At 50.0% G+C, this 115,976-nt stretch overlaps 2 protein-coding genes and 1 pseudogene across 4 annotated transcripts in view; 1 reads left to right on the top strand and 2 right to left on the bottom strand.

Moving 5' to 3' along the window:
- Window positions 1-29,992: 29,992 nt before the first annotated feature.
- On the top strand, window positions 29,993-97,774 carry GPR55 (G protein-coupled receptor 55). 2 transcript variants are annotated; one of them, XR_013828686.1, is made up of 2 exons: window positions 29,993-30,160; window positions 96,807-97,774. XR_013828686.1 is itself a non-coding variant. In XM_079924081.1 (2 exons), exons 1-2 carry the CDS (start codon window positions 30,142-30,144, stop codon window positions 76,577-76,579), a joined length of 1,053 nt encoding a protein of 350 aa, XP_079780207.1. In that variant the 5' UTR covers window positions 29,993-30,141; the 3' UTR covers window positions 76,580-77,923. The 2 variants fall into 2 exon arrangements, 1 of the variants encoding a protein (XP_079780207.1); XM_079924081.1 differs by lacking the exon at window positions 96,807-97,774 and adding an exon at window positions 75,546-77,923.
- On the bottom strand, window positions 77,507-85,417 carry LOC307187850 (protein FAM136A-like; annotated as a pseudogene). Its single transcript has 3 exons — window positions 85,001-85,417; window positions 77,917-77,967; window positions 77,507-77,605 (listed from the first exon to the last, which is right to left on the bottom strand). The product of its transcript is annotated as a protein FAM136A-like (transcript).
- Window positions 97,775-108,295: 10,521 nt separating the features above from the next.
- The window catches only part of ITM2C (integral membrane protein 2C), a 13,761-nt gene continuing 6,080 nt past the window's right edge, over window positions 108,296-115,976 (bottom strand). The window contains exons 2-6 of the mRNA XM_079924561.1: window positions 113,919-114,059; window positions 111,766-111,954; window positions 110,967-111,077; window positions 110,254-110,404; window positions 108,296-109,520 (exon numbers count right to left, since the gene is read on the bottom strand). Of these exons, the coding sequence (XP_079780687.1) occupies window positions 109,429-109,520; window positions 110,254-110,404; window positions 110,967-111,077; window positions 111,766-111,954; window positions 113,919-114,059 (684 nt within the window). The 3' untranslated portion in view covers window positions 108,296-109,428. The remainder of the gene's footprint in view (window positions 109,521-110,253; window positions 110,405-110,966; window positions 111,078-111,765; window positions 111,955-113,918; window positions 114,060-115,976) is intronic.

Genomic DNA, 115,976 nt, shown 5'->3' with positions numbered 1-115,976 from the left:
TGCAAAATTCGATTTTCAGGCACCAACGGGCTTTTGACTGAGGGCTGCAACCTGGTTTAAACCAGGGTTTCTCAACCTCAGCCCTATTGACATTTTGGGTCAGATAATTCTTTCTTGTGAGGCCATCCTTCACTGGAATAGGTTTAGTAGCATCCCTGGCCTATGCCCACTAGATGACAGTAGCAACTATCCCTCCCCCGAAGTTGCGACAACCCAAAATGTCTACTGACATTGCTAAATGTCCCCGGGATGTTGTGTGCTTGTGTGTGTGTGTGTGTGTGTGTGTGTGAGAGAGAGAGAGAGAGACAGAGAGAGAGAGAGAGAGAGAGAGAGAGAGAGGGAGAGAGAAATTGCCCCACGTTGAGAACCACTGGTTTAAATGAATTAGAGAGGGGCAGACATATAGGGTAGGATTTCCTGGTACCAATGAAAGAAACATTCCATTTCACACCAAGGAGCCAAACAGGACACAGATAACAAATCCTTGTTCCCCGGGAGAGCGATGAAGGAAACACAGAGGGTCAGGCTTCAGGAGGAGTGGGGAGTTTTTCCGTGACAGTGGAGAAGATAGCAAGCGTGATCCCAAGAAGCAGAGAGACGGCACTTGTGGAGTGAGAGGTTGTCCCAGAAGGATGAGGAAGAATGGCGCTGCAACAGTTTTAGCTAAAATATTTTCCCCTCTGCCTTCTGACTTGAGCACACATTTCAAGCCCGGAAGTCTGACACCTCCATAACACGGTCACGGCACGCTGTCCCGGGCTTATCGGCCACCTTGCTGCTACCGTGTCCGGCTCCAGCTGACCGTGAGCACCAGAGGTCTGGTGAACATGCCTTACTTTCCTGCATTTGTGGAAGCCCTTTTCTCTCCATCAAGCCCCTCTCCCTCTCTGTCATAACACTTCCCATCATCAAGATTCACCTCCAGTGGACCCATCTCCTCATAAAAAGCCTTCCTGTAGGTCCCCAACTGGAAGCAATCTCTCCCTCTCTGGGCCCCAGATCACATCCTACGTGGGGTTAGAATGATTTCTACCCTCGTCTTATCTAGGGCCAAAGTCCAGAGAAGGGGCTCAATGCAGTCTGCTTGAAGGTGACGGCGGGAGGCCGAGGAACACGGGGAATCGTTGAAGGCAGGCTGGGTGTGGCCGAGCGGGGACAAGGCACCTTGGAGCTGCATCACGAACGGCTTGTTTGCAAAGACGGCCTGGGATTTTCTGGACCTGCCTGAGGATCATGGTGGGAACAGCCCCCAGGCAAGGGGCTTTCTGAAGCAGGAAAGCCAGACATGGGAAGACCTCGTGGACTATTTAGGAGAGCGAGAAGAATGAGTCTAAAGGGCTCAAAGTTAGGTAGTCAGGATGCAGGCCTGACCAGAGGGTCCCTGGTAGTTCTCGCCCTCTGGGTGCGTCTTGGGCACCCAGAACAAGCAGTCACCGTTTGTCCTGAAACTAGCATCTTAGATCTGGATGGTACCACAGACAGCAACTAACCTTTCACCCCCACGTGTCGGAAGGGCAGCTAATCCGCGGAGGAGACAACGTGCTCTGGTCACCAGCAGAAGGGCGTCAGAGCCTCCCGGGAGCGGGCTGTGGGCTACCGAGCCCAGAGCACTTCCTTCTTCCCAACTGTTGCCCCTGGAAGGGCTCTGGGCAGCAGAGGCACTTGGTGCTCATTTAGGAGCAGCCGGTGGCCCAGGGCCCTCAGACCCACAGATTAACCCGCTGGGGCCACAGGCCTGGATTCCTTGATAGGAAGGGTTTCAAGGGCTGTGGCTAAGAATCCTGCCTTGGGGGCGAGGAGCGTGGGGGACCGGGGCTACTCCAACACAGCGCCTTCCTTAGAGGGTTGTGAGGATTAGTCGTGAAAAGCCCTTAGGACAGTGCCTGGCTCACCATAGGCATGTTTTTTATGGTAGTTGCGATTCCTTGGAGGAGACTAAGGAACCAGGCAAGGAATAGTGGACGTGGAGAGGAGGGGGTGGGGCCGGGAGCTACACACTCCCGAATCTGGACCTTAGAAAAGCTTGATTGGGAGCAGTGGGCAAGGCGGAAGGGAGTCGGGTGGGTTGGTGGGAGCTTTAACTACACGTGAAGTGAATTCGAACATTTTTGACCCGAGATTACCCCGGCGAGACACCTGGGGCGAGAAATCTAGTTCATATTTACCCAAAACGGAGTTACGTGGAGGCGTTAGGAGAGGGACTGTGACACGGGGGATTTGTCTACTACTCGGGACCAGCAAGGTCAGGGAACTCCCTCTGTATTAGTTTCCCACCCGGGGACGCCCGTGGCAACCTGGCGTTCCGGGCCCCCGCCCTCGGGCCCCTCACCATCCGTCTGGGTCGCCCGATCCACTAGGGGGACGCAGCCCGGCGACGCGCCTTTGTGCGCTCCGCTGGCGGCCAGCTAGAGGTCCAGGGTGCCCTCGGGGCGGCTGGGGCAGAACACGGCCGTGTGCACCTCCTCGGAGGCGCTGCAGAGCAGGGTCTCCATGCGGCGGCGCGCCTCGGCTGCCTCGTCGCGCCGGGGCTGCACGACGATCCCGACGAGCGCGGGGGGCGGGCGGTGGCCCTGGTCGCGCACCTGCTGCAGGAGCAGCTGCAGCCGCGGCAGCTGAGAGCGCAGCGCGGACGCGCGGCGCGACACTAGGAGCAGTCGCGCGCGGGGCGAGGGCGCCGCCGGCGGCTGCCTAGGGTCTTGGCAGCCCGACGCCGCGTCTTCCGCCAGCCTGGAGCCGGAGCCGCAGCCCGAGCCGCCTCACACTTGCGCTCTTGCGAGTCCCCAGCCTTGCGCCGCTCCCAGGGCTGCTTCTGCGTGCAGCGCTTGGACTTGGCGGCCGGGCAATCGGCGCACCTCCGCGAACTGTCTCCGGAGCGCTTGAGCCGCCGCCTGGCTCAGATGTGGAGCTGCTATGGCCGCTCGTGGCTCGGATGGATGAGGGCCGAGAGGGCTGATCGGTCGGGCCCTGCTCCAGAATGTTCTGCAGCGTCACATAGCACTCATCCTGCTTCCAGAGCTCGCCCAGCAGCACTACCTGGCCGTGGCCCTCGATGGACTGAGCGAGGGCCTGTTGCTGCGGCTCGGCCTTCCCGTTCCCCGGGGCCCTGGAGGGCTGGGCCCCGGGCTCCATGTCTGGTCCGGCTCTCTTGCCCCTCTGGGCCGGGGCCTCCGATGGCCAAGGGAAAAGCTGCCCTTCCCTGGAGGATGTCACAGTACCCCGGCGCCCTACCTCTTCCTGTCGTGACCAAGGGCCTCTGCCCCCTATTCTTTGGAAATCTTCCAACACAGGGAAGCTGCTGTGGGTGCCAGTGTAACACTGGCAGTGACTAGTTTCGCTATCATTTTGTATGTCTTTGGTGTCAAAAGGACAAATCCCTTTATTCCAGGGATGGATCATTGTGCCCAAGCCTCCAAGTAAAATGGATTTTTGGGCCCTCAGGGCATTTAAGAAGCAGGGGGCCCGGATGCTCACTGCGCCTGGAGAGTTTGAATGGCAGTGAGGAAGAGAGAGGCTGGTTCTAGGTGGCTGCACCCTAGGAGGGAGGCCTGGCTGCTGTCTGGGTGATCTGGGAGCCAGAGTCCTGAGCTGTTATACACTGATGGGGCTGCAAGAGATGCTTACGGGGGTCCCCTCAGTTCCAGCCTTCTCTGGGTATGCATTTGAGAAACTCAGTCTTTCCTGCCTCTGTTTCTCCTTTACACCTCACACAGAACACTTCACCGCCACTTCTGGCCACCAAATGTGTGGGTTCCCCCCCCCAGACAATTCTGTATTCTACAATTTTACTCAGTTCTGACACTATCCACCTGGAGAAAGTATAAAGTCTCACAGGTTAAGGGTGCTGTGCCACAAGACGGCCCCCCTGCTTCCCCCATGCTGATCCCAAGTCCAGGTTATTACCTGTGCTTCTGACTGATCAGCTGTAAATAGGGGGCTCCCATGACCCCCTCCTCAGGTTTGATTAATTTGCTTGAGTGGCCCACAGAGCTCAGGAAAACAGTTTACCAGTTTATGACAAAGCGATATGATAAAGGATACAGATGAACACCCAGCTGGAGGAGATGTATGGGGCGAAGTGTGCGTGGAGGGGTGTGGAGCTTCCGTGCCCTCTCCGGGTGCACCACTCTCCCCACACTTGTGTTTACCAACCGGGAAACTCTCCAAATGCCATACTGTTTGGGGTTTGGGGAAGGCCTCCTCACGCAGGCAAAATCAATTATTAACTCCATTTCCAGCCCGTCTGCCCTCTCTGGAGAATGGGGGATGGGGCTGAATATTCCAAGCTTCTAATCATGGCTGGTCTTTCTGGTGACCAGCTCCCATCCACAAGCCCACCCAGAGTGGCCTCATTAGAAGAAAAGAAACTCCCATCATCCAGGAAATTCCAAGGGATCTAGAAGCTCAGTCCCAGGAACCAGGGTCGAAGACCAAATATTTGAACAAGAGATACTCCTACTGTTCATATATATATATATATATATATATATATATATATATATATATATATATATATATTCTGTTATCTCACAGGGCACCAGAGGTCTGTCAAAGTGCCAGGAAAACAAAACAAAACAGAACAAAAAGCATAAAAACTCCTTATCTGCCTAGCACATGAGGTGGGCAAAGAGAGTCTGGGGGAGGGAGGACTGAGGTACCCAGGACAGCCGCAGTGACTGGGAACTCAATGGTGGGGAAAATTTTTCCATTTATTATTATTTTTTTTGAATGAACTTTACCAGGTTGCTTAAAATGGTTTTGAAAAGCATAAAGATTAAAGACTCTGAAAAGCAAGCTGCCAATCAGAAAACTCTGAGCTGGAATCCTGCTAAAGGCTCCGGAAGCCCCAGGCCAGGTAGCCTCGGGAGGACTAGGTGAAGGCAGAAGCCCCCAGCAGCTTTGCAGAAGCAGGTTGGACGGTGCTGGGGGGACTCTTTCTTTCTCCATCCTGGTTTTTCAGCCTTGGCCCAAAGAGACCCAGATCACCCTCCATCTGGACAGTGTTGATGAAAACATTCCAGCCCACTTCCCTTTCCTCAGTGAATCTGAGCAGTCAGAGTCAGGAATTTATTGGGTGCCTTTCTCTAGAACACTGAGTCACTGTCACTGTGGGTTTTTTTAAATTAATTAATTAATTAATTTTTGGCTGCGTTGGGTCTTCGTTGCTGTGTGCAAGCTTTCTCTAGTTGCAGCAAGTGGGGCTACTCCTCGGTGCGGTGCGCGGGCTTCTCGTTGCAGTGGCGGAGCACGGACTGTAAGTGCGCAGGCTTCAGCAGTTGTGGCTCGCGGGCTCAGTAGCTGTGGCTCGCGGGCTCTAGAGCGCAGGCTCAGTAGATGTGGTGCATGGGCTTAGTTGCTCTGCGGCATGTGGGATCTTCCCGGATCAGGGCTCGAACCCATTTCCCTGCCTTGGCTGTGTGACCCAGTCCCTGGGTCCCTGCATTTTAAAATGATGTTAGTTTCAGGACTTCCCTGGTGGCGCAGTGGTTAAGAATCCGCCTGCCAAGGCAGGGGACACGGGTTTGAGCCCTGGTCCAGGAAGATCCCACATGCCGCAGAGCAACTAAGCCCATGCACCCGCCCCACAACTACTGAAGCCTGCGCACTTACAGTCCATGCTCTACAGCAAGAGAAGTCACTTCAATAAGCTGGCGAACCACACCGAGGAGTAGCCCGCGCTCGCCGCAACTAGAGGAAGCCCGCACACAGCAACGAAGACCCAATGCAGCCAAGAATAAATAAATAAAATAAATAAAAATTAAAAAAAAATGATGCTAGTTTCATCCAGGATGAATCAGACCTGCCAACCCACCACACAGGTGGACCTGAGTGTGGACTCTCAAGATTTAGATTACCGCGGGACATAGGAGGCCCTACCTGGGCCTGGGCTTGACCTGTGCTTTTTAAACCAGTTTTTATCAACAAGTCCTGAACTGGGGAGTGCCAGTTTAGGAAGGACTAGCGGTCCCAGACTCCCAATACACAGATTTGAACTGTAAGGAGGAAGGGTGCTTTCCTCCCCTGCTCTCTCCCCACTGACTGGGGGCAACAGCGGGTCAGGGCCGCCAGGGGTCAGTGCTGTGCCCTTCGTTGCCAGTTCAACCGTCAGGGGAACAGTTATCAGAGGACCCTCGTATTTAACTGTCTGACAGAGTAGATTGCCTTCACCAGAAGGTTAGGACTCAAGTGTCACTGACAAAGGGTCCCACCTGGGCCACGCCCCTGGGCACAGTGAAGCCACAGCACAGGGAGAGGAGCAGAGGGGTGGCAGGGCTCCCAGCCCCAGTGGAACCCTACAGAGCAGGAAGATGAGGCTGGAGTCCAGCCATCCCTGCGGTTCTCTGGGCCCAGGCCTTTGGGGGTCTTTTTTGGGGCAGGAGAGAGAGAGAGACCTAAGAACTGACACTAAGGCAAGGGCTCTATGAATTGGTGTTAAAGAGGGAATACTAAGACTCCTGAGCATACACTTTGAAGGGGAGCAGAATATGCCACCCCAAAACCAAAATGTGCCCCTTTGGCATGTGGGTTACTTTGAGGTGAAAACAATCAAGACGCAGCAAGCTTAGGAAAAGATTTTTACCTCTCCCTTAACTGCCTAAATGATAGGGGTGTTGTACCAGAAAGAGAGCTACGACCGGAGAAAACTTACCAAAAAAATCAGAGAGACTTACCTGCATGGCAGGGCAAACACCTGATGCCAACCGTTTGCTCTTCTCATCTTCCTGTGAACGGCCCTGCTCCCCTCTGGAGCCCCAGGCCTCTATCCCGTTCCTTAGCTTAGGACGGTATAGAAGCCTCAGCTGCCTGACTGCGTTGGAGTCTCGTATTTTTATGGGGGCTCCCGCATGTACAAAATTAAATTTGTTTTTCTCCTGTTATTCTGTTTTATGTCAATTTAATCTTTAGGCCAACCAAAGAACCTGCAACTTTAAACTCTTTCATGGTTCATCCAAGTTGATGTAACAAAGAGGTCCAGATCCACTGTCCTAGAAAGGACGATTATTTCTTCTGAGGTCAGTGATCCAGGGGTGGTGTGAAGGCTCTTCTACCCTCAACAGGTAGCTTCCTTTCCTGTTTCCAGGGCAGCTGGCCCAGGACCCTCCATCTCTCCAGCCGGTGGGAGGATGGAAAGGCAAGAGGGAGGGGAAGGCAGCATCCTTTCTAGGGCACGACTCAGAAGCTGGGCACATCATTTCCATTCACATTCCACTGGCAAGAACTAGCTACGTGACCACGTTGGCTGCAGGGGAGGCTGAGACATGGGGCCTCTGCTTGGGTGGCCAGGCACCCAGGTAATCCTTTGGCATTTCTATTACAAAAAGGAAGAAGGGGTGAGCAGATACTGAGGAACATTTAACAGATTCTCCTTGGTGTCTAATAATAATTACCCCCATTAATTGAGATCCTTCTACTTGCTAGATGTTTACTTATATCACCTTTACTGCAAGCCAGCAATGGAGAGAGCACTGTCTCCAAGTTACAGATGCAGAAACCGAGGTTCAGAAGGTTAGGTAACTTGTCCAAATTCAACCAGCTAATGAGTGGTAGGTCTGGGATCTAAATCCAGATTTGACTGGCTACAGATTATAGGTGGCTGCCAGGACACAGTGAGTACCGCAGCATCCTGAGGCTGAGAGGTAGGGCTGACCCTCTCTCATACTGGCTTCTGGAGGCTAATCCTGACTGTGGTGGGTGGTGGAGAAGGGGACGGAAGAGATGGGGGAGAGGGGAGCCCCTGGGACAAGCCCCCCACTTGGTTGCAGAGGCTTCTGGATACACGGTTTTATGGGCATAGTGAAAAAAGTTTGGGAATTCCTATTCAAACCAAATGACTAATCCTTCCTTCCTTCCTTTAAAGGTTGGGTAACTTTCTGGCTAAAAAAATTATAAAATAAAATGTCTTCATAATAAAGGGATATCAAGAGGAAAAGACTCCAGGAGGAGGGAAGAATAGGCTTTTTACAATTTCAGATCTCATCAAAGCTCTTTATTTCTAGCTTTGGAAAGTCCGGAAGGTCTTGCTTAGATAAAAGGTTGAATCCAGAGGTTTGTAAAATGAGGAGTGAGAGGCTCATAGACAGTCTCCAGGCCTCCCATCCTGCTGGGCCACTTGCTGTTGTATATGGTTGTGATATTAGGATTTCCTGTAAAATTTCATTTGAGGAAATAGTTCTGCTGATAAGTCTTGGGAGCTTCTGAACTAGACCAAACTGAGTAATGTTATGGGTAATTTTTATTTATTTTGAAAAATTATTTTATTAAATATTTAATAAATTATTAAATAATTTAAATAGGTAGTATATGCACATGGCTAGGTTAACAAATAGGAATTGTGGCTGCTGTTTTGCTCTCTTGGATCACTCTCTCTGGGGGGAGCCAGCTGCCATGTTGTGAAGACACTCAAGCAGCCCTCTGGAGGGGCCACATGCAAAGGACTGAGGCCTCCCGCCCACAGCCACTGAGGGAGCTGCCTTGGAAGCTTTCAGTCCTAGCCAATCTTTCAGATGTTTGGAGCCTGGGGCGATATCTTAACTGCACCCTAATGAAAGACCCCCCCTCTAGACTGCTCAGCTAAACTGCTCACTAATTTCTGATCCTCAGAAAAGGTGGGAGATGATAATGCCTTAGGCTACTAAGTTTTGGGGTAATTTGTTCCCCAGCAATTAGATGACTAATATAATCACCATTCCTAATCCCTGCTCCAACCATTGTAGGAACTCTTCTTCATAAGGAAACAGACTCTTGGAAGTTATGTAATTATTCTACATCTGGTGTAGGCAGCATAATGGCCCCCTGCAAGGTGCCCACAACAATTCATAGGTTGTGTGGATTCATCCACACACAACCTATGAATATGTTAGCTTATTTGGTAAAGGTGAATTCAGGTTCGATGGAATTGTGGCTGCTAATCCTTGACCTTAAAGTAAGGAGATTATCCTGAATTTTTCCAGGCAGGCCCAATATAACCACAAGGGTCCTTAAAAGGGAGGCAGGAGGGGTGAGTTAGAGGGAGATGTGACTATTAGAAGAATGTCAGAGTGCTGGCTTTAAGGATGGAGGAAAGGGGCCATGAGCCAAGGAATGTGGGCAGCCTTTAGAAGCTGTTTAAAAGGGAAGGAAATTGTCTTAGCCAGCTTGGACTGCTATAAAAAAATACTACAGACTGGCTGGCTGAGAACAGAAACTTATTTCTCACAGGCTAAGAAGTCCAAGATTTGATGTCAGGTGAAGACCTGCTTCATGGATCACAGATGGCCATCTTCTTGCTATATCCTTAGTGGTAGAGGAGACAAGGGGTCTTTCTGAGGTCTCCTTCATAAGGGCACTAATCCCATTTGTGAGGGCTCCACCTTCATGACTTAATCACTTTCCAAAGGCTCCACCTCCAAATACCAACACACTGGGGATTAGGTTTCCACTTATGAATTTGGGGGGACATATTCAGTCTATAGCAGAAATGGATTTTTCCCTCCATCCTTCAGAAAGGAACACAGTTATGACCAGTGAAAGCTGTGTCAGACTTCCAACCTACAGCATTTTAAGATAACAAATTTGTGTTGTTTTCAGCTGCTAAGGGTGTGGTAATTTGCAGCAATAAGAAATGAATACAAGGTCACATAGACAGAAAGTGGCAGAGCACGGCCTTAAGTCTGGTCTGTTGGACCCGAGACCCACACTTTCCCCCCACCTCACCCTGGTTCCCAGAGAGTGGAGAGACTTTCTGCTGCAGAAAGAGCTCAGATCACTAGTGACAGAGTCACCTGAGCAGGAAGTGCGGGTGCTGTGCTGCTGGTGGGGTGGGGCCGGGAGGCTAATCTGGCTGCCCTGGAGCTTGTGGTTAGAACACAGGTCAGATCTGTTAACTTAACTAAACAAGGAGGCCGGTAGACTGAGGTGGGCTGATGCCATGGTGCCTATGGAAGCAGATAAAATCTAAGCCTGTAAATGCCCCAGGCTCACGAAATGCAAATGCTAAGAACAGCGAATCACAAACACCAACTTGGCTTTGAGCACTAGTCAATCAAATTTCCTTTCTTTGCGTCCACACTTTCTCTATACATCTGTCCTTCCCCTGGCTCCTACGGGCTGAGTCCCCGTAACCACTTCCAGTTGGGTGCTGCCTGATTTGAGTTGATTTTTGCTCAAATAAACTCCTAAAATTTTTAATATGCCTCAGTTTATCCTTTAACAGATCCTAACAGCACTGCACCATCTCCCCCAAAGTGGACAGTCACATCCTTTCCTTCCGTGGAAAAGCATCCATCTTTTGGTCATTTGGTCCACATATATCTTTTGAGTGCCTGTGATGTTCAAGCACTGAGCACGTTCTATAAGGATATAATGGTGACTGGGATAGACAGGGGAGTTTCCTGCCGATGTGGAGGTTGCCATCTAGGGGGAAAGAGAAAGATCTGTCTTCACAATAACCCTACCGTGATCACCACCCGCATCTTGCAATCAAGGAGGCCACCTCTGTGCAGTTACCGGCCACGTCCAGGGTCATGGAGTTACTGAGTGAGGAGCAGCGGGGAAGGGATTGGACTCCCCCAGTCTAGTTCCTGAGCCAGACCCACAGTGTTTTCTGAGGACAGCACTTGTTTATTTGTGTTGTAGAATTTCGGCTGGTACCTGTTACAAATGCCCTGCAGCGAGAGCAGAGGAAAGGGAGCCCTGTGGCGAAGTACCGGAAGCCAGGGATGATCAGGACATTTAGTGCCTGGAAAAAAAGAATCAGGGATCTGGAAACGATAATCATCGGCAGATGTCAAAGAGTCTTACATTACGTCTGCATGGAAAACTAGGCTATAAGAGAACATTCAAGGCCGTGTAAAGACGTTCATGGGATGTTGTTACATGGAGAAATTACGTTGCAAACAGTCTATCTTATGAGCCTCTCCCCCCTTTATGAGTAAAAAATGTATATATAGGGAGTAAAAAAAAAAAGCTGTATAAATACACCTCAACCTGTTAACCACAGTGTTAAGTAGGTTATGGTATAGAGTTACCAGATTTAGCAAATAAAAAATAAAGGACATCCAACCAAATTTGAATTTCAGATAAATGGCAAATAATTTTTTAGAACAAGCATGTCCCACTCAATTATTCGTTGTTTATCTGAAATCCGAAATTAATGGGATGTCCTATATTTTATCTGGCAATGCCATATAGGTGATTTTTCTTTTTGTTTACCTGTATTTTTTTTTTATGATAAATGCACATTACTTTTGAAATAAAAAGAGGAACCTACTGGAGTTCTGCTTTGTGTAAGAAAGAGGTGTGTACGGTGGATTCCTGGATTCTCCCCGGGCCAAGTAGGCTAAAGTGGAAAATAAACCTGGGCTTAACGTGGGCCCTGGCCAGGACGTGGATTCACGACGCGGGCTGAGCGATGCTGACCAGCAGGTGGCGCTGCGGGACTAAGGGTCGTGATCGCCAGGTATTGCTGCGTCAGGGAGAGGGAGAGATCAACAGTACCTCCTTGGGATCCGGGGGCCTTGGGGTGTCTCCAGGGCCAGGGGTGCAGGAAGAGCTGAATACAAATTTGGAACTCTATTTCCAAAGCACACCCCCGCGCCCTTTTCCTCTGCAAAGCCCCGGAACGACTGTGACTGTGGATGAGTCCTTGGAGCTGAATCGAGGTAGCAGCCACCTGTGCCCTCCTGTGTGCCCAGGTCCCTTTCCTCCAGCTAGTCCCCAGGCATCTCCCCATTGATTCAGTTCATATTCCTCCAGGGCCTGAAAGGGTCTCAGTCACTGCCCTGGGACACTCAATGGTGGGCGGACTCCAGGAGACCCAGGGACACAGCTTCTGTCCTCAGGGAAGGGAGGGTCTAGCTCCCAGGGAGAGAGAAATGAAGGGTCTTGGGCATGTGTGTGGAGATGCTCAGAAATTGTGAATTCCTGATGTAGCTGAGCTTGTGTCCACACCTTGCTTGGCCCGGCACATGCTGAACAAAGGAGAAGTTCAGTAAATGTCTTTTAGCCAGTCAACAAATCCTCCAAGGCCCTAGCTGTGCCAGGCAATGGGCTAGGCTCTGGGGATGAAGTCCGTGTCCTCTGGGGGCTTATATTTTGGTAGGAGAGAGACAACAATAAGTCGGTAGAACAATACTATAATTTCATTTGGTATTAAGCTCTAGAAGAAAATAAAGCAAGATTATGGGCTTCTATCTAAGGCTGTTTTCTGCCTGGTCCAGGCTGGCAGTGATGCAGGGGCAGGGAGGCACAGGGAGGGGCACTCCTCCCATTCACTGGGTGCAGCCCATCATGCTCCATTCCCTCCAGGAGGTGCTTGGCGTAAATATAATTCTGGGAGCCACCAGAGTGATGGGATCCACCTGGCTGGAAAGAGGAAGGTCCAAGAAGGAGGAATTCAAATCCCTGGGACCTCTTTGGGTAGAACAGGGCAGGGGAGAGCTCAGGGTCAGCCCAGCAGGGAAGGGAGTAGGCACAGAGAATGAGAGAGAGAGACTCAGAGGGCCTCAGTGTGGCTCGGGTAGGGGAATGTGATGGTTAATTGTAGGTGTCAGCTTGCCTGGGCCACCTTGCCCAGAAACTTGGTCAAATATTATTCCAGATGTTTCTATGAAGGTTTTTTTGGAATGGGCTTAACATTCACATCAGCAAGTCTTTGAGTAAAGCAGATTGCTCTCCCTAATGTGGGTGGGCCTCATTCAATCAGTTGAAGGCCTTGAGAAAAAGACTGAGCTCCCTCGAGAAAGGGGGAATTGGTCAGCAGACTGCTTTTGGACTTGAACTGCAGCATCACCTCTTCCTTGGGTCTCTAGCCTGTTGGCTTACTCTGAAGACTTTGGACTTGCCAGTGTCTACTATCATGTGAGCTAAGTCTCTAAAATAAATCTCTGTCTCTATACACACACATCCTATTGATTCTGTTTCTCTGGAGAACCCTGACTAATACAGAGAGCCCCGCACCCTGGCTGAGGTTGGCAGACCTGAGAGTTCTCTGAGACTTTCCACATTTAACGAGCATCTGCTGTACGTTGAGCTCTCAGGCATTGGGCACAGTGACTCTGCACGTGGCTGCAGCTGAAAGTCCAGAATTGGACGGTGTGGGCCTGTCCCTGTCGTGGCTTCAGGTGGACATTTAGCCCAGAGGGAAGGCACTGGACCCGGGTTATGGGGTGACAAAGCCCTTGATGGACCGCTTGCCCCAGAATTCCTCTTGATGGGAGCAATCTCCAGAAAAATACCTTAGAGTCGCTTGGAGAAGCGAGACCCACGGCTGTGGGCACCACTCCCCTCCCTCCCTCCTCTCTCAGCACCTTTATCCAGCCCCTGCCCTGTCCAGCCTTGCACAGGCTGCTCTCTGGCTCACTCAAGAGGAGAGCTGCCGTCAGGGAGCTCCTCCGTGAGCATACCATCCAGTGAGTTGCCACACACATGCCGATCACTTAGGAAATCAAACTAAAAAATCGAGATGAAGAAATAAAAAAGAAAAGTCTCATTAATGCCTTTTCCTCTTCCCACCCCTATTTTCAAACTAGATCTGCCCCAGGGCAAGGGAGATCCTACCTACATTGCAAGGGAACAAGTTGATTTTTGCTTTTGAGCTTCAAGGTCTGGTTCTTGGTGGTTTAAAAGGGATCTCTGAGGGTGATTTTGGTTACAGGGATTTAAGCGTTTTGTACTGACTTTTGAACCTCCCACTCACCCCCCAGGAATCTGGGACTTCCCAGAACAAGTCCAAATCTCGCATGCAAAGCCATCAGCAGGATTAATTACCAGATGAGTTTTCTCGGAAGCCTGGGGTCCAGCACAGAGTAGACAGCCAGCAAACACTTGTCGAGGGGCTCAAACAAGATCGATGCCCAAGGTCACAGAGTTCAATGGAGGGCGACACAGCTGGGGCCTAGGGTGGCCGGCAAAGGGGCCTCAAAGCAGGGGGCTTGGGAATAGGCCCTGAAGAGAGGGTATAATTTGCATGGCTGGGAACGGGTTTGGGGCCCCCCAGCATTTCCCAGAATGCCTTCTGTTTTCTTTTCGAGAAGTGGTGAGAGCCTGAAGGAGTGATGGTTTTGTCGGCGTAGTTGTAGTATGAGTGGCCCTCACCACAAGGCACCAGCGCCAAGTCAGAAAGAAAGCGAGATGAACCGCTGCCTCTCCTCTCCCATGTTCTGTGAAAGTCTCATGCTGTAGTGGGTTGAATGGTGGCCCCCAAAGATATGTCCACTTTACAATTCTGGGGACTCCTACATATGACCTTATTTGGAAAAAGGGTCTTTGCAGACATCGTTGAGGATCTTAGGATGAAGAGATCTGTGGGATCCTTATCTGGATGGTCCCTAAATCCAACGACAAGTGTCCTTATCAGAGACACACAGAGGAGAGACACACAGAAGAGAAGGCTGTGTGCAGACAGAGGCAGAGATTGGAGTGACGCGGCCATAGGCCAGGGAGCGTCTGGCGCCACCAGAAGCTGGAAGATGCAGGAACAGAACTTCCCTTCGAGCTTCCGGAGGCAGCGTGGTCCTGCTGTCACCCTGAGTTTGGACTTCTGGCTTTCTGGTGAGAGCATACACTTCTGTTGTTTTGAGCCACCGATTCTGTGGCAACTTGTTGCAGGAGCCCCAGGAGATGAATACAGACTCCAACCCACAGTTTCTGCTAATTCCAGAGGGTTTGTATTCCTAGGACTCTTCTTCCACATGTGCTTGTTTTGCCCTGTTTTGCCCCATTTTGTTCCATGTCCACCTGCAAGTGAGACTCAGTCCCCTCGTCTCATTCCATGTAGAGTGCACTTGCACCAGGAATTTCTTGTTTTGGGGAAACCATGTGTTATGTGTTGGGGGAAAGAGAGTAGCAGAGGAGGGTTCCGTTCTCCAGTGCGATCCTAGGAAAATAAAATGATCTCCAACCTTTGCAAAGCAAATCATACACCTCTGGGGTGGCCAATCCTGAGAGGCAGAATCGTGTATACGAGTGTGTGTGTGTGTGTGTGTGTGTGTGTGTGTGTGTGTGAGAGAGAGAGAGAGAGAGAGAGAGAGAGAGAGAATTTGTGTTTGCATGTATGTCCCTGAGCTGTTCCCCTGTCCCCATCCTGGCTTCCAGGGGAGAAAGAAAAGGCACCCTCCGGGCCAGCCAGCCAGCCAGAGGAGCTTGTCACCTGGAATATGGGATGCTGCCCAGATCTGCTTCTGAGGACAAAGGAGAGCAGAATAAGAGGAGCCTGCCCAGGACTGAAGACTTGTCCTTGAGTGTTCTTCTGGGCGTGGCCAAGGTTTCTGGAGGAGCAGGGCGTGTCTGGCCGCCGCCAGTCTTCACAGAGCCCCAGCACGGGCCTCTGCTCCGCGTGCCTGACTGTCGTGCACCCCCCTCCACTGAAGCCTCTCCAGGATGTCCTGTGAGGACCACCAGCGTCTATCTGGTTACTCAAGCCAACCCTGGGAGTATTCCTTCACACCCTCGTGCTCATCGTCCCCCAAATCCGGCCCATCCCCAGAGCCTGCCGATATACATCCTGCCTGTCACTCGAATGTCACCTACGCAGTTCCCCTTCTGAGAACACTCTGTTGGCGCCGTGTTCCTCCCGTTCGTGGCGCTTGTGGTGGTTGCAGTTTGCCTGTGAGCTCCATGAGGGCAGGGAGCACAGCTGCTTGTCCGTCAGGGTGTCCCTCGTGCTCCAAACAATGCCTGGTGCTCAAGAAATACTTGTCAACTAATTCAATAATTGAACAAACGAATGAACAAATACAATTTTTTTTTTTTGCGGTACGCGGGCCTCTCACTGTTGTGGCCTCTCCCGTTGCAGAGCACAGGCTCCGGACGCGCAGGCTCAGCGGCCATGGCTCACGGGCCCAGCCGCTCCGTGGCATGTGGGATATTCCCGGACCGGGGCACGAACCCGTGTCCCCTGCATCGTCAGGCGGACTCTCAACAACTGCGCCACCAGGGAAGCCCAACAAATACAATTTTGAGCCAAGTGGGTGAAGGACAGTCCAGGGCTCCCACTCCTGCAGAACCCGAGGTCCACTTAGGAAAAGCCCCTGGAGTCCTAGATGAAAAGAAAGGGGAGAAACCCTGGTGTGGTAGGTGGACCCCCTCCCACCCAAGCTCAAGGCTGGGACCAGCCAGGGGCTTCACAGGCCTGGAGCTTGGGGGGTGGGGATCGCCATCCCAGGGCGTAGGGCCTGGGGAGACTCTACTCTGTACCTGTATGGTATTTGCCAGGTGTGTTTTCCATTCATCAACCTCTCCCAATGGATGCTGGGTTCAGAATGTCTGTAACTGGCGGAGGTTTTACCAGGTGCTGAATGGGGGTGAGGATGTTCAAGGAACGTGGAATGTAGACCCTTCCCTCTTTTCGGAAGACGTAAGAGGACAGTTAGTCTAGTGTAATTTAAGAAGACTTTCTTATTTTTAATTTTTTTGGCCATGCGACATGTGGGATCTTAGTGACCCCACCAGGGATCAAACCCGTTCCCCCTGCAGTGGAAGTGCGGAGTCTTAACCGCTGGACCGCCAGGGAAGTCCCTAGGAAGCCTTTCTAAACTTCCTGTGTGGGTGGCAGACCTCTTGGGCCTGGCGGCAAACTATCACAACCTTCTCTGTCCACTCGACATTCCCCCTCCACCGCCCCGACCCCAACATTTTATTTTGAAATTGCCAACAGAAAAGCGGAGTACAGTGAACACACTTATACCGTCCCCTAGATTCTCCAGTGGTTAACATTTTGCTATATTTGCTTTCTCTTCCTCCCTCTCTCTGTATATTTTACATACTTTTATTTTGCTGAACAATTTGAAAGTAAGTTGCTGACATCTTGACACTTCACTTCTAAATATCTCAGCATCTCTTAATCAGGATGTTCTCCAACAAAACCTCAAGACCATTATCATAACCATAACAGCATCTGCATTCAATAGACTTGTCCACCGATGTCTTTTATAGCTGGATTTTTTTCCTATCCAGGATCCAATAGAGGTTCACGTATGCTATTTGGTTATGTCCCTTTAGTCTCTCTTAATCTAAAACAGTCTCTCACCTTTCTGCTGTTTTATTGTTGTTTGTTTGTTTTTGTGACATAGGTCTTTTTGAAGTCTCAGCCAGTAGCCTTGCAGGATGTGCCACATGGTAGATTAATCCGGTTGTTTACTCATGTTTAGATTCAGGTTTAATATTTTTGGCAGGAACACTACCTAGGTGATAATCATGTACTTCTCATTGCATCACTTTGGTGAGCAAATATTGTCAGGTTGTTGTGCACCCTTGGTGATGCTGACTTCGATCACCAAGCCCCTCTCCACTTTGTAATTAGTAAGTAATTTGAGGGATCGTCACATGGTTAGAGGATCAACTGAATATCCAGGTAGTTTTAGCAATCATTGATGAGACTTGCCCAAATCAAATACTGCAATGGGGGTCACAGAAGTGGTGGGTTTTCATTCTTTTATTAATTCCACATTTACTAGCTGGCATTTTTCTGTAAGAATCTCCCCACCCTCTTTCTTTCTTCTGAAAATCACTGTGGCTTCATGGATTTTAAAACTGTGTTATAACCTAATACTACTGTTATTCATTTTGATGTTCTCAATGTCCCACACTGAGAGGTGGGAGCCTCTAGGTCACAGCCTGAATCTCTTTGCCACAATCACATTTATCTTGTGCACTTTTCTACTTTCTGGCACGACAAGATATTCCAGGCTTGTGTTGTGCATTTTCAGCCCCAGACCTAGAATTAACCATTTCTTCAAGCAGTCCTTGTTCCTGGTTCCCTTAGTGGTGAATGATACGTAGGAAACAAGAACTTAGTGTTGTATGTGCTCATTGCTGTAGGGGTGTTGCTTCTGGGCCCATCAGTGAACAAACCAGGAAATATTAAAAAAAAAATAACACGAGTTCAAGCTGATAGTTCCACCTCAAATTTAATCTCATATGTTTTCTCTTTAACTTCTTAATTTTTAAAAAAATTTTTTTTCGGTACATGGGCCTCTCATTGCTGTGGCCTCTCCCGTTGCGGAGCACTCCGGATGCACAGGCTCAGCGGCCATGGCTCACGGGCCCAGCCGCTCCGCGGCATGTGGCATCTTCCCGGACCGGGGCACGAACCCATGTCCCCTGCATTGGCAGGCGGACTCTCAACCACTGCGCCACCAGGGAAGCCCTCTTTAACTTCTTTTACTGTACTGTACTTATTACTAGTATCTTTTTTCTCTTACAATAAAATATGTATTTGCTTAATACTATATAATACATAGAAGTTTCAGAACTACAAGACCAGTACTACAACTAACAGTACACCTACTAAGTAAAGTACAGTTGACCCTTGAACAACATGGAGGCTGGGGCACCCACTCTCTGTCCAAAATCGTGTATAACTTATTGCTAGTCTGTGTATCCCTGTTTCTGCATCTGCAGATTCAACCAACTGAAAGTCGTGTAGTCCGGCAGTATCTATTTAGTGAAAAAAAATCCACATACAGGTGGGGCCACGCAGTTCAAATCCGTGTTGCTCAAGGGTCAACTGTATAAAAATGTTTTTGTTCTTAGAACAATTAGAGTACTTGAATCAATTCCTTCTGTGTGGTCAGGTTATCCGTTTGATATACAATCAGTTTGTTTTGTTTCTGTTTGCACTTCACTGTAGGATTTGCTTTATCCCGTCTTTTAAAATTTAATTTAATTTTTCACATACATAAAACATTTATATAGTTCAAAGTTAAAATGATATAAAAAGATATACAAGTCTCACTGCCATCCCCAGTCCTTCTACATTGTCCCCTCCCACCTCCATAGTTAACCCTTTTCATTAGTTTCTGTTAATACTTTCTGTATTTCTTTTCATGAAAATAACGCACCCATGTTCCCATTTTCTATTTTTCGTTACACAAAAGACAGTATAATATATATCGTCTTTTTCATATTATCCTGAACTTTGTTACCCATGCAAACAGACCTCTGGTGCTCACTTTCATTTCTTCCTGTTTTGGAACATTCTGCCTTAGGATGGAATCCATTCGGTGTTGGTTTTTGTCCAAACTATTGATGCTGGATATTTGGGAGGATCAAATGTGATACCCTTGATGCAGGGCATGGGAATACCTGCATCCTTCCGGGGCTGGCTCAGCCTGGGGATTCTGAGAGTGATGAGAAGGCAGTAGGACGAAGGTGCAAATTAGGGCAAAGGTCACACTGCAGGCTGAGCTCTCCTGTCCGGCCTCCAGTCCTCAGGCGTCTCTTGGGAGGTGGGTGGCTTTGGGAGGAGGGTCTCCGACACTGGGGGATAATGAAGAGTTGCAAGGAGAGAAGCAGCTTCTGTGACAAACACTTGCCTTGGTCAAAGTGCACACACAAAACAATTGAGGTAAAAGTCACATAACATAAAATTCAACACTTTAACCATTTCAAAGTGTACATTTAGTGGCTTTGAGAACATCCACAGTATATTGTAACCACATTTCCATCACCCCCAGAGGAAACCACATACCCGTTAAGAAGTCACTCCCTGTTGCCCCTCCCCCCACGCATACGCGGTCACTAATTTGCTTTCCATCTCTATGGACTTGCCATTCTTGACATTTCACGTAAATGGAATAATAAAATAGGTGCCCTTTGTGTCTGGCTTCTTTCATGTAGCATGTTTTCAAGGTTCATCTGCGTCGCAGATGTGTCAGTATTTCATTCCTTTTTATGACTAGTGTGTGAATGAAAAACATTGCCAGCCATATCAGTAAACAAGGGACGTTGCCGCCACCAAGCCACTAAAGGCCTCCCCAGCTCTGCCCACACCCCCTACGGTGAGCGCTAAGGGGACTCAGGATGGAGACCAATGGGCTGCCCACTGCCAAGCCCTCAGCCCCTGCAGCCACCTGCAACGGTGCACCCTGAGGGGGCTAAGGATGGGAAAGCACCGGATACTGGCCCTGGATGGCTAGGGTGCACAGCAAAGGAATGATTTCAGTGAGCCCAGACTCTTGCATCTTCCCATACATAGAAAAGTGCATAAAAAAAAAAAGGCGCTAAATTCCTTAACCTGAGATACCTGGTTTTCTTTAATTAAGGTTTGAAGTTCTGACTACCTGGTCTTTGCTGCAAAAACTCCTATATACCCTGGCTCCTCCCCTATCTCTTCAGAGCAGCTCCCCAGAGCTATCTGAGATGCTGTGTCTGGGCTTAAGTCCTTAGTTCCGTCCACCAAGTAAAACATAATTCTCAACTTTCAGGCTGTGTATTTTTTTTTCTTTTTTTCAGTTGACAAGTTAATTGTACAGATATACTACAGCCTGCTAGCTATCTCTCAGCTGATAGACGATAGGCTGCTTCCACCTTTTGGCCACTGTGAATGGTGTTGCTATGAACGTTCCTATACAAGTCTTTGTTTGAACATCTATTTTCTATTCTTTTTTTTCTTTTTTTAAAAATAAATTTATTTATTTATTTTTGGCTGCGTTGGGTCTTCGTTGCTGCATGCGGGCTTTCTCTAGTTGTGGAGAGCGGGGGTTACTCTTGGTTGAGGTGTGCGGGTTTCTCATTGTGGTGGCTTCTCTTGTTGCAGAGCGCTGGTTCTAGGCGTGTGGGCTTCCGTAGTTGTGGCACATGGGCTCAGTAGTTGTGGCTTGAGGGCTCTAGAGCGCAGGCTCAGTAGTTGTGGTGCACGGGCTTAGTTGCTCTGTGGCCTGTGGGATCTTCCCAGACCAGGGCTGTTCCCTGCATTGGCAGGTGGATTCTTAACCACTGCACCACCAGGGAAGTCCCCAATTTTCTATTCTTTTGGGTATATTCCAAGGAGTGGATTTGCTGGGCCATATGCAGCTATACCATTCTACATTCTCAGCAGCAATGAGGGTCAAAGCAATATGAGGCTTCCAATTTCTCCACATCCTCATCAACCCTTGTTATTTTCTGTGTTTTTGATTCTAGCCATCCTAGTGGGTGTGAAGTGGTCAAAGTATACACTTTTTGACGCAATCTTGAGATGTCACATTATATGCGCTAATGTTGCCCTTTGGTTTTGTAAGGCTACTTAAAGCTTCCATTTTCCTGTAAGTAAGATTAGTCTTTGTTTTCCTTACATTAAGTTCATGACCTCAGGGATTCACAGCCATAGGAGGAGAATCCTGGTATAGATTAAGCATGATGTTAGCTTAATGTTTGCAAGAAAAAAAGCAACAACAAAGAAACCAACTTTTTACAGCATATAGCCACACTCACAATGTGCTATGGGAGTACAGAAAAACAGAGGTGATATTATTAACTTAGGGGAAGGCTGTGAAATGCTTACCGAGATAGGTGACCTTTAGGACTCTTTTAAAATCTACAATGATGTGCGTGATCAAGGTGACCTGGCCCAGGCCTGCAGTATCCAGGCATCTTGATAAAACTACATGAATGGGGAGTGTAACCTTCTCGTGATCAGCTCCCCCAGGGGAATTTTTCAGCCAGGCACCTTACTGTGTTGCCCAGAGCCTTAGCGACATGGAGGCCAGGCTCTGGGGCTGGGGGACCCCTGTGAGTCAGAGCCTGAGACCTGGGAGGGTTAGAATTACCACTTCCTTTACACACACACGCACACACACACACACACACACACACACACACACACACAAAACCACTCAGAGGAATGTCAGTTCCCACCATGGCCATGAATCAATCAGTTTCTTGCTCCATGACTTGGCCTCAGGTCCCCCACAGACTCCCGAAAACAACAAGGCAATGCCCAGGGAGTATACATGGGGGAGGTCCAAGGTAGTTTTTCTATTTTAATTATGACTATTTCTCAGGGTTGGTAGCCAAGCAGATGTCAATAACTTTCATTCGATAATCTAGATCTTAGCTTGTTATCCTCACGCCAACTAAAGTACCACTGAAGTTTGGAAGTGGAGAAATCCTACCTGGTGGGTCAGGAAAGGCTGGACAGATGAGGGGGCATTTGTAGGGGGCCGACTTTATTTTTTTTTTTATTTTTTAAAATTTATTTATTTTTGGCTGCGTTGGGTCTTAGTTGCTGTGTGGGCTTTCTCTAGTTGTGGCGAGCGGGGGCTACTCTTGGTTGCGGTGTGCGGGCTTCTCATTGCAGTGGCTTCTCTTGTTGTGGAGCACGAGCCCTAGGGGCGTGGGCTTCAGTAGTTGTGGCACGTGGGCTCAGCAGTTGTGGCTCCCGAGATCTAGAGCACAGGCTCAGTAGTTGTGGCCCATGGGCTTAGTTGCTCTGTGGCATGTGGGATCTTCCCGGACCAGGGCTCGAACCTGTGCCCCCTGCATTGGCAGGCCCATTCCCAACCACTGTGCCACCAAGGAAGTCCCGGGGGGCCTACTTTAAAGGATGGGTGGGATTGGGATGGAAGAGGACAGGGGCAAGAAGGGCGGGACAGAGGCAGGAAGGTTCAAGTGTGTCCCACATACATGTACTGACGGCTGAGTCTGGAACCAAGGGTGAGTGTCCTGGAGTAGAACAGACTTCTGGGACAAAACCATAAATCAGAAATGTATCCAAAAGTGATTGTGGCAATTTTATTTTAAAAGTTTAGTGGCCAAATTTAAGAAGTTTGAGGTTATAGAACAGGCATAATTATTTCTAGGCATTGTTAACTGTGAGATTTCTTCCATAGTTACTCTACTGAATATTTGTCACACTTAAAAAGACTGTCACTTTCAACTAAGGTAGGAGCAGGATATCTTGAGGGCAGCTTGGTTACCCAGGAAAGTCACGTTTTACCCCTGGGGTCCAGATGTAGTTATTAAAAGCATCTACTCTTTCAGCCCAAAATGTCCCAGGTTAGCCAGTAAATTATACTGGCACTCTATTTATCATGGATTATTACTACTAGTAAATTTTAAAAATTGTGGTAAAATACATACAACATAAAGTTTACTATTTTAAGCATTTTAAGTGTACAGTTCAATGGCATTAAATTCAATGGCATTCTCATTGTTGTGTGACCATCACTACCACCCACCTCCAGAAATTTTTTAATCTTGCAAACTGAAACTCTGTACTCATTAAACATTTATTCCCCATTCCTCCTTTCCTGCCAGCCCTGGGAAACCCCATTCTACTTTCCGTCTTTAGGAATTGACTAAACTATGTACCACATATAACTGTAATCACCCAGTATTTGTCTTTTTGTGACTGGCTTGTATCACAGCCTATTTTTGTTTTCTTTTTTCTATTTTTTTGGCTGTGCTGCTTGTCTTGTGGGATCTTAGTTCCCCAACCAGGGATCAAACCTGTGCCCCCTGCAGTGGAAGCTCTGAGTCCTAACCACTGGACCACCAGGGAATTCCCAACATAATATTTTCAAGATTCATCCATGTTATAGTGTGTGTCGGAGTTTCCTTCCTTTTAAAGGCTGAATAATAAATATTTCATTGTCTGTATATACACTACGTTTTGTTTATCCATTCATTCGTATGTAGATGTATGTTCAAGTTGCTTCCATCTTTTGGCTCTTGTGAATAATGCTGCTATAAACATGGGTGTTCAAATGTCTGTTGTGTCTCTGCTTTCAGTTCTTTTCAATTCCAGAAGTGGAATTGCTGGATCATACGGTAGTTCTATGTTTAATTCTTTGAGGAACTACTATACTGTTTCCAATAGTGGCTGCACCATTTTACCAGCAGTGCGCAGCTGTTCCAATCTCTCCACATCCTCACCAACACTTGTTATTTTCTGTTTGTTTTTAAATAATAGTCATCCTAATGGGTGTGAAATGGTATCTCAGTGCAAATGAAATTGATTGCATTTTCCTAATGATGAGGACTGTTGAGCATCTTTTCACGTGCTTTTTGGCCATTTGTATATCTTCTTTGGAGAAATGTCTATTCAAGTCTTTTACCCATTCTTTTTTCTGGTTTCAGGTTTTATTTTAGAATTTCTGAAATTCCAGCATCATCCATATTCATGAGTCTTTGCACATGTTTGCATATAATCTCAAAATTTCAAAGTTAAGGCCAAGATATAGATGGTAGCTGTCTTTTACCCATTTTAAAATCAGGTTGTTTATTTTTTGAGTTTTAGGAGTTCTTTATATATTCTGGATATTAATCCCTTATTTTATATGTCATGGATTTTGCTTTATATGATTTTGCAGCATTTTTTCCTCATAAAATTTTGAGATATAAAGAATCCCCAAATTGGGCTTTTACTTGAATGACTCATAGTCTAAATGTATAATTGAATTGTATAACTAAAATTTAGAATGCCATCTTAAAGGTTATTTTGTTTAATGTTACAAATGCAAGTACACTAAACAATTTTACAAAGATTAGAATTGTGATAAAATCTAATCTCTATTATTTTACTTAATATTCTCATTTAAATCTTTTTTTAAAAAATATTTATTTATTTATTTATGGCTGTGTTGGGTCTTCGTTGCTGTGTGCTGCTTTCTCTAGTTGTGGCGAGCGGGGGCTACTCTTTGTTGTGGTGAGCGGGCTTCTCATTGCGGTGGCTTCTCTTGTTGTGGAGCACGGGCTCTAGGCACGAAGGCTTCAGTAGTTGTGGCACATGGGCTCAGTAGTTGTGGCTTGCGAGCTCTAGAGTGCAGGCTCAGTAGTTGTGGCACACGGACTCAGTTGCTCTGTGGCATGTGGGATCTTCCTGGTCCCCTGCATTGGCAGGCGGATTCTTAACCACTGGGCCACCAGGGAAGCCCTAAACCTTTACATTATGTGTTATATTATAAAGGATCCATTACTTTTCTTAAGGTTATCTGGCTAACACATTCTCTCTTAACCATCAATTTACTTCCTGATTTATCTATTGAGCTCTTAATAACTGTTTTGGTACATTAAAAAAATGCCTTTCACAATGATCATTAATTCTCACAGGATTTTACTCCTGCAATTGGTATCACTTTTTTTCCCCTTAAATATCTGGTAAAAGTCACCAGTGAAATCATCTGGGCCTGCTGCTTTCTTCTTTTTGAACCCTTATTAATTATTGACTCAATTTCTTTGAATAGACCTATGTAGATTATCTATTTTTCCTCGTGGCAGTTTTGGTAGATTGTGCCTTTGAATGAATTGGTCCATCCTGCAGCATGTGGGATCTTCCCAGACAAGGGCTTGTACCCGCATCCTCTGCATTGGCAGGTGGATTCTTAACCACTGTGCCACCAGGGAAGTCCTTTAATTGATTCCTAATCTCATAGCGTTGTGGTCAGAAAGGATGCTTGATATGATTTCAGTTTTCTTAAATTTACCGAGGCTTGATTTGTGACCCAAGATGTGATCTATCCTGGAGAATGTTCCATGTGCACTTGAGAAGAAAGTGTAATCTGCTGTTTTTGGATGGACTGTCCTATAAATATCAATTAAATCTATCTGGTCTATTGTGTCATTTAAAGCTTGTGTTTCCTTATTAATTTTCTGTCTGGATGATCTGTCCATTGGTGTAAGTGAGGTGTTAAAAGTCCCCCACTATTATTGTGTTACGTCGATTTCCTCTTTTATAGCTGTTAGCATTTGCCTTATGTATTGATGTGCTCCTATGTTGGGTGCATATATATTTATAATTGTTATATTTTCTTCTTGGAGTGATCCCTTGATCATTATGTAGTATCCTTCCTTGTCTCTTGTAACATTCTTTATTCTAAAGTCTATTTTATCTGATATGAGTATTGCTACTCCAGCTTTCTTTTGATTTCCATTTGCATGGAATATCTTTTTCCATCCCCTCACTTTCAGTCTGTATGTGTCCCTAGGTCGGAAGTGGGTCTCTTATAGACAGCATATAGATGGGTCTTGTTTTTGTATCCATTCAGAGAGCCTGTATCTTTTGGTTGGAGCTTTTAATCTATTCATGTTTAAGGTAATTATCGATATGTATGTTTCTATTACCATTTTCTTAATTGTTATGTGTTTGTTTTTATGTGTTTGTTTTTGTAGGTCCTTTTCTTCTCTTGTGTTTCCCACTTAGAGAAGTTCCTTTAGCATTTGTTGTAGAGCTGGTTTGGTGGTGCTGAATTCTCTTAGCTTTTGCTTGTCTGTAAAGCTTTTGCTTTCTCTGTTGAATCTGAATGAGATCTTTGCCGGGTAGAGTAATCTTGGTTGTAGGTTCTTCCCTTTCATCAGTTTAAATATATTGTGCCACTCCCTTCTGGCTTGTAGAGTTTCTGCTGAGAAATCAGTTGTTAACCTTATGGGAGTTCCCTTGTATGTTATTTGTTGTTTCTCCCTTGTTGCTTTTAATAATTTTTCTTTATCTTTAATTCTGGTCAATTTGATCACTATCTGTCTTGGCATGTTTCTCCTCAGGTTTATCCTGCCTGGGACTCTGTGCTTCCTGGACTTGGGTGGCTATTTCCGTTCCCATGTTAGGGAAGTTTTCGACTATAATCTCTTCAAATATTTTCTCTGGTCCTTTTGCTCTCTCTTCTCCCTCTGGGACCCCTTTAATATGAATGTTGTGGCATTTAATGTTGTCCCAGAGATCTCTTAGGCTGTCTTCATTTCTTTTCATTCTTTTTTCTTTATTCTGTTCCATGGCAGTGAATTCCACCATTCTGTCTTCCAGGTCACTTCTCTGTCCTTCTGTCTCAGTTATTCTGCTATTGATTCCTTCTAGTGTATTTTTCATTTCAGTTATTGTATTGTTCATCTCTGTTTGTTCTTTAATTCTTCTAGGTGTTTGTTCTTTAATTCTTCTAGGTCTTTGTTAAACATTTCTTACATCTTCTCGATCTTTGCCTTCATTGTTTTTCTGAGGTCCTGGATCATCTTCACTATCATTATTCTGAGTTCTTTTTCTGGAAGGTTGCCTATCTCCACTTCATTTAATTGTTTTTCTGGAGTTGTATCTTGTTCCTTCATCTGGTACGTAGTCCTCTGCGTTTTCACCTTGTCTATCTTTCTGTGAATGTGGTTTTCATTCCACAGGTTGCAGGATTGTAGCTCTTCTTGCTTCTGCTGTCTGCCCTCTGGTGAATGAGGCTATCTCTCAGCTTCCTTTTGATTAGTTTGCATGGTACACTCTGTTACTTTCCTTTTCTCCATACTTTAATTTTAATAAAACTTTTTTATTGTTGTAAATACAAATAACATACAATTTACCATGCCAACCATTTTAAAATGTACATTTCCATTGTATTAGGGACATTCATATTCTTGTGCAACCATCACCACCATCCATCTCCAGAATTCTTTTCATCTTGAAAAACAGAAACCATATCCGTTAAGCAATAACTCCTTGTCCCACTCCCTGACAGCCACCATTCTACTCTCTGTCTCTATGAATCTGACTACGTTCCAGACGACATCTCACATATGTATTATCTTTTTGTGCGACTGGCTTATTTCACTTGGCATGTCCTTAAGATTCATTCAAGTTGTAGCATATGCAGAATTTCCATTCTTTTTAAGGCTTCCATCCCTTTAGTTTTAATCTGTGTCTTTATATTGAAAGTAATTTTCTTGTAGATAACATACAGTTGGGTCTTGTTTTTGTATCTACTATGACAGTCTCTGTCTTTTAATTGGTCTATTTAGACCATTCACATTAAAATAATTATTGATATAGTTGGATTAATATCTGTCATGTTTGCAATTGGGTTTTTTCCAAGGTTTTAAAAAAATTTATTTATTTTATTTATGGATGCCTTGGGTCTTCGTCGTTGTGTGTGGGCTTTTCTGTAGTTGTGGCAAGTGGGGGCTACTCCTCGTTGTGGTGCATGTGCTTCTCAGAGTGGTGGCTTCTCTCGTTGTGGAGCATGGGGTCTAGGTGTATGGGCTTCAGTAGCTGTGGCACACATGGGCTTAGTTGCTCTGCGGCATGTGGGATCGTCCTGCACCAGGGTTTGAACCCATGTCCCCTGCTTTGGCAGGTGGATTCTTAACCACTGTGCCACCAGGGAAGTCCCCTGCAATTGTTTTCTAATCATTGCACTTGTTCTTTGTTTCCTTTTAAAATCTAACACTCTCTTTCTACCTTCTCTGGCTTTATTTGAGCATTTTAAATGATTCCATTTTCTCTCCTCTCTTAGCACAGCAATTATACTTCTTTTAGTGGTTGCCTTACAGTTTGCAATAGACATTTACAACTAACCTAAGTTCACTTTCAATTAACACTATAAAACTTCCATGGTAGTGCAGTTGCTTATAATGGAGGTTTCCCAATTCTTCCCTCCTGTCTCTTATAACATTTCTGTTAATCATTTTACTTATCCATAAGCTATAACCAGCCAGTACATTGCTGTTATTGTTACTTTGAACAATTATCTATTAGATCTATTAGATTCAGAAAAATAAAAATTTTATTTTACTTTCATTTATTCCTTCTCTAACATTCTTCCTTTCTTTAAGTCTGAGTCTGTAGTTTCTGAGCTATATCATTTTCCTTCTCTCTGAAGAACTCCTTTTAACATTTCTTGCAAAGCAGTCTACTGGCAACGAATTCCTTCAGTTTTTGTCTGCCTGAGGAAGTCTTTATTTCTCCTTCACTTTTGAAGGCTAATTTCACTGCATACAGAATTCTAGGTTGGTGGGTTTTTTCCTTCCGGCAATTTCATATTTATTCTGCTTGTTCTCTGATTTTCCTGGATCTGTAGTTTGGTGTCTATCATTGATTCTGGAAAATTCAGTCATTATTATTTTAAAGATTTGTCTGCTGCTCTCTTTCTTCTCTTTCTGATATTTCCATTATGCATGTGTTATACCTTTTGCAATTGTCCTTTTGTTCTTGGATATTGTCTCATTTTCTTCATTCTCTTTTCTGTTTGCATTTCAGTTTCAATTGCTTGTATTTCCTTTTGATTCTTTCTTAAGGTTTTCATCTCTTTGCCTTCATTAACCATCTGTTTTAAATGTATCTGCTCTTTCTATCAGAGCTCTTAACATATTATTCATAGTTATTTTAAATTCCCTATCAGATATTCCAAAATCTGTGTCATTTCTGAGTCTGGTTCTGATGCTTGCTTTGTCTCTTCAGACAGAGTGTTTTGTTGCTTTTTAACATGTAATTTTTTGTTGAAGGTTGGTTATGGTGTGTGTGATAATAGAATCTGAGCTAATCAGGCTTTTAGTGTGAGGTTTCATGTTAATCTGAGTAGGATCTAGGCTGTGTTTAATGTTTGCTGTAGCCATAGGTGCCAGAGACTTCAGTTTCCTAATTTTATTTATTTTTTTCTCTCTGTTGTTTTCAGGTTCCCTAAGAACTCTATCTTTAATAAAGTCTGTGTCTTGCAGCTCTCTCAGTTGTGATTTACTTTTATTATCTTGGAATTATTGATATGGTGATAATGTAGTGGGTTTAATAATGTTCCCCCCAAATTCATGTTCACTTGGAACCTCAAAATGTGACCTTATTTGGAAATAGGGTCTTTGCAGATGTAATTAGTTACATTAAGAAGGTCGTACTGGATTAAGGTGGACCCTAAATCCAAAGACCGATGTTTTTGTAAGAGGAGAGGACACATAGGGATACACACAGACACACAGAAAGAAGCCATGTGATGACAGAGGCAGAAATTGGAGAGATGCAGACACAAGCCAAGGAATACCAAGGATTGCTGGCAACCACCAGAAACTAGGGAGAGGCAAGGAAGGATGCTTCCCTAGAGCCTTCAGAGAGAGCATGGCCCTGCCAACACCTTGATTTTGGACTTCTAGCCTCCAGAACTGTGAGAAAGTAAATTTCTATTGTGTAAGCCACTCAGTTTATGGTACTTTGTTATGGCAGCCCTAGGAAACTATACAGTAAGGTACTGGGGGAGAGGAAATATTCTATAATCTTATGATTAAACCTCAGTGGACCCGAGATCCTGAGCTTGACCTTCAGAGGCATTTCTTGGCTTTTCTTCTTCTCCCATTTTGTGAGACTAGAAGACTGGAGGGGGCTGGAACTGTCTCATTGCCCTTCCCTCAGGGCAGATAAGACTCTGGTAAAGCAGTTTCCCTTGATGGAGGGCCTTTGATAAGGAGAACAGAACGCTCTGGGCTTTCAAAATGGTTACAATCCCCTGAGTGTATTTTAAAATGGTTACTTTTCTCCTCCCCTTCCCTGAAGCACAGGGATTATTTCCCTACTTTCCCAGAGGGAACCTGGTGGAGCTCCTGGAGGTAAACCCCAGGAAATTGTGGAGTCTCCCTAAGACTGGAACCCCAGCGGTTTTTAACTGTCAAGCCGGTCCACACTCAGCCTCCAGCAATTCATCAAATCATTTGCATTCCTGCCAGTTGCTGGCTTCAATGGCGGCTTCTGCTCTGGGTAAGTTGTGATTCTCTGTCTTGCCCTGTCTCTCCAGATTTCAGGATGGTGGTTTACCCTGTGACCTCAGTTCTCCTATGAATCTAAGAAAAGTTTTTGATTTTCAGTGTGTTCTGTTTCTTTTCATGTGAGGATGGAAGTATCAACTTCTTTACATGTAAGAGCTATCAAAGTCTTTACATGTAAGAGCTAGCTTACGGTGGCTTTTTGTTATTTAGAATTGTACATAGTTTTGTATTGTGATTCAGCTTCCCTCCTAATTCTTTTTTCCTTTTTAAAGGCATTTCCCCCCCTCTGCTGGAGACTATAGGGAAACAGACATGGAGTAACAAAAATAAAAAACATGGGAAAGTTAGAAATGTCCAGAATCTTATAAAATCTCTCAGAGCAATGACTTTCTGGTCTGTGATTCTTTTTTATTTATTTATTTATGGCTGTGTTGGATCTTCGTTTCTGTGCGAGGGCTTTCTCTAGTTGCGGCAAGCGGGGACCACTCTTCATCGCGGTGCGCGGGCCTCTCACTATCGTGGCCTCTCTTGTTGCGGAGCACAGGCTCCAGACGCGCAGGCTCAGTAGTTATGGCTCACGGGCCTAGCTGCTCCGTGGCATGTGGGATCTTCCCAGACCAGGTCTCGAACCCGTGTCCCCTGCCTTGGCGGGCAGATTCTCAACCACTGCGCCACCAGGGAAGCCCCTGGTCTGTGATTCTTAATTTCCTTCTAGAAATTTCTTGAAACCTAAATTATCTCTCCTGCATCTGACCTTGGTGGATGGAGATCACTGCTCTTACCCCACTGCCAAGCATTTCTTCCTTTGTCCTTCTCAAAAATTGATTCTTGTGTGTTTCCTTGTCTTGCTGTTACTTTGTAGACAATTTGAGGTTCAAGGCTTAGTCATCTCTGTCCTTGATAGATGCCTGCAGTCTTGCACAAAGCCAGGCTGTAATTAGGAATCTGGGAAAGTGGACCCTTAGTTGAACTGGGTTCTTTCCCCGAGTTGGTCTGGCGTAGAATGAATCCCATATATTGCTGAATGACCACTATACTAGCACATACACCCAGGCATGCACCCATGTGTCTATCCTGTGAGCCTGGCTCTATAAGGGACAGATGACCCTTAAGAAGAGTCTGTTTGAATCTAACAACTAGAAATTTGCCCAAACCATCAAAGATGTTCATTATAGAAAACTTGGGAAATACAGCTAAGGATAAAGAGGAAATAAAGATGGTCCATAATCCCATGGTCATTATTTTGGTACAATTCCTCTGGCCTTTTTACAACACATTGCTAATAATCACGGGGAAGGAAGATGAGTTCCCTAGGAATCAACAAAAATCAAGGATTGCCATTGCTGTGATTGTCATATGTGTATACAAGAAGGGACAACACAGTGGTTTAGGAATGAGGCTGGGCAAGGCTATTGATTTTCAGTCACGTGTTTAGGTTCAAATCCCTGTTCTGTCACTTACCTTGGGTAAAGTTGCTTCTCTGTGTCAGTTTAAATGATCAATGTACCTAAAACACTAACACAGTGCTAGGAACAACGTGTTCAGTAAGTGAAGCAGTTGGAGGGAAAGAAGGGTGAGGGTGAGGAGATGGAAGTGGAGACCACACAGAACGTTGTGCTCCCCATTGTGCTTCTAGTGGAAGATTTCCTGCTGTTTTAAATGTGATTTATGACAGATAAACCCATATTTCAACTTGTCTTCACAGAAGAATGCTGGCTAATAAATAAAGAAGGAATGATAGATAATCACCATTTTGCCAAGACCTCTGTAATAACTGATCCAATCAGTATCATCAATTGATGCTAAAACCATTGGGTGAAGTGCTGTGGGGTACAGGATATTTGCATAGTATCAAAGTGTCACTTCACAGATTATATATTATTGGATTGGCCAAAAGGTTCATTCGGGGTTCTCGTAACATCTTAATGGAAAACCGAATGAACTTTTTGACCAACCAAATAATTACAGTGGAGAGCTCTGTCAGACGAGACCTTATTAAAGGATCAAAATTAGATTCATAAATAATGGGACAAACTAACATTATGTGCTTCCTGATGTGACATATTAGGAGGGACACAACATCACCTAAGCAATATTCTTGCCAAAAATAGTTAATCTGAATGACATCATGAGGAAGAAATTAGGAAACTAGATATTGGGGAATAGTGCATAAGACTGTTAAAAATTATAAATGTCATGAAAGACAAAAAAGGTCGGGGGACAGCTCTAGATGAAAATATATATTAAACAATCAAATACAATGTGTGAAACTTGATTGGATGTAAGATAATAATTGAGAAAAACATTTTGGAAATAATTGCGGAAATTTGAATAAGGACTATCTATTAGATAATATTATTGTGTCCATGTTAAATTTCTTGACTGTGATGATGGTGTTGTGGTTGTATAAGAGAATATCCTTCTTTTAATAGATGCAGGTGAAATATTTAGGGGTGAAAGTGACCTTATGTTTGCAACTTACTTTCAAGTGGTTCAGCAAAAAGTTGTGAATATACACTAATATGTGTCTGTAAATATATACAACTTTACATATATATAATTGTTAAAGGGCAAATGTGTATTTATTTAATTGTCTTTCAACTTTTCCGCAAGTCTGATATTTAAAAAAATAAAAATTTAGGTACAAAACGCAGCTTTCAGATGAATGCTAAAACAAGACCTCCTACCGGCCTAGACTTTGGGACTCCCTTGTTAGGAGAATTAGAGAGCCTCTGGCGTAAAGACACCGGCATAATCTATTCTGGCTGCATTTTACCGTACGCCTCCGTTATGGACATCTGGTCTACCTAGGGGAAGTATAATCATTCTCTACACTTGCATTGTATTTGGTTTTGCTTTACAGTTCTAAGAAAATTTCCATTGAACTGACCTTTAATAGGCCTGTGAGTAGTGACACTATTAATATGCTACTAAATTTAGATACTGGGACTATCTTGAACAGGCCCAAGGGAAAGCACAGTGAAGAAGAGCCTGTGTTTAGGTTGTGGGGATTTTCCAGTTCTGTAGGGAGAGCAAGGAGTCTGGGTGAAAACCACTTTCTTTTCTAAGAACATCTGATCCATTGTCACACATGTTCATGACAGGGACACAGACCTGTTATCATATCAAGGAAACACAGATAATAGGAAGTTAAGATCTTTTTACTGGGTGATCCCTAAAGAAATAACAGGGAATCATTAGACAAATTACAGTGTAGTGTGGTTTGTATTTTTTTGTATAATCTCAATAGTGGACCGTGAATTCGTTTTTCTTTGCCACTCAAAGCAGATGGAGATTATTATTGCATAGAAAAGATGAATGAGTTGGGATGCCAGCTCTTGGGGAGAGAGGATACTACCGTCACATAGTAAATGGATAAGAATACTGGGGGAATTTCAAAAGATGAATTTGTCACTAACTGCAATTGCATCAGGGGATGGCCCATAAGTTTCTTTTCACCTGTCAATTCCAGTTGTCTACTGTGGACTGCCCAGAGGACTATGTTAAGAAGGATTCCTGCTTCAGGGAGGAAGAGGGTAGGAACTGATTAGAGATGTCTCTGTTTTGATTTTTTGAAAGAGTCTAATGGCATGCATATCCCTTTGCCATCTTTGAATTCCCATCACAAACTAAATTGGATGTTTGAAAAACATAAAGCCTTCAAAAAAACATTTATTAAAGTAATGATTATAACAATAACTAATATTTATTAAGGACTTACAATGGGCCAGACAGTGATCTAAGTGCTTTGTATGTATTAACTCATATAATTCTCACAGCAATTTGTTTATTTTTTATTTTTATTTATTTATTATTATTTTTTGCGGTTCGCGGGCCTCTCACTGTCGTGGCCTCTCCCATTGCGGAGCACAGGCTCCGGACACGCAGACTCAGCGGCCATGGCTCACAGCCCAGCCATTCCGCGGCATGTGGGAATCTTCCCGGACCGGGGCACGAACCCGCGTCCCCTGCATCAGCAGGTGGACTCTCAACCACTGCGCCACCAGGGAAGCCCCTCACAGCAATTTGATGAGCGAAATACTTTATTATCATCCCTATGTTACAAACAAGGAAATGATTCATCCTCTTCAGGGCTTTGCTCACCTTCTCAGTCCATACTGAGGATTTTCTGGTCACTGGATTTCAAATTTCAGCACTGCCCCTGTCCCTGTCGCTCCCAATCCCTCTTCCCTGCCTTAGTTTTCTCCTTGATACTTGTCACCACCTGACATTCGATGTATGTTAGTTATCTGTTTGCTGCTAGAATGCAGGCTCCTGAGCGCAGGGATTTTTTTTTACTGCTACATTTCTAGAAACTTTCCTAAGCCACTGGCACTTAGCTGGTGCTCAATAAATACTCGTAGGATTAGAGAATGAGGCTTAGAGGAGCTAAACGCTTTACCAAAGGTCAGACAGCTGCTTAGTGGTGAAAGGTGGGTGTGGGAGAGATCTCGTGGTTGTCTTTCTGTCGGGAAGTTGGAAAGGATGCCAAATATGATACAAAGAGCCCCAGAAGCTACAGAGAATCTGAGGTTTACAAATTTTGAGAGTAAAATGGGAAGGGAGCAGCTGGTCTTCAAGTTAAAGAGGCTTCCAAACAGACAGAGTAGGTGTACCCTGGGTATGAGGAGCTAGGTAATCACAGTTTGCTGGGATAAAGATGAAAAACCAAAGCCTGCCTCCCAGATAGGTACCCAGAGCCATTTCAGGGTCCAGCCTAGGCACAGATGCACCCCCATCTCCAAGGATTTTTTTTTTTTTTTTTGTCTCAAGAACAAATAGGTTGAGAGATATTGTCTGTGCACAGAAACTACCAGGAGGCTTCTGCCAGTGATGTGGAACAAAAGGAAGACTGTTGTCTGAAAGCTAAGTATGAAAATCAACAGATAATGGACCATAAGAGATTAAAGCCAAGTCCGCTTCAGGAGAAAGAAGGGCTCCTGAGCGAGAGCAAGGACTTTCCTGTCACTGTGGAAACACTGAAAAAAAGACTGTGAAGGATGAGGCCTTGGCAGAGCTGTCAGCACTCTGTCGGGGGGTGGGGTTGGGGGAACCAGGTGCAAGGATGCACACAGCCTACCTGGTGCTCGGGGCAGCTATTGTGAGTACGACTGTGGGGCTGTGTAGCAGGGGCTGGGAAACATTCGAGTCACAGAACCTGTTCAGAAGTCTTCCGGTTATGATTTGGCTTCCTAGGTATCGTGGTTCAAGAGAGAAAAGGTCCTGATGATCAGAAGCTAGTGGCATGCAGCCTCGGTAGCTGTGGTTCTCAGAATGAGCTTGGCTAATGTGAGAACACTCCATGAGACCCACCCAACAGATCTCTGAGCCTCCAAACCAAGGACCCGCCCAGGGAATTCCCCGGGGGGGAAATGGTTCCAGGAGACCCGGGGGGACTGCCAGCCCGTTCTTCCTGGTCCTGTGCAAAGTCATACTTTTCACGGTGGTGGTCTTTGCAAGGTGTCTTCTGGGTATACGTATCCTGGATGTTTCCAGCATCTATGGATTCCTGGATGACCCTGCCTCATAATGCCCTCATTACCATCCCAGGGACCCAGGATGTGCAGACTTTTACCAGGTTCTCTTCTCCTGACAGTGTCTGGGAAGGTCTATTAGTTTCCTGTGGCTGCTCTAACAAAGGACCATGTATTAAGTGGTTTAAACAACACACAGGGGCTTCCCTGGTGGCGCAGTGGTTGAGAATCTGCCTGCTAATGCAGGGGACACAGGTTCGAACCCTGGTCTGGGAGGATCCCACATGCCGCGGAGCAACTAGGCCCGTGAGCCACAACCACTGAGCCTGCGCGTCTGGAGCCTGTGCTCCGCAACCAGAGAGGCCACGATAGTGAGAGGCCCGCGCACCGCGATGAAGAGTGACTCCCACTTGCCACAACTAGAGAAAGCCCTCGCACAGAAACGAAGACCCAACACAGCAAAAATAAATTAATTAATTAATAAACTCCTACCCCCAACATCTTCTTAAAAAAAAACACACACACACATTAATTATCTTCCAGTTCTGTAGTTTGGAAGTCCAACACTGGTCTCACTGGACTAAAATCAAGATGGTGGCAAAGCTGCATTCCTTATGGAGGCTCCAGGGGACAACCTGTTTCTTTGACTTTTCCAGCTTCTCGAGGCTGCTCTCCCCACAGTCCTTGGCTCGTGGCCCCTTCCTTCATGTTTAAAGCCAGCAACAGTGTCTTGAGCCCTTCTCCCATCACATCCCCCTGGCTTTCTTTCCTGCCTCCCCCTTCTACTTTTAAGAACTCTTGTGATTACATTGGGCCCATCTGGATAATCCAGGATAATCTCCCTATTTTTAGGGCAGTTGATTAGCAAGCTTAATTCCATCTGTAACCTTAATTCCCCTTGCCATGTCCCTTAACATTCACAGGTTCTGGGGACTAGTACGAGGACATCATTGGGGGGTCCATTATCCCAGAAGGCCTGAGGAAGGCTCCAGGATCCACAAAACCTTCCTGGTGTTCCCTGGTCACCTTAGTCATAGTGTCTCCCTCCTCACCTCTGGCCACCTCAGAACCAGCTTCTGTGGGGTGCACATTCTCCCCAAGCCACTGCACCCCAAGTGTGGACCCAGGCTTTACCCCAATTCCCCAAAGCCCAGTTGAAACAGGATGAAAAAAATCACTGTAACAACTGAAACCAGAAGTCCTCTTAGCCGAGGAAACATCTCGACAACTGTTAGGGCAGAAGGTGGGACTTAAGGGTGTGGGTGTCAGAGTGAACTTGTGCCACAACTCAGAGGCTTCAAGTGCTCTGTGGGAGGTAAGGGTGGAGAGAGAGAAAGGTCGGGAAGGCAGTGAGAGGAGCCTGCCAGAGAGAGGCTGGGGTCCGTGTGGAGGCAAGCCTGAGGCTGCTCCCCAGGGACAGGGTGGCTGCGTGTCATTTTAGCTGTGGTTAAGCTGAAGTTTGTGTTTTGTGACACGAATCCTCTTGTCTCTCTGCAGCACCCAAATTTAAAAAAATTCCCAGGAAACTCATGACTGCCTGTGGGCAGGGGGGCTTGCTGGAACTCTAGGAAGAGGCTGACAGCATGGTGGCCAGAGGGCACCATGGAGATGTCAGCCAGCCCTGCCCTGGGAGCTCCTAGAAAACTTGGGAGGGCTTTGGTTATTCTTCATCCATGGAACAGGACACCCCAGGGAGGGAGGGCTTTGTCCTTCTCCAGCCCCTTGAGGTCCAGGTGAGCCAGTCTCGTCTAGAACTCAAGGGGTGGTGAGACTCCAGATGACTTCTGGATCTCATAGCTAAGCCCAGGATGTACCTTTTAATCATATATTACTAAAGGCTTGAGAATAGCAGGAAAGCATTCCGATATGGAGAACAGTCAAAGTGGTCACCAGATTTGCCAGCTCCCGGCACCCAGGTGGTAGCTTCCTCAGGCTCCCTGCTCTCCAGAAGACCCTGGCCTGCTGGAAGATTTGCCTTTGATCATGTTGTTTCTACCTGAAGTCTAGAAAGCCCCTCCCTCCCTAATTTAATTTTCTCTGGGTAGAATAAAAGGGGAAAAAAGTTCCTTCCTACTCTCAATTCTCAGGATCTCAGGAAACTCCAAGTTGCAAGTGGCACAAAGCAGACCTGATAAACATTTATGTTCCTCTGGGTCAAAGGGTAAGCTATTTTTAAGGCTCTTGATCGGTACTGCCAAATTGCCTTCTAGAAACTGCATGAAGATGTCCTTTTCCCTAGACTTCTGCCAGCACTAAGGACTGTCATTTAATAAATCTCTGCCAATTTGCTAGGGAAAAAAAATCTCATTTTCAGTTCTTTGATTACATGTGAAGAGGTGTTTTAAAAATATACACATTACTGTTTTGAATGGGATGAGTAATAACGAAAAGCCTATTTCAAATGTCACTAAATCTTTATTTAGATGTAAGAAAAAATTTCAGTTCATATGAAAAAGGGAAGGTGTTGTTATCTGTGTGACTTTTGTTATGAGAATTGAGGCTGGGGGAGGGGAAAGGAGAAAAACAAGAGGAAAACTGAGAAGAGGGAAAGGGAAGAGCAGAAGAAATAAAAGTGGGGAAGAAGAGATAAAAAGAAAAAAATGTAGCATCTCTTTGCATGTCGTCCCAGGTGCCTTGCTGGGATACAGGCTAGTAGGTGTTGGTTGAAATGAGCCCCACTCAGCTGACCCTGCACTCTGCCATATCATGTCCAGGTCAGCGGTTCTCAAATTATGATCTTAGGAAAACTTCACATTATTAAAAAGTATTAAGGACCCCCCAAAGCTTTTATTTATGTAGATTATGTCTATCAGTATTTTTGATGTTAGAAATTAAAACAAAAATTTTAAATATTTACGAAACATTTTTATGAAAAATAATTTTATTTTCCAAAACAAAATAATTAGTGAGAAGAGAGGTATTATTTTTATTTTTTAAATTTATTTATTTATTTATTTATTTGGCTGCGTTGGGTCTTCGTTTCTGTGTGAGGGCTTTCTCTAGTTGCGGCAAGCGGGGGCCACTCGTCATCGGGGTGCACGGGCCTCTCACTGTCGCGGCTTCTCCTGTTGCGGAGCACAGGCTCCAGATGTGCAGGCTCAGTAGTTGTGGCTCACGGGCCCAGTTGCTCTGAGGCATGTGGGATCTTCCCAGACCAGGGCTCGAACCCGTGTCCCCTGCATTGGCAGGCGGACTCTCAACCACTGCGCCACCAGGGAAGCCCGAGAGGTATTATTTTTACACGTTCCTAAATCTCTCTGGTATCTGACTTAATAAAAGATGGTTGACTTTTCCTTTCTGCTTCTGCATTCAGTCTGTTGTGATATCACACATCTTGCAGCCTCTGGAAAAGCCCACTGTACACTCATGAGAGGAAGTGTGTGGAAAAGGCCAATAACATCTTAGTAATATTATAAAAATGGTTTTGACTTTGTGGGTTCCCTAAAAGTGTCCCAGGAACCCTCTCCCCAAGGGGTGCCTGGACCACACTTTGAGAACCACTGATCCAGGCAGGGGGGATTGATACCAGCCTCCTCCCCCTTCCCCTTTAGAAAGGGGTATCTAAAAATATATAGCAAGGGCCATAAAACATTACTGCCCTTTGACACCATGATTCCCCTTGGGATATATTTTAAAACAATAATCCCCAAAGAAGGAAAAACTGCCCAAATGATCCACAATTGGAGAATGGTTAAATAAATGCTGGTATACCCACTTAATAGAATTTGTGGTTTAAAAATTATAATTATTGGGAATTCCCTGGCAGTCCAGTGGTTAGGACTCGGTGCTTCCACTGCAGGGGGCATGGGTTTGATCCCTGGTGAGGGAACTAAGATCCTGCATGCCACGTGGAGTGGCCAAAAAAAGAAAAAATAATAATTATGGAGGGAGTGGCCAAAATGGTGGAGCAGGAAGACCCTGAGCTCACTTCCTCCCACAGACACACAAAAATTACCACTATTTACAGAGCAAGTATCAATGAGAATGACCTGAAGACTAGCAGAAAAGATTTTTCACAACCAAAGGTATAAAGAAGGAACCACAACAAGGTAGGTAGGCGGAGCAGAGACATTGTATAGTCAAGACCCACACCCCCAGATAGGTGACCCACAAACAGGAGGATAATTACAATTGCAGAGGTTCTTCTCAAGGAGTGAGGCATTCAAGCCCCACATCAGCCTCCTCAGCCCAGGGGTCCTGAATTGGGAAGATGAGTCCCAAGAATGACTGGATTGAAGGCCAGCAGGGCTTGTGTATGGGAGAGCTGGGAGGCCGTGGAAAACAGAGACTCTGCTCTTAAGGGATGCACACAAAATCCCACATGCTCTGAGACCCAGCAGAGGGAGTAGTTTGAAAGGAGCCTGAGTCACACTCACTTATTGATCTTGGTGAAGCAGGAGGCAACTGGGACTGCGACTCCCCCTAGGGACATAGATGCTGGCAAGGGCCATTTTGGGGAGCTCAATCTACCATGAGGATGCTAGTGCAAAGGGCCATTTTGGAGTCCTCCCTTTAGCCTATTACCACAGGGGGCTTCCCTGCCCACCAGCCAGTTGGCACCAGTCCTGGGAACCCCCATGTCCAGTCAGCCAGCCTCCTGGAGATCCAGCCTCACCCACCAGCAGGACTGTACCAGCTGTGGACCCACCAGCCCCTTAACCAGCCTCCCCAGGACCTGGCATTGCCCACCAGCAGGCCAGCACCAGCCCTGGGATCCTCCAGGCCCCACAACCAGCTGCACCAGAACTCAGCCTAGCAGCCCACCAGCAACTGCCACATGAGGTAGGGCCTGGCAGCCAACTGGGCTTGGGGCCAGCCCCACCTACCACCAGGCCCACAGTAGTCAGCCCTGCCACAACAGAAGGGCCCATACAGCCCACATAGGGGACACCACTAGCGCATATAACTCTGCTGACCAGAGGGCAGTGTGCTGCTAGGCCTCAAAAGATGACTCCTACATAAGGCCACTTCTCCAACATTGGGAAACATAACCGACCTACCTAATACATAAAAATAAAAACAGGAAATTAGGTCAAATGAGGTGACAGAGGAATATGTTCCAAATGAAGGAACAAGATAAAACCCAGAAGAAGAACTAAGAAGAGTGAGGATAAGCAATCTACCTAATAAAGAATTCAAGGTAATGATCATAAAGGTGCTCAATGAACTCAGAAGAAGGGATGAACATAGTGGGAAGTTTAATGAAGAAGAATCAAACAGAGCTGAATACAAAAACTGAAAACAACAACAACAAACACTAGAAGGAATCAGGAGTAGATTAGATGATACATTGGAATGGATCTGTGAACTGGAAGACAGAGTAGTGAACATCACCCAAGCTGAACGGAAAAAAGAAAAAAGAATTTAAAAAAATGAGGAAAATGTAAGAGACCTCTAGGACAACATCAGGCATACTAACATTCACAATATAGGTGTCCCAGAAGGAGAAAAGAGAGAGAACACATGTCGCGGAGCAACTAAGCCTGTGCACCACAACTACTGAGCCTGTGCTCTAGAGCCTGTGGGCTACAACTACTGAGCCCACATGGCATAACCACTGAAGCCCGTGCACCTAGAGCCTGTGCTCTGCAACAAAAGAAACCACTGCAGTGACAAGCCCACGCACCACAATGAAGAGCAGCCCCTGCTCGCTGCAACTAGAGAAAAGCCCACACACAGCAAAGAAAACCCAACGCAGCCAAAAATAAATAGATAAAATACATTTATTAAAAAAAGAACTAATAAATGAATTCAGTAAAGTTGCAGGGTACGAAATTAATATACAGAAATCTGTTGCATTGCTATACATGAACAACAAACTATCAGAAAAAGAAATTAAGGAAACAATCTAATTTGCAATTGCATCAATAAGAATAAAATACCTAGGAATAAATCTAACCAAGGAGGTAAAAGACCTTTACTTGGAAAACTATAAGAGCTTAATGAAAGATATTGAAGATGACACAAACAAATGGAAAGATACACTGTGCTCACAGATCAAAAGAATAAATATTGTTAAAATGACCATATTACACAAGGCAATCTAGAGATTCCATGTAATCCCTATCAAAATACTAGTGGCATTTTTCACAGAACTAGAATAAAAAATTCTAAAATTTGTATGGAGACACAAAAGACCCTGAATAGCCAAAACAATCTTGAGAAAGAAGGACAAACCTGGAGGTATTATGCTCCCTGATTTCAAATTATATTAAAAGCTACAGTCATCAAAACAATGTAGTACTGGCACAAAAACAGATACATAGATCATTGGGACAGAATAGAGACCAGAAATGAACCCACACTTCTATGTTCAGTTAATGTACAACAAAGGAGGCAATGGAGAAATACAATGGGGAAAAGACAGCCTCTTCAATAAATGGTGTTGGGAAAACTGGATAGTTATTGATATATTCAAAAGAATCAAATAAACTACTTTCTAATATCATATACAAAAATAAACTCAAAATGGAATAAAGACTTATGTGTAAGACCTGAAACCATAAAACTGGAAGAAAATATAAGCAGTACACGCTTTGACATTGGTCTTAGCAATAATTTTTTGGATGTGTTTCCTCAGGTAAGGAAAACAAAAGAAGAAATAAAATGGGATTATATCAAACTAAAAAGCTCTTGCACAGCAAAGGAAACTATCAGTAGCTGCCCACTGAATGGGAGAAGATATTTACAAATGATATATCTGATAAGGGTCAATATCCAAAATATACAAAGAACTCATACAGCTCATCAAAAAACCCCAAACAACCTGATTAAAAAATGGGCAGAGGGATTTCCCTGGTGGTCCAGTGGATAAGACTCTGTGCTCCCAATGCAGGGGGCCCGGGTTCGATCCCTGGTCAGAGAACTAGATCCCACATGCATGCCACAACTAAGTTCCCACACGCCACAACTAAAGATCCCGCATGCTGCAATGAAGATCCCGCGTGCCACAGCTAAGACCTGGTGCAGCCAAAACAAACAAACAAACAAACAAAAATAGGCAGACAAACTGAATAGACATTTTTCCAAAGAAGACATACAGATGGTCAACAGACACATGCAGAGATGCTCAACGTCACTAATCATCAGGGAGATGCAAATCAACACCACAATGAGATATCACCTCCCATCTGGCAGAATGGCTAACATCAAAAAGACAACAAAGAACAAGTGTTGGTGAGGATGTGGAGAAAAGGGGACACTTGTGCACTCTTAGAGGGAATGCAAATTGGTACAGCCACTGTGGAGAACACCATGGAGGTTCCTCAAAAAATTAAAAATATAACTACCATGTGATCCAGCAATTTCACTTCTGGGTATTTTTCCTAAGAAAATAAAAACACTAATTCTAAAAGATACATTGCACCCCCCAACCATGGTCATTGCAGCATTACTTACAATAGTCAAGATACGGAAGCAACCTAAGTGTTCATCGATAGATGAATGGATAAAGAAGATGTGGCCTATATATATATTACGTTATATATATTACAATGGAATATATATATACTACTCAGCCATAAAAAAGAATGAAATCTTGCCATTTGAGACAACATGGGTAGACCTAGAGGGTATTATGCTAAGTGAAATAAGTCAGACGAAGTCAAATACTGTGTGATTTCACTTACATGTGGAATTTAAAAAACAAAACAAGTGAACAAACATAGCAAAATAGGAACAGCCTCATAGATACAGAGAACAAACAGGTCATTGCCAGAGGGGAGGGCGGTGGAGGGGGATGAGTGAAATAGGTGAGGAAGATTAAGAAGTATAAACTTCCCACAAAATAAATGAGTCATGGGGGCTTCCCTGGTGGTGCAGTGGTTGAGAGTCCGCCTGCCGATGCAGGGGAAGATCCCACATGCCGCGGAGCGGCTAGGCCTGTGAGCCATGGCCGCTGAACCTGCGCATCCGGGGCCTGTGCTCCGCAACGGGAGAGGCCACAGCAGTGAGAGGCCCGTGCACCACAAAAAAAAAAAAAAAAAGTCATGAAAATGAAATGTACAGCATGGGGAATATAGTCAGTAATATTGTTTAAAATATATATATATATTTATATTTATGAAGACTGTGTGCTAGCATGGAAAGAATATATATGGCCTGAAGTGAGAAATGAAAATTATAAAACAGACACTTCATGGTGCCTCCCAATCTCTGGCCTCAGTTTTTTTTTGTTTTTTATTTTGCAATAAGCATAAACAAAAGCAAGGGCTTTGTAACCTGTCCGCTGGCGCAGGTCAGTGTGATTAGGCAGGAGCAGAGAGGAGAGTCACCGAGGGGCCTGGAGCCAGGGAAGAAGGTGGGGGTGAAAGGCACACAGAGGGAACCAGTCAGGGATGGAGACTAGATGCTTTTGCTCATCCATGGTGCCCTTTCAGTGGTGACATGAAAAACCTTTGGTTAAGCAGCTGTTATCAAAGGCTTGTGTGGAGGTGACAGCAGACCAGCTGTGAGGGGATGTGCTTCACTTCACAAAGGGAAGGAAGAAGCTGCAGAGCCCGAGACATTTTGGAGAGAACCAGGTCCAGGGGCCCCACCATGTCTAATGGAGCCGGGTGAGAGCAGCTGGAAGGCCACCAGTGCCAGGTGGGTCTTGGCCTGGAGGAAGCATGGCTAGCAGGGCCTGATGGGCAGTTTAGCGGGCAGTCCCTGGGCTGGAGAGCTGGGATCCAGAGACTCCACCTGGGCAGGACCAGGGCCTGGTCTGTGTTTTAGGAAGCCCTCACTGGTAGCCGTGTGCAGGCTGTGATAGACTTGGGGAGACTATATGAAGATGAACACAGTGGTCCTTAAAAGACAGAACTGAAGTCATCAGGTCCAGCAACAGACTCAGAGCTAGTGAGAAAGGGGCAGGGAGTGTGGCATGGGTCCTATTCCCCCCGAGCTGCAAATACAACCAAACCTCTCATTACACCTTGCAGTGTAAATGCAATCTCCTATGACCATGACTGTGCACGTACCCTTTGACTGCATTCTTGCCCTTCACATTGCAGCAGGTGTGGCCAGCTTACATCCAAGGTGCAGCTGACCGAGGCCGGGCTTGGCTACTTCAGCACATCTCAGGATCTCCATCTTTGTCTCACCTGTATTAAGGTCATTTCCTATCACTAGTATCAGCACTTCCATTTTCTATTCACAGTCATAAACTATAAGGACTAACCTCAGTAAAAGGCCCATGAGTAGCAAAACTAGGGTGATACAGACCAAGAGAGGCAGATGCACGAACAGCTGTGGGCTTCCAGGCAGGTGCTATAGTAGGTAGTTCAAAATGTTGATTTGACGGCCAATAGATCTCTCTGGGCTGGGTGTGTGAAAGGGGTGGAGGGTCTGGACTGTGGCCAAAGGTGATGGGGCTGTTGGAAAGTTGAATACACCCAAGTCAAACATGGGGAAGTTGACAATGGGTTAGGTTGACCAAGGTTCAGCATGAAGCTATGACAATTCTTATCTACTTTTTGGGGTTCACCAGAATATGATGTGACTCAGATGTTCTGATCTCCAGCTTGGGGCAGTGTCTCAAAGAACCCCAGTAGAGCCCTAAAGAACCACACTGGATACACACCTGCTATGGCCCTGGTAGGCCCCAGAGGTCCCCAAGAGTTCAGTGGGCCAGTCCTGCTCGCTTCTGAAACTGCCAGGGCAGAAAGTCGGCCCAGCTCCAGCAGGAACACAGTCGGCCCCACTGGGACTGCCCGCCCAGCCACCACAACGATTAATTTCCGCCAACCTTCTCAGATGGATTCCTTCCCCCACCCACTCCCACTGACTCATGACATCTCAGCCTAACACATCAGGGTGCATCATTCTGTAGAGGACACGTTTATTTTTTTAATTGAAGTATAGTTGATTTACAATGCTGTACTAATTTCTGCTGTAGAGCACAGTGACTCAGTTATACACGGATATACTTGTTTTTTTTAAGTATTCTTTTCGATTATGGTTTACCCCCAGGAGATTGGTTATAGTTCCCTGTGCTGTACAGTATGACCTTGTTGTTTATCTGTTCTAAATGTAATCGTTTGCATCTACTAACCCCAAACTCCCAGTCCATCCGTTTCCCCCGCCCACCCCCTGCCTTGGCAACCACAAATCTCGAGGACACTTTTTGATGCAACCACCACTTATCATCTTAGCTAAAAAAATTTAAAAGTCAGTCTTTAAGATCATCTGTCATCCAATCTATACTCAGATTTCCCCAGTTGTCTCAAAAGTGTCTTTTTACAGGTGGTTTGTTGGAATCAGGTGAGGACCCAAATGAGGGCATGCATTGCATTCAGTAAGCCTTTCCTCCTTTTCTTTCTTTTCCTTTTCACGTCATTGTTTTAAGGAGAAAACTGAGTCATATGTCTGGGAGTACATTCTTTTATTTATTTGGTTGCGTTGGGTCTTCGTTGCTGCGCGCGGGTTTTCTCTAGTTGCATCGACCAGGGGCTCCTCTTCGCTGCGGTGCGCGGGCTTTTCATTGCAGTGGTTTCTCTTGTTGCGGAACTTGGGCTTTAGGTGCGTGGGCTTCAATAGTCGTGGCACATAGGCTCAGTAGTTGTGGCTCGCGGGCTCTAGAGCCCAGGCTTGGTAGTTGTGGTGCATGGGCTTAGTTGCTCTGCTGCATGTGGGATCTTCCCGGATCAGGGATCGAACCCACGCCCCCTGCATTGGCAGACGGATTCTTTTTTTCTTTATTCTTTTTTTTTTAAATTTATTTTTGGCTGTGTTGGGTCTTCGTTTCTGTGCGAGGGCTTTCTCTAGTTGTGGCAAGCGGGGGCCACTCGTCATCGCGGTGTGCGGGCCTCTCACTGTAGCGGCCTCTCCCGTTGTGGAGCACAGGCTCCAGACGCGCAGAGCTCAGTAGTTGTGGCTCACGGGCTTAGTTGCTCCGCGGCATGTGGGATCCTCCCAGACCGGGGTCCGAATCCGTGTCTCCTGCATCGGCAGGCAGACTCCCAACCACTGCGCCACCAGGGAAGCCCGGCAGACGAATTCTTAACCATTGCGCCACCAGGGAAGTTCTGGGAGTACATTCTTAATGCTCCGTAAGTAAGTGAAAACCTCGCCCCAGCACTCACCCTCGAAATATACTTCTTAAAGAAGGCAGCTGCCTCCCAGAATCAACTCCCTCTCTTTCCGCCTCTTTCTCTCTTAAATCCCAACCACCCAAGCCCACCTCCCCGCCCAGGCTGGTCAGTAGGGGTCCCCTCTCCCAGCTCCACTGTCCTTTGCAGAGATCACCTGAGCCTCCGGTCTTCTTTAGGGTTTTCTCTGCTTTGCCCATGAGCAAGAATCGTTATCACAAAGGAGAGCCCCAGGCCTGGGCCAGCAGGCACACCCCCTTCCACTTGGAGGCTGAGTGGCTGGGAACGGGGGTTGCGGGGTTGGGGGGGAGGGGGCTGGGTAGGGGGGAGGAAGGAAGTCCCAACGGCGCAGTGAGAATAGCGCAGTGAGAATACCTGGGGGACGGATACGGGGGCACCGTTATGTGTTCAGAGAGTCAGTGCCTGCGGGGACGACGTGTCTGACTTCATCGTCGCATCTGCAGGGCCGAGAATGGTGTCTGTCACGTGCAGGGCTTCGGGAAGGATTCCTTGTCGTGAGCATGGGCAGTGGTCCTGCTTTGTCGTCTTTGGGACAGTGGTCTGTGTCTGGGGAGTCGTGATAACGAGCTCCATGCCAATTTGCGACAGAGCTTTCAGTTGTGTTCTTCCCACTCCTGAACCAGGGTCTTAACCTCCGGCTAAAGCAGAATGTCGCGTGCCACATCAGTGCTGAGTCACTCCCGGGGGCTCCCACACGCAGGCACTGCATTCTCGTTTTCACTCTGAGAATTCGCTCGCGTGCTGTCAGTCATCTCACCGCGGAACTTTCCCTCTGAACCAATCAGCAATGGTTCCTGGAATCCAAGTCCCCTCCAGTTCCCTCCGTGAGCTTTCTTCCAAACCTGTGGGGTTTGCCCTGGGATCCCAGCCTCCACGCTGATGGGGCCGGTTCCCATCTCAGTTCGTAAACTCACATGTGTTTACGTGAAGAAAGGAAGAAGCCAGAGCTTCTTCCTTTCTTCCAGGACTTGATTTCTGTTTCAAGGGCCCCTCGTCTTGGTTAACTCAGGATTCTCCTCCTCTTTCCCCAGATCTCACGAGTGTGGGGGCGTGGCTACGGGGAGTGGGGGGCGGGGTCAGCATCCGGTCCTCGGGCTTCTCTGCGCCACGCTGACCAACATCCCCCAGGAGCCCTGGACACGGCTGGGCCATGAGCTCTCACAGATGTGCTAACCCGCCCACATCTCTCCCTGCTGAGATGCACGCCTGCTTCCTGCCCCCTCCCAGGCTCAGTGAATCATTCTGTGGCCCCTGGTTTAGAACCTTCGGGGCTGACTCGGGGTTTCGCACCACCCCGGGATGTGCAAGAGTCAGATCAGTGCTTCCACTCCGGGCTGAGCCACGGGGGTCTCTGGGAGGTTTGGCACACCGCCCCGGTCTCCAGTGTGGCAGGAGGAGCAGCATCGCCACCCTCACTTTCTGATCCCCACATCCTGTCTGCGGCCCTGTCATACTCTCCCCGTGGCTCCCTCACAGTGGGAAGCAGGCACAGGAGCCCTTCCCAAGAACCTGCCAGCATCTTGGGGTGTTTGCAAGGAGTCATTGTAATTAGAGCAAGTGAGGACCGGAGGGGAGTGGAGGACAGTGAAGAACTTGGTAGAGTGATGCATGGTGGCCCCAGGCCTGGAGAATCATTGGAAGGGAGCTTAGAGATGAAGTGGAGACAAGGGAGGGGGGTGCAGTAGGATATGACATGGGGAGTGGCTTGATGGGGTTCAGGATTTCTTGGGCATTTGCTTGGAGACAGTGAAACATCTAGAGGAGAAGGCATGAGGGTCAAGTGGACTTGCAAGGTGAGTCCAGCAAGTCCCCAGAAACCCAGGTTCCTTGGTCTCTGTTGTGAAGCTCACGGAAGTTCTAGGAAAAATCAGTCAGTCACACGTGGGCGGGATCAGGTTTGCCCCAGTCCAATGTCCAGTCTTAGGTAATTTCCACCACTGTCCTGGGAAATCTCTCTGAGGTCCTTCCTGGGATCCAGAGAGCACGGGGACGTTACTGCGTGAGTGTTGAATGACAGGTGGAAGCGGTCTCCATGGAGAGATTTCTTACCTGACTGTTCTCACTGGTCCTGACTCCTGGGCCTGGCGTAGGAAGCCAGGGAGAATGGGGGCAGCGCCTGGCTCACCACGTCCCAGCACAGACTCCAAGGGGACTCTCCCCGCTCCAGGCTCTTGCTTTTTGACCGACCCTCCATGGCTGCTTTTGCTGCCTGGGCCCCACTGGGTCAGGGACGCTCAGAGACAAACATGGGGATCCCTGTTTGCTCTAGGAAATTCCTCAGCCCACACATCTCCCAGGCATCGAAGCCTCTTGACCCTGCCATGGAGGGGCTCCTGGGAGAGGGAGGATACGCCTGGGAGAGAGGGGCCACTCCAGAGCACCAGCCAGCCAGGCTCTCAGGCTCTCTCCAAGGATGGGGGTGCCAGGAGTCTGTCTCATGAACCCCCAGATGGGCCTAACCTGTGCTGGCTCAGGTTGGAAAGGGGCCTTGCCCTGGGACAAACATATCCAGCTGTGGCCCAGGCACTGCCTCTGATGGTCCCCATATGGACCTTGGTCTCCTCATCTCTACAGTGGGCACAGCTGTGCTGCAGGCGGGACTTTTCATTCTCTCCCTCTAGAATTCTCTGCTTCCGAGGTCACAAGGACAAATCCACAGGGCAGACGGAACTCGGATTCCGGAACCCCAGGGTCCAGCTCTTGTCCTGTTCATTGGCAACAATGAAGAAAAAGCAGCCCTGCTGTTATTCTGCTGCCCCCAGCCTGCTGCCCTCCCCTCCCCCTCCCCCTCCCCTTGCCTCTTCCCCCTTACCTGCTCCCCTCTACCCCTACCTGCCGCAGCAGCCCCCCACTTCCCTTTGGAGCCCGTGAGGCCTACTGCCTTCACAGGCCCCTTGGAGTCCCCGGCTCCCCATCCCCCACCAGTCCCCCTCCCCCCGCCCTCTTCCCTCGCCGCCTGGCCTCCAGCCACCCAGGCAGACTGCTCACCCGTCCCTACAACTTCCCCGCCCAGTCACCTCCTCCCGCTATCTCCCCACCTTCGGGTCATTTTGCAAACTGTTCTAGGGGCCTGATGCCCCTGCCAGCGGGCCTCCAGACCTCTCAGAGCTTCGTGGATCGGGGGCGCAGGGCAGTCCATGGCGGGCAGCTCTGAGGCAGCCTGGCGGGCCCTCCAGCACTCCCGGAGGCCCCCCTCTCCACAGTGAGCTCTCAGCCACCTGGGAGAGAGCACTCCAGCTGGAGGTGAAGGCTGGGCGGGGGGGGGACGGGGGACGCAGGCTGCCTCTGAGCCTGGAGGTTCCTGAGCCTCAGAGCCTCCACACCGTCCTTAACTCCCTTCTTGCGGGCCCCAGTGCAGCCAGGGCTCCTCCTGTTTCCCATGCAGGACAGAAGCAAGGAAAGGCTGGACCGGCAGAAATGGGAGCACCCACTTTTATATTCTTCTGTCTCCCCAGCTGGGCCAGACAGCTCGAGCTGGGGCAGCCAAAAGGCGGTGGCATGTCCCCCTAGGAAGGTGAGCCCTGGCGTGCTGGTGGGGCGTGAGTAGGGGTGACCCCTGAGAGCCCAGAAACACAGCCCAGGCTCCCTGCCCCCTCCAGGGGGGCACAATGTGCTGTGGTCAGCGTCCAGAATTATGCTTTCTTTTGGCCCCTGTAGACTTCTCAGTCTTGATAACCGCCTTCCTGTGAGGTGAGATCTCTTGCTGTGAAGACAGACCATCCGACTGGTGCCTCTTCTCCAGGGTTCACGGCCGAGGGAGCTGGGATGCCGCCTGCTGATGGCCTCAAGTTTGCAAATGATTACGAAGTGAATGTAGTACCAAACCGTAACCCTGAGCTCCGAATTTGAATGCCAAGGGCAAGTGGGGACAGGGGCAGACTTTGAGGAGCCCTCCATAAGCCCCTTCCTGCGTAGTTACCCACTTCCTCTTTCACTTCCTCTCCTCCAGGGCTAGGTCCTACCCCAAGCAGAGTCTCTGCTGGGCCCTGGTCCAGGCACAGGCCAAAGAGCCAGGTAAGAACCTGCTCCCCAGGGCCCTGGCTTTCTCAGGCCATTTGCATCCCCTAGGCCTGGCATGGCAGGACAGCGGGGGTGCCCCCCAGACTGAGGATGGGGGGACTGGCTCTCTTCAGGGCCCAGCAGGACACTTTGGCCCTGGGCCTGCTGGGATGGAGGTGACTGGGGAGGGGGGAGTGGTAGCCCCTCCCCAAACCCTCCCCTACCACGCAAGGGCCTAGTGTCTCTTCAGTGAGTGGGCAGCCTCATTGCTGGGGAAGGAATCGTGGCACCGACCCCACTTTCAGAACAAGGTTCTGCCCTGGGCACCGTGCCCAGGGCCAGGCCATGTGAAACTTCCACACACACTCCTTCACCTGACTCCTGACCCCCAAAGGCCTCCTGTCCATTCTCTCTCTTTACACACACACACACAGAGCTGTTCTCCAAATCAGATATGGGGTCCTCTTTTTTCACTTCAGACCACTCACTGGCCTGCACCCTGGTCCCTCCCTCTTGTTAATGTGGTGAGTCGATACGTTTGGCCCCTGTCATTGCCAGAGACCCACAGACACCTCTACTTTGGGGGTCACGGGTCCACCTGGCCTCCTGTTCAGGTATCCTAGAAGATACCTCTGTGAATCTCTACGGAGCCAGTGGTATGAGGCCCAGACCTCTGCAGCCCTGGGGGCTGGGCAGCTGGAAGGATACAGTCTTCTCAGGATGACAGACGTGGACTGCTTCTATGAAAAACACCTCAGACCACCCCTGCCCTTTTTGGATTGGAAACTTCTCTGGGAAACGTCTGGGTCACGTCATTCCCAGGCTCCAAATCACCCCACCTCTGAGAACCCTCCTTTCTCTCCTTGACCCATGATACCTCCGGGCTCCCCCCAGGCATCTCAGACAGGGCTGAACAAGGACAGAGCTTGCAATGTCCACCCAAGTGAGGAAACCCATGGCTCAGCTCCTTGGAGCCGTGGAAAAGGAGCCTTGTCCCCTAGAGCTGCCCGGTCCCCCTTTCCCCCAGGGGCAAAGGTAAGCACTGGGTTCTCATAGGCTCAGCCCAGCCCAGCCCTGGGGCTGCAGGACAATGAGAAGTCTGGGGAAGAAGGTGCGGGAGAGGTGCCGTGGTGGGCCAGTCCCCATGGCTCTCCATCTCGAAAGCTTGGCCTGTCCTCTAAGAGACCCTCGTGTATCATGCTTCCCACCCCGAGATGGGGAGGTGGGAGCCATGCCATAGCTGACTTTCCTCCCCAGGTGCTACTTGGGGGCAGTTTAATTAGCTCTTAAGAAAGGCCAAGCCCTCCTACTTTACCTGGGAGCTGTTTACTGAGACCTGGAAGAGACACAATGAGCATCAATGTTCTCGCCAACAAATGACTGGCCCTAGGGGACTTATTTCCTCCCATCCAACATGGTATCCTTCAGTTGCCCAGGGGAAAGTGAAAAAGAGGTGATGGGACTCAAGGGAGGCTTAAGGCTGCCGCAGTGCTGGGGGGGGGGGGGGGTGGGGGGGTGGCTGGATGCAAAAGCCCAGGGCTCTGGGAGTCTGGTCCAAGCCCTGCCCTTCGCCTGCTGCTTGGGGTTCCTGGAGAGTTTTTCATTTTCCAGAGCTGGTAGAATCCAGCCAAAAGGGGACCTGGAGTCTTCGTTTACCTTCCTCCTGATTCAAGTGTCCCCAGCACCCGTCGAGCTCCCTAGGTTTTCTTTCAACTGAGATGCTATCGGGAAAGACCAACTATTTCTCAAAGCCATATAAAAAGTATTTGTTAAAACTGTTTTTTGTTTTTGTTTTTTTGGCCACAGAAAAACAGGGCAGAAGACCAGGGTATGCAAGGCTGGCACAACCATTTTCCGGTCATCTGGTTGCAGAAAGAGAAATTTGATTGTATTGATACTTCTTATGCATTTCAGGAGCAAATGACATAACACGGTCTTTTGTAAAGAAAATTGATTCCATATGAAGCCCGTCCTGACAGTTTCACCTCCTCAAGTGGCATTTCGGGAAGTCCTTGCCTGGCCAGCTTTTTTATGTGACATTTAACCATCCCACTCCACGCCCCAATTATTAGTATGAGAACAACTTTAACCAAAGTTTAAAGGATTCAAACAGCTTGCTCTCCTTGGTAAATTTTCTCTATTCTTTTTTTTTTGCGGGGGTGGGCCATGTCACGGCATGTGGGATCTTAATTCCCTGACCAGCGATCGAACCCATGCCCCCTGCAGTGGAAGCACGGAGTCCGAACCACTGGACCACAAGGGAAGTCCCAACTTTCTCTCTTCTATTTGGTAACTCCGATATCATCTGTGCTGCATAGTTTATAGATTTTGAGAAATTAGCATTAACTTTCTCCTAGATGAGGCTTTTGCCACGCAATATTTTTTGGAATGACACAGGGCAAATTTATTTTCTTAAAGTTATATTCTAGCTTACGTAGTATTCCAGAGTTAAAAATCTAATATAGTTCTTTCACGCAAGATACACCATAATTAACTAAATGTTTCACTTTCATAAGCAGTATGTTTTTCATTTCTCATATAGTAGTCTCTATAGAATTCATTCTTTAGTTGTTTCTATTGAGTTTGGGACTCTTCGAGAAACTTTTAGGTTGATGACTCTCCAAATGCAGGCTGCAAGAATATTTTCTTTTTTTCCTTCCAGTTTTATTGAGATACAACTGACACACAGCACTGTATAAATTTAAGGTGCACAGCATAATGGTTTGACTGACATACATCATGAAATGATTATCATAACACATTTAATATCATAAATTATTATAACATCCTTCATCTCATATGAATACAAAATTAAAGAAATAGAAAAACATTTTTTCCTTATGATGAAAACTCTTAGGATTTACTGCAAGAATATTTTCAAATTCTTCTCCAACTGCATCCTGGGGAGGTGGGGAGGTCTGGGGTTTCACCCTGGGCTGTGGGAGGCCAAGAGTATGAGGATTGTGCTATATAACAGGAAGGTGATGCTGTCGTCTGTCACTGTCACTGGCTCAGGCCAAGTTAGCTTGTATCCTGGCTCTGACCCCTCCAAGTGTCTCTCTTGAATGACCTGCCATCTTGTCTTCTGCTCAGGACTCTCGGTAAGGAAGGATTAGGAAACCTGGACTGTGGCCTTGGGGAGGGAGAGGAGGTCATGAGCCAGCTATGAAGTAATGGAGCTGCAGAGGATGTGTGGTGGTTCAGGGCTGTGCCTGTCTGGGAGTGCATAGCTGAGTGAGTGTGTGAGTATGGGTAGTTCTCTGACTTTAGATCTCTTTACACATTATTTGTGTGATTTGACACGTACCTGTGTCTTTAGGTGTGAGTGAGTCTGTGTGTGTGTCTGTGGGAGTATAAGCACGTGTGGGTGTCCTTGGGTGTGTGTGTGCACGTGTGCGTGTGTGTGTTTGTGCCTCTGTCTACGTGTATCTTTGGATGAGTTTGTGTGTGAGTGTGTGTGTTTCTAGGTTAGGGCATGTCTCTGGGTGTATATTTGTTTGTGTGGACATGTCTACATACCTGTGTGTCTCTGGGTGGGTGTGTACAGTTCTGGTTGTGAGCCTGTGAAGGTCTGAGGAAAGATGGCGACACACAGCACAATTATTCTGGACCCTGGGGCAGATTAATTGGGCAAACCCCCTCTATGGCAAGGTGGTCTGTTACTCCTTTGAGGCCCCACCAGGAGTCGGTTCAGAAAGAAAGAATTCCTGATGGAGAAAATGAACAGACGTGTGGAATCCCGTCGTCTTTCACTGCCTGGGCCCCTTGTCCAGACTAGAGGCTGGGCTGGGCCGGGGGTGGCTGCTGGGCCCAAGACCACACACTCTAGTTCCTGAGACCGGTCTGCTTCGTGTAACCTGAAGCCCCTTGTCTGATATGTTCCAGACGTTCCCACATGCTGGCAGCAAACACAGCCCGAGGTAACACAGCCCCTTTGTCTGACCGTGGCACCGGGAGCCTCTTCTTGGAAATGTGGTCACTGTGGTGTTGAAACCAGGGTGCCTGCCAGCCGTGTCTGAGGGAGAGAGGAAAATACTCACGCCACCCCCAGGTGTTTGCTCTGAGGCCCAGTGACTCTGCATGAAGGACCCTGTGTGTGCTCATGTGTCCAGGTTGGAGAACCCATGTGCATCTCGGGAGCCAAAGAGGATCAGGGCGTCCCAGGCACAGTCAGTGGAAGAAAAGACCCTGGGCCAAAGCCCAGCAGATGATGTCCTTCCCCGGGAGATGGACTCAGGGAAAGGAACCCTCAGATTGGTGAGAGGGGCCAGTCCCCAAAGCTCCCTCACTGACCTGCTGTGGCAGCTCATCCCCTCAAAGGCCAGTGTCCCAGGAACCCCCAGAGCCCTGGGCCACCAGGACAGTTGGCCACCCGAACCCCCAGGTAGCAAACTAGTGTCTCCTGGGGGGAAGCTGCCTCTTGCCCAAGAAGTGACTCAGGCCCCTGATGGTGGGGTGTAGGGCCCAGGGACCGACGCGAATCTGAGGGTTTTGCTCACCACCCTTGGACCGGCCAAGGCTGGATTTTCCCGCTGCGTCCAGCCGTGTGCTCTTCCCTGGCACCAAGAGCTCAGGGTGGAGGCTTTCAGTAGAGATTTGCGCTGTTAACAGCCATTGGTCACCTCACATTTGGCTTCCAGACTTAACCTCCCTGAGGTCCTGGGGCAGAAAGAGCCAACAGATCCAGGGGATTGAGCGTGTGGCTGGGGACCCATAAACGTTCAATTCAAGCACATTCCATTGCCGCTGCAGAGAGAGGGGCAGAGAGGTCCTGGCCCTCGTGCAAACTGAGGTCGTGTGATTGCAGAACCAGAGCTGGGTTGGAAGCCGCCAGGTTCTGTGGTATGAGGAGGGCCTAAGTCAGCCTTTTGTGTTAAGGGTGCAAAGGAGAAACAGCAGGGCAGGGAGGGGGCCCCCAAACAGCATGAGTTTGAGGGCCGGTGCCCCATGGAGACAGTCGAGCTGTTAGCTCCCAAAGGGAGTTTTATAAGGTGGACAAGGAAAGCACCTGGCCCCAGGGGACAATCTGAGCAGCCAAAGTGGGTGGGGGTGAGAAGGGCTGACCTCTGGGGTGGCTGTAGGTGTGACCTCAGAAACCCAAGTCAGGGACTTCTGAAGCCAAGCTCTGGTAAGGAGGGGCTTGCCCCCCACTGCCCCCTTCCTGCAGGCTTTTGTGCCCCAATACCTTAGAGCCTGGCATCACCCCTCCTCCTGCTGCCATAGCCTCCCCTACTCAGGCCTCCTTTGCTCTGCCAAAGGGACCCCCAGGAGCCAGCACCTGGTTTGGAGCGTGGGGTACGTACCAGCCACCAGGCGCAGTTGCTCCTCCTGAATGAGGCTGTCTGTGCCTGGCCACCTGGAAAGGAAGGACCCTGCAGGGAAAGATGCCCTGCGTCCATCAAGTCCAGACACCCCTTTCCAATGATGGCTTGGAGAGCCTGGAGGGACCCCAGAGTGGACACAGAGGAGCGTGTTACCCCCTGTGGCCTGATCCCAAGGAGGGGCAGCCACCAGGTGACACAGGTCAGACCCCCAGATGGATGGATGAGAACTGGCTGTAGGGATGGGGGCTTCCTGGAGCACTGGCGGGCCCACCAGGCTCTCCCTGAGCCCAGGAGGTGCCCAACTCACGAAGCTCCAAGAGGCCCAGGGGCCTGCTGGCAGGGGCACCAGGCTTCTGGGATGGTTTGCACGATGGCCCAAAGGAGGAGAGATGACGAGAGGAGGTAACTGGGTGGGAAAGATGTAGGGACAGGTGAGCAGGTTGCCCAGATGGCTGGAGGCCAGAGGGGGGCCAGAAGAGGGATTCAGGACAAAGGAGGAGTGAGGAGCAGGGAGGGAGGCCAGGCAGCAAGGGAAGAGGGCGGGGAGAGGGGGACTGGCGGGGCGAGGGGGACTGGCGGGGGGAGGGGGACTGGCGGGGGAGGGCGAGCAGGGGACTCCAGGGGATCAGTGGAGGCAGTGGGCCTTGCAGGCTCCAAAGTTAGGAGAGGGCCTGCTGCTGAGAGCTGGGAGCCTGGCTGGGTGAGGGGGAGAAGGAGGGCCAGGCCGAGGGCCGAGCGCAGGGGCCTGCAGCAGGCAGGAGTAGAGGGGAGCAGGTAAGGGGGAAGAGGCAAGGGAAGGCGCAGGGGAAGGCGACGGGCTGGGGACAGCCGAATAACATTAGGGCTGCTTTTTCTTCATTGTTTCCAATGAACAAGGTGAGAGTCTGACCCTGGACTTCTGTCTGCCTCTGTTTCCCCAGACCTTAGGATCAGATAATTCTAGACAGAGAAGAGAGTAAGAGAGTAAGATGAGAGTAAGATGACCGTAGGCCGTGCTTGCAGCACAGCTGTGCCCATAGTAGAGATGAGGAAACCGAGGCCTGGAAGGAGACCATCAGAGGCAGTGTTTGGACTCGAACAAAGTGTGCTTTTTTTTTTTGCCGGAGGCTGGGAAGTGATGGGATCAGGGAATGGGATGAGGAGTCCTGGACCAGGATGGAGGGTGGGCCTAAGCAAGAGATCCAGGCTGCAGATGCATCTGGGCTGGAAGACGTGGACCTGGAGACCTTCGGCGCCACGTGGAGACTGTCCTTGTGATTAACACTGTCTGGAGTTCAGAACTTTGAGAATGTTGTTTAATCCGAGGCCTCTGTGCTTTCATCTTATAAATATTCATACCCATGTTCTTTTCATTTAGAAGAGGTGCAGATCCAATTATTTTAATGAACACTGAAAACTTTTCCTTCCGTAATAGCTTTCCCTTCGTATAACACTGTGTGTGTTAGGTAACAGAAGTTAATGTTCCTTTACAGAAATCTCTGTAAAGATCATATCATACATAAATTAAGGTTTCTGGTCACCTTAGATTATAGAACAGGTAACCATCCAATTTGTAATTGTCTACCTTCAAAGCCAATAAGCAGGGAATGAAGTTTTGTTCTTGTAACATCCCCTAACATTTTTCTGTGCCCTACGGACACCCCTCATAAACAGCGGTGACAACTTGATGGGGCAGGTTCCCCGCGGAGACAGGTGAGGTGGGCTAGAGTTGGGAGGTGAGTTTCTCTAAGCAACAGAAACACTTTGCGGAAGTTGGTTGGGTGCAGACCATGCCGTTGTGAGGACGAGGGGTCTGAGGTTCATGCTCGATGAGCCAGGTTTTCTCTGTGACGTTGGAGGCAAAGGCATCGTGGATGGTGGGGGTCCTGGGGAGGGCTGAAGGAGATATGGGAGAGGCTGGGGTGGGTCTGATCTCGCACCAGGAAGGGGTGCTGGCGCTCCAAGACCACTGTTTTGATTGGCTCCCTTTGCCTCTTGGAGTGTTTTCCGCCGGCTCAGTGGCCTGGGGGTGGAGTGCAGCAGGGGTGGGGACTGACCTGGGCTGGGGATGAACTGGGCAGTGGAGAGGCAGGGGGTGCAGCGGGTGGAGGGAGGGCGCGAGGGAGAGGGGAGCTTTCAGGGGTTGTGGGGTTGGGGGCGCCCAGGGGCAGGAGGCGTGAAGAGGAGTAGGTCACACTGTGAGAGCAGCACGTGGAAATTAAAAGGCGGTGAGGGTAGCAGTTACCTTGGGGCCTCTGGAGTCAGGCAGGTGTGGTTTGCGCTGCAGCTCAGCTTCTTAATAACTGGGTCATCTTGGGTGCGCTGTTTAACCTCTCGTGTCTCTGTTTCCGCACCCATGAATTGGAGGTGCTCACGGGCCCTGCCTCGTGGGGCTTTGCGAGGATGCCGTGAGGTGGTGCAGGTGTGCACTGAGCGCCAGGCCCAGCAGGTACAAACCTGGACTCGCGGCTTGATGACCAGGTCCAGCTGTGCTCCTGGTGCACACGTGGGCCCGTGACTCGACCTTGCTGAACCTCAGTCTCCTCGTCTGTAAATGAGGCTAATGATAGTGTACGCCTCACGGTTTGTTTGGAGAATGAACCGATTTTATTTATAAGGGCGTAGCCCCCGGACTGACCCTCGGGACTGCCTGTGTAAACGGTGGACGATGCCGTCCTGGCATTGCTGAGGTCTCCTGGGGTGGGGGGGTGTCCAGGGATGGGGATTGAGCTACGAGCGGGGAGTGACTGGGAAGATACTTGATGACAATAAAGAGCAGACGTGGAAGCACCACAGCTGCGGGCAACAGGCTCTGGGGACAAAGCGTTTTTGTATGAAAATAGGAGGGTCGGCATCACTCTTAGAGGGACCTGTCAGGCCCTCGGTATTGGAGAAGCTTTTTTAATCCTCCAACTCAGGATTAAAAATTTTTTTAATCAAAATGAATTCAAAGATTTCCAGGAAGGAAATGAACACCATGCTGACTCCAGCTGTAGAGGGGTGAAGATGTATTCGTTATTAAGCACTGCAAGACAATTCATGGGAACAAAAGGACATACCATTATACCCCAACTGACAATTTTCATGCAGCAAAGATAAAAATGTGTGTCAGTGGGGGAGGGTTGGGAAAGAATGAAGTGAGGAGAAAACACTCACAAAAAATAAGTAGGACAGATATTTAGTAACTAAAGCGTGAAAGAGATTATTACACTCCCATTGGACACGTGGGCTAAGGACAGAGTGCACTTTATGCAACAGGAAATATGAAGAGTAGAATATTCCAAAAGGGTCCACCATTCCCCCACTCCATCATGTCCCTGGGAAACATAGAGTGTAACTGGGAGCTGTGACCTCCGGCAGGTGTCATGGAGCCCCGGAGGCCAGAGATGAGAAGCCCCCAGGGCCCCGGCAGGAAGGGGACTGGGGCCCTGGATGCCAAGCTGGAGGCGGAAAGGCCAGGAAGCTCCCTCCATGGCTCAGCCCAGGACACTGTCCCCCTTGAGGGCCAGACCCCTGAGGGGCCTTGGAGAAGCTGGACAAGAAAGCCAGGGGTGGTAACTCGGAGGCATCTACATTCAGATGCTTCCTCGAAGTGCTGGCCCTGCTTACGCATAAATCACAGAACCCTTCCTCCCTTGTGGAGGGGAAGCTTTGGATGCCCATCTTTTCTAGAGCCCTGTGGTCTTTACACCCTTCATGGTGAAGGGCCCCTCTGATGCTGCGGAATTTCGGCGTCTGCCTTGGAGTCCACCTTGTCTGAGTCCTGCACCCTCGGGGGACTCCAGAACACATTAGGGCCAAAAGCAGCAACAGGGAGGACAATGGTGGGGGACAGGAGCTCTGAAGAAACGGCCAGAGTCATGACAGGAACCGAAGGGAAAGCCCACACCCAGGTATCTGAGCACCCAGAACTTTCTGCCTTAACCTTGCACTACATTTCTAGCGAGAGCCGGAAGGGGCGTGTGGGAGGGGAATGGGTGAATCCTAAAGGGCTGCTGTGCCCTAGTAGGTTCTACTCGCTAGGAAGCGTCTAGACCTCGATGCTGTCAGCTACCCACGTGCCCACTTTCAGGGAGGCTGCATGCTGTCGGTCTCTGTGGGTGCCACTAGCGTTCAGCTGACTTGCCAACAACTAGGGGGCCTGGTGGGGTGGTCCTCAGGGACTTGGTTCAGACCCCCCGGAAAGGGCCTCATTTGTGCTCCAGTGGAGTGAGTTAGGCAGGTTAAACGCACAGGCTGGGTTTAGGGACAGATCTGTGGCAGAGCCTGGAGGTGTGGCACTGAGGGCGCCTCCCTGCCTTTCCGTGCTCAGTTTCTCCTGCCCTCCCCTCTCTGTCCAGGCTGCCTCACGTCTGGGACCCCATCCCCTTCTATCAGGAAGGTTTCATTCTCCACGTTGCTGCTTTCCTTTTCTCCTAAGAGACCCTTGAGGCAGACATAACGTCAATGGGGCCGAGGGGTCTCAGCATTGTGAAGTACCAGACACTTGCTGGTGCTCTGAGCCCTGCGGTCATGCCGACTCCCAGAAGCAGTGTTCTGAGGCAGGTCCTGCTGTCTGTCTTGAGCACCACTGCCTGGTAAGGAGTTTGTTGATTGAATGAATGTCTGACCCGCAATTTACAGAAGTTAGGCAACGAGCCAAATTTACAGAGCGGCTGCATGGGAAGCGGTTACTGAGCCCGGCCCGCCTGAGGCTCTCTCCGGAATCAGGCTGCCTCTGATGACAACGACCCTTCCCTCAAACCACCCGACACCCCCTTCCCTTCCTGATTCCTTCCTGTTACTGCTGTTGCCCTCACCCCACACTGCCCCTGCCCCCCGAGTGGGTCTGTCCTGTGTCCAATTCTTGAACTGCCCCAGCCCCCGGTTGCTGGTCCTGATGTGGCTGGGTGTGAGAAGAAAAGCTCTGGACTATGTCAGAGCATTCTGTTTGATTGGACAGCTTCCTGTATGACATTCTGATCCAGTGCATACGTTCCCTGGGGCCCCTGAGCACCCCTGCCCCTGCTGCTGTCTGGCCAGCCCTCCAGCCCTTCGACTCTGCAGAGAAAGCCCCGGATCCCCCCAAACGCCACGCTCCTCCCTCCTCGTGACTGCCCTTGGCTGTCCTCTGTGCCTCTAGAATCCTCCTTCCCCACCTTGTCCCTCCCCCTGTTCCCTGAGTAGCTCCTCTGGGCGGGGTTGGGAGGCATCCTACGTGACTGTGACCCAGCACTTACAGCCGGCAATGCACACCACTCCCCCCCGCCTCCCACCCCCACAGCGGTGGGCAGCTCTGGATGGAGCTGGATGGAGAAGCCGGAGCCATGGGTCGGCCCTGGGCAAGTCCCTGGTCTGCCCCTAACGAGCCAGCGCGCTCTGAGCCTCCCTGAACCACGTTCCCCTGCCAGGGGCCCACTCCCTTGTTGAGGGTCGTTAGCAAATGTCTTCAAGAAAGGGAGGTGGAAGATGACTTGTGTTTGCATTAAAAGGGAGAAAATAAGGACCCACATATGTGTACATGCTTGTATAGAAACTGATAGAAGCTGCAATCAGCGACACCCTGAGGGTAGGTGGGTGCTGGGCACAGACGTTTTACTGTATGTTTACATGTGTATTTGAATCACGTGTTTGCGTTCCAAATTTAAAATAAAAAGCAACAGTAGTAAAACACAGAAATATCCATTAACAACAACAAAAAAAGATAGCCAGAACGGGAGGTGGGCAAGGCTCCCTTTGAGGAGGGCCTGAGCTGTGAGTCCTTCTCTGCGGGCCCCTCGAGGCTGACCCCTTCCCGGAGCTCCCACGCCGCAGGCCCTGGACACCTGCTCATCACCTCCCTGCTGCTTTCCCCACGGGCTCCTGGCCTCCTGCAGCTTCACCCAGGGTGCCCTGGCCTGGCCGCCTCACCTCGGCTTAGATTGGGCCAGGGGCCAGGGGTGGCCTCGCTTGGGGAAGGACTGCCCGCTGCCCCGCCTCGAGCCCAGGCCGGCTTGGGTTCCATGGCCCAGGGCAGTGAGTGAACTTGGTTCTACCCATAGCACAAGCATGAGTGTGACTGGATCGGAGATGGTGAGAACTTAAAGGGTTCTGTCAAGCTCTTCACCGAATGACGAGGAACCCGTGCTCTGGAGGGCCAGGTGACTTGCCCAGAGACAGAGTTTGCTGGCTAAATTCCCCCGACCCACTTTGGAGAGTTTCTATTCCTGTAGATGCCTGAAAGCCCCGGCGGGCCAGGCCTGTAGAAACAGCCCGTGCCTCAGTCTTTCGTGGGCTCTCCTAGTCCCTCCCGGGCAGGGAGCGGAATCTGCCAGGCTGCCTTTCAGCCCAGACTTTTCTGAATGTCTGGAATCTGCACGGGTTTTTGCTGAGAGCCACCTGGGGCCCATGGCTGAGTCTTGGTTCTTCCTGCCCTGGAGCTGGGCCACCCCGGGGGAATCTCTGCTCACAGGGCCCTTGGGAGTGATGCAGCCCAAGGCTGACCCAAACCCCTGGGGAGGCCAGGCGCAGAGAAGCTAGGGCCAAGGAGCAACATGGCGGGCACGCCCTGCTGACCGTCCCTGAGGACACGCAGGCAGGGGCTGAGGTCTCCTAGGCTGGACCTTCCCAACCCACAAGTCCTGAAATATGAAGGTGTCCAGCACCACCTTCTTTTCTGTGGGCAGTAGTTCTGAATCCTAAACCCCAGAAGCGCTGGAAGCCGTGACAGCCCTTTTCAGATGCTGGCTGTCCCTGTGTGATGCCAAGCTCAGAATGTCTGCTGCGTGAGATGGTTCCTCCTCTTCCAGAGGCTTCTCACACCTCGGCTCAGGCAGTGCCTCTGGACATTTTTTTGGGGAAGCTGAGGGAGTGTGCAGACCCTCTGAGAGGGCACAAGAACCTAGAGCCTCTTCCTGGCAACGTGTCCGCCACCCCAGGCCGCATTCTAGCTGCACTTAGAGAGGAGGGAACCCCACGGAGCCCCTCTCCTGACCCGAGAGAAGAAGCCCCTTGGCCAGACACGGCTGCTGAGGAGCCGCTTGAAGAGCATCTGGTCCCACCCCCGCATTTCACAGACGAGGAAGCTGAGCCCCAGAGGGAAGTGACTCTCGCCAGAGCAGGCTGGTGACCAAGCTGGGAGGAGAAATGACATCTCACAACTCCATCGGCTGCACTGGACCCCCTACAGGTAATAGCCCCTGGGCCGCTCAGAGAACCCGACACACAGAACCACACACTGACCTCGCTCTCTGGGACTGCGGGCGACTTTCCTGAGGTCAACTGGGCCTTCGGGTCCTGGGCTCTGTCCACACCTGCCCCGATTCGGCGGGCCTTCCCCAGACGGCAGGGGTAGTGGCAGCCCCTGGCAGCCTCCGTGACAGCGGCAGTGGCAGCAGAGGGCTGGTTTGTCCCTGACTGCAGGTGACATTTTCTATGAACCCTCAGCTTCCTCCTGATTTGACTCAGGGTGGCAGCATCTTGCCTGAGTGGGGAAACCTCGCTGTAGGCAGCGCAGGAGTCTTCCCCTTGGGAGCTCGGCTTGCGTGCCACCACCCTGCACTGCCCTGGCTGCCTGCTGCCCTGGAATCTGGCCAGGAAAGCACAAAGAGCCCAAGATTACAAACTCCAGGAATCACCCTGCAGCCCCTGAGTGGGGCGCTCGTGGCAGGCTAGAGCCATGCTTGGGAGTCCAGGCCAGCCACTCGCCAGCTGTGTAACTTCCCTGGCCTCAGTGTACCTCTCTGGGGTATGGCAGCATTAATAGTTTCTTCCTCATGGGGCTCTGGAGAGCAGTAAGTGATGGAAGTGCTTGTTCCCCTTCCCCACCCCAGTTAGCACCCAGCAAGCTTTAGATACCGTTATGTCTTATAACTAGATTATCCTCGAACCCTCAAAGAGGCTGGGAGGGAAGATACAGCAGCATGGAGAACACTGAGGAGTCCAGATCTTTCTTAAGAGTGGAGGAGGTGGAGAATGGGAAGTCAGGAAATGTCTGCAGGATTGGCCTGGGCTGGGCTTTGCGCTCTCGGGGCGGTGGAGCTGAGGTAGAGATGTGCACGGTGCAGCTCAGGGCTCCGTGGAAGGCTTGGTGCTCTCAGGTCTGGCTGGCTGTCTCAGCTCCACGGGGAACGCCTGTCACCCTGGAGCTTCCCCAGACCAGGTCGTTAATTCAGTCCCTCTTTCATTTAATAAGTCCTTTTTTTTTTTTTTTGCGGTACGCCGGCCTCTCCCGTTGCGGAGCACAGGCTCCGGACGCGCAGGCTCAGCGGCCGTGGCTCACGGGCCGAGCCGCTCCGCGGCATGTGGGATCCTCCCAGACCGGGGCACGAACCCGCGCCCCTGCATCGGCAGGCGGACTCTCAACCACTGCGCCACCAGGGAAGCCCTAATAAGTCCTTTTTGACGGACTGTTATATCACCTTCCCGGAGTTGCTTGAGGATGACAGGACACTCACCCCAATGGCACGCAGATGCTGTTAACAGCCCCACCCGGCCACAGCAGGGACATCATATCAGATGATACGGTGGATCAGGGAAGTGGACTGGAGGAAGCGATGGGGTTTTTAGGAGGGGAGGTGAGTCTGAGTGTATCAGGCTCTGCTGGGTGGTGCCAGGCACTGAAAGGAGTGAGGAAGGGGGTGCTGGGAGTTCCTGGATATACCGGGTCCTCTTGCTGATGATGCCGGTGGGGATGGGGTGAGGGAAAGATGGAGAGACGCAGAATGTGAGTTCCAGGGAGGCCCCTCACTACCTGTTTGATCTTGGGTAGACTCTTTAACTTCTGTGAGCCCCACTGTCTTCATCTGTAAAGTGGGCATAATTATAACAGCATCCCAGGAATGTACCAAGTTCTCTCCTTAGAGCACTTAGCACAGAGGGGCCATATCTCAAGTCCCTGAGCTGGCCCCTGCACTCCCCCAGCCTCACTTCACCCCCACCAAGCTCAGGGTACAGCTACAGCAAAATTCTGGACTCCCAGAGATTCTGTCTATGTGCCCCATCCCCCCATGTCCTGCTCTTTCTTAATCGTGCCCCAGAAGCCCAGCTCACACTGCAGTACTAGTAACAGATAACTGCATCCAAGTAAACATTTATATTCTAACTGTGGCATTCACCACTGCGCCCCCAGAGGAGATTGGGATTTCAGGCAAGGAACTTGGTCCTGCGGAATGTTCCTCTTCAAACGACGTCCCTCAGGCTGTACCAGCTCTGCTCAGCCCCAGGCTGGGACTCCCATCTCTGAGTTGGCTCCCACCAGAGTGCTCCCTGAGGATGAGGGATTCGGCAGCACAAGAGAAGCATCTTCTGGGCTTCCCTGGTGGCGCAGTGGTTGGGAGTACGCCTGCCGATGCAGGAGATGTGGGTTCATGCCCCGGTCCGGGAAGATCCCACATGCCGCAGAGCGGCTGGGCCCGTGAGCCATGGCCGCTGAGCCTGCGTGTCCGGAGCCTGTGCTCTGCAAAGGGAGAGGCCACAAGAGTGAGAGGCCCGCATACCGCAAAAAAAAAAAAAAAAAAAGAGAAGCATCTTCTTAGCCTGCAAACCACCTAAGGTTGCATTTTTCCCGTTGCTGGTGTTTTCCGGAAAATCCAGGACTTTCCAGGAAGGAAGTCTGGCTTGGTCTGAGCCACAGCTGCGTTTAGATGCCCCCGCTGTACACACATGGGATCAGGGCTGCCCCAAGTGGGATGCTGGGTCCTTGAAGATGTGGGCAGACTGGGCCCTGACAGCTGCAGGAATCACAGCCCAGAATGGGGCCGAGTTGGCAGTAAGAGAGCCCCTTAGTGAGGCCACGGGCTCCAGGACCCCAGGGCTGGGCAGTGCTGTTTGGATGAAAGAACCCAGACAGAGGCCCCACAGCCAGAGAGAGCCAGGAGCAGAACAGGGGCCTCTGGACTCCCAGCCCAGTCCTTTATCCTGTACGAGATGTTTTCTCTCCTTTTCACTAAACATTAGAAAACGATATATTGACAGAATATTCTATTTCAGGGTTTAAAAAGAAAACCTCTCATATACGTGAATTTTCTTGACAACATTCTGAATAAACAGATATTCTGCCTTTGCTTGCATACCTCTGGGGACAGAGAGCTCATTACATGGCCATTTGGTCTGCTCTCCGACTTCTGGTAGCAAGATAGATCTGCTTTTTACAGCACCTGGAAACCGTTTCTTTTGTGGTCCTGTGGAGTCACACAGTGGAGCTTGTCTTGAGCCTTGGAGACGCTGATATGTCTATTCTTTTATAGATTATGAACAACCCTAGTCCTTCCTTTACATTCCCAGTCCCTCCGCATGTAGCCCCTGCAGACATACAGCCTCTGGTGCCTGGGTGATCAGAGCAGCGCAAGGGCCACTTGTCACAGATCCGCCACGCTTCTCTTCTAGATTTTCCGAGTGTAGCCGGGGTTCACCTCGTTTCTCACTGTCTTCCTGTTTACGAGACTACTTAGGAATTATTTTCCTTTCAGCGGTGACTGCATCTGTGTTTTATATATAAATATTTGTTCCTTTCCAATATTTCAGTAATGTACTTCTGATTTTATCTTGGACACATTACTTAAGAGACTGCTTAAGAGAATGCATAAAAATGCTTATACTATATTATTACTATCACGGTGTTGCAGCAAATGCTGTGGTGTCTTATTTGCTGCAGCAAATGGATCTGAGAACAGAAGAGTGGAATTGCCATTGCCTTGGAGTCCTTGGCTGGGCCCAGGAATGGGATGAGTTTGTTGAAAGACACTTGTCCTCTCCCCAAGAGCGTGTATTCCGTTGATTTATGACGTAGTTCTCACTAATCTGCTAGTTCTGCCTTATTTACTGGGCTCTAAACAGCTCTGCCTACTTGATCTGTGATATTCTAAGAGGGGAGCATTAAGGTCTCTACGTACAATTCTATTTCTATTTCTACTTTGTTTTGCATTTCTGCTTGTTCCCATCATGGATTTCTTGGCTATGCTCATTGGAACATAAATTTTACGTATTAATTGTTTATTATAACATTTACCTTGTGGGGTTTCCGTGTTACTCTCTCAGTTCTTTTTACTAAAAAAAATTACTTTGTCGTCTTTCCTTCTTTCCTAGCGTTCTGTGTGCCTGACGATCGGTAGATTATCTTATCATTTTACTCTATCTATGCCTTTGTGTTTTTTTGTGTGTTTCTTATTGGTACAAGATGATGGAGTTTTAATATTTTATCGGCTTCCCCCTTTGATAAGAAGTATTATAGCTAATATAATGGTTAGGGAGTATTATAATTTTTATTATAATTGTTACATTTGTCTAAACCTCCATGGGGTTGCCCGTCTGCTTTCTATATTGAGACATTGCAGTTTTTTTTCACTTTCAGTGTCCACTGTGAATTTTCTCTTCCTTTGTCCCTTTAAAATAGACAAGGCAATTTAACCTAAATACCCACGTTAGAAAATAGTTAAATTTTAATGTCTACATTTGTTTCTACGAATAGCTCTCTGAACTTTGTGTTTAAACGTCTTCCCTCCCCTTCACCCACTCTCTGGCGCTCAATGTTCATCTGGCATTTTGAGCCTCTTTCCTATTCTTCTTTCCTCCTTATGCACAATTTTCATGATGTGATGGCTGACCTGCGGACTGAGGAAACTTTGCTTTTTATCGGGTATCGGGCTCTTGTGGCTGTTCTCCGGTCGCTTAGGCGGCACCAGCTTCCTCACTTGTCCAATTCTCTGTCACTTCAGGCTTTGTTCCCAAGTCCCTCTGACACTCCATGTTGAAATCTTTGACCTGGCAAGATTTATGCCTCATCAACTGAGCATCTGTTAGTTCAATGCATTCCTTTAAATTCTGTGTAAACCTCCCTTCCGCTCCCACCTTGCCTCAAGCACACACCCAGATGTTGCTTCTTTTAAGGGAAAGTCAAAAGCTGTTCTTATTTTTCTTCTTTTTTCCCCAGCATTTAATGCATTAAACAATTTTTCAATTGTTTTCATATTATCATTAGAAAAATACACACACACACGAAAGAGTGAGATAAAGATAAAAGATTTAAAAATCACCCCCCCTCTAACTGTTAGAATGCAACCAACGTTTGGCATTTGGAAACTTTTTCTAGGTTTTATTCCCTCTGCGTGGGTTTTTTAAATCATATTTGAAATCATTCTGAATGTATAATTCTGTAGTTTCTGGGTTTCTTATTTAATGTAGTCAGTATAAACATAACACAGGCAGACAAAAATCTTCCATTGAGTAGAGATTTACCATAGTGAAATTAAGCTCTTGTTGACATTTAAATGCGTGAGTGTATTTTTTGCTATCAGAAAAAAATATTAAAGTGAACATATTTCTGTACACATTTTTTCCCTCTTTTGCATAATTTACTTAAGGTAAATTTTTAGAATCTCTGAATGAAAGACTAATAAGATTTCTAGGGCTTGTAATATAAGTTATCAACGTCCCAAGGTTGGGTACTTTTGTGTATACTCACCAGTATATTGGTGACTGTTTCACGGAACCCTTGACAGCTTCTTTGATTATATAAGCAAAAATTTTATTTCTTAGTAAATCTTATGGGAATTATTTGTGTCCTTTGCCTGTTTATCTATTGTGGGTCTTGATATTACACATTTTTTAATATTCTTCATAGAGAAAGAACATCATTTAACCTATTTGTTGTACTTCCTTTCCTCCAGTATATTATCTGATATTAAACTTTTTTTTTTTAAATTAATTTATTTATTTTTGGCTGTGTTGAGTCTTCGTTTCTGTGCGTGGGCTTTCTCTAGCTGTGGCGAACGGGGGCCACTCTTCATCGCGGTGCGCGGGCTTCTCACTGTCGCGGCCTCTCTTGTTGCGGAGCGCAAGCTCCAGACGCGCAGGCTCAGTAGTTGTGGCTCACGGGTCTAGTTGCTCCGCGGCACGTGGGATCCTCCCAGACCAGGGCTCGAACCCGCGTCCCCTGCATTGGCAGGCAGATTCTCAACCACTGCGCCACCAGGGAAGCCCTGTGAAACTTTTTTAACAAAAATCAATTTTCTAATTTTGTGCAGTCAAACCTGTCCTGTCTGTTTTCTGATTCTTTTGCTTTTCAGCCATTCTAAGTTGACAAAGAGCTTTTCTTTCCCTCCACTGGCTTTTATAAATTGACCACTAATTTTTCATCTAGTTTTTCTATGGCTTGATTTTTTTGAAATTTAATTTATTAATGAATTTGGAATTTCTTTTGCTACTTGGTGTGAGATGAGGATCTAAAAGTTGTTTTTACCCCCGAATTGTTCACTGATAGTCTCAACATCATTTACTGACTAAGATTTCCATTTGCATCCTTGATTCAGGGGAATCCCTCATTTCTTCTTCTGGGTTCTGTTAATTGTCTAGCACATTATTTGGAACTTCTGGGTGTTGACAAGTGTCCAATTTCAACAAGAATGCCCCTTTTTTTTTTAACCATTAAATGTAAAGTTGGCTATTAAAGTGAACAGGTTACTCTTTATCAGGTGTTGTAAGGAGTATCCTATTCCTTCATTTAAATGACTTTTGTGGAAAAACTATCATACAATGAGATGGCTTTTCGTTTTTGCCGTGATGACGTAACGCACAGTCTCAACAAATTTCCTGACATTGAAAAGGCCTTACATTTCTATGGTAAATCTGACTTGGTAAAACGATGATTTATAATTTTAATATACTGAGTTCTATTTGGTAATATTGTAACTCAGATGTTTGCATCTATATTCATACATGCATTTGAGCAATTGTTTTTCTCTTTTGTGCTACATTTGTCAAGTTTTGGTATTTGGGTAAATTAGTTTCATAACAGAAATTCATTATTATTATCTTATGTTCTGAAATTGTTTACAGAGTATGAGAATCATCTCGACCTTGAAATTTAAAATATGCCAGAGCCAAACAAAATTATGTTAGAAACTGTTTATTCTTTGATAACATTCTCAGTTTCATTCATGGTTGTTGATCTAATCAATACTACTTGTGTTAACTCGTATTAATTGTAGTAAATTATGTTTTGCCCCTAAATTTTCAACTACTTCAAGGTTTTCAAATGGATTAGCACACAAGTAATAAGGTCATTTCTTCTCATTTTTTCTCTCTTCTCTAGCTAAGCTTACATTGCCCTCTTATTTATATTACAATACTGCTTCTGTTTTATGTTTTGGTTTTTTGGCCGCTGGGCATGTGGGATCTTAGCTCCCCGACCAGGGATTGAACCTGCACCCTCTGCATTGGAAAGTGAAGTCTTAACCACTGGACCACCAGGGAAGTCCCCAGTTTCTGCTTTTCTTTTAATGGAAGGTTTTGTTTTTGCTAGGCAGGTAATTCATCTTGACAACTGTTTCTTGGATACTTGAGAAAAATGTGGATTGCCTATCTATTTAAAATCAAATCGAAGAGCTATTAATTAAATAATATTCATTATACTATTTATATAATTATATATTCTAATGTATACTTTGCCAACTCGATCTGTTCAAATCTACAGTGTATTAAAATCTGACACTACCATACCTTTGCCAATGGCTCTTGAATTTTAACAATCGTACTTTATGTACTTTTATACAACAACCTTCAGTGCATAAGATTCCTATATTTGCCTTTAAGATCTTTCTTTCATTAACATAAAATAAACTTGTTAATCCTGATATGTAGCTTAACTGTTAGTTCTACAGTGCTAGGTATGAATGTTGCCACCCTGACTTTCCTTTTGTTGATATTTGTCCTCTATCTCATCATGGGTCTTTTACTTTGAATATTTCTCTGTCATTACGTAAGTGTGTCCTTTATAAGCAACAAAGAGTCGAATTTTATTTTGTAATTGAACTGAAAATGTTGTTAATTTAAATATTTTGAAATTTTCATATTTATTGCTGTGATTTCTATGCTTAGGTACTTTTTCCCATTCTATTTACTTCTTTGCTATTTTGTCTGATTTCTTTGTTTCCTTTTACCTTTTTTAGTGATTTTGAGGATAAGCATCCTGTTTGTAATAGTCAGTGGTTACTTGAAGGTTTAAAAAAATCATACAGGGCTTCCCTGGTGGTGCAGTGGTTGAGAGTCCGCCTGCCAATGCAGGGGACACAGGTTCGTGCCCCGGTCCAGGAAGATCCCACATGCCGCGGAGTGGCTGGGCCCGTGAGCCATGGCCGCTGAGCCTGCGCATCCGGAGCCTGTGCTCTGCAACGGGAGAGGCCACAACAGTGAGAGGCCCGCGTACCGCAAAAAAAAAAAAATCGTACGCTTTCTGTAAAATTCACGTTTAAAAAAACAGAACAATGACTTTCTTTTATAAAGTGTATTCTTCATTTTTTTAAAATAAATTTATTTATTTATTTTTGGCTGCTTTGGGCCTTCGTTGCTGCACGCAGGCTTTCTCTTATTGTGGCGAGCAGGGGTTACCCCTTGCTGCGGTGCACGAGCCTCTCATTGTGGCGGCTTCTCTCGTTGCAAGGCCCGGGCTCTACGCTCGCGGGCTTAGTAGTTGTGGCATGCAGGCTCAGTAGCTGTGGCTCGCGGGCTCCGGAGCGCAAGCTCTGTAGTTGTGGTGCACGAGCTTAGTTGCTCTGCAGCATGTGGGATCTTCCCGGCCCAGAGCTCGAACCCGCGTCCCCTGCATTGGCAGGCGAATTCCTAACCACTGCGCCACCAGGGAAGCCCCAGAACAATGACTTTTAATTTCCTTTTACGGAGTGTTTGCTCTGCCTGTGTTTCAGTACTCTCCACCACCCCTGCCTCCTTCAACCCAAGAACATCTTCCTTCTTTGTTAATTTAGCTGAGGTATTACAGCTTGTCTTTTTCTAAAGACATGGATGATCTCTTTTACTGTTTTATCTTTTAAATCTTTAACTATATTCATCATAGCTCCATTCTCTTTCCAGTCTCCTGCTTTTAATGCTCAGCTCCAAGCTTTCCCACCTAGATGTTTGCATCCTTTATGGTTAGTATCTCTTGGAGATCTAAAGTTTTGCCTCCTGGAGGCAGTTTTCTCCTGGAAGCCACACATACCTGAGTGTGGCTGTCTATGATCTTCACACCTGAACAGCCACCCAATTGGGCATGGAACTCGTGTTGCTCAAATTTTCTCCCTCAAAACTTTTCTGGTATTAATTATTTTTTCAGAGAGGTTTCCAGGAGACTGGGTTGGTTTGTTCACAGATGTTTGTAAGGTTCTGTATTAACGACATTTAAAGGTATACGTGGGACATCTGGGAGTGGTTTTCTTTCCAAAAATTTTGCGTGAAACGTGGCTCCTCTAACCCAAGTTCTCATCTTCTCTGTTGTCATTTCGGTGCAGCCCCACCTCTCAGGCACCAGCTGCTGGTGGTTAACAAAGGTCCTCTCAGGCCCTTCACGTCTATTCACAGACCTGATTTGCTTGACCCATGACCTTTCCCCATTCATTCTATTTCCTTCCTAGTATGAGGCTGGGAACAGGGCCCTGGTGACTGACAGCCCAGCTGGGGCCATGCTCACCTTGGACTGCTTCTAGCTAACGACTGGGCTCCATGGAAGCACTGGTCCTGGGAGATTCCTGCTAGACATGGAACTTCTCCAATGGGCTTAGGGACCCTCCGTCGACCTGGCCCATCATTCTCAGAGCTGCACTGTGGTCTGAGGGCTCTCCCTGTCCACTCCTATCCCTTTCCCTTTATCCTTCACAGGCCTTTCCCCTAGTAAATCTGTCAAGTGTCTAATATTGTCTAAGCATCTGCTTCGCAGCCTCCCACCCACCCACCTTACAGTGCGATCAGTTGATTGCAGTGGGTCCCTGAGTTGACCGGAACAGGAGCTATCGACAGCCCCAGGCAACGGATCAAGGGTGGGGAGGTTGCTGGCTCCTACTACCAAGTAGATTGGTTTTTACCGGCAGCCCGTCTTTGAGAAAAAAATGAGTATTTTATCTCTTGCTGCAGCCTGAAGCCTTTTTATCTTATTCCAGTGAAGTTCCTGATCTTTTTATAAAAAAGGTTGTTTAAAAGATGGTTTCCTTGAACTTTCAGAGGGAATTCAGAGGAATTATTTTTTAGAGTTTCTGCTCACTCTACCATTAGCTGGAAGTATTTTTTTCAACGTAATTTCTTTTTGCTAGTCCACAGAGTGCTTTTCTAGCTTCAAAAATTACCGTTTGAAAAGCTCCCATTTGAAATCATTCAGGGAACTTCCCTGGTGGTCCAGTGGTTAAGACTCCTCACTCCCATTGCAGGGGACCTGGGTTCGATCCCTGGTCAGGGAACTAGATCCCACATGCCACAACTAAGAGCCTGCCGCAACTAAGACCCGGCACAGCCAAGTAAATAAATAAATACATATTTTTAAAAAATGAAGTAATTCAGCAATTCAAATGTGACCTTTAGGATCGTCCTGCTGAAGGACGCTGATAGCTGAGTTTTGTGTCTTTTCCACACAAGCACCTGGTACAATCAATTCAGACAAACCCCAGCACCCTAGAATGGATGCTTTCCGTCAGGCCATTTTCCTCTGTTTTGCATCGGTTTGTTCAATTCAGCCGTGTTGTGGGCTTGAGTTTGGGTTTATCTCTGAGCATCACCGATTTTTTTCTCGGCCACTTCAGTTCTAATCTTTGAATCATCAGCGATGTGCGCTGGGTTCACCCATGGAGTCTGCCTGAGCATGACCCAGCCAAAAACAGATGCCCAAGTTCCTTTTTTTGCAGTCTTGTCGAATCTCTTTAAGCGCAAGCTTGTATTTGTTCTTATCTTTGCGGTTCTTGGTTTTCTGCTGTTTCTGATGTTGAAGGTGACTTCTCTGAGCCAAATGAGTCTTCCTCTTTGGTGCTGCAACACCTTTCAGTTGGATCGGATTGGGTTCTTGCCTGTTCTCACCACTTTTCTTTTTTTTTTTTTTTTTGTGGTACGTGGGCCTCTCACTGTCGTGGCCTCTCCCGTTGCGGAGCACAGGCTCCGGACGCGCAGGCTCAGCGGCCATGGCTCACGGGCCCAGCCGCTCCGCAGGGGCACGAACCCGCGTCCCCTGCATCGGCAGGCGGACTCTCAACCACTGCGCTACCAGGGAAGCCCCTTCTCACCATTTTTGAAATTTATCTTGTCAGTTCCAAACTATTCTAGCTATTTTTTGAGATGCTCTTGTTTGGATAGTTCGGCATATTTTGTTGGGAGGGGGCAGCCTGCCAGCTTGCAGTTAATTTATTCCAGGCATCCTAGTGTCGGGGCAGGTGCACCTGGGGCATATGCTGCACACCTTCAGGAGGTGCCGTTCTCACAGACCACAGGAGTCTGGAGCTTTGGATACGAGCAAATACATTTTCCTAGATGTCTCATGACATAAACCTATAAGAAAAGTTAGCACATAGGAAAATGTAGAATTTTTGGAAAGCCACCAAATCAAATAATGTATATTACATATTTACTGTATATAGTGCTCAATGGATGAGAGATAAATGTGCTTTTTTGTTTTGTTTTTTGCTAGCAGTTAGAGGGGGTTTTGGAGTGGCATTCTCTATAGGGTCTTAAAAGTACTCAGCTCCTTCCTTCCCAAGGGCTTGTGACTTCCCTGTCTCTGCTGGCTTCCAGCTTCCATCTGCAGCCACAGCTGCAGCCTTGATCATCTTGTCCCTGAGGCCAGCTCTAATTTTCTACCTGTCCAAAGGCCTTTCTTTGCCTTGAGGAGACCTCAAGCCCTTACTTCATTCCCTCTGGGAATGTTCTTTCTTCCATGTTTCTCCAATTTCTGTCTGGTTTTCTCCTCGGAGAACAAGAGGCTTTAACAGCTTCAGACTTTATCCTCCCAACTCCAAATCCCAAAGAAAAAGCCCCAACCCCCTTCCTAGAAACCCAAGCAAGAGTTTCATTGCTTTTCATCGCCTCTGGGTCTGTTGTTCATCCCTGGACCTATAAATGGACCAATGACAGTGTCCAGGGGAATGTGATGCACCGATTGCCACCAGCCCTACATGCGGGGGTGGGGTGAGCTCTGTCCAACCTTCGGGGTGGGGGTGGGGTGGAGCAGAGGGGCAACATATAAAGCGGAGCTGGGTCCTGAAAACAGCATTTGAAGCTGTACGATCTGCAGCTCAAGTCAGCCCTGCCCTAGTTTTCATGTTTCCAGTTCTGTGAAATTCACTCTTTGATGAAACCAGTTTGGGTCAGGGCTTATGTTGTTGTTACTACTTTCAACAGAAAGACTTCTGATTGGAAAAAAAGGGACAGTTGCTTGTGCACAATTCTGTTTTTATTAAAGATAAAGGCACACACACGTGTGTGTGTGTACAGAGTCTGGAATTATATATATACTTTATATATATATATATATATATATATATATATATATATATATATATATATATATATATATACCCATACATATATATATATACACATACACACACATATACGTAAAGTAACGGTGGTTCTATCTGGGCCACAGATTTCGAGGTAATTTTTCTTCCTGTGTTTTCTGATCGTTATTCAAAGAGCATAGATTGCTGTGTGAGAAAGGGGTCATGTTTATGATTCTTGACCAAGTCGTGAGAATCCATCAGTTCTAGAGGGTAAGAGGAACTTCATCTCATCTACCGTTGACGTTGTAGGAAGGAACATGAGCCAGCGAAACCAGAGTGAGAACTGCTCCTTCCATGATGTGGAGGTGCTGATGAAAACCGTGCAGCTGGCTGTCCACACCCCTACCTTCCTCCTCGGTCTGCTCCTCAATCTGCTCGCCATCCGAGGCTTCAGCTCCTTCCTGAAGAAGAGGTGGCCCTGCTACGCTGCCACCTCCATCTACATGATCAACCTGGCGGTCTTCGACCTGCTGCTGGTGTTCTCGCTCCCATTCAAGATGGCCCTGTCTCACGTGAAGGCTCCCCTTCTTCCCCTCTGTACCCTAGTGGAGTGCCTCTACTTCATCAGCATGTATGGGAGCATCTTCACGATCTGCTACATCAGCCTGGACAGATTCTTGGCCATCCGGTACCCGCTCCTGGTCAGCCACCTCCGGTCCCCCAGGAAGACCTTTGGGATCTGCTTCACCATCTGGGTCCTGGTGTGGGTGGGGAGCACCCCTATCTATAGCTTCCATGGGAAAGTGGAAAACTACACGTGCTTCCACAACATGTCTGACGGCACCTGGAGTGCCAAGGTCTTCTTCCCTCTCGAGGTCTTCGGCTTCCTTCTTCCCATGAGCATCATGGGTTTCTGCTCCTCCAGGAGCATTTGCATTCTGGTCGCCCGTCGGGACCACACCCAGGACTGGGTCCAGCAGAAGGCCTGTATCTGGACCATCGCGGCCAGTCTGGCTGTCTTTGTGGTCTCCTTTCTCCCAGTCCACCTGAGTTTCCTCTTGCAGTTCCTGGTGAGGAATGGCTTTATCGTGGAGTGCAGAGCCAAGCAGAACATCATCTTGTTCCTGCAATTGTCCATGTGTTTCTCCAATATCAACTGCTGCCTGGATGTTTTCTGCTACTACTTTGTCATCAAAGAATTCCGCATGGACATCATGGCCCACCAGCCTTCCAGGGTCCAGCTGGTCCTCCAGAATACCATGACCACCATGGCTAAGGGAAGAAAGCTGAGCTTGGAGGAAGGAAACCTCAGTCTGAATTCCATAGCAGATACCTCTTCCTAGGGCTCTGATATGGGGGGCTGACACATGGCACATTTACTGGTGTGCCGTCCCTCTGATGCTCACTTGAATGACACCTTTGCTCACTGTGACCCCAAACCCTTTCCCCAGCACCCAGACAACTTGATATAAACCACTCAGTGTCTGGGGAGCTCTGAAGAACCTAAGACCCAGGTGAACTCTTGATTTCTAAGCCTAAAAAGCATGAGGTTGGAAGAATTGAGAAAGAGAATGAGACCATCTGAATAAGGCTGTTTCCCAGCTCTCCTCTGTCCTTCTGTTAGACTAGAAGATTCTGGAAAGGAAGAGAGAGAGGAGTTAGGAGAGAGAATCAAGAGGGTTGGCATGGAGGAGAGATGGAGTGGGAGGGATGGACCAAGCTCCTTTTTGGTTTGGGGATCCCGGCGTGGAGCAGCTGTACTTTCTGGTCTCTTCTGGAGCTCTGTTGGCCCATGACCTCACAGAGATGCCAGCAGAATGTGTGACTGGGGAGAGCAAGTATGTGCAGAGAGCCCCGAGTTTTCTATGGGCCTTGGAAAGGCCTGGAAGGCCAGTCACACCTTCCTGTGCCCAGGACAAAGCTGCAGACGGACTGAGGCAGGCTGGTGTGGACCAGGCTTTGTGATGCTGTGGACACTTTGTGAAAATAGTGGGGACAGAGTGGAAAGGCACTGGTGACACCTGAGAGCCACAAGGGGGCAGGGTATACCTGGGAAAGGTAGGAGACAGGCCAAGGGCCGGAATTGGGCAACCCCTCCCGCATTGCCATGGGGGCGTCCACTGCGTGGAGTTTGAGCTCTGGCCCAGGGGGAGGAGAGGCAGTAGAGACAAGCCTGGGAGTGGGAAATTCCTGGACATGACCAGCTTGCTCTCTTGAACAGGCTACGACGTTGTTGATTAGGTTTAGTTTCCTTGAGAATGATGAGAAGTTCAGCCAGAGGAGAACAAGGTGCTTGTCTTGCCCACCTGAGTCCTGGCTGGGCAGCTGGCCACGGTGGCACCGTCCACAGAGATGTCCCCATCCGGTGGCTGGGAGGGAGAAGATGAGGCAGCCAGGAATAGAGGAACCATCTTGACGACACAGGGCTCTTGGCAGTTCCTCGTTGGAAACTGTAAACGATTGAATCATAGTTTGGACTGGGCTCCTCTCATGCTCTAGAGAAGGTGCAGTGGTGGCAGCTGAAAGCCTGCCACTGACTCAGCCTCCGGAGAGTGAAATGGTGATCAGGATAAATTGTGGGGTGGTTTGCAAGACGGAGTGAGTGGGATGAGAAGTAACAAATGAGACAATGTGAACGGGGTCGGGGGGTTACTTTAGGAAGAGAAGCAACCGCCTGTACCTCAGGAGAAGAGGCGTCCACCGCTAAGCGGTGGACGGAAGGGAGGGGTGGCTGTGGGGGGGGAAAGAGGGCGATTTAGATAAAACCCTGAGGAAGGAGGAGGTGAGGTTGGGTAACAGTCTCAGGCTTGAAGCGCTGGGGCTCTGTGAGGGGTTGGGGGTTGGGGTGTGAGACCAGCAGGAAGGATGGAGGGCAGAGCGGCTTCCTGTCTGAGAATCCTCAATTTGACTGAGAGCCATAGAAGGGCAGAAGCCCCACCTTCTCCCCCCTCCCCTGCGGTCAGTGGTCAGGTGGCACTCTGTGGGGCTGGAGGGAACGGTGAGGAAGAAAGGGTAGAAATGGTTGCAGAGCAGTGATCACGGTCAGGACCAGAGGCTCCCGCCCATCAGACTGGGCCTCCATGAACCGGCAGCCAGGGGCAGGAGCTCCGCAGACCCAGAGATGAGTCCCGCCCAGCTGCTCCAAGCCCTGGACACTCCTCCGCCTGCCTACAGGCTGCACAGTCCCGTGGCCATCCTGGGCCGAGGCACACTCGTGCTAGTCTCAGAAAGCCAGACATGTATCCAGCAGGACACTGGGCTGGATGGGGTCAGAGCCCGTGGGTGGGTGGAGTTAGGAACCGCCCACCTCCAATTTCTCTCTTTGCACTGGGAGCTGGGAGCCTGCCCAGTGGAGCTGAGTGGCGCGGTTCATGCTGCAGTTGTATCTACCAGTGTGCTTAGGGCCAGACAGGCTTCTAAAGAGGAAAGGGATGGTGGGGCCCTGATGACCCATCATCCCCAGTGATGTCTGCAAACATGCAGCCTTGTCTTGTGGGCAGCATGACTCTGCCGAGCCAGGTGACAGAGGGCCGGAGGGGAGTATAGACCCACAAGCTGCGTAACTATTAGGTGTAGGTCCTTGGAAGGATGTGGCACACTGGGGTTGATGTGACAACTGTGGAGGTGAGCCTTGGGAACCGCTGACTGATCCCAACACGCTAGGGGGAGGAGATGGGCCTCTTCTCTCTCCCCATGAGGACCCATCCTGGATTGCATGTCACAGAGGAAACATCAGGGTCTGTGGGAGTGGGCACAGGCCCAGAGCTGCAGGCTAGGCTGCTCTATGGGAGGGTCCACACTCTGGGCTAAGTCGTCAGGCCCAGCAGGCACAGAAGGGGCAGAGGGTCAGGGTTAAGGTTACTGTGCTGATGCGTCCAGGGCCCACCCTGCAGCGAGTGGCAGTCAGTGAGTTAGGGACGGCTGAACTTAGTTGTGGAAGAGGCTGAAATTTTCACTACTAAAACCCGTGGAGGCTTAGGGACATTGTCTGGCCTTATTTGTACTCCTAATCTGGAAAATCTGAGATACACAGGGTATATGTACATGTGTAAACCTAGGACAATTAACTGGAAAACTAATTTGAATAATCAGATTTGCCAAATAAATAGATTCAATGATGCTGAGTAACCTTGTCTTGGGCTACCCTTATTGACCTCAGAGAAGAGCTGGTTGCTGATGGCCCTTGTCAGGTGACCCAATAATCTTGGTCAAAGGAACTATGAAGGGACCATGTCGAAGAAGCCACCTGGACATGGAGTCTGGGAGCACAGAGATCCACCCTCTGGCCTGTCCCAGGAGCACAGCTGGGGCCTGTCCCAGGTGGCCAGGAGCCAGACCCTGCAGGGTCTAAATGTAGCCCTCACATCCACTTGGGTACTTGGTTCTCTGGGACAGCAACTGGGCCACACAGACCCCACAGGCTGTGTTTCCTCCAGCTCTGAGTCCACTCCACCCTGCTCCCACCATCTTGTCCCACCACCACCATGACACTGGAGCTGCCTCCAAAGGCCCTGAATCCTGTGCACACATTGTGTGGCCCAGCTCAGGAGACCTGTTGACCACTAACAGGCTGAAGACACAGAGCCAGTTCTCCAGAAGTCCTCCACTGATGACCCCTCCCTTCTCTGACCACCCACAGAGAGTCCGTTTCTCCCAGGTTATATCTGAGTTTTCCTTCATGGCTCATCCCATGTGAATCCTACTAACCTATCCAGAGCTCCTGGAGAGTGTGAACAGCCAGGTGCTGGCCTGGGCCACCCCGTTCTCCTGAGTCCCCCACAGTCCTGAGCACAGCCCCATTGTGGCCTGGGTGCCAAGGGGTGACTGGGGGCATCCTTGCTCCTTGATGGCTGCTGTGGACTGAACTGTGTCTCCCCCCAAAAACATATGTTGAAGCCCTAACCCCCAATGTGATGGTATTTATGGATGGGACCTTTGGAAGATACTTACGTTCCTTCCTAAGTATCTTCCTAAGTATCTCCTTAAGATGAGGTCCTGAGGGTGGAGCCCTCATGACGGGATTCGTGCCCTCATAGGATGAGGCACCAGAGTGCTTGCTTCCTCCTGCCCCATACACTGAATGGGAGCTCCATGAGGACACAGTGAGCAGATAGCCCTCTGCAACGCAGAGAGAGAGCCCTCAGCAGACATCAACCCTGCTGGCACCTTGACCTTGGACTTCCAGCCACCAGAACTGTTGTGAAAGCCAACAGGTCTGTGGTATGTTGTTATGGCAGCCTGAGAAGGCTGATTCAACAGCCATCTTCTGCTGACCCAGAAGCCAGCCACATCTGGGCCACATCCCCTCAGGGGCAAGGACTGACCCTCCTTTGGAATATTGGCCCCCAGGGAACATTTGCATGGAGAATGCTGGTCCACCAACTGCATTCGCCACTATATTCCTACTGAGTCTCTCTCTGGGGACCCTATGAAGCTAAGAGTCACTGTATGGATGCTACGTAGCTGCTACAAGATACTAATGACATTTGTAGTGAGATAACAGCCTTGTTACCACAAATAAACAGTGATTGCACAGATGCTTGAAATGGCTGACACCTGGTGGGCACCTGTAGAGACTAACAGAGGTTAAAAAGGATTCTGGTGAGAGATCAGTGAGGAGAGAAATTGAGAAGAGCAACCGTGTGGGCGTGAGGAGTGTCTGGTGTGCAGAACAGTCACGAGAAAGGGACAGGGACGCCCCTACGTAGGAACCACGTGGGGATGGTGGTGATACCCACTCCAGACCACCCTCCATTGACCCTAGAGGGTAGGCTGTGCTGTGCGCAGTGACCTTCCAGGGCCACCGTGAGACCCCACTGCCGAGGGGGGAGAGGATTCGAAGACCCACAGAAAAATGCCACAGAGATATTTGGTGGGGGGAGAACAACCCCTGAAACTACCACTGCAGCTGCCTCTGGCTTTTTTCCACCCAAAGCCAGCTTCTCAAGTGAGCCCAGGACTCAGAGCTGTGAGTGGGCATTTGAGGGAGAGCGTATGGCAGGCGGGTCAAGGCGGACTCGGGAGCTCGGGGTGGAAGGACAAACAGACGCCCCTCTGCCCCAGATCAGGCCCCACCCCCTGCCACAAACCTGCGAGATGTGTCCTCTGCACAAAGCCGCTGCAGGAGGGCCCACAGGACGCTAGATCGGGAGCTAAATGTGGCCCTCGGTGCTTTGAAGTCTCCGAAGCCCTGTCACTTCAAAGCCTGACGTTACTTCTGCTGCGGGGGGCAGGGGCCCTGAGTTCACCTGGAAGCCTCAGCCAGACTTTGTTCTGGGACCTCGCTTAAGCAAGCGTAACCCTGCGAGGGAGGCTGTTGAGACCTCAGGCTCTGAGGGGCACCTACAGTCACGCAAAAGGCACCTCAGGGTGCGTCTGTGTAACAAACATCTCTGTGAAGTGTGTTCCGCTGCCAGAGACCCCTCTCTGAGGGGGGCTCAGGGCTGCACCTCATGGGCGACGCTGCACAGACACGTGTGCGTGGCTTCTCGTTCAGGGAGGAGTGAGGACCAGTGGAGGCTGCAGAGAGGTTTGGAAAGGTGTGCAATTATCAGACCTGACCTGGCTCAATGCAGAGGATCCAAGTAGCTGATCCTCATGGATGGTGCCTGAACGAGGCGTCCAATGACCCAGGAATCGTTGGGTGAGGTCCAGGGCCAAACCACAGCTCTTGGAGTGGATGGTGGGGTTTCCCTGAAGGGCAGAGAGGCCTCATGGCCAAGGGTCTGGGATGGTCAAGGAAGTTTCCAAAGTACTGGCACCAGACAGGTGGGCAGACCTCCCCCCGAGATGTGCCAGGTGTTGTTGCCCCTGGATTCTGGGAAGGGCCGCCTCCGATGGCAGAGACAAGCCTCTTGGCTGTGCTTTTCTTCCCGTTTTCCAGTCTTCAGCACAGACTTAAAGTGGGAGCCAGGGTTCAGCTCTCACTGATGGGAATCCAGCATGTGCAGCAGAGTGGAGCACATGTAGATGGAAACCCAGCAGGCGTTTGGGGGACTTATCAGCATGTCCTGGGGCAGGAGACCCAGAAGTACTTGCGGAGGGGAACCTCGCAGAAAATGGACATCTGCACTGACGGGAGCAAACTGATGGTTCTTGGGTATTAAGAAAATTTGACTTCAGAGGCTGGTACATTTAAGCCACCTGGATAAAATAGGGATGAAAATGGATGTAATGGAGCTGGAAACTCTTGCACGCTGCAAAACCCATCCCTAGGGAGGGAATGGTGTATAACCTGCAGGGCTGCCATAACAAAACACCACAGGCTGAGGGGCTTAAACAACAGAAATTTCTTTCTCACAGTTCTTGAAGTCTACATTCAAGGTCCGGCAGTGTGTGGTTTCTCATGAGAGCTCTCAGCCACCTTCTCACTGTGTCCTCACGTGGTGGGGAGGGAGGGAGGGAGGAGGACGTGCACGTGAGCTCTGGTGTCTCTTCTTATAAAGACACTAATCCTGTCGGATCAGGGTCTCACTTTTATGGCCGCATTTTACCTTAATCACCTCCTAAAGGCCCTATTTCCAAAGCAGTCACATTGTGGGTTAGAGTTTCAACATATAAATTTGGGCGGAGGGGCACCATGCAGTCCATTGCACGCGGATTTATTCTGTGATCTGGAGCAAAAGGAGTGTTGTGCTTCTTCTGTTTCTTCAGATTGAATGTCACCTGCTCTGAACTCATCAAGCTTTACTGTAGGATATTCCAGCTCCATCATCTGGGGCTCCCTCCCTCACCCAAGACCTGCACAAGTCCTAGGGATGGGGTCCCTCAGTGGCTGCACTATTTACGGGAGCCTCTGAGTCTCAGCTCACACTGGTCACAGCTGTGGTGTCCACTTAACAGTCCCTTCAAACACTTGGGCATGAAGCTCATCCCCGCGGCCCCGGAGAACTTGGTGTTAACTGGTCTTTCCCCTTCAAGCCCGAGGCTCCCTTCGGCCATCCTGCCACTCCATGGGGAGGTGGAGTCTTGTCCTGGCTCTTCTGGGGAACTATAACAGCCTGCACCTTCCTGGGCTCGGGGAGCTGGTGCTCTAACCTCACTGAGCCCAGCCACACTCCTCTGTACTCCCCACCCACAACATCCTGCAGGGATTTCTTTACCTGACCTCTGGACAAAAAACCTGGCTTCCTTTTCAGGCAGAGGGAATGGAAGAGACTTTTTTTTTTTTTTTTTTTTTTTTTTGGAGGGGGGAAGAAAAATTAAATCCTGTTTATTTTTAAAACCAAACCACTAGGAAAATATATCACAGTCTTGAAACGGCAAACAGACAGGCTATGTTATCATTTCAAGTAACAAGGTCCTTATCAGAACTATAAGGTGCTAGTACTGGAGCAAGAAGAACGCATGTCACAAAAGCCCAGGCAAAAGTTGTATTTGGTAACAGAGGGCGGTCCTTCTTTTGCACTAAAGGAGTCACAGCTCGCCCCCGAGCTGCTGACTTTCTTTCCCTTGACCTTCGTGTTGCCAAGGGACTGTCTCAGTAGAGCTCTGTTATTTCAGGGGGCAGAGTAAGTAATACTGGGTTTAGACTTTCACTCTATTCTGTTCTTTGAAAACCAGATTTTTCCAAAGCCAGTACTTCATAACTCTCTTAATTAAGCAGCCAACAGTTCCTCTTTCACTCTTCATTCCTGAATACTAGCACATAGCACAATCAAAATCCTCTTTGCCTTCAAGGGTGAGTGTCACTGCGAGATTGTCTTGTCAGTCTGCTGCAGACAGCCTCAGGGCCCACCATGGCTGCCAGGGAGAGGGAAGGTTTGCTTCCCCTACCGGTGTGATATCGCTTCTTACGTTTTTGCAGGGTCTCCAGGCTGAAAGATGTCATGTGTGAGAATTTTAAGAAATGCACATCCACATCTTGATGGCCAGAAATGGCCTCTTTCAAAATTTTTGTCCAAACTACCGCTCCCAACTCTACATCTTAAGTAACTTCATGCCCTTGTATATAAAACAAAACCCCAGAAGCCCCCTTTCCCGTCCTAAATTAGGGACCTCCTGGATTTTGATTTATCACAGTTTGTGGAAGAGGTAGTGGTGATCCTTCTGGCAAACAGGAGGTTGGCAACAAACAGAAACACCTCTTCTCACACCCCACCAGATCGTAGGTGTGTCAGATGAACCTGCCAGCCTGTTGGTATCTGTGTACTAAGAGAGGCTGGTACTCTGGAGGGCTCTGGTTTGGTACAAGGGAGATTGCCTATCGTCAGGAGAAGCCCTGGCCACATGAAATGCAGGCTCACAAAAACTCTCCTGTACTATCTCTGACCCAAATTTTAGCACCAGTGTTTTTTCCATTTCACTTTCTAGGATTGAAACACAGAGGAACCAGTGTCCAGAGGCAAGTGACTGAAACTTGCTGGCATCCTTACTTTCCTCATTCATAAACTTTCCTTAAAGACCCAAATCCCCATTCCTCTTTTTCTTGTTTGTTTATTTATTTTTGCTGTGTTAGGTCTTCGTTTCTGTGCGAGGGCTTTCTCTAGTTGTGGCAAGCGGGGGCCACTCTTCATCGCGGTGCGCGGGCCTCTCACTATCGCGGCCTCTCTTGCTGCGGAGCACAGGCTCCAGACGCGCAGGCTCAGTAGTTGTGGCTCACGGGCCTAGTTGCTCCGCGGCATACGGGATCCTCCCAGACCAGGGCTCGAACCCGTGTCCCCTGCATTAGCAGGCAGATTCTCAACCACAGCACCACCAGGGAAGCCCCCCATTCCTCTTTTTAAATAGATTCCTGCCCTCAGCCCTGATGCCCAATAGCAGACATCTATTTCCCAGTGGACGAGAGACTCCTTCATCTTCTTGGTCATGGCTGGGGTGAGGTCCACGTGGTCATCCACACACTTGGATGACACAACTCTCCAGCTGCCGCTTCACCTGAAGCTCTTTACTCCCCGCATCCATTGAATCTTTGGCTTTGTTGTTGCAATGCATGGTGCACTGGGCCAGGCGGTCCTGGAACTTCTCCAATTCGCTGATCCCCAGGGCCTGGGCTTGAGCCAGAGGTGCATGGCAGTGCTCAACGCACTGGTGCACTTGCTGCACGGACGCCTGACTGTCCTCACAACAGCCGCTGCTGCACCGGAACCTGAGGCCCTGAATCTTCCGGATGTTCTCTCTCTCCAGACTCTTCACCAGGGGTCCACCGCCTCCTGCACCCAGAGCTGCTGCAGCTCCACCATAGTGACCCCACGCTGCTCCCTGCCGCGCCGGCGCCCACATGGATTCCCGCCAGAAGAGGCTTCTTACCAGCTCTTCCTGGCCCTTGTGGTCCTGATGGACGAGTGCCCTCTGTGATCTGTGGGTGGAACCACTTTCAGCTTCAATTCAGTTCAACTGGCATCATATTTCCTGAGCAGCCACTGTGGTCCACTCCTGTTGGACAGAACAGTGGGCTCCGAGCCCCTCTGAGAGGCCAGTGAGCACGGGCTCGGAGAACAGGGCCATTTCCGAACCCAAATCGGCTGCAGGCCTTGGGTGTGGCATGTGGTTTCTGAACTTCAAAAAACATCTCAATGGCAGCTTGAATGGCAGGACATGGTGGTCTGATGTGTAAAACGATAAAAGAGGAGGAACCGTGGTGGGCAGGTCCCCCGAGCGACTCTACAGAAGCACCCCAACACCAGCTGCCCTAACCTGTGGGCACATGTGGGGCATCCTGAGGCCTGTGGCCTGAGTGGTCAAGACCGTGGGGCTCCAGTGGTACCCAAAGGCCCCCCCATCACCCACACCTCCTCCCAACCCCACTCTCTCCTCTTGAAGGCCTGGCTTCCACCCCAGGCTGGAGCCAGGATGCCTGCCCTGCTGGTTGGGTGTCCTGAAAAGCTGTCTCCGAGTTGGATCTCAGCATGTGGGCGGTTTGTTAAGGAGGGTTCTCAGCACCAACGCCCGTGAAGGGAGATGACGGAAGCAGTGGGAGTGATGGAGAAGCTGAGCCGGGATGCAGGCCCAGCTGTGGCTCAGCCAATGCCCGCGAGGCCCCTGCCGCTGTGAGGGCCGTTCAGAGTCATCCCAAGTTGGAATGGGACTCCAGGCCTGTAGACCCCACGTGACCCAGTCTCAGATACGGGCCTGGGAATGTGTGACCTTCGATAGGAGGTCCCCTGCGCCGGGGACCTGACAGCAGCTGGGCAGTAGGTCCTCACCGGAGGCGGCGCCCAGGCTGCTCCCCTCCACCGAGAGGCAGGTGGGCTCAACGTTTGGTGGGCAGCTCAAGCCACTTGGCTGGATCTCCCAGCTGCGCTCTGGGAAGGCGTAGCCGGCCCCAGGAAGCAAGTGGCTGGGTCTGAGACAGGGTAGGAAACAACAGAGGGCAGAGTGGGTCGCCTCGTCTCAGAAAGGAGTGCAAACTGGACAGCGAGACAGAGAGAGTCTCCGGGAGCGGAGGCGGCTGGAGACCTAGGCACGCAGGTACGGGGTCTTTAGAGAAGCCAGACCCGGGGTCTTTGCCTTGAAGTACCTTTGGGACTCTGTGAGGGTGCAGAGTGTGTTCAGGGCAGAGCCCCATCCTGAGTGGGCAGGCCGATGGGGTTGGGGCTACAGGGTGGGCTTTCTCAGTGCCCAGCTGATGCCTCCGTGGCTCCTGGTAGCTGGACGGCACAGAGGATCAGCTGAAAAAGCCATGGTATCAATGATGTGAATGAGTGATGTTCAATTCCAAGGACCAAGTTCAAACATGTCACCTACTCAGGGCTCCCTCTTCCCTCGGTTGGGACACTTGGGGACTGTTATGGACTGAATGTTTGTGCCCCCCCCCCCAGTTCATATGTTGAAATCCCACCCTCTCCCCGCAATGTGATGGTATTAGGAGGTGGGGCCTTTGGGATATGATAAGGTCATGAGGGTGGAGCCCTCATGAATGGGATTAGTGCCCGTATTAGTGCCTGTATTAGTGCCCCTATTAGTGCCCCAGAGAGCTCCCTTGCTCCTTCTACCATGTGAGGACACAGTGAGAAGTCAGCAGTCTGGGACAAGGAAGACGGCTCTCACTGGACCCCAACCATCCTGGCGCCCTGATCTCGGACTTCCAGCCTCCAGAACTGTGAGAACTAACTGTCTGTTAGTTGTTTAAGCTGCCCAGTCCATGGTATTATGTTACAGCAGCCTGAACTAAGACAGGACTCAGTTTAGCAATTAGTTAGATTGAGAAAATGTTGTTTACCGAAGTTCCCCTTCAGAAAAGAAAGTATTGGGGAAAGTCTTTGGAGGTGAAAATGGGAGGAACTGTCCCAAGAGAGAAAGGGGCCAGGATCTATTGCCTCAGAAAAGGAGGAAGGAAGAAGGGAGACGGGAGAGTGTTAGGAAGCAGGAAAGAACGAGAAGGATGGCAGAGGGCATGTGTGGCCTGGACGATCTCTAGTAAATGGTGAAAATCTTGCAGTGCCTGGCATGAGCAAACGCTGTGGAACCAGGGAAGGAAGTCGTGGTGGCTGATGGCCTGAAGCAGCACGGAAAAGAAAGATGAGGAAGGATGTGAGCCCTGGAGTGTGTGGCTGTCCTGGGGAGGGCCCTGTCCCCCTCAGCCCATGACACTGGGGTTCTGGTCAGGTTTATCCAGGCCCGCAAGGGGCAGGGAGCCGGGGTGACCCTGGGGGACTGGAGGTTGCCTGGTGCCTATAAGATGAGAGCAGGCCACGGTCACCCCAGGTGGGCTGAACACTGGACCCCCTGAGACCACCTCCCTCCCCTGGCCTGAGCTGGCTATGGCCCGGCCCTCAGCCCTCGAGGGTGAGCTACACTCAGGTCGAGCTCCCTGGGACCTTGGAGGCAGCCTGACTGAAAATGGTGAGATCTCAGCGCTGGGTTAAAAGGTCAAGGCTGACTCCTGGCTCCTACGCTGACCGCTGTGTTCTCATGGCCAAGTTACGTCGTTCAGTGCACCAGTGCCTCAGCTTTAAATGGAAATAACAGCTCTACCTGTGACGCAACAACACATAGAAAATGTCTGGCATGTGTAAGGGCTCCGTAAATATCAGCTCTTAGAACTGTGGTGAGGTGCTTTTTCTTTTTTTTAAACAAAACAGTGGCCAGTTGCTCTCTGGATGGCCATGGCTCTTAATGAGTTCTGTGTCATGGATTCCTCCTGCAGTCTGGGGAAGCCTATGCACTTTCCCCAGGATCATAGTTTGTTTTTTTTTTTTGCGGTACGTGGGGCCCTCACTATTGTGGCCTCTCCCGTTGCGGAGCACAGGCTCCGGACACGCAGGTTCAGCGGCCACGGCTCACGGGCCCAGCCGTTCCACGGCATGTGGGATCTTCCCAGACCGGGGCACGAACCCGCGTCCCCTGCATCGGCAGGCGGACTCTCAACCACTGCGCCACCAGGGAAGCCCAGGATCATAGTTTTAAATGCATGAAGTAAAAGACATAGGATGGTAAAGGAAACCAAATATACTGAAATACAATGAACAGAATTTAAGAATCGTGATAGAGCAATATATGTGCTTTATCGAGGCCTTGGATAAAGGAGGTCTAGTGACAGGTTCAGTAACTTATCATGATCTTGAATTAGTGATACGCTGAGCTGAAATAACATTTTAAAATATCTACAGCAATTGTGGTGCTATAGGAAAATAGTTGTGATTTCTACTGGTGACAAAGTCCCAGGCACCATACGTACTACTGTGGTGTGATGCCTGTAAGCACAAAGGAAGGAAATGCTAGTTTCAATCAGTGATTCGTGAAAATAAATACCTAATGCTTTTCCCCAACCAGTTCATGACGCCGCCACTGGCTCTCACTCCTGATTCCCAGGTTAAGAGCTCCTGGTTGACGCAGAGACAGCGATACCTGGAACAGACGTTCTTCCTCTGGAGAAGGATCAGTTGTGTGCCCTCTTTATTTTAGTTTTAGATTCATTTTTTTATTGAAGTAACGTTGTTTTATATCATCACATGTTTCACGTGTACATTATATTTCTACTTCTACATACCTTACAGCACGCTCACCACAAAAAATGGAGTTTTCATCCGTCACCGTACAGCGGATCCCCTTTACACAATTCTCACCCTCTTTCACCTCTGGTAACCACTACCTTGTTCTGTGTGCCCCCTTGGTTACGCAAAGGTGAGCCACCAGGGTGCCAGCCTCTTTCTCTTGGGGTGTGAGCTGTGGCGCTTAGCAGAAGCTGGCCCGCCCCTGCTGGTAGGGGTGAGACTCCCTGGGGCTCTCTGAAGACAGAAGCACCCACATCCCAGCCCTGACCTCTGAGATGCAAAGTCGGGCACACCTGTTCAGGTGAGCTAGGGTGATCCAAGGAGCAGTGGCAGGGAAGAGCAGAGAAGCCCTCCGATTAAATCACCTTGAGTGAAGGGGGATTTGGGCTGATGTGCTGCTCTCATTTCACAGGAGGAGGGCTGAGGCCGGTGTGGAAGGTGGCGTATGCTAATTACCCTTCCCGCCCAGCCTCCACGCCCCAGGGGCCGTGCTTTGGGCAGTGATGGCTGAGTGTGGGAAAGTAGACTAAGAAGAGCTGTAATCCCGCACCTAGTCCGTGAAGGGCATCCCACCCTCCAGGGTAGCAGCATCGTCTGCGAGCGCGAGCTTCAATAGCGACACCTTGTGACAGCCAGGAGCAATCGTAGCGGTGGGCTCTTGGGACCCTGATTCTTCTGGTGTGAAGAAACAAAGCTGACCTCCCCCTGGACGCTGAGATTTTTGAATAATATGGGGCAGCTCTCTTCGTGCCCCAAAGACACACGGGGACTAAAACAATGAATTGGGGCAATAAAGGAAATGTGAACATATTTGTAATCTAAGTTGGTGAAGCAGGTCATACCTGTTACATTATCGTCATATTATTATAGATGATATTTTAATTATTACTGTTCCTCCCATGTGCTGCTGTAATAAGTTCCATTCTCAGAGGATGACCTTACCTAACCTTACATGAAAGTTCTCGGGGGCACCTTATTGTCACCCTATAAAGCATCTCCAATCACGACAGCAGATACAGCCTTTGGTGAGCTTGAGAATTCAGGTTCCCAACTCCTCCAGCGCCCCCTCCCTTCTACTGCTCTCCCCACACTACCAGGCCATCTGCTTCTCATCATCAGTCGTTACTCGTTACTCCTCCTTTAACTGCTTGGCCACGTGATTTCTTCTTTGTTGGGATATTTACAATGAAACTGGGACAAGCTATAACTCAAAGAAGAACTCAAGATAGCAAAGGGGAAACACTTTCAGAAATACTCCCTATGCTTCTGAAATTACACAAACAGCCTGCATGGGTGAGGTACTGCCAAGACTTCCCAAGGCTGTGGAACATCTGGCATCAGAGCACCTGGGGAGGGGGCGGCACAGGCCGATGAGAAATCCTTGGGCAGAGAAAGGGGCTTGGGTACGTTTTAAGTTTCTGTACGTTATAATCCACTAGCCCTGGGCTTCCATAGAGTATCCTGCACTCCAATAGCCTATGTCAGTCGTCCTTTATGGGAGAAGGGAATTGGAGAGGTGTTCCATGTGGGTCAGATATACAGACTTGTAGGACCCAGGACCGTTTCCCCTGGGACTTCTAAGACTATTGTGGGGACGCCAGGGTTCCCACTGAATGTGGGATGAAATCACAAGTCTTTCTGTTTGGAGATTAAAGTAAGGGGGACCCCTGGACTTCCCTGGCAGTCCAGTGATTAAGACTTTGCCTTCCAACGCAGGGGGTGTGGGTTCGATCCCTGGTCAGGGAGCTAAGATCCCACACACCTCACAGCCAAAAAACCAAAACATAAAATAGAAGTAATATTGTAACAAATTCAATAAAGACTTTAAAAATGGTCCACATCAAAACCAGAATCTCAAAAAAAAAAAAGAAAAGTAAGGGTGACCCCATAAAACAGAGGACTTGTCACTAGAAATAGATATGAACAGGACCTTGCCTTGGAAGGGAACTGTTTTACAGATGTGGAAACAGATGTGAATGGAGGCATGAGTGGCGGCAGCTCTCCGATTCCCAGGTGCGGGCTCTTTCCACGACAGCGCTCTGGGTCTCTGTGCCTGGCCCTCCCTCCCCTCTCTGAGATCCTCTCGGGGCTCTTCAAACACCCTGAGCCGTCACAGAGTGACCAGTCTGCTGCCGAAGTGGGCGCAGCCCGCCCTCCAGCCTCCCCCAGTCAGCACGTGGTGGAGAGCAGACTTCTCTCCTGGTCTGTTCCGCCTGATTTGGCCCTCCACTACGCAGTACACTGGGCACGGAGCTCTAAACAGAAACGGTCCTTCTTAATTGTCTCTCCCAGAGACGGCTCTCATCCCCTCTTTGCCTGCAGGCCTGGCACAGGCTGGGCGCACGGCGGAGCCGATAAACACCTGCTAGTTGACAGCTGCAACCATCACCATTGTCCCAGCCCTCACTTCAAACCAGGAGGCAACTGGAGGCTCGACTCCACCTGAATCCTAGGCCCCATAGCACCTGCTGGAGGTAACAGAGAGCCAGGGTTCCCCCCCAAAGCCCTTATCCCCAACCGGGCACAAAGGGCCTCACCACCCTCGTAGAAGTGATGATAATGCCCGGGTGCCTGGGATGTCCCACATCAGCAGTTATGAATGAAGTCACATTTATCTTAAGGTTAAATAAAAACTCTAAGCCTCCAACATTACAGGAAGGGGCACTTATGGGGTAAAATGGCCAGTGATTGTGTCACACAGGGATTCCAAAAGTGCTGAATCTGAGTAACTGAGCCTCGAGCGGAGGTCATGGGGTTCGGAAGCCCCTGGTGGCTTAACTTGGCCCAAGGGATGGTGAGGACACAGACACCCAAGAGGCTAGTGAAAAGTTGAGATAAAAATGTTCCATAAAATGTGAAAGCGGAAAAGAGCAACATTTTCAAATTAATGCACTAGTTACCTTTTATGAAATTAAAATATGTCTTTAAAAACACACCCATGAACGACTCCCTGAGACATTTGAACAATGGCACACACACCCCTAATAGGCTGTATATTCAGATTGGATCTTCTCATTTGAGAAAACTATTGCTTTTGCATACGCATCTTCTTAACGGCCAAGTGGGAGATGCCTCATACCCAGGCTTGCCCTAGGTTTGGGCAAATATGGCGTGTGCCCCCGGTTCCTGGAGAAGCCCAGGCCTGGGTAGGTGGAGCGAATCCAGACACCTCTAATGGGACATGGAAGCAGATAGGGGTGGCATATCCCCGGAGACAATGTCAGGCCTAACGTCGCCCATCCCTGCCACAGCGGGGTGACCCCAGGGCCCAAGGCTGGGGACCCCTGCAGCAAGTTGCCATCAGTCCTCCCTCGGGGGAAGGAGGCACCTGCGGAGGGGGCCTGAGCGCCGGGCTGCTGCGCGTCTCATGCGCGACTTCCAGCTGCTCCTATTTACTTGCGGAGCTGGATCTCGTGTCTCTCGCTGGCAGCAAAGAAGCCTCCTGGCAGGAAATGATTCCTGCTCCAGGATGAGGAGGCCTGGCTGTGGGGAGAGGGGAGAGCGGGGGCTCTGCGTGCAGGCGGGACTTGGGGATCCTCTCTGATGGGACCGGGAAGGGAGTCGTGTATGGTCAGACACTCCCACCAGTCTCAGAGCCGCAGGGGTATAATCTCACCTAACTCCTTGGGAAACACTGGGTTAGGGTGTTTGGGACGAAAGCTCTCTGGGGTGGTACAGGCAGCACCGCGCCCGTCGACTGCACCCGGGGATGGTGCAGATTCTTCCCTTCCATGAAGATGAGGAGGTCGAGACCCCCAGGGGGCACTGGGGAGGCCCCGTCCACTGAAACCAGGGTGGTCTCCACGGCAGAGGTGGGGGTGGCAGGGGAGCTGCTCCGACTTCGCTGGTGCAGGTTAGCAGAGGCTGACGGAGGGTTCTGTCTACCCCGTGCCTGCGGTAGGGGCCACCTGGTCCAGATGTTGCCACCTGAAGGTCAAAGAAGTGATGGGACTCTCCCCCTCCCCCACATCTCCGGGGTACTCGTACCGCCCTCTGGTCCTGGCTTTGGACGCGCATCTCTCTGGGAAGACTTCCCTGACCCCCAGCCTAGATTAGGCCCTTCCTCTGTGTCCCCACAGTGCTCTGTCTTCACATGGATCTGAGGTGCATGAGGGTTGTTGGTTGTAGGGAACTCGCTCAGATCCCTTCAAGAAAAACAGATTTAGGGCTTCCCTAGTGGTGCAGTGGTTGAGAGTCCGCCTGCCGGTGCAGGGGACACGGGTTCGTGCCCCGGTCCGGGAAGATCCCACATGCCGCGGAGCGGCTGGGCCCGTGAGCCATGGCTGCTGAGCCTGCGCGTCCGGAGCCTGTGCTCCGCAATGGGAGAGGCCACAGCAGTGAGAGGCCCACGTACTGCAAAAAAAAAAAAGAAAAAAAAAAGAAAAACAGATTTATTATAGAGACTGGATGAGGATGATAGTCACACGCTTTATAATTTTACTACAAATCACTGAATCGTTAAACAAGGAAGAAAGGAAAGGAGGAGGAAGCTGTTTCATTGTAAGGATGCCCATGGAAATAAAGGCAACAGAACTCAGCTCCATTGCAGGCCCAAAGCAAGCCCTCCCTGGGCTGGGCCCCCTGGGGCTATGGCTCAGTGCTTAGAGGGCTGGAGGCCCCAGAAGGTCTCCTGACTCTGCTCTCCCCTCCAGCCTTTCAGCTCTGTCTCCTGCCACCACTGTTCCAGCCAGCGGCCATGGTCTCTGCTGGCCAGTCCCGCTATATCAACCACTGGCAGCCTCAGGACGGTCAGGCGTTCACCAACAGGTCCAGCTGACCATGGTGGCGACTGTGGAACCACACAATGCACGACATGGTGGCCTACGGTGCCGGCTCAAGCCAGCAGCAGGGCCCCGACAGGCGTCCTGAGGCTCTGTGTGTCTGTCTCTACCTCTACGCCTGGGGCTGCCGCCTGCGAAGTCTTATTGGAACACAGTCACGCCCAATTTAACTGTCTGTAGCTATAATGGCAGAGTTGGGTAGATACGACGGAGACTATGGCGTGTGCAAAGCCCAAAATATTTCTGATCTGGCCCTTTGCGGAGAAGATTTCCTGACCTCTGCTCTGAGCTACAAGCTCTTGAGGGCAGGGGCCAGGTCTTGTTCACCCCTAGTAAACACACTTAGAAGAATGACTGACACATAGTCGGAGCTCAACACATTGTGTTAAATGAATACGTGAATGGTGTCTGGGCTGAATCTGTTCAGGCTGCACCCCTCACTTTGGAACGAGGCACCCTCCTGCCCGTTGGACGGTGACCAACGGTGCCAGTTTGCCCAGCAATGCAGGTTTCCAGGGACATGGGACAGTCAGTGGGAAAGCTGGCAAAATCCTGGGCAAACCTGGACAATTTGCTCACCTTATGTTCAACAGCCTGGCCTCTTTCTATGCGGAATGCCCACCTGCTGCATTTTGGCCAACGAATCCACACGGGCTGCTGGCAGAACTCCATGCCGAGCAGAGACAGGTCCACGAGTAAGTGCCTACGTAACAGTAACAGCTTCAAACAACTGGTTAGAAGAGCAAGGCCCGAGGATGGCAGCAAGGGGGCTGGAGAGGCAGCCGTGATGGGGATCCCGGGTGTTAGTGAGTGAAGCAGCTGAGATCTCTTTGGGCCAGGATGTTGAAGAAAGTCTCCCGGGAGCAGGAGTCCAGCTGGGTCTTGAGTGGATGAGACGGAATCCATCACTGGTGGAGAAGAAGGAAGGCAATGACGTTACGGGTGTATGAGGCCCCCAGTGTCCATGTTAATTCCCAGGGAAAACTCAGGTGGGTCCCATGGCCGTTCCTGAGCCAGTTTCTGTGGCCAGAAGGTGAGGTGCTGACCAGCTAGATGGCCACATGCCCGTCTCAGAGGGGACAGTGGGGATGCTGATTGTGGCCCCAGGAGCATCCCGCAGAGTGGAAGAGGTGCTCCGGAAAGGAAATTGAGGCGGCCTGGTTTGGGTTCCTTGGAAAGCAGAGCAAGAAGCAAAGCCACGGTGCCACTCCTTTGTTAGGGAGGGTGACCTCAGAGAGCAGGAGAGGGAAAGGGAGTGCGTCTGGGACGGAGAGGGAGCCAGTTCCGGAGTGTGTTATGCAGCTGAGTGCAGACTGGTGACAAATGTAACTGGTTGCTCAGTGCCCCAGGACCATCTTCTGAGAATCTGTCTAAGTAACTGTTTCTCAGCACAGTCCTGCAGAAGAGAAGGGAGGGAATTTGTCCACAGTCTCCCCTTTCTCGTTGGTTCACATGTAGGGTGTGACTTGGTGGGCTTTCCAGTTGCTCATGGGTGGATGCGGCGTCTCACACACTCATGCCCAGGGCAGCCCGAGAGGCAGGAAATGTATAGCGCGCACCCGAGGCCAGAGGCTGCTCAGCTGAGGGGGTCTGAGTCCACACAGAGGCGGTGATCTCAGCAAAGGCTGGGGCTGGTGGCCAGTGACCCACAGATAAGCGAGAGGGTCCAAAGTGGCCCGAGAGGCGTCGGATCCAGAGGGGACTTGAGAGTGTGCAGTGAGATAAGACTCAAGTGACCACTGTCTTCCTCCACACAGTCTGGTCTCCCGCCTCTACTGAAGCTGAGACCAGGGCCAACCGGCATTTGCACAGAGAGACAACCAGGGCTGGAACGGTCACTGGGTCATGGGAAGGTCAGCTGTTTCTCGCAAGAACCAAGGGACAGGCCTTAGCAGCCCCCAGAAGAAAAGGCAGGATGAGCTCCTCTCGGGGGAATCCAGAGAAGTCTGGAAAGGTTGCTCAGCAGATATTTAATTAAGCTTGAATTTAATTAAGCTTGAAGGAGTCATAAGCCCCGGGACCCTCGTCATCTCACGTGTAATGCAGAGGTTTGAGCAGAGCATTCGGGTTGGTGATATGGGAATCCAGAGTTAAGTAGTGAGGTTTGAAATTTTGCCAAAGGACCTGGAGGGGCGGCAAGACGATGGGAGGCTCTGCCCAGCCCCGGCTGTGGGTTGAAGGAGGGGGAAGGATGTGGTCTCAAGTCCCCACCGTGCAGGACTCTGCTCATCTCACTGTGTCCCCGTCAAACTCCGGCCCTCCTTTCTCAGTAGGAGCCAGAGATCATGGAATCCGAGGAGCGGTGTCCCATCCCTCGGCCTTGAGGGAGGATGAGTGTGTGAGGGTGGCCTTTGGTGGCTGTCTGTGGGGTCTGATCACCATCTCCTTGCGCAGGAACGGCTGAGGCTTCTGTCTGATGGGAACTCGGCCAGGGTCAAAAAGGAAAGTGAAACAAGTAATATCACAAAACTGTGAAAACATCTGGTCTTGAGGACAGAGGATAACCTTTAATATGAATCCAACACACAGGTCCCCTGCTTTGCTTTTTTGGGCCACACCCCACCCCTCATGATACCCTGGACTTCCCCATCATAACGGCACAATGCCCGATAACTTCCGGTTTGTGCTCTCCTACCAGACCTCGGGCTCTAAGAGGGCAGGGCCCGTTTCTTGTTCACAATCCCATGCCCAGCGCCTGCCACACGGCAGGCTCTCAACCATGCTCCGAAAGCCCGTGTTTCGTATCTTGGTCTAGATAGCAGGCCTACCCAGGCCGAGAGGCTGGCTATGAGGTCTGTGAGCTCCCAGAGGGCAAGGCTGTGTCCTGCTTACCTCTGTTCCCATTCCCTGGACAGGACCCAGCACACAGGATGGCTCAGAGCCGTTTACCGAGTGAACGACTGACATCATCTCCTCACTCAGCGCCTTTTTGGTTCCATCCCAGCCTGCAGCCTGGGTGAGCCGAATGATGTGCAGAAGGCCTTCTCTTAACAGCTTGGAAAACTGGGACGACACCCTCTCTGTGCAGAGGCGGGATTGGATGCGGTGAGGGTGTCCTCTCGACCCGCTGCGGGCAGCGGTGTGGGGTGTTCTCACTTGCTGGGTGCCCACTTGCCCCGAGGAGGGGCGGCCACGCGGCTGCCTCACAGAACTCGTGGAAGACGGCCCTCCTGAGCCAGGGCATAGGAGCCCCCAGGCTCGGGACTGCCCGAGGGGGCCCCTGGAGCCCGAGACTTGGTGCAAGTCACTGAAATACTGTTTTTTCCACCCAGAGCTTGTCCCAGTTCTGGTCAATGCGAGTTGCATTACCAGCAATGACAGACAAGAGCACAAAGCCAGCTGGAGGAGAGCCAACTGGAAACGTTCCTGGTCTCAGAGGCACGATCTCTGCTCAGCAAAGCCTGGCCCTGGAGCCTTGGTGACAGAGGTCTCCTGGGTAACGGTGGCCAGAATGAGGAGCTCAGGCCCTACGGGGGTCTCTGGAGCCAAACGGGCAGGCTGTGTGGGGCGGCTCTGCGGTGACAGGTTCCCCGAGGGGAGAAACCACCTGGGGGGGTGCTGGGGCTCCATCCGCACTGCAGGCCAAGGAGGTGGGTGCAGCCTGGGTGGTTAGGGGCTGAGATGTCCTCCGTGACACCTGGGGGATGGGGGCTCTCCTGAAACAGAATGCATCTCACCCCTCCAACCCCACATTGTAAGGTCTCCAGTCACCACAGCCCAGGCCTGCCCTGCCTCCCAGGAACAGGGCATTTCTGAACACCTAGAGAATCTGGTTTTCCCATTTCTTTTGAAACGGGACAAAAGGAATTTTGCTTCCCAGCCTGATTAGAGCTGCCCCGTTTCTCACACCATTTGGTGTTCCATCAGATTGCTGCCAACTACTCCTAACCGCCTGGGTCCAGAGGCCTGATGATGCCCCAGGATGGGTCAGCTGTGCCCCTGCTTCCTGCAGAAATGACACAGCCTCGGCCCTGCAGAACGGAGCCTCGCTGCACTGATGAACTGCCAGGGCTGCCCAGGCAGAGGCTGCGGTAGGGGGTGGTCTGTCCTCTTCCAAGCCTGGACTCACCACTTCTTTCTCTTCTCTGGCTTCATTCTCTCCCTCTCCAGCTAACTTTACCACGAAGAGACCTGTGGAGGCCCCCAGGAGGTCGGTTATAGTTTTACAACAATAAATCCCTCTCAATTAGTGGGAGCCCATGGGGAGGGGTTTGGGGTTGGGAGGGGTGGGCAATGTCAACATCGTTCCACAGGATGTGTCCCAACCTAGGGAAGCTGATAGCCTAGACGCCCCCCCCCCCCACCAAGTGGCGCCAGGAAAAGACCTTCCAGGAGTGAAGCCCAGACCCCCAGGCACTTTGCTGCATGTCCAGGAGAAGGGGAGGAAGGCCTGGGGGGATCTCCGGTGAGGACCCTAGAGGCCAGAGACCAGAGACAGGAGACGTCAGAGGCAGATGCCAAAAGGACTAACGGTGGGAAATGTTTTCCACCGTCTTCTGGCGTAACGTGTGCATAGGATTGTCTAATATTAACATTGAATTCTTTTGAGCCATGGGCTACTTGTACATTCTTCCAACGATTGTGAGCTCAAATGAGAGCTTATTTAATCCTATCAGTAACCAAACGAGATAGATATTTTTATCTCCAGTTTACAGAGGGGGAAAATGAGACTTGGGGAGATTAAATAACTTGCTCAAGCTCACTGTGGTAGCTTGTATCCAAAGATGGCCCCAAACAACTTCACCCCTTCATGTACACGGGTGCTACTTCTCTAAGAGATGGAGCTTAGGGGCTTCCCTGGTGGCGCAGTGGTTCAGAGTCCGCCTGCCGATGCAGGGGACACGGGCTCGTGCCCCGGTCCAGGAGGATCCCACATGCCACAGAGCGGCTGGGCCTGTGAGCCATGGCCGCTGAGCCTGCGTGTCCGGAGCCTCTGCTCTGCAGCGGGAGAGGCCACAACAGCGAGAGGCCCGCGTACCGCAAAAAAAAAAAAAAAAAAAAGAGAGAGAGATGGAGCTTATGTCTCCTCTTGAATCTGGGTCAGGCTCAGAACTGCTAGACCAATAGAATGAAGAGGAGATGATGTGCTGGGACCTCCAAGCCCAGGCATTAAGAAGGCTTAGGAGCTTTGGCTTCCTCCCTTTTGGAACCCAGCCTCCATGATGTGGGGAAGCCCAAGCAGTCAGGTGGAGAGGCTTATTTGGAAGAGAGTCAAGGCTCTTGGCTGCCTGCCCCAGCTGAGTTCTGAACTGATGTGAAACTATTTTAGAAGAGGATCTTCTTTCCCCCATTAAGACAACCCAACTCATGACACATAGGGCGAAATCAAGCCATCTCCACTGAGCCCTGCACACATTGTAAAATCCTGAGTAAATACCTGTTATCCCGAGCCACAGGTTTTGCAGTGTTTATTACTCAGCAATAGATAACCAAAACAACCACACAGCCAGTAAGTGGCAGAAATGGGATTCAAACCCAGGTCTGGTAGTCCAGAGTTCACTCTCTAACCACTGTCTCCCATGGCTGACCTGCAACCACTGATGTGCAGGGCATCATCTGACCCATCTCCCCGAGATGAGGCTGGCAAACTTCCTTTCACATCCAAGATGCAGGCTGGGCACCCTCAGTTTCCAGGAGCCCTGGAATGTCAGAACCTTCCCCCTCGCACAGCTTCTGGAACTCCCAGCCCAGCCTGGGCTGGGTGCAAAGAGATGGCCTCAGGTCAGACTCACTGCTCCAGTCCCTCCGCAGTCACAGAACCAGCTGCCCGGGATGCCCACGGGGGCCCTTCCCCCTTCTCCCCGCATCCCCCCTCTGAGTGTAGATGAAGAGCCCACAAGCTGAGAGAAAAAGAAGTCAGAGGCAAGTGAGGTTGCCCTGGTGCCCCTGACCCTCATCACCTGAGGTCAGCGCCAAGGAGGAGACTTGTTACACCCCTTTGGGATCTGAGAAAAGAGGGGGATAATGCCCCCTAGACAGACATTCCAAAATAAAGGGCTTGGAAAGGAGATGGCCCCAAACCAAGCCTGCAACCCCAGGATGCTACCTGGACAGAGCGTCTCTAAGGAGAGAAGATCAGCCTCCTACGTACCTTGGCCTTTTGCCAAGTGAGAGGGGCTTCCCTGAGCGTGCAGAGAACTTGCTATGTGTCCTTTGTGGCTGGGATAGGGGACCCTGAGGACCTGGTGTGTGACAAGCACATGTAGAGGCTAGCGGTGATGGGCTGTGTCTAGAGCAGCCCTAGTGGAGCACAGAGCAAGGGGAGCTGGCTATGCCAGGAATGCCCATGCTGCAGAAGCATGGCATCAAAGGGTCCATGAATGTCTCAGGAGCTGGCCTGGGATGGTTAGACCCAGCCCTAGAAGTCTGGAGCTGGCGGAGAGATCACCTGTGCTGAGATGCAGCAGGAGGTGAGGATTGGGGGGATCAAAAGCTCCCACAGGTGCCGAAGTCTCCCATCGGTGGCCTCTCCGGCCCCTTGTCTCCTCCCTCCGTTACCCAGCAGCCCGGGGCGGGGAGGAGTGGAAGCACGAGGCGGGGGGGGGGGGGGGGGGGGGGGGGGGGCGGGAGCTGCTGGCAGGGCTCTCCCTGCCTGAACCGGTGGGGCTTCCCTGTGGCGCGGGTCTCCACGGTGGAGGGGACAGCTCCAGCTTCCGTGAACTTTGGAGTCTCCACTGTTTTGCATAACTCCACGCTGTAATGACTGAAATCGGATTTTTGTGGCTAAAAGTGACCCAGAGCATTTTTATTATCTTGGATTGACCTGAAAAACCAAGAAACTGACCTTAGATTTCATCCAGGGTTGAGGGAGAACTGACCCCACAGAGCAGGTTTGAAAAGGAAAGGGGAGAATGAAGTGGTTTTCTGAGTTTACCCACAGGGCTCTTCTGCTCAGTAAAAGTGTTACACAAACAAGGAAGAATTCTGGCTAATTTAGCCAGAAAGGGATTCATTGATAGGATACTGGGTAGCTCAGAGAATCACTGTGGGCTCAGGAAGCAGGTCCAGCAACTACATGGTGACAAAGGGAACTCCGGAGAGGACGCCACCACCTCCCTCTGCCCACAGGGCATTGGGTGACGCAGTCTTCGCATGTTCCTAGAAATTACAATAGGAGGCAGCCGCCACCTCCCATCAAAGCCCTGTTGGTGGGGAAAATGCCAAATATAAGCCCGTGACTCAGATGCTGGGCCCTGGAGCGGGGGAGCAGGCAAAAACCTATGAAAAGGGTGAACCCTTAATTGATCGCCCTTAAAATGGAAGTAACAGCTGCATTCACCCCCAAATTATCAAGATGACATTTTCTGCCACCAGGCTAAATGAGGATTTGAGAACTAGATTGTTCTACAAGATAGATTATTATAGAAAAATAAAAATACTTTCTTGCATGACTGAGTTTGCAGCTATGAGATTCATATTCACCCCAGAGACGAGGCAAGAAATGAACAAATGAATCAACGCAAGTCCCTGGCATGTGCTTGTACACAATGGATCCTGGCTCAGTAAGTGTTGGACAAGGATGCTGGTCCAAGTCATGGTCTACCCGTCCTCCCCATCCCCCCCGCCCTATTATCTCACTGCTGCCCAGTTAGCGGCAGGGCCTTCACTCCCGCGGGGCCAGACAGGACATGTGAGTACTTGTTCTCACAGGTAGTAGGCTCTCTCTGTGCTCCGGGAGAATACGCAGCACAGAGCAAGGGCCAGGAGACCCAGGCTCGGGGCCTCACCGATGCTCTGGACCCGCCCTCCTGGATCGGCACCACCCATCCCTGGTGCCCCCAAGCCCTGGACTCCAAGCCTCCCTTCCAGTCCCTCAGCCTCCCTCAGAGGACTCAGCCCCGGGAGGGCCGTAGGTGCCATGTCCTCTGGCCCATGGAGGGCGTACCTCTTGTCCCTGTTGCATTTTGCCCTCCCCACCCCCCCGCCCCCGCACCATTCTTCCTCACCATCCTTCAAAGCTCAGAGGAGTTCCCGGGAAGCCTGCCCTGGTCACTGTTTGGTCTCTCTCCTCTGAGCCCCATGCTGCCAGGCCACATGCAAACCAGTGTTCTTAAAGCTGGAAAAGACTTAGCCTTTTCAGAATGACTTAGTCCAAACTCTCCACTTTAAACAGGGGCAGGTTGAAACCCAGAGACAGTGTTAACTCACTGTAGCTGTACAGCCACACCGGTGGTCAGTGGCAGAGTCCAGACCCCTGGACCTCCAAACTCCAGTGCCCCTTCTCCCTCCTGGGATGCTGCATGCACTGCCTCGTGTGTCTGCTTCATATGTGGGTGCTGTGCCTCCCCACAAGGGCACATCCCATGGGGATGGTCTCTTTCTCCTTCTCAGGTGGACGGCAGGTGGTGCCCAGAGCCCACCAGGCATCCCCAGGGTGGGCAGAAGCCAATCCAGCATTCCCTCCCTAAGCATGTATTGATGCTCTGAGGTCCCAATAAGTAAGACTAGCACCAGTGGGTGGTAACTCCTTCAGGGGGGAAAGCTGAGAATGGTTTCCATGGAGACCGCCCAGGCTCTGGTTTCCATAGCAACGCTTGCAAGAGGTTACAGCGCTTCCTACTTATGTCAACTTAACATTTCCAACTGTTCTAGTCTTCAGGCCAAACCTGGGACTAATGCAGAGCTTCCTTTCTGGGACGGGTGACAGACCTCAAGGGCCAGAGGGGAAACAGGTGAAACACTGTGCAGTTAGCTGACAGTGAGGCCACCTCCTCACCTAACAGGCCCTCCTCCATCCCAGCAGCAGGGTATATATATGCGGAGTCATACACACACTTAAGTGATAAAAAGAGCACATCTTCATGACGTGGAAGGATATAAAGTCTTACAGCTCCTATGCACCTCCATAGAGCTAACTTCTAGAAAGTTCACAAGTGGTATATGTGTGTGTATATATATATATATATATATATATATATATATATATATATATATTTTTTTTTTTTTTTTTTTTCCTTGCTCAGCCACCTGCTTTACGCTAATTATAGATCTTGGAGAACTTTACACATCAGCACAAATAGATCTACTTCATTCTTTGTAATGGCAACAAAATATTGCATTTCTCTTTTTAAAACTAATTCTTCATCTGAAGGTCTTTGGTTTCCAGTTTCTTGCTATTACAGCAATAAACATCCTCGTACATATATTTCTGTATACTTGTTTGAGTATACCCATAGGGTAATTTCCCCGGGGTGAAATGGCTGCGTCACACACGTTGCATTTTACAATCTGAAATTTTACAATGTGATTCTTGTCAAACCAATTTACTGCCACTATTTTTTTTTTTTTTTTTTTTTTTGCGGTATGCGGGCCTCTCACCGTTGTGGCCTCTCCCGTTGCAGAGCACAGGCTCCGGACGCGCAGGCTCAGCGGCCATGGCTCATGGGCCCAGCTGCTCCGCGGCACGTGGGATCCTCCCGGACTGGGGCACGAACCCATGTCCCCTGCAGCGGCAGGCGGACTCTCAACCACTGCGCCACCAGGGAAGCCCCTACTGCCACTATTGATACAAGAAGACTTATACACACTTGGGAAGACTGGGCATTATTAAACTTAAACAAAACAAAACCACAAAACCAATCTCTCCTAATCATACTATGAGACCAGCAAAACTTTAACACAAAAGCCTGAAAAGGACAGTATGAAAAAGGAAAATTACAAGGTGAATTCCCTTTAAAGTCAAGAATAAAACAAGATTTGTAACTATTTCCATGGTACCAGAGCTCCTAGTCAGGGAGGTAAGATAAGAAAAAGAAATAAAAGTTTTAATTATTTGAATGGAAGAAACAAGATCTATTTATAGTCAATACAATTGCTTATATCAAAAACACAAAAGGATCGTTGGGTAACCTCTCAGAATAAAAAAGACGGCTTGGCAAATTTGCTGGATCAATAGTCAAAAATTAATTACATTTCTACACACTAGCAACAAAGAGTTATAATTATTAATTATAATATCAACAGTATAAGAGATTTAGGAATCAATGTAATGAAAACTGTGCAAGACCTCTACGAAAAAAGTATGAAACTGTATTGGAAGATATTAAAAATCCAAATAAATTTTTAAAATACCACGTTCATGCATCAGGACACTCAGTATTATAACAATTTCAATTCTCTCCAAGTGGATCTATAGATTTAATAGGAGTTCAATAAAAACCTCAACAGAACGTTTTGTGGAACTCGATAAATTGTTTCTGAAACGCGTATGAAAGCAAAAGCGTAAGAACAGTCACGGCGCTGCTGGAGCAAATTAAGGTGGGAGACGCGCACAGTCAGATGTGCACGTCTTATTTTAACTGTGGTTATGGCTCAAATAATAAACCCAATAGGACAGACTAGAGAGCCCAGAAATAGACCGTATGCATATGGAAACTAGATCATTGCAGGCACACACTGCAGCTCAGTGAGGAAAGGAAAATAATCCACGTCGAAGAGAACAAATGATTATTCCTACCTCACACCATACCAGGGAATAAATTCCAGGGGATTTTAAAATGTAATATATAAAACTTTAAAAGGAATAGAAGAAAAGATAGGATAATCTCTTTTCATTCTTGGGATAGGATGGATTTTTGAAACAAGGTGCACAAAACCCTAACCAAAAATAAGAAGATGGACACATTTGACTACATTAAAATCAATAATTTCTGCTTAGGAATTCCCCAGTGGTCCAGTGGTTAGGACTCCGAGCTTTCACTGCCGAGGGCCCAGATTCAATCCCTGGTTGGGGAACTAAGATCCTGCAAGCCATGTGGCATGGCCAAGCAAAAGACAACAACAAAAAAATCAATAATTTCTGCTCATCAAAGAGGTCACAACGAAAAGTGATAAGACAAACCACAAAGTTGGGTAAGGTATTTGCCACACATCAATGATAAACTATATAAAGAACTTCTACAAGTTAATAAGAAGAAAATGAAGCATCCAATAGAAAAATAGGCCAGAGAACACAAACAGGCATTTTATATAAAAGATCCAATACACATACGAAACTTGACTCACTTTCCTAGTAATCAGGGAAGTGATAATTAAAACCATAATGAAACACCATTTTACTCTCAATCCATGGACAAAAAATCCCAAGTGTTGTTAATATTAAGTGTTGGCAAGAACTTGGAACAAGGAGGATGCCTATGCAGTACAGGTGGGAATGTGAATTGGTTCAACTCATAAGAAACAATTTGGTAGAGTTTTTTTTTTTAATATTTATTTATTTGGTTGCGCTGGGTCTTAACTGCGGCAGGCAGGCTCCTTTAGTTGCGACTCAAGGGCTCCTTAGGTGCAGCACGTGGGCTCCTAAGTTGTGGCATGCATGTGGGATCCAATTCCCTGGCCAGGGACGGAACCTGGGTCCCCTGCATTGGGAGCACGGAGCCTTAACCACTGTGCCACCGGGGAAGTCCCCAATCTGGTAGCATTTTTGTGAGTTGGCCATTTGCATACTATGTGGCCCAAAGATTCCTTTTCTAGGGAATACAGGTGCATATTAATAGAGAAACCCTTGCAGAGGTGACCAGAAGCCTTGTAGAAGCAATGTTCATTAACGCATTGCTGTAATAATAGTAAAAAGTCAGAAAGAACCCAAATATTCATTGTTAGAACAGGCAATTAAATTATATATTCACATAGTGCATTGATGCCTAGCAGTGCAAATGAATTAAATACTATTACAGGTGTCAACATGGCTGAACCTTAGAAACACAAGGTTGAGGGGAGGAAAACAAATCAGGGAATAATCCATGTATTTTATTACTACTTTTGTATTATTCAAATCCAAGCAAAACTACATTAAGAGCTTCATAGATATGTGGTTATAAAGACTTTTTTTTTTTTTTTTTTTTTTTTTTTGCGGTACGCGGGCCTCTCATGGTTGTGGCCTCTCCCGTTGCGGAGCACAGGCTCCGGACGCGCAGGCTCAGCGGCCATGGCTCACGGGCCCAGTCGCTCCGCGGCATATGGGATCTTCCCGGACTGGGGCACAAACCCGTGTCCCCTGCATCGGCAGGCGGACTCTCAACCACTGCGCCACCGGGGAAGCCCTGTAAAGACTTTTAAAGCAAAGCAGAGAAACTCAGGATAGGAGTTACCTGGATTCGTTCATTAATATACAAAGATTGGCTTAATAGATGGAAAATTGGTATATTTTCATGATCGTCTTTGGATCTAAAAATAGATATATCTTTAATGTCCCTCATAGGATATAGAAGTGGGGCGGGGGGGGGGGCAAGTAGAGGCTGGGATGATGTGGGAGCCTCTGAACATGGGAGCCAACAGTTCGTTTCACCCCTGAGCATGAATGCTTCTCCCCATATTGGGAGGTGGTCTACTTCTCCTCCACTTAAATCAGGGCTACTTTGGTGACTTGCTTTGACCAATAATGCACTAAAGTAATATTCTGGATCTTCAGATTCCAGGCTTTGAAAGGACTGGCAGCTTACCCTTCCCCTCACTTGGAGCTCAGTTGCCAAGCTGTAAGGAAGGCCAGGGTATTGATTGGCACTCATTTGTAGCCATACCCTGGACGGCAGGGGCCATTTTGGATGGCCCAGCCCAGCGAAGCCTCCAGCTGAGTGCAAAGCACGAGGCAGCCCCTAGCCCACCAGGGCTAACGTCAGTCAGTGTGGAACTCAGCCATCCTGCAGAATTAAGTTCTGGGGTGGTTTGTTCTGCAGAAGCAAGGGGAGAGGGACACGCAAAGAATTCAGTGATATTGGCAGTCTTGTTTCGTGGGTTGGCTGTGGGGTCACCGTACTTCATAACTTACATGCTGGTGACTTAGGGTATTCTGTACGTATTAAGTGCTTCACAATATAAAATATGAAAAAACCCCAACTTATCAGATTGTATCTCCCTAGTTTTGATTTGTATTTTCTATGCAACTGTGATTAAACATCTGTTCGCGTTTGAGCAACGATCCGTTTGTATTTCCCTGTGAACTGCCTGCTCCTATTCGTTGCCCCTTTATCTATTGGGTTATTCATTTTTTCATATCGATTTATAAGAACTTAGCATATTAAGGAAAATAGCCCTTTTATGTCCTGTGTTTCTAAAATATCTCCCCCAGTTTGCCACTTATAAAACTTTTGACTTTGTGGTATGTTCTGTTGCACAAAAATTTTAATTTTTTATTAGTCCCAGTTATTATTACCGGTAGGTGTCATGCTTAAAAAGACTACCCTCCTTCAAGATGATCTTTTAAATCATCTCAAGTACTTTTTAAGATTTCATTTCATACTTAAAACCTTTGAATTAATTTTGTTCCAGGGAAGCAGGACCCAGGTTAATTTTTTTGTCAAAATGACTAGCCAGTTGTTCCAATAAAAAGAACCCACACGTACCCCACTAACCTGAATTTCCTTGTACTTAACTTCTGGGCACTCCACTGTGTCTCATTGATCTTTGCTACACCAAAGTCTTTAATTCTACTAGGTTTTATATTTGGAGACTGCTCTCCACCCCCCCCCCCCCGGCTTTTCAGGATTTACCTGGCTATCCCCCATGTTTACTTTCCTCAAGTAACGGAATGTGTCCGTTAAAGAATAAGCCCTGTTGGCATTTTAATTGTGACTGCGTCGCATTTAGATTGGGAAATGTAACAGAACCCAACATCTCTGCAAGATTGCATTTGCATCTGAGGACAAGGCGTGTCTGCACTCATTTGAATCTTCTACGTCCTTCGCAGGATTACCTAGTCTGTGAGCCAAGGGTGTAGACACCCATCCTTGCCCCCAGGGCAGGACCCAGGTCGTCCACTCAGCTAAGGCTCCAGGCAGCTCCCACACCCTTCTCTGCAGCATGTGACCCTGTGACTCATGTCAAATCCTACCTCAGATCCACCGAGATGGTTACTAATCGCCCAGAAAGTGTGGCGACACCGTCCCTGTGCTTAAGGACAAGCAATAATGATGTCATCTTCCGTGTAGAACTGAACCGGTGGTTTAGAGGCACTTAAAAGCAGCCAGGCCTTGGGCAAGTTGCATGATCTGCGGTCCCTTTCCTCCTCCCTTGCCTGTAAACTGAATCTACCTGGCGGGGAGTGACAGAACGAAGGGGACACCTACGTTCCATGGCTGAACCTCGGAGCAGGCCCACCTCTCCAGGGGCCAGATGCCAAGCCCTGTGAGCGAGCTTCTCCTTCCTTCCGCTCCCACCACGCCCACCTGCCCCCCCCCCCCGCCCCCAGGGACACCTGACCAGCCTACGGGTTGGAGGGCACCCGTCACCAAGCCGACACCCCGCCCCGCGCTCCCCACCCGCCTTTCCCAAGCCAAGCTGACACCCCTCCCCGCGCCCCCCACCCGCCTTTCCCAAGCCGGAATCACAAGTCAAAGATGTGTATTGTTCGACAGACACTTCTGAAAAGAGATCTAATTGAGAAAATATACAAGGCATTTAAGAGTCTCATCTCCAGCGAGCACCGAAGTCTGACTGGAGGCGTCGGAGCCCTCCTCTTCAGGGCTCAGGGCTGAGAAGGTTAGCACATCGAATCATCAGTAAAAACATGCAAAAGTGAGAAGGAAACGGAAAATAACGCTGTGTTCCCCCAAAGCAGAAGGGGATGGAATTTCAGAGCAAGGAGGCAGGGTGTACAAGTATCAGGTGGCTCTCCCTCCCTTCCCCCGGTTTTCCTCTCAAACGCCCCCGAGCAGAAGAAAGCAGGGAGCCCCGCCCACTCGGCAGGACCCACAGTGCATCCCTGCTCCGTGCTCAGCCCGCGGGGCTGCCCGTTGACAGGAAGACATCTCCCCACTTCTGCCCTGTTCCTTCTCTGGCTGTGGCTGCGGGGGACCCCGCTTGTGCTCCTGGGGGGCCAGGGCCCCCAGCCCTGGCTCCTTCCTTCTTTGGTTCCACCCGGAGATTGTGCTTGACGGATTCATCCCACCCCCCCAAACTCCAGGCTCCCACTGGTGGGCTGAAGGCACTGACAGGAGTCCTGGGGAGAACCCCAGGACAGCCACCTTCCCCTGTGCTCTGGGCGGGTCCACCCCTGGGTACATTCCCTCCAGCCTCAGCTCAGGCCCGGGACAGGGGTGGAAGTGTGCTGTGCACGGGAAGAAGCCTCTCAGACCTTTCTCAGCTGTGCAGACGTTCCTGAACCCCACTCCACCCCCCCGCCCCCAGCCCGCCCCTCGCCAGCGCCCCAGCATGCCTGGCCGTTCCCTCCAGTCCTCCCCCTTGGGCTGCCAGTGCAGCTGTGGGCCAGGCCCCCGGGGACCTGACCTCAAGATGGTGGTCACAGAAACCATCTTGGGGTGCCCCCTCCATCCCCCAGACTCAGGAGGTCAGCAGAGGGTGAGGCCTTGAGAGGTCACAGCTCTGGTACAGGGAGGCGGGCAGGGCTGGAGAGAAACGGGAAGACACGTCACATCTATGGAAAGGCGTCCAAAGTACAAGCTAAGCAAGGGGAAGGGCCAGAACGGCCAGAAGAGAAAATGGAAGAGGGAAGGGGCGGGGCCTGGAGGGAGGGGCGGGGCTTCACGCCACCCCGCAGATGAGCGTCTCGACCACGAAGGTGTTCTCGAAGTGGCGGATGGCGTTGCAGTTCTTGGCCCCTCGCTTGTTGATCCCTGGGAGAGAACAGAGAAATCCCAGTGAGGCCTGCGTCCTGGCCTAGAACTGTCTGGGCCACAAAGACCACCAGCCTCAGAGCCTGAGCAGGGCCTCAGGACCCGGGCCGGGGAGGAGGAGGCCCAGGAAATGAAACCCAGATTCACGCAGAGACAGCGCGGTACATCGGCATGAGCTCAAAAGCTGGAGTCAGACCTCCCAACTCGCTACCTTCTTGCTGTGAGACCTCAGAGGTGCTTCTTAACCTCTCTGTACATTTCCTCATCTTTAAAAGGGGCGGCAAGAATAATGATGACAAGGATGAGGATGATGGTAACTTACACTCTCTTAGGAGGACATAAAGAGTGTAAAGCAGGGGGCTTCCCTGGCGGCGCAGTGGTTGAGAGTCCGCCTGCCGATGCAGGGGACGCGGGTTTGTGCCCCGGTCCGGGAAGATTCCACATGCCGTGGAGCGGCTGGGCCCGTGAGCCATGGCCGCCGAGCCTGTGCGTCCGGAGCCTGTGCTCCGCAGCGGGAGAGGCCACAGCAGTGAGAGGCCCGCGTACCCGCAAAAAAAAAAAAAGAGTGTGAAGCAGTGCCTGGCACGTAGTACGTGCTCATTAGTTGTTATTACTGCTGCTACAATCTGAGCTCTGACAGCTGGTCTCCAGCTACGCTGCCAGGCACTGCCAGAGGGTGGCCATGGTTTGGAGCTCAGGGCAGGGGCCAAGGTGGGTGGAGTCTGCCACTCACGCCTCCGGGTGGCCCTGCGCCGCAGCCGGTAGGTGTCCTTCCCGCTGCACAGGTGGTAGATGAAGGAGCCCAGGGCCTCCTTGTCACTGACATGCTCCGTGACCACCATCTCCTCCTGGATGATGTACGTCTGTGGGAGGTAGGTACCCCTCTGCAAAGGGAGTGGCCACAGCACTGGGTCAGTACCAGGGCTCGCCGCTCTCGGTCCCCGACTGCCCATTGCGCTCGCCTCCCTCCTTCTGCTAGCTTGAGCCGAGCCCCCCCAGCGCCTGCAGTGCCCATCCAACACGCCCACCCCCTCATCCACAGGCCGCATGGCTCGCCTTTCTGACGTGCCTAGGCACTTTCTGCACCTGCACTGCCGTGAGTCACGTGTGTGCGAGTCTGGTCTCCCACCCTAGGGAGAGCGCTCCTCGGGGGCAGGGCCCCCATCACCTCCCTGCACTGCTGACATGGGGCGATGTGGCGCATGGCCATGAACACTAAGGAAGCTGGTCTTGGGGTTCTTCCCAAGTGAGGGAGGCAGAAGTGGGAGGCTGGTTGGGGGCAGAAAGGAGAGGTGTTGACTCTGAATGTGGGAGAAGGGAGCTGGAGGTGGGGGCACCAACCTGGGGTGCTGGGTCCAGCTGACAGCAACGCCCAGGCCCCCCATCCTTCCCTTGTCTCATGGAGGGAGGACAAGGGAGAGAAGATGCTGCCGGGGCCCTGCTCACCTTCACATTCATGAGGAGCTCCCAGAAGTTGCGAGGGGGCAGCACGATGGTGGTGTTGAGCTCAATGACATAGCACTTGTCCAGGGAGATGTCGTGATAGGCAGTGAGACCCTGAACAGGAAGAGGGGGCCGCGTCAGTCTCCGCAGGTGAGGGACTGGCCCCGGAGGGCTGTATGAGGCACGAACCCCACCGCACCCATGACGCACCCAGATTCCTCAGCACCGGGGCGGGGACCCCTTCTCCCGCTCCTCTCCCAGCCTGTGTTTGTGGAAGGTTCCACTCACTAGATGAAAACACTATTAAATGCTTCGGTTGTGACAAGGATTCTTCTTGGGGGTATACAGCCGAGGTTTGAATTTCAGGGCAACGTCCCCCCTGTGCATCTCACCAAAGCTGGGAGGTCCCACCACCCCTATGGACAGCCTGGACCCTCAGTGAGAGATGCCCCTCCCAACCCCGGGTGCTGCATCTCGATAAGATGTCAACACGGAAACAGCTCAGTAAAAAGGAACACTGGCCTCGCCCGTTCCAGCCAGCGTCCGCAGCTGGCAGGTGGCCAAGGAGAAAATCAACCGTGACTAGCTCACATTCAGTGATAACCGCATGACGTATATGATAAAAGCGGCCTCTTTAAATCCCTGATTGACCTAAACCGTAGATATCTACTCCATGGTTTATATTACACGGTATGTACTCCAAGTCTGTACAAGGGGCGTGGGCGTCCTCCTTTCACACCTGTTCCTCCTCGTGGCAGCCCCCTCGCCGCCCCACCCCCCGCGGGTCCCTGGCCGGCCTCACCCGCTGGAAGTCGTGGATGATGTCTGCAGGGTCACCGCCCCCAAACTGGGGCACCGGCACGTTGATGCGCTCGTAGTTCTCCTCGAGGTAGATCTTTACGTCCTCCTCCAGCTCCATGCGGGTGCGGGCCTGCGAGGTCAGGGAGTCCTCGTAGAGGACGCCGCAGTGGAAGAAGTTGTCTCGGGCCAGCTGAGCAAGGAGGGAGGCGGGGGGAGAGAGGGAGGGAGAGAGTCTGGTCACACAGCGCCCTCCGTGAGACCACTGCTGCCTGCCCAACCACTCCCAGCTCTGAAGGCCTGGGGAGGCAGGGAGGATGGGTCTGTGACACCCACTTCACAGATGGAGAAACCAAGAAACATGGGGAGTCAGGGAGGGTGAGCCGGGTCTGCCAGTTCCTAGGAGGACGACCTCTTTGGGCCTCAGTTTCCCCATCTGTAAAACAAGGTGACCTCTCAGGCCCCTCTGGCCTCCGAGTCCATGAGTCTATGGCTGTGAAATGGGGCAGACCAGCAGGGGGACAGACACCTGAGAAAGAGCCTAGGGTCGGAGGGTTGTCCTCAGGGGCAAACAGGGGGACTCTGGGTTGGACAGGCTGGGCCCTGCAGGGTGCCACCCTCCGCCACCACCAGGGGGTGCTCGCCCGCCCTTCTTGCCCCCTTTGCGGGGCCCTGCAGACCTTGGAGGGAGGAGGCAGGAGCTGAGAGGCAGCCGTTATCAGATTCTGGTGGCACCGTGTCCAACCTCAAGCAAGGACCCACCACCTTCCCTGGATCCTGTGCTTCCCGAGAAACCTACACAAACACGGTGTCCCCTATGTGAGGGGCACGCCTAATCACTCCATCAGTAAGGGAAGGGAGGCAGCCTGGCGTGAGCGAGGCTACGTGACTGACCGCTGGACCGCGGGCCCCTCCTACTTCTCCAGGGCCTCCTCCAGGTCCGGCCCACGATGGGCAGACACCCCTTTGTCTGTTTTAGTGTAAGCTGTCCCGGGAGGATGAATCATCACACAGGAATCATACTGTCCCAGGGTGTAGACGCAGAGGCTGCTCTGAGGTTCTCCTATTCCCTGGGAATTGGGGTGGGGTGAGGAACCCCAAGAGGGCATGAGGGGGGGCTGGAATCAGAGGGGAGGTCCAGGGCAGGGCCACAGCCGCAACAGGAAAAGGCCCCAGAAAGTGACAACCAGGAACAGGTGGGGAAGCAGGCCGTGGACGGAGGGGAGCTGAGGTGTCAAGGGTAAGGTCACATGGACTGCAAACTCTTTAGTCATTTCCACTGTAGAAAAACTGGATGACAACAAAGTCAAAGTCCAATGCTTGAGGGTGGGAAGAGGTCACTTGGGTCATAAATGACTGGCAATTCCCAACCTTTTTGTCACCGAGATTCCCCATTCGTTATGTTTACGGTTATTCTATTAAGCAACCTTTCATTTAACTACCTTCAGTTCTGAGAGCTTGGTGGCCCTGCCTCCCTTCCCAGGCCTGGGCTGATCGCAAGGTTGCTGTGACCACGACCAGTTCTTTGGCCCAGCTTCGTGCCCAGATTGGTTGTGTGAGCAGATAACCAGGGTGTGATCATAGGTGGAGATGACTGTCTATAAGCCACCCTCCACCCTTCATGGTTTATAGCCCAAATGTCCACGCGTGGAATGTAGGTCCTTAGAGCGAGATCCATGGGCACAGGGGCCAGGCTCTGAAGGGATCGCAGAGTTCCAATGTCTGCTGCACCTGAGTTTCTGGTGCTAATGCCCTGGGGTGACGCTGTGGGAAGGAGCTGCGGGCCTCACAGCCCAGATTCCAATCCCGGCTCCCCCATCACCGACTGTGCTCCTGGGAGAGCTCCCTGTCAGCCTCAGATGCAACCAAAGAGCTAGGTAAGGACACGCCTCCGGAGCCCATGGCAGTCAGAGGACGGGGACCCGGTCCTGTCTCCCGGACCAAGACCGGAGAGGAGAAGGAGGCAGGTCTTCTGGGCTTGCCCGGTCACCCTCCCACCTAGGGGGCGTGTCCAGGGCTTCCTGCTGTCCCCTCCTCTCCCCCGTTCACAGGGCCAGATCCTGCCGGCCCACACCCACGGCAGACGCTCGCCCTGCCCTGCCCTCTCTAAAACGCCACTCTTTCTCCAAGGCCCCGCCTCCCTCCGCCCCACCTCACCTGAGCCAGGAAGAAGTATCTGTAGATGTAGACAGAGGCGAACACCAGGCCCATGAGCAGCACGACCATGCCCATCGACAGGTAGCACAGGCCGCCCACAGAGCTCCCCTTCTTGTAGCGGTGGTAGGGGGGCCGCTCCTCCTGTGGACAGCAGTGCAGGGTCAGCCCCGTGGTGGCCCCGCACCCCTGGGAATCCCTGCCACCCCTTTCCGGAAGTGAGACCTCACTCTGCTGGCTGGGAAGGAGCCTTGGAGCAAAGGGAGGGGAGGACGACGCTCAGGACACACAGAGCATCGTCTCTGGAAGGAAAGGAAAGCGTTACCAGGACTCCCCAGCTGTTCCCATCTAAAGAGAAACGGAGCCCCACCTTGGACCCACGGGGACTAAGCGTGTTTTGAATCACCCACGCCATTAGTCCCCTTCATTATACCAGTTGTGACCACGGTAGATTCTTTCAAATGTAGAGGGGGGGGAGCACAGATATGGCCTTGGTGACTGAGCCAGGCCTAGGAACCTGTAGGAACTGGAGTGACTGGGCAGGCAGGGAGCCGCTGCCCTGGGCAGTGGGGACCAAGGAAGGCTTCGGAGGTAGGAAGTGACAAGATCCACCTGAAAGCTGGAGTGCCCAGAGGGACCGGGATGGGGACAGCGGGGGTGGGGAGCCTGCTGGGCTCTTCCAAGGAAGCTGTGGCAGGAAACGGTCACTGACCAGTGGGGACAGGGCTCTGGGAGGCCCGCAGGGTCTGGGCGCGGGAACTCGCACCCTCCGGCCACCCCGGGGAAAGGCCAGCCTGCCGGGGCGGCGGTGGCATCACACGGGCGCTGGTGTCGAGCAGGCTGTCAGAAGCAGGCCCACAGGGTGAAGTCTGGAGGCTTCCGGAAGCCTCTGCCAGGAGGGGAACGTGGCTGCCGGCAGGCAGGCCAGGGCAGGAGGTTCCTCCAGGCTCAGGTCCGGGACAGTAGCTGCAGGACTGCCAAGAAGCAGCAAGCCAAGCGGACCCAACTCCGGTCCACACACGTCTGGGCCAGTGGCCCGGGGCGTGTGTAAGGCTCAGCAGCCCTGCGTCCCCTGGGGCGCTGGACGGAGAATCTCTCGTGACTCGGGCTCTTCCCAGCTGTGTGAGCTCGGCCATCGCGCGTCTTTGTGCCCTTCCTCACCGGCACCCCTGCCCTAACCCGGGCCTCCTTCACCCTGGAGATGTTGCAAGAGCCCCAGGCCCGGCTCTGCCTCTGGGATCCATCATTCAATCCCTCCTCCACGGTGTCCGGATGCAGCCAGGCGAGGGTAGAGGCCAGTGCCCCTGCCAACCTCAAGGAGCTGTGGCAGAGGTGGGGGGGCAGGAAGGGAGCCTGGGCCTTCTCACTCCGGCCCTGCCGCTAACCGTCTGCTTAGCGCTCTGTGCCTGCTTCCACTCTTCCCTCATCCTGCTTAGCGGGAGGTCGGCAGTGGGGACATGATGCAGGTCCAAGTTAGCCAAGACAGGCCTTTATTCTCAGGGCACACAGGGGGCCCAGCCTGGTAGGGGCGGGGTGCAGGGCCTGCTGTGCTTGGGGCACATGGGGGTGTGGGACCTGGGCCTCAGGGAGTAGAGGGGCATCCCATCAGAGGGGGTGATGCCTCCCTGCTTGGAGCGCTCCCCTCTCCCCACCCCCTTTCCTCAGGAAAAGGGTAGAAAATGCCCGAAAGACACACCCCCCCATCACGAGGCACATGTGTCACCAGGCCAGTGGCCCCCAGCCTCCAGCACCATGGGATGGAGACACAGGATGGAGAGGTGACCCGGCCCATCCCATACCCCCTCACAGGCTGGGCCATCTGCAGGCCTGGGGCCTCTCCCCACCCTGGCCCTGCTGCAGGGATGCTGCGATCGAAACCAGAGAAGCACCTGGTGAGACCACCCCCCTGGATGGCACCTCCTCGGCACGCTGGGGCTCCCTGGGGACAATAACCAGGGTCACTAGCACACTTGGGCGGCCACTGCTCACAGGGCCTCCAGGGACAGCTGCCAGGGGGAGGGGGTGGGGGACTGCAAGCGTTTTGACTTTCCAACGGGCTCC

This window comes from Stenella coeruleoalba, assembly GCF_951394435.1.
Source record: "Stenella coeruleoalba genome assembly, chromosome: 6".
Taxonomy (NCBI): domain Eukaryota; kingdom Metazoa; phylum Chordata; class Mammalia; order Artiodactyla; family Delphinidae; genus Stenella; species Stenella coeruleoalba.
The sequence above is the reverse complement of the archived record's forward strand: the minus strand, read 5'-3'. Positions and strand labels throughout refer to the sequence as shown.